The 121,896-nt window shown below is 42.2% G+C and overlaps 1 protein-coding gene across 1 annotated transcript; it reads right to left on the bottom strand.

Annotated features, from left to right (window-relative positions):
• Positions 1–1,217: 1,217 nt before the first annotated feature.
• Positions 1,218–63,379, bottom strand: RSPO3 (R-spondin 3). The gene is made up of 5 exons (XM_074864763.1): positions 62,783–63,379; positions 28,241–28,432; positions 26,596–26,742; positions 24,010–24,207; positions 1,218–2,273 (listed from the first exon to the last, which is right to left on the bottom strand). Exons 1-5 carry the CDS (start codon positions 62,877–62,879, stop codon positions 2,080–2,082), a joined length of 828 nt encoding a protein of 275 aa, XP_074720864.1. The 5' UTR covers positions 62,880–63,379; the 3' UTR covers positions 1,218–2,079.
• Positions 63,380–121,896: the final 58,517 nt, after the last annotated feature.

Here is a 121,896-nt window from a genome sequence, read left to right as displayed (position 1 = left end):
CTGCCTCCCTTTAGCATCACACCGAGCCTCAGTCCTGAGCACAGGTCCTGTGCCCTTCACTTCTCTGAGACCAGTTTCTCCTCAGTTGCTGCTGCCAAGAAGGTGGGAAGATGTTGGTGGAGGAAGATGACTGCTGCTGCCAGAATTGGTAGTGGGAGACTGAGACCAGCTCACTCTGGAGGAGGGTGTAGACAAGTTATGTGTTGGAGCTGGGAGCCCACAGATAGCCAGATAGTTTCCCACTGTTAGCTGCCTCTCACAGGCATTCAGCGCACCCTGCTTTTCTTTCTCACCCATTCAGACTTCATTGTATGTGATGAGAGTTATGTGCATATGATACTCATCTCTGTAAAATTCAGCCTTTAGCATTTAGGTCTTCCCACCATCAAAAATATAATATATGCATATAATTGGGGACTGGTTACAGAAAGTTTGACTAATTCTCATGAAAGTTGGAGGCAAGCTATGGGATGTTTAAACACCCATGTTATTAGACTACTGCATCTATACACATCCTCATAAAGAGACAAAGATCTTGCAAAGCAAAATGTAGGAAACTATCCTTGCATTGCTGTCTGGATGATTAGGATATTCCTCCAAAAGTCACTGAAGCCTGTCACTCAGGCTTCCTCAGCTTAAGAGACAGGCTACAATGTTGGGCAGAGACTTTTTTAAGGTCAAACTCACTGTGAGAAACAAAAATAGTTAAATAGGGACGTGAACTGGCTGGGAAGGCTTGCCTGCCACCTTTTGTAGTCCACTCGCCGCACTGGGCAGGCTGTTACCCCTATGACAGCTGCCCTTGGGGAAAGCATGGCAATGAAACACATGCTATGAAGCATGTTGGTCCCTCAACATATTTCTGTAAAGGGTAAATCCATTTCTGAGCAAAGATGCAGGGTATAGCATAGCCTGTGCTTCATTTGTGGGTAACTTTAGCCACTAATATGGTGGTACCAAGGGGTTTGGCTTGTCCCCTGAGCACTGGAAATTTTCACTTCTGCTGTGTCAGAGAGAAGAACTAGAACAAGAATTTAAGTAAAATTGGAGGAAAGTTTGTGAATTCTGTCCATTAATAGATTTATCATTGTGGATACCCTTGCACTAGACACACATTGTGGATATAAGTTGTGTCGTTTTCCGTCTGTGAAGCTATGAAATGATTCCCTCCCCCAGGAGAAAAGGTAACAACATCACTGTGAAAAACACATACTTACATGATCTATTTTTCTGGGTTTTATTAACTCAACATTGTCTCCTACAAATACGATTTGTCATTCACCAGAAGATTTGAAATGTAGACTTAAGTTACACATAGGTATAAAAAGCATAAAACAGCACACACGGTACCACTGTTCAGACCAGAAAACATTGTGTTGTCCCACAGATAAGAGCGCTATTCAAGCTCAGCTCCATCGCCTTCTGCCTCAGGGATTCAGTCTTCAAAGCTGCAGATGCTTCTGCTTCTTTTCCCTCAGCTTGTGAAGCCCTGCTGGCTTTCCCCTGGCGTTTCTCACCCATGTCTGGAGCATGGACTGGGGAACTGCAGGGCAATCCCATCCTGCTCCACCAGAGGTTATAAAACCTTGGGTTCCTACTGGCTCTTCAGAAATGTTTTCCTCCTTCTCTTAATATTTATGTACAATATATGAAGGGATACGTTTTGCGTCTTTGATTTAGACATATCTCTTGCCTCATACTTAAACAATAACTTGAAAAATATTTTACAAAGAAAAAGAACATTGTTCATCTGAATGTCATTCATTATTATATTGCTATATTTTATACCCTATTATTAATATATACAAAGTTTCTTAATTGCCTTTTACAGATGCATGGAAGCATATAATATAACAGTTTTAAAGTATCCCATTTTTAGAAATCTTTTTTCTTGGCTCATGTCAATCTCTTTAATAAACTATGGTTGCTTGGAGAATATAGGAAGTATTTGGAATGTTGTTTAAAGTTTAATAATAACTGGTAGCATTGTCCATTTGCGGCCTGAACGGTTGGAGCACCTGTCAGGGCGATCTGGTAGAGATAGCAGCATCATAAGACTTAAACAATCATGGAGGGCTGTTAATGTGCAGTGTCGATGGGTGCCAGGTTCTGTTCTTTATTTGGGGCTTTTCTTTTCTTCGGCTGCGTTTTACTGTTGTTTTCTCTCTGTTCTCGGTTTTGTCTTCGGGCTGCTCGCCCTTTGCTTTCCTGTCTTGTCTCCTTGCTTTCATCTTTGTTGGACTTTTTTCTTTTCTCCTCCCTATTTTTTTTCCCTGAAATAAAAATGATGGCACATTAGAAGGTTTGCTCAGGCTGTTGCAATTTCTGACACTTTGCCATAGCCTGTAAAACCGACCCTGGATTAGCACCTCCCGTTAGAATCTGGACACTAGTACCAGTGTTTAAAAATGTCCAACTCTTCATCAGACTACTAAATTCGGCCTCTGGACTAGCACATCCCATCAGTCTGACTCTGAGCAAAGAGCCAACAACTCCCTGGGGAGTCCCGGTGCTTTAGAGCTCACATGCTCATAGCCGGGGGCACAGCTCCATGTACTCCACCAAAACACAACTGGTTTGGGGACATCTATGACTGAAGCCAGGTAGCATTAACTACTGACTGGTCTAAATTTGTCTGGGGCGGGGGCCCAGAGATTATGGTGAGAGGAAATTAGCCATCACGTTACTCCCCTTCACTGCCAATGCTCAGCATCTACATCTTTTAAAAATCCCTCTCCCCTCCCTTGACCCCCACCACACCCACATCCCGGGGGATTCTTGGTATTGCAACATGAATCTCATGACAAAGTGTCAGCTCCAGCACAGGTACTTGACCCTCGTCAGACTAAAAAGTCGTGTTCCAAGTCTCAAGTCAAGTTTAGACCATCGTTACAAAACTAGGTATTCAAGTACTTTATTGCTTTAAATACTTATAAAAGTAAGATGTTGAGGATTTAGTTATTGCTACAGACCTCTCCTTCCTATCCCCTTAGGAACATTAAAACTTTGTGTATTGGCTGTGGAAGTGATATTGTATAGTGCATTTACTCTTGGACATAAGGAAGACATTCTTTGTGCTCAGTGTGGTGAGGCACTGAAACAGGTTGCCCAGAGAAGCTGTGGCTGCCCCCTCCATGGAAGTGTTCAAGGCCAGGTTGGACGGGGCTTTGAGCAGCCTGGTCTAGTGGAAGGTGTCTCTGCCCATGGCAGGGAGGTGTTGAACTAGATGATCTTCTAAGGTCCCTTCCAACCTAAACCATTCTGTGTTTCTATGATTCTATTCCTTCTATTTGCTTTACAAACCAATGCAGGTATGACATTGAATCAAACTTGTATGTACACCTAACCCTAAAACAGATGGTTAGTTTTTTGTGTGTGGAACTGGTTCATCTACTGAATTATGCAGCTGTAATTCATCTGTGGTTAGATGAATCCCAGTGATGTCTTCAAAAGCAACCTCGCTTGAGAGTTTCATGATACAGTGTCATACTGACCTGTATGCCTTCTTACATGGAGAAATTTCTGGACAAGTATTGAAAAGTATCTGGTCAAACTCTTTTATGATATCCTGGTAACAATACTACTGAAAATAATCTATCCCTTTGTTACTGAAAAAATACTTTTTGCTTTAAATATCAACAGAAATAATCCAGGCTTTCCTACACCATTGTTGGGGGAGTTACACAAATCTGGCAATAACCAGAGCTGGGAGTATTTGGTGCCTCGATAGGCTCTCGGGTGTAGGTCACAGTAAGGGAGTAGGTGCAGGGGCAGTGGCTTTGTTCTGAGAACAGATGACCATCCAAGGAAAAGTAGGTCAGATGAAGGGAGAGAGATTCAGAGGTGAAGAGAAGGCAGAAAGCAAGGAGTAAGACTAAGATGTGAGGGTATGCTGTATCCTCTTTTTGTTGTGTAGTTCTATGGGCTTATTTTACAGCTTCTCCATTCCTTACCATCACTGCCTGAGATAGGAGAGCAGGGGAAGGTTCAGACACATATGTTAAGTCAAGTAGGGACAAACATCTGCCTTTCTCATCTGTTGTTTCTGAAACATTCAGTAAAGCTTTAAATGTAAAATGGCACTTCAAATTTTAGGTAACCAGTCAAAGATTACCCCAATATATGCCCACATACCTGCAGAATCCCTCTCTGAGTTTGGCAATGCCATCTAAGATATGCAGAGGTGAGCAGGGGAGACCTGCAGAATGGGTGTGTGAGGCTCAGCGGGAGCTATCACTGTGGGGAGAGCTGGGGGAGCTCCATGCAGAAGCGAGCCTGCCTCTTACCCAGCTGTAATGCTGTCTCTTACTAATGGATAAATGACAGTATGAAATTTCGTTCCACTGGTTTGTAAATACAGTTGGCCCAAGATGAAATGTTATTTGAATGGAAACTGTCCAGACATTCAGTGTTTGACATTGTTCACTTGGTGATTAGCCAAAATCCCTCAGCTGCGACTTCCTAGCCACAATTCTTCAAGTATGTTGGAATGACATGTAATGGCTTCCCTTTCAGTCATGGATCAGGATGTATGTATGTGTGTGAATATACTAAGAATACGCTATCTCTGTCTAGCTAGAACCTTATCTAGGCAAGGCTTCACTGTTTCTGTTTTAATCAGACTGGTGTCACTATAAAGAAGAAGTAAAACTGATCTCTGGAAAATACTTAACAGTCCTAATTCTCTTCTGCTCTGAGGATAGCTAGTTCGGAGTCCTCTGTGCAATTTTATACATGGTTTAATGCCATCACCTCCATGCTGCTGCCATTTGTGAAAAGATCTGCCCTCTGGGCCTGTGCTGTTCTGGTAACGCAATAAAGCATAGAAGGGTCATCTTTGCTGGTTGTTTAGCTCCTTTCACCACTATTTTAAAAAACAGGATTTTTTATACAACAGTATAATGTTACTTCCAGTCAGTCTTTGGTTCAGTACAGACCCAAGGGAAGATTCTATCAGCAGTTATCTGTTAATGTTGGGGTGTAGCTGGAACCACATTCTTGTGTGCATCGCTCTCCCTGTTTGTATCCCTGCACTTTTCTTCCCAGAGTCTTGTTCCTGAGTACTTTTTCTTCTTCCCACTACTTTCTGAAGCCCACTTCATCACAGCACACTGAACTGGATGACAGAAGTTGTGGAAATCCATTGGAAATTTGGGCATTTGGCTATCTGTGAATTGAAAAGTGCAAAAATGCCATGGGCCATTATGTTTGCAAGTTCATCTCTGAACTACTTTGCATTTGAAGAAGAAGAAAAGGCAAGGACAGCATTAAAACCGAAGCTCGTCAAAGAAGTAAATGATGCAATAATGTAACTGAGAAGAAAATACTCTCCCGAAATTTCAATTTCCCTTGTGAAGGATGTTGTTAGAAATCCTTCCGTGTTTGAACACGTAGCATTTTATGCATATATCTATAGTTATGCACATACCTCTACACATATCAGTGCCTTTCCGCGTGTCTATCCTGCATTTAAAGGCAGCTCTCTCCCGGGACGCGGGCGCGGCGGGGGGGGGGGGGGGGGGCCGGGGCCGGGGCCTCCCGCCAGGGGGCGGTGCGGTGCCGCGCCAGGCCGGGGCGGGCGCGGGCGGCGGCGGCGTGCGGGAGGGGGCACGGCCGGCCTGATCCCGGCGCCATCCCGGCCCCATCCCGCTTCTTTCCCGGCCCCATCCTGCTCCCCTCCCGGCCCGATCCCCTCCCTCTCCCGCCGGGGGCCGGCTCCCGCAAGCCCGGGGTGAAGCGCAGGGCTCCGCATGCGTGGAGGGTCCCTTCTCTCTACCCTCCAGTTATTTTTTCAGGAGTTAGCAACGAGTGTTTCCTGTCCAATTCCCTTCCTCCGCGTTTTGTCTGCTGTTATATCTTCTGTCTGTGCTTTATATTGCGTACACGGTGAACTTTTTTTAGGATGCCAGGAAGAGGATATAAAAAAAGGCGGCGTGTTGTGCCACAACATGGGAATATTATTGTTTCCTGATGGGCTATAGAATTCTCTTATAGTGATGACTAATGCTACTAAAGTTTATGTCTTCTTATGGATTCAATAAAACCTTTCAAAATTTTAAAAAAATTATAAAGAGCATAAGTTTTTAAATAGGAGATAGTCAAACATTTTCCAAGCAAATGTTACGCTCATGAAGATGTTGATTCATGAGATTCTAATAGTCCTGTGAAGTAATTATTTGGCATTAAGATAAGCTTTTGTTCCAGAAACAAAACCTCACACAGCCAACTGTACTGGAAGAATTAGTCTGTAGGCACTGCCCAGTGAATTTTCTTGTAGATAGGGGATATTTTACTACTTCTAATAATAGTAACTTTCTATATTGAAGAAAATCTACAGACATGCTATAATTTTTAGAAGTTCAGTAGTTCAAATTAAATACAGACATGAAATTAATTCAGACAACAATATAATTACATGTCAGATCAGTTTAAAGGTGCTGAGTTCTTGTTAATCTAATTTATAGCCCATGGTCGAAGAAATCCCTGCGTCTGCATTTATGCAATCCATGTCTGAATGCATCTTTAAGTATGCAAGCCAGAGTATTTCAGAGAAGTCTTTGCATTATCACATCAGATGTGGTGTTTCCACTAGACCTATCACCATATTTTGTGGAGTTAAGGGAGGAAGGCTTTGTCACAACTTGGGAGAAGTTGGTACTTAAGAGCATGTGAGAGAGAGTTACTTAAAAAATCACGGCTGACATGGATTAACTACCACAGGTTACAGATTTCATCTACTTTAGGCATTGTCACTTAGTCGCACCCTATTATATTCAGCTGTAATTACTACAGAGAACTCAGAACACCACATTTGTTCCCTTCTCCCTTCCATGTGCACTGAAACCCCAAACCACCATAGGAAGGCATAAAATCTGATTGTGCAAACTGCTTCGCTTTGGTGGGTGGTGGTGTCACTGGGTAGGTCTCATGGAAATCCCAGAAGAATGAAAATCTGGCATCAGGCATTTGGGATGATTGTATTTCTTTTGGAGACATCACTCCCATGAAGAAATTTACCCTGGGACAGCAGAAGGGTCAAGAAGAGTCACTGAACTGCTCCTGTTGGAGTTGCAGGCTCCGACGTAATCAGCCCCTATCTGGAAGGGTCCTGGCGCTTCTACTGTGTGTGTCACCACGGACCACAAAATCCTCCCCACTACACTGTAATGAGCCAAAGACCTATAATAAAAGACCACAAGCCACAGCTGTAACATGCCACAGTGTTCTTTCGCACCGCTCACAGCCTCGGCTGACCTCTCAGCGCTTTCCTGGCTACTGGAGCAATGTCAGCACCGATGCTCCGGTACTAGTGCCCCAATACATCTGTACCCCACAAGGTACAGGGACAAAACCTGGGGGCTAAGTGCCACCACTCTGTGTCACCCTCCTTTCCACCTATCCACACCCTTCTCAGAGACTTTTTTTAGGCCCCTTAAGACTAAAAGTCTGTCACCTCATGACATGACCTGGACAAGAACAGCATAACATGTGCCGAGGGAGGATACCAATAAGAAGAGCATGCCCCAGGCTCTAAAACCACTTACTACAGCTTCATCTATAATACAGTTGTGTCATATTATGCAAATGAGTAGATCACTCTCATTTTCAAGAAAAGTAACATTTTTTTTTCTGGAACACAGGCTGTAGCATGTGCTCACACTACTTGCCAAGTTAACAAGCATTCAAACCCCCAACTGCCCACTGATGCAGAGGACATGCTCCTTTCATTCATAAGTCACTAGCAGCTGATTCATCTGGTATGTCTTTTTGAAGTTTAAAGAGCATAACTTTCTTAGCAGCAATCATTGTCTTCCTAATTATAGTGGCCCTATTTTATAATCGCTAAGTTTTTCAGGTGATCAGAGTACTGAGGGTCAACAACTTCGGAATTACCTAGGTGCTACATGGCTCAATGCATTTCCTGGCCTTGCTTATTCTTGAAGATGCACCGATTGCTGAAGTGAATATGGATAAAAATTGTAAAGGCGCTAAGGTCCAAAGGCATTCAAGGAGCAATTAATTTGGCCAAGCATAGATTCTCCTGCTGTTGAGATGCATGAGGACAGCCTACCTGTCTCCCACCTACCAGTCCAGATAGATACAGGTGTTAAGGCATGTGTCATATCCACAGTCCTATGTGGTGATCTTAGATAACCCAAAATACCTCAGATGATACTGACACGGTTGAGCAACTGCATTAGGGGACTTTGTGGCTAACTTGTACTTATGTGCCCTATCTCTCCTTGAAAATGGGAATACTTCTCTAGATGTAGACTCTAGGTGATGTTGGAGCCTGGGACCTACAGAAGTCTTTCTATGAGATTTAGGATCCCTGAGCTTCATTTGCCTCTGGAAATAGGATCTGGACAACTAGATTGCATTCACTCAAATGTTCTTATTTATGTTCTTATTTATGTTGTATGTGCTAGCCTGTGCTTGCAAGAAGAGGACAATACCGAAGCAGGCACGTTAGGAGGAACGAAAACATTGGGTCTAAATACAGGAATAGATCAGGCCTGTGCAACAGCCCTTTGCATAAAGCAGGCAGAGGAAAGAGGAGGCTGAGCAGATCAGCTATGCCAAAACAGGAGACGTCTGGCTTTGCTGCTGTAGCAGATAAAGAACAAGTTGTATCCCATTAGGTGTATGGGAAGTAGGAAGGGATCATTTATTCTGTGGGCTGCTTGGGAAATGACACTGCTACACTCGTGAGCTCATAAGCAAGGCTTATGGAAAGTCCCTGGCCTAACTGTCTTGTGATGACCTCTTTGCAGTAGAAATGGGTTGAATCTGCCTTTCCTGTGCCATTGCTGGTGCCTGAAAATACAAGAATATCCTACAGTCAGAGAAGCAGCCAGAGGAGGAGGATTTCTACAGTGAGTTCTGTTTGCCGTTTGTGGAGACATTTACTGCTGTCTCTTCAAACCAGAGCCTGTGGGGATTTATTTCCTTTGCACTTGTCTGTTGGGACTAAGGGAATTTGTTAGCAGCCTTGTTTTAATCAGGACTAATGTTGTGCTAACAACAGCAATTTTATAATTACATAACAGTTTTCATCTTATAAGAACCCGCAGCTTATAAACTGGGAACACAGCTTCCACAGACAGTAAAGTAATGGCTATTTAGCAGTGCAGAAAACCACTCCTCATTGCTTAGAATGGGAAGTGACATACACCATGTTGGTATTTAGGAAAGTGGCATTTTCTCGCTGAGCTTGCTTTGAGATTTTTAACGGTGGCTTCTGAATGGGATTTGATTTTTACATCTCTCCTAAAAGTGGCAAAAAAGTAGATGAGTGTCCAAATCCACCTTATAAGCCTCTTTTAAGGCTAACAGAATCAGATGCCATTACAAAGATGGGCGGTAGTAGTGATCGGTACCAAACCCCCTTACCCTGTTGTTAGAGCGTCGGGATATTGGCAGAAATCTATAATAGCTGTTTTCCTTTTAGGCACCAATAACCCAAGCCCTCCCATTAGCCCGGATTGAGATCATAAATATAGTCCTTTTCAGAGACTTAGTTCAGCTGGTGTAGCCTTTTGAGCAAACCAGAAATAAAAATGTGATGCTGCATTATGTCAGAGCCGCATGTTTAGTCTGCCTCTCTAGAAATAATCAAGAAAAGTTATACATGATAAGAGACAGATGCTAGTGCCTCAGCAGACATTTGAACTCTTCTAGCACAATAGTAAAAAGGAGAAAACACCCAAAGAAACTTGTTTCTTTAGTACTCAAATTTGTACTCTGAGTGCTCTGAAGGGAGGGATAAACAAGAAAAGACGTTTTCCTTGGCTTTACTTAAACTGACTGCATTAATGTAACCTGCCAATTCAGAAGATACTTATGCAACGCCGATGTTCGGATGCATCCATAAGAATGTCTTTTTTTCCTAAGCGACCACGACTTGGAGCTGGGCAATACCGATGATTGAGTACGGATCTTGGAGGGGATTTGCGAGTGCTGAATCTAACGCTTGGGCAAGGCCCTGGCCTGGTGCTAGACACCAGAGCCAGGGCACCTGGGAACCTTCCATCATTTCATTTGCTGGTATAGGTTCATCTATCCGCTCCCCCTGGAGTCCCCTCCTTACATGTCTTTAAGTTTCCCGACATGCCAGGAAGGTAAATGAAGATGAGGAGTCAACAGGATACACCTCTGGCCCTGCTCTGCACGGTTCACTTGTCCCCTCCGCCCTAAGCGCAGTTTGTTTGCATTCCCGCCTGGGGTGACACCCGTGCTGACAGGTGGGCGGGAGCCCCAGCATACCCCACAGGTAACCCAGGCCAGCCTGATGGATGAATCGGCTGGTCGGCAGTAGCTAACACGCAGGGAGATGGCAGCCCCTGACGGATCCACTCAGCAAAACCATCAGCCCAGAGCCAGGGCGCTATTACTTAAATTCACCAGAGGCCCAATTCTGCCCTCTGTTGTACTTGCTCAAACAGATGGAGGTCACCAGGGTTGGGCTCTGGTGTAAATGAAGGGAGAATTTGCTTTCAAGGATACTTTTTAAAACAAGGTGTTGAAAAATGACTGTTTCTTTCTGTTTCATGTCTCCAATGTGTGTGTACTATTTGAGCTGGCCAAAGCATTGATCCGCCCCTCTCTAGATAGTGCCAATATTTCCAAATGCATTTACATGCTGATTAAAATGACAGGTCAGGTTTCTAAATTTCACACAGATCAGGGACTCCAATGGTCCCCTTTCAAAAAAAGTGATGTGATATTTCATTTTGGCCATCTCCATGTTTCTGAAGATTTTTTCTCACCTACTGAGAGGATACCTGGCAGTTCACTAGGTAGAGAGCAGCTTGTGGAGAAGTGAATTGGAATCACCAAGACTCTCGGGCTGCCTCTGAAAAAGGCTCAGGAAATTTTTATGCCAAAGTGAGTCAGAACTTAGCCCTAGGAAGCTCAGGGAGCTTGGGTGACCAAGATGCTCTCAAAATGATCTCAGGTTTTCAGGCTCTCGGGTCTTTGTCAGCCTGCCAGGTGGATTGCCAAAGACCAACCCAATGGACAACCTGGCAGGATACTAGGCAGAAACCTAACACAAAGGCAAAGTTGTTTCAAAACCTGCCTACTTTCCACTGGGAGTTCATTGAAATCAGCTAGTTTCTGGGAAATGTGATGACTTTGATAATCTGGTATTTTCCATTCCTTTGGAAAATGCAGCCCTATAAAATATTTAAAAAAGATTTCTAAGCTGGGGTCATGGAGGACATGCATGAAAAACTTGAATGCAAATATTTTAACATTGCCCGTAAGTCTTCAATTTAAAATGAATCACAGATAGAATTTGTCCATGTAACTTTTATCCAGGCTGTCTTGTCTTCTTTTTTTTTTTTTTTTCCCCCCCAAGAATGTGATAAGTTTATTCTTTTTAACCCTCTGGGAATGAACTGTGCATTTAGAGCTGTTTGTAGTAACACAGGCTTTGCACACTGAAGTGAGCAGCCGGCTTTATGAGTAGCTTGAAGTGGAATGTGAAGAATGAGTATGCCATGTGACAGTGCATCACTGGAGTCCACTTCACTTAGTATACTTTATAAACTGACCACTATGCCATTTAGATTGGATACGAATGAGGTCGCATGGCCCAAAGATTAGAGGAGATGCAGCCCCCACTGAGATCAGAAAGCAGCCTCTCATGACGGAGGGCAAGTACCAAGTACTAAGGAAAGTCTGTAACCCCTTAGCCACCCCACCAAGACATCTGCCCTGCGTCCTGTCTAGCACAGTTCCCACCAGCAGTATACAATGGCAGTTCAGCAGAACCTGCTGTAGGTATGTTTTATTTTTCTGCTTGGTGCTTGGCTGGTGTCTTAAGAGTGCTACAGCAGTGCTGGTAAATTGGTGACAACCCCAGGCTTTATACTTCCAGGTGTGCCTGTGGGGTGTGCACAGTCCATGTGGCAGGGCTCATTACAGGAGCTGAATTGTAGGGCTACAAAAAGGTTCTAGGGAACCTGAAGCAAAAGTTCAGCGAGTGATAATTTCTGTACTACAATGTATTGCAAGAAGTCAAAACCTTCTCTAGCCTCTGAAAACTGGGACTGTGGGAACCAGCAGTCTCTCTTTCCAGCTGCCTCGTGCCTCCAGATGAAGAAGCCCACTGTACACAAGTCAGCTAATATGTTCATACTTCTCTTTAAAACTGAGTAACTAATCAGTTTCCTGCCTCCCCAAGAACTTTTACATTAGTCAAAAGGTGAAACTACTCAGTATTTCTACAGATTTGAGTGACACCTGCTTTTGCTAGCAACTCCTTAGGCACTCTTTTACAACATCTGAGACCAACCCTGTAGCCACTAAAACCAGCAATATTTTTCAAGGGTCCGGGATGACATGCTCAGAAACACTTTATAGACTATCATACAGAAATGTAGAAATCTCAGGGGCAAGAAAACAGCAGTTAGTTCACACATACTGTAGTAAGATACTAAATCCAGAAGTAAATCCAGAAGAATCCAGAGTAAATAGACCCTTACTCCAACCTCAACCAGAAACTCAAAGAAGTTACTTAAAATTGTTCATGTACTTTTGAAAATGTTACCCAAGATGTATCTATGTCCAGGAAGTTAATTTATGTGCTCTGAAAGAGTGAGTTGCTTTCAGTTAGAAAACAGAGGTTCCATCAACCTTAAGCCTGTAGTATTCAGAGTGATTCACAGAGACTCTTCCATCTCCATATTACATCTTCCACTATGTCATATTTCAACTTAAGAGATTTATCCATCATAGTTTGATTTAAGACCACTGGCAAAAAAAATCCAGCAACGTACAAAATACTATGGCTGGGAATGTGATCTTTCATCTTAGTGATGAACCTTTTTTTCTTTATAAAACAGTATTCATATGACTTCCTCAGGTTCCACAACTGTAAAATGGAGCTGGGAGTTCCTTAATTTTGCTAGGTGCTTTAGGATCTATGGATAAAACCCACTACTGCTGCAAATCAGAGCCACTGAAGTGGACAGAGAGTCCTCCTTATTTCAGTTAATGTCTTGAACGACCAAACATCATTCTTCAATCAAATAGAGAGCTCAGGATCCTTCTTTACAGAGTATTGTTTCCTTGCTCATGCTTAAAGGTAGCAAGGGCTGGATCACCCACTGGCATTCTCTCCCACCACCCACATCCGTACAAGAAATAAAGTCAGTTCCTCTGGGCTTAAACTAAATCCTTCTGGTTTAGCAATGCACATTTCTACTTAAGCAATAAACATCTGTCGTCTGCCATTCATTAATATTAATTATAAATGGTCACTAGCTCATGGGATCCAAGTCCACCAGCTGAGATTTTTCCAACTTTGACCTTGTTAGGGTTTGTATAAAAAGTGTTCAGAAGGGTCCTTCGAAGCTTGAAGCCAACAATAAGTGCAATTTGCAGAGTGCAGCATTTAGATTATGCACTTAGAACAAGGGCAGTCAGAAGGGGTGATGGGGAGCGGGGGAGGGAGGAAAGGAGGGAATACAGAGCCTGAAACAGCGTTCCTTTAAATGCTTAGGAGTTTTAGACCTTTCTGCAGGCTAATGACAGGGAGAGGCATTGTCCATAATGAAACTGGCCCATCCATTAAACATTACTGTAAATGAAAGGTTGCGTGAATTAAAGGTTGTTCATCTCATGTTTCAGGAATGTAGCTGTGTTTCATGTCTGAAGCCTGTTTTCCTTTGAAATGGAGTTCTTCAGATGACAAATGAGAGAGAGAATTTCAGAAAGCAAATGAGCAGAAGTAAATACATGCTTAAGAACAAAGCAGAGACATAACTGTAGCTGTAAATCTTTATACTGGGGCTACTGTTTGCCATAGATATTGGGGAGGATTAGATTAGAATTGAGAAATTTCATTAGTGGGACATTTTGCTTGTAAACTAAAAAACAATAGAAAAATCCCCACAGTTAAATGTTAAATTCTAGCCTTAATATCACCTGTACATCTTTCACTCATGAAGTGCTAGTTAATTCTTTTGCTACCATTTTGGTTTTCATGGAACTAAAAATAAAAAATTTAGGAAATACTTCTGAATTTTGTGTGGCCACAGCATCTTTAAATGATAAATGTTTAATTTTTTTTCTCCCCTTTAATTTCTTGCTACTGCAAAATTGCTTCCACAAAAATTACTGAAAAATAATACTTGTTTGCATCAGTCCTTAGAATTAGCTCTTTTTTTTTCAGGCCTAATCATACAGCAATTTTACCCTCATGGGCCACACCTTCATCTGCTCTTAAAATATACATAGCTTCATTGACAGAGAGGTGCTAGCTTATATCTCTGGTGAATTAGTGTAACAAGTTCACTGAAATTTCTGTAACAAAATCAGCCCTATACTCTTCCTATAAGAGTGATTCAAAGCTGACGAATGCAAAGAGGAATATGAACAGATATCTCAGCAATGCAAATGACTAAACTGGACAAAATGAAAGGAAAGCTGGTTTCAGTTCTTTGACTGAGGCCCAGATAAAAGTCTGAGCTTGGTAAAGACAGCAGGAGGCCTTATATTGATGTCAGTGGACAGAGACACTTGGATTTGTGCTCTGTAAATGTGCAGTATGCTGTCTCTCTGTGGAAGTGTTACAGAAGGCAACAGGCAAGAAAAAAAAATCTAGAAATTCTGTAGAAATTTTAGAAGTGCTTATCAAAGCCCCGTCTAGTCCCTTACTAGGCTATGAAGCTGAACTGCTATACTTAGACTGTCTCTGATGGATGTTTGTCTAACCTCCTTAAAAATCTTCCATGATGGAGGTTCCCACAACCTCTGTCCTGATCTTTATGATCTCTGATAATAACACTGAATGTTATCATCTCATTGGGAACACTCTGAAGCTCCTTTGGACCTTTATAAAGGAACATTATGGCAGTGAGTGTTTTCTTTTTCAAAGTTATGAGTTTGGAAGAGAGATGGGAGGTGGCAGCCTCAGCAGACCAAAGGCTACATCAGGTGTCAGAGCTGGCAGGGAGAGTGAGCTGAGAAGAGACGATGAGACTGGAGATGCAGAGACCTGGGTGGAGAAAAGCAAACAAAACTGCCTGGGTGGGAAGAACAGGCAAATATCCAGTAAGATGAGGAGAAACAGCAGCCAAAAAGTGCTCCTTTGTTTTCCCTTTGTTACAAAGGAATGCTGAAAATCCCTTCTTTACAGCTAGATCCAAAGTACTCTGAAGTCAATGGGATTTCAGTGGGTCTTGGATCAGGCCCTTTAAAAGAAGGGCAGCTGTAACACAGTAATGAATGAGTGCCATTGCTGTCCACAACTGGCAGAGTTATAGCAGCATTGCTATACATGGAAGTGTTCCACAGCCCAGGATTTAGCTGATTAAACAGTGCTGCATGTGTCACCATTAGACTTGAAACATCCACTGCCTGATTTACTCTGTAGCTCACATACCCTAAATGTTTTGCATTCTTGGACTAAATTTGATAGATGGGCTAGCAAACTTCTCTCTTGCATTTTTTCTTCTTTTCAGGACACAAAGGCTGAAATAGTGAGGGGTTTAGATCTCCAGGTAGCGAGGGCTGGGTGAGCCCTGCTGTCAGCAGCCACTTCCCTTTGTCTTTACTTTGTGGTAATATATCCCAAGGGTGAGAAAACAGGTTGCTGTGGTCTTCTGAAGAGTCAAAAGAAGGAAGTTGTCAAGATGCTTTGCTGTGGCACACAGCCTGGAAGAGGCTTATATCCTCTTCCAGCTGTGACAAATATGTCCCTCCCTCAGAAAGAGCTCCTTAAAGCACTAGAAATTAGGGCAAGGACTTTGGAAGCATTGACTGCGAGAAGTGGTAGAAAGACCAGTGTGGAGAGAAGGATGGGTACGTGAGGATGTGCAGGCAGAGCAAGGAGGTGAAGTGGGGTAAAAGAGAACAATACTCACACCTGATCTCTGCCTGGCGCTGAGAGAGTAGCCATAGTTTCCTATTTGCCTCTCCCTGAAACTCAACGATGTGAAGTCACTGAAGGTGCCATGGATAAGTAAAGTACAGAGACCAGGCAGACCCCTGCATGTCTGCACAGCATAACACGTAGTTTGTTTTAGGAGTCTGTTTGACCGGCAACAGCCATCCCTCTTCCCTGGTCAAATCTGCTATGGAGGGAATAGACCCAGCTAGTTTGGATGCAAGCCAGAAGGTGGCCCGTGGCCTTGTGGCCAAGGAGCGGACCTTTGCCTCCATTTCTTTAGCAGTATAGACACAGCTGCAGATTTCACCTTCTAAAGCTGGAGCTGCTCCTCTCAATCCCAAACATTTTTATTTAAGAGAAAAGATTTTGGGCAGGTGCTGGAAATTAGGTCCTGAATGAATACCTGATGAGCCCTTTGGAAGGGAGAGGAAGAGGGGTTTGTGAGAGGTTTGTATTCCCTCCTGTTTTTCCTAGAGAGCTCAGGCATCTAAAAGATAGTCAGGAGCCAATTCTGGAGCACAAGGAGGCACCAGAAGGGAAGATCAGAAAGGGAAAAAGAGCTGATTTTATCCCATATTTGGTTTAATGATCTGAGGAGAACAGCTCTCACATCCTTCACATTTTAATAGAAGAATGCAATCAGCTTTTTTCTGATTCACTTCCCATAGGGGAGCAAACCACATGCTTCTTTCTCAGCTTTGACACCATTCCTGTTAATATGAAGTTGATGATGTTTACCAGCAGCTTGTCCAGCACATTTTTTATAGCATGCTCCAGAGGACCTTAGGGCAGCTGAGCAACCTCCCCTCTGCTCCCAGGTGCCCAGAACAGGGAAGATGGAAGGTAGCAACAGAGGAGCTGGCAACAGGAGAAGAGAACGTCTCCCAAGGAGCACAGAGACAGCATCAGCCCAGCACCCTGTGAGGCTAAAACCAATTTTGATACCTGAGGGCACGACAGGTTAGCCACAGCCATTTACAGCCTGACTGTTCATTGAGATGCATATTATTCAGAGAATACAGCCTTGGCACGGTACACATATACATAGTGTGTACATATGTGTATGGTACTGTATGTGCAGAGGCACACAGCATATATGTATTACCTGCTTGCATGGTTGTCTGTCAGAACTGGGAGGTATGAGGAGAATTTAATGTTCGCACTAACACAAACAAACATACTTGTAGCAAAGCACACTATTACTATTAATTAGTTCAGATTTTAAGGTCTCATTTTGCAGGTAGTAACCTAATAAGTCTTCCAAAACTGCCTGTGATTAAATTTTGAAAACAGTGTTTTTAAAGTTTAAAAATGCCTTTTCCCAGCCTTTTCAGCCCTTGAATTCTAGAGCCAGTACATCTTCTACTATTAGCTGTTTTGTATTCACAAATTGGTCTGACTCATATTGGTCCTATTTTTAACCCTCTTAACCCTTCTCACCCAGATCTCTTTTCTAGATTGCACCCCTGCCTGCCTGCCTGAGGCAGTGAGCAGCCCTGTGCTGTCCATGCCCTGCCTTGCTTAAGGTATCCCCAGGACGCCATTTCACTTCGTGTTACAACTAGCAGATTCCCAGTCTCAACAGCCTTGCTCTTGGAGACTGGAAATGTGTTAAAGTTAAAGAGTCAAAACCCCTGCAAGGAAAGGAAATGAGAGGTCCTCTTGGCAGCAACAAACAGAAAATAAACAACCAAACTCTTCACAAGACAGATTCCTCAATTATAGTAACTCAGGCTCACAAAGGCCAGAGTTATGACCCATTGGCGTATGCAGTATGTAAACACAGGGTTGCAGTAATTAGCTTTGTGTTCATTTTGAGGCTTCAGAAGTCCTGTGACCTGCCATGGAGTCAGGTCATTAACCATAACCACACTAGTGACCTTCACACAGGACACCCCATGTCTCACAGTTATACGAGCGAACTGTGCACTGTGATGTGTCCCTGGCTCACATGCTCCGGCACTCTTTTGTTTTAAGTTTTTAAATGCCACTGAGCTATACATGAGGGAGAGGATGTGACTTTTGGGATGAACTGTGATTGGAATATTTCACTTTCCCACATAGCAATGCTTAGGACTTAAATGTGATTAAGTAAAAATACTCAGTATCAAAAATATCCAGAATTTCCCCCAGTTCCTTTTTTTTTTTTTTTTTTTCAATCAGAAAAAAATATTTTAAAATAGTACACTGAAGAATTATTGGACTGGTGTGGGCCTCCATTCCCCTGGGAAGAGACTTTTATCTTTGGTGTGTGGAGTGTGTAGGTACAGACTAGCTTGTTCTGTAAAGGTCATTTCACCTTAATAAGCAGGTGTGCAGCTGGTACTAGCTGTTTATCACTAAACACAACACAATGCTGTTCTAACCCTGATTTTGCCAACACTAAACCAAATTAGTATTGGGAATGAGTATTTTTCAACTCTATTTTTTGTCTTACTGTGTCTGACCCATGGATCCTCTGAAACATGCTCATCTTGCTTACAGAGTCATCCTGGGTTAAACTTGGTTTAGATTTTGCAGTGTGGCAAAGTAATTAATGTGCAGATGAAGAAAATGTGCCCTTTAATTTAAAAGTTAGCAGATAGAAGTCCAGATCACTCATATTAGGCTGTCCTTAACGGTCATTGGAAAGAAACAGGCACTTTCAGGAGGCAAGTTATTTTACCCTTCTTAGAATCCATCTTACAGTGTCATGGATCCCCCTCCCCAGGTGCAGTATTAACCTCACCATTAAAATGACCCTTGCTTTGACAAAAACAACTAATTTTTAGCTGTCCAGCTTAAGTGCAGTGAAACCCATCAGCCTATGGAGGCTCAGTAGAGTTCCAGCTTGCCATTCCTTGTCTGAATTCTCAGATGGCAAAATCCTCTCTGGGAAAATTGCATCCATGTCAAATTCAGATTGTCCAGTGTGATAACGGCTCAACAAAATGCACAGAGGTCTGGCAGTCCAGAATTTTTTGGGAAAAAATGAGTATTACCACATGAATAAATTCATTGACATGGCACATACTTGCGCAAGTCTAAAGTGGCTACATTGGAGTTTCTGTGGGTTGTGAAGATCGTTAAACCCTGATTTTATGTGCTGTGATTCAAAATCTGTACAAAGAAGTGGTGAAACTCCCACTGGGAGTTTCAAATGGCTTCCTTCACTACTGTACTTCCACGTACATTTTAAAATGTAATGCAACTTATGCATCTTTTATTTTTGTAGGGGCTCTCTTTTTCTTTCTCTGTTTTGTCTGGGACATCTTAACTGACTGTTAATTAAATTAGTGCACCTCAACAGGAGATCAACTGCAGAAACTTTTCTTTGTGAGAAATACTAAAGGGGCAACTTAGTTTAGACTCCAGAGCCCTCCATGCTCCATTGTTACATGGATCCATATGGCATCAGAACATGTACATTAGGGTGGGTAACTCAATGAGTTTAAGTGAGTGAAGTTAGTTTACTGTCTAATATTATTAAGTTACATTGTTTTTGGCTAAAGTAAATTCTTGATGAATGTCTTGGGATTTTTAGTGAATGGTGGTTTTGGAAATCTGATGGATGCCAGACAGGATTCCTTCCTCACACCATAGCCACCTAAAGAAATTTTCAGTCATGATCTGATAAATATGTTTGAAGCATTATGCAGACATATAGCAATAAGGGGTGGAGGAACTAGTTCAAAGAAACAACAGAGATGACCTGAGTCTCAGTTTTCTAAGCTATTCAAATCAAACCTGGATTTTTATATTCACATGTACACAGTGCAGGATAGAAGCATTTATTTTAGTTTATTTCCCCCAAATATATACACTTCCTCATTAAAACTGCTCAAAACCAAATCCTGTTCCCTTGGTTCCCTTCTGTGCACCAGTCTGTATCTAGAATTCAGCTCCTTATCTCAAAGACACTGCTTTCTCTCTTATTCTTCCTGTACACTAAAAAAAAAATCACAGCATATCTGTATTCTCCTTACAGCACAAGCCATTAACTGACAAGCTACCTTTCCTCCAGGGGGTTGCAGTCTTGTGAATTTTGACTAAAATTGCCCCTCTTCCTTTCATAACAGTATCCTACTTTCATACTCTACAAGGTGACAATTCCTACACTCCACAGTGAAAAAGAAATATGCTATCCTACATTGGTCCCACCATGTCTTCACGTCTAATGCTTGAATTTTTGCCTGTCAGGAACAGGAACTTTCTTTGGTCTCTTTGCACAGAACTGGATGCAGTTAACATTGGTTCTCCCCTTTGAATATCTAAATGCCACCAGCATGCAAATGAATCAATATATGAACAAGCAAGAATTGAAATGTATTATTTATTTGTTTGCAACAATACAACTCTGTAACCAATGTAGCCTATCTATTCGCTTGCATAATGCTCGGCTTTCTGAGATGTCTTCCTTGTACATAACTGTGCACTTAGTCTTTTGGTCAGTGTTTTTAGTCTCTTCGAACTGATCAGGATATGTTCTCTAAAAGCACTTAAAACTGTCTGCTCTCTGGGGGTTTAGTTGGGACTCAATATAAAGTCATATGGTGAATGTTCTTGGCAGAATTACTTGTGCATGAAAACATGCAATTGCTTCCCCACAAATACTTCTGTATGCAATTCTGATATTTGTCTTTTGGCCAGTAGAAGTCAATCTCATACATTTGCAGACAGCAGTCCAAAGGGATTTGTGTTTGGCCAGAGCACATTTATTAAGGCAAAGAAATAATATTGATGGATAATTTGCACTGTTTGAAGAGCTCTGCAAGCTATGGTTTTCCAGTACATCTATTTGTCATTAATGAACATGGCTACAGGAAACACATGACTCTCAACGTATGTCTATCAATTAGTGAAAGGTAGGAGCCAAGTAGGTGTTAAAAGTAACAGTGCACTGCGCTGGGGGAACAAAACAAAAAGTGTGAGGAAAAGATAGGAAGAAGAAGAAACTGGAACTTAAAATCATATAGTCATACAGACTAAAAAGAACTCACCATCATGTGATTAAAAGAGAAGAATTATGAAATAAATTACAGTGAGGTTTGGATGGGACTGCACTATAAAAGGAGCCTGTATGTGAAACACATGGGAATCAGAACACACTGGGATCAACTACTTTAACGTTAAAATAAGTTAAAAGAACCTTTTAGGCTAGTTGGGCTATTTGTATCATCATTATTCCCATTTCTTTGCGTTCATTCTGAAAATACTAGCACCTTTTCCTGGTAAAACTTCATTTATAGCCAGTGAGGTAAAAAAAAAGAGTTGTGATAGATCTCACCAGCTTTCATGACACACCAGCAGATGGAAACAAAAAAAAAAAACCTCTTCATCTGTTTTATCTTGTTTTGCGTAGCTGTTCCAGAAACATGTCCTTGCTTCTGTGCGATAGCAGCGACTTAGCTGACTAACATCCTGTCTCTGACCTCAACTTCTTGAGCAAAGATGTTGAGGCATCTGTGACGAGCATACCCCATCATCATGTGGTCTTTGCCCTAACTCCCTTGGCCACAGACATCTATTCAACATGGAAATGGCAGAGGCTGGCCGAGCTAACTCTCTGTTCATGGTTGCGGAGAAAAGATTAACAGCACTGTTGGTAACTGCTGGGTCTGCTGCTAGACTTCAAAAGCCGATGCTGTGAAAGCTAAACTCCAAAGCAATGCCTGAGTGGCAATGGGGAGTCATACAATACAAAAGAGCATTTTCAATATTTCTTAACAGTAAATGCAAACATATTTACTTTCCCTTCCCTTTCCCAAACTGTTTTTGTTGTTACCTCCTTCTGCAGTCACTGACTGGACACAGCTAGCCATAAGAACAGAGCCTGGCTTGGTTTCTTGTGCAATTATTCTGTTGTTCAAAGGAGAACAGAAGTTTCTCTCTGTGTAATAAGGGACAGCGGCAGTAGGGAAGGTAAGTTGCCTGGAAGTTAAGTTGGAGAGCTTCATTTCCCCATTCCAGTAGGAATAGAAGGGAAACTTTTAGTTTAATTCTCAGTTTCCTGGCTTGTCACCATAATCCAACCCTTAAAGCTATTTTAACCTAATGTTTTATGTGTGAATTTCCTCAATTTTATTAAGAATTATCTATTCTCAAAAAAATTTACATTCTTCTCCCTGTGAAGGTGTATGAAAGTGAATGGGACAGACTTTTGTGGATACTGAGAAGTATATAGTGGTGGATTTCAGAATATGAAAAAAAAAATGGCTCTCAGACATATACATACAAATCCCAAGGGCATGGGTAGAGTTGGAACATAAGTTCCATCTGCTTGCATTGGTTTTGAAGAAATTGTCTACTGAGTATAAAACAGGCTAGAATATACTCTGTGAATTGCTCAAAAGGAAGAAAAAACACCCCACCTTTATGCACGTTGCAGAAAAAAAAGGAATGAAAAAGATTCATGATTGTGAACAAATTCTTGTGGTGCACAGTATTTTTCAAGTATGGTTTGGCTCAGATCCCATAAAATAAGAATTGACAGTAAAATACGTGAGTAGTTTCTTCTAAAGTACTGACTACTCAGGAACAGCAGGCATTTCTCAAAGAGAAATGTCCTGTCCAATCTGAAGAGACTGCCAAATTGCTATAAGCAAATACACAACATCATTATCACCTCAAAAAAAAGTTTCACGGTTCCAAAATTACAATTCAATCCTATATTTTCAGCTCTTGCAAAATTAGCTTTGGCAGAGAAAAAAGGATTCTTCCCCCAATTACGGCAGGCTAATGAGAGGCTGTGTTTCAAGTTGTGCCACTGTGCAGAAGCAGAGGCAAGCATGAACATTTTGGACATAGTTTCTAAGCATAAGGCAATCCGTAAATAGCTTGCCTTGGCTGCTCCCCTGAGGCAGATACAATTCTCTACCTCTTCAAGGCACTGCCTGATGCAAGAAGGAGGATGTGACATCTACCCCATAGGTTCCTATAAGTCAGTAGATCCAGCCAGTTTTGGGTGAGGGGGAGGCACCTGCAGCTATCTGGTTCATAAGATCCTCCTTCTAACATTATTTCACTTTTCATGAAGTATATCCCAAGGGAACAAGCCAACCTTCAAAAGGATTACAAGCTCCAAGCCCCTTTAATGTTTCTATAAGTAATCTGTAGCATTTAACAATAAGATGGTAAGTTAGTGCTTGGTACCAGCAGCTCATCCTGGCTAACAGATGTTCACACAGGGGCAGCTGCCCCACCTGTTCCACTCATCCTCAAAAGGGGTGAAACCTTGAAAGTGGGAAATAAGAAGGGATGGGGAAAAGGAAACATTCCATCGACACTCCTGTGCCAACCAGGGTAACTGCACTGGGGACAGAGCAAGTGACTTCCCTTCTGCAAGAAGGAGAGAAAAAGGAACAATGGAATAACAATCTCAACTGTGTGGAATTTGTATAAATTATTATTTGATAGACTTCTTAAGCATCTCCCATTCTTAATATGTGGGATGCCATTCACTAGGTGCCATGATGGGGAATAAGTCCAACAAGCTAGCTCACAAGGAGGAGTGGTTCTGCTGGCAATCTTACTTATTGAGTGAAACCAAGTGGAGTTTCACTTGGCTGGCATGCAGTGTTGTGGTCTTTCTCCCATGCTGGGACTCCATGAGCCAAATGCAATGGCAGGATCAGGCCACGTTGTTCAGCCACAGCTAGTAGCAGGAGCTCAGGGTGGGAGAGAGGCCACAGAGCTGCTATTGCAAGAGTTATGGTCTTACCTGTAGGGAAACATGAATTAGGAGTCGGTTTGGAGGAATCCCATGGTTGAAGCGTGAAACTTGTCTGCCTGATACCCAACAACTCCCACCATGAGATGTTTTACAATGGATCTTTTTGTTCTGAGCTCCACATGCAACCCCTCATCTTGGCAGCTCTTTTAGCAGAACCGAGAGAGAATGTCCCTTCCCATCCAGCCCACCCTGTCCTCTCTAGATCACACAAAGCGCATTTCTTGAGCAGCGTTAGGACTTTATTTACTCCAGGCAAGGGCACAGTTCTCTCCAGCCCAAAGAATACCACATCAATGGGAGCTTTGGTGAAGCCTGCAATCGAGGCCTGGGAATTCAGATGTGAGTTATTAAACAAGCACAATACCAATCTCATATTATGATGATGATAACATGGTACCTTTTCCTTCCTTCTGACATCTCTTTCTTTGTACAATACATTTTCTGCTCTCGCTTGTAGCTGGGCAAGGATTGCCCCTTGCTGACGGATGCTGTACGATCTCTCTGACCCTTACTTCATTTCCTCTTTTGAAACCACATGTTTTTCCTTTCTTTGTGCAAGGGCTCCATGGACTCCACTCACTAGCTTCACAGTGCACTGCAATAAACATAGGACAAGCTGAGCCTGGCCAATATCTTTTTGTATACACAATGCATATGGTACATTAATTTTATTCTGCATCAGCCAAAAAGTGGCAAAAATTAATGGAATTAATCAGGATTTGCAGCAGTGAATTGCCAGAAATTGGACTGCTGAGGATATACTGCACAAAATAATGTCAAATAATTATGCCAGTTACTATTTTGTACTGTTTTGTAATTCCATTCCTGAAGTGGGGCAACAACAACATAATTGGTCTCAGTGAAATCAGTTACTGGGGCTTGTTCTGGGGTTGCTTTGGTTTTGTGAAGGTATAAATCCTTGTAACTTCAGTGGAATTAAACTTTGGCCATGCCTGTGTGAAAGGAGAGTGAAGTCATTGGGTCAAGCTGCTGCAGCTGGTCTCAAAGGTACAGAATTTGGAAATCAATAGAGTTATAAAGGACCAACTGATATCAAAAGGCATTACATTAAAACTCAAGCATCTTTGGTGATATTGGTATTGCTTGGTATTCATCTTAAATAGTGAAAGATCCTTCATCTGTAGCGTATACAAGCTGTAAGTAGGCAACGCAGAGAATTTGGGTCGGGGGGGTGCAAAATTTTCAAAAAAGTGCGGGTTACAGTTTATAAACCACAGTGATCTGAATGCTCATCTCGTACTATTGGGAACTCAAAAGGTGTGCCGCTGGACACTTGTCCAAATAGTGTAGACAAAAATGGGAGTAACCTTGGAAGCTCAACAGCATGCTCTTAATAACTACCCTTTTGTGCCATCTCCTCAGTATCCTTCTCGTGATAAAAGATAGTAAACATTTATATTTACTTAATGTTCACATGTGTGCTTAAGACTATTAAACTACTGCTGAAGAAGGAAAGAATTCCAGCCCCTCTATAAGGAGGAATTTATAATTTAACATTTTTCCAGCTCCAGAATTTACTTCCAAATTTTTCAAAACCTAAAAATATAACTGACCTCAGGCAATCTCTGAGCCTTTCTCCAGTGAATTGTCATGTGGGTCATTTTGGTTTTCATATTACAGTGGAGCTCTCCTGTTAAAATAATTGGCCTTCACGTGCACAAAAAGGCTCTGTTTTCCCTCCGTAGCTTTAAATGGCTTTTCCTAGTTGAGACTGACTCATTGTTAAAGCAGCTAAGTCTACTGCACTTGGAAATAGCCATCAAGGAACAAAAACCATCCCCTGAATTTCTTTCAAAGATTAAAGTCTTTGCTTGAAAATAAAACCATAAAAACCATCACTGCCACCTGAACTAATATGTATTTGAGAAGAAAAATGACAAACTACTGTACATTATTTTTATTCCTGAATTACTTCCCCTTCAAAACGTGCAATGCCAGTGAGAGCTATGTGCCTGATACTGTGGGGGAGGAGAATTCCATCATGGCCAGACTGCGCCTAAGTGCTCCCTGGTTGCTGGTGGCTGAAGAGGTTACCGCTTCCACCGCAGTTCGCAGCCCTCAGCCACCACAATTCACAGCCAGCGTACTAAAATAAGCTGAACCTTGCCGCAGCTTCGGCGTGCACATGGAAGGGGGTGTCAACTGCAGCAGCCCAGAGGCAAATATATCACTTGTTCTGCTTTCAACTGGAGAGGTGGCAGAGGGATGGAGCAGAGTTAGGTGTGGTGACCTCCAAAATTGCCCCGGCATGAATAATCGGAGCTTGTGAGTCAGAGGCTGGAGAGATACAAAAGCAGGTCTCTTCTCTGCAGCCAGTGAGTCACAGGACCAGTGTCGCCAATCTCATTCCTTCAGTGACAGTGCCTCACTATTTGGTGTTTTATTTTAATCCTCAATTTCTGGAGACAGGTGATTATGCACCATTTCGGGGTTTTGTTGGGTTTTTTTTGTTTTTTCCTTAATGTTTTAGTTTCCAGCCTTCACCTTTTTGAAGGTAAGCTTCAAAATCTTGATGCACACATCCTTTGAAGGCTCAGGTAGCACAAGGGAGCTAAAGCAAAGCAGTTAGTATTTTAATCTTTCAGGTACATGTGGGGTCTGGCTCAGGTTTTTTGAACCCTTGATGTTAGCAGTGCTGCATAACACTGTAACAGAGCAAGTAAGAGATGGATGTCATTCTACCTCAGGGCAGACCAAACAGGCCATATTTCCTGAGGCAGAATTGCCCTTAGCATCAAGATTGTGTTTGTGGGGCACAACCAAGCTTGTGCTTCTTGTGAAATGGCAGGCTTGGGGAAATACCTTGAGTTTGTTGTGCTGGCGAATACATCTTGTGATGCAGAACATTTTTATTTTAAGTTGCATTTCCCTGGGGGTGTAACTGATCTTGCAATTCATGCCCTCCTTAGATCCCCCATCCCCTGTGAGAAAACCAGGCAGGACATGGGGGGACCAAACTTACCAATGCTAGTGCACTCCATCGTATGATTGTTGGCTTCCAGCCCATCAGGGCACTTTTCAAGGCACTTTCCACTGTATAAGTAAAACCCACTTTTACACTTTGTGCAGAAGTTTCTGGTGAAGCAGGTATCACAGTCAGCTTTACATTCTGAAATGCAAACAGTAAACAATGTTGTTGCTCTTTGCCATGAAACGCCACGGGATCTCTCACATATACCAGAATCACACAATTCTAGCAATATTAATCAATCTTCAAAGGAAGCAAATTATATTTAGATCTTCTTCGTGGCCTGTGCACACAGTGAGGCCAGCCACAAGTGACCTTGGCATGAGTGAGGATTTAATAAGGATGGCCTGATGCTGAATGACCTCACAGTGCTTGTCTTCTTGCAGACCTATGCAAAAGGAAGGCAGAGCACAGCACATCAGAATAACAATATACTCTTCTGCCTTACACTGACACAACATAGATACTAATTAACCCCACAGAGCACAGGTACTGGGCCAGTTCCACACTATCTATCTCCATTCATCCAGGAGAAATAAAAATATACCAGAATTTAGAATCTGCTTAAGACTGTTCTGCATTAACATCTTTTTCTTTTTTTCAAATGACTCTCTGATATTCAATCAGATGTCCTGCAGTATTTCATGTATTCTCTGTATGACTACCCAAATTGACATTAGTGGCATATTTCCCAGTTCTCAGATGTTTTGAAAAGAAATAATACATAAAAACTTGTGTATGGCACAGCTTATGTCTGATATGCAAGGCCACACACTGCTAAAAAGTGAGCAAATACTTTACAGCGTCAAGTTACTGTGTAAGACTTTACTCTGGGGTCCGTTCATTAAATAACTCTTATTACCAGGTAAAAACTGAGAGAGTTGCTTGGCCGCTGCTCTTATGTTTTTATATCACCTGCGGGATTAAAAACAGTGAATTCAACAACAAAAAGAGGAGTGGGGAGGACATTGCGAACTTTTCCAGTTCATTTATGGTTCAAAATACATAGTGGGGTCAAAATGTTGCCCACACAGTAAAGAATAGAGTTGGGTTCTCTGTCTCCCAGCCCAGAGGCCACATGAATTGGTAACTTCCCCCAAATCAGGCTGAAACCTGGACAGCTGCTACAGGCATTTAGAGGACTACACTGAGTGTGAGACCAGCTCTAATGAGACCAGGGCAAACCGCATCTCCAAAGAATGCCATCTGCCATCTTCTCTCCTTGATGCAGAGGTCAGGCAGGTAAGGGCAGTGGGTTAAATGGCTCCAGCCACTGAGATTCAGCATCCCTCCGCCGGCGCTCTTCAGAGTTGCTGTCACTCCTTCCTGTGGCTGGAGGCCAGTGCCTGGCATGCACGGGCACTGCCCTTTCTTTTGCATGGAGGTGTAGAGGAGACCATCACCTGGGTCCTAGGCAGGTCATTCACGCAGAGCCGGGACCCCTGAGCTTTAGGCCATTTTGTGATCCTTCACCTTAACTTATTGCTCAGGTTAATATTTACTGCAGTACTATAAAAGAACTGAACAAATAAAGACTCGGCCTGTCTGTCTGCTTCTCTGTTGACTTGACTCCTAATGGGATACAGCATTCAAGAGAGAGCAAACAAATCTATGCACTTCCCCTTTCCCCAGCACTTACTTGCACACTTATTAATGTCAGGATACCGTGTCCCATAGTATCCACTTGGACATGAGGAAAGACATACTCCGATCTGTTTCATGCCAATCCTCTCCAGAACGAAAAAGAGCCTGGGCTTACATGACAGGCATCCGTTGTAGTCAGAACATGTAGCACACCCTCCTTGGCAACCCTGGCTCACGTTAGGATGCACTGAGAAGACAAGCATTAAAAAAAAAAAAAATGGTGAGAGAACAAGATATTAGACAAGACCATGAAATAATAGCTCCTCTGTTCTTGGAAGGGTGGACCATCGACCTCTCTGACAGCTCTTAAAGATTGCTTCATTTTTTCTTGTGTCTCTTATGACCTGACATTTCATTTCAGAGATTATTTCATCTGCATAAAAATGAGAAGCTCGGCTGATGTGCTCACATCTTGCAGAAATAGCTAACAGCAAATTATATTTGAAATAGATTCTATGGAACAGCAGCATCCTAGAGAACAGTTATTTTTCTTTTAGTTATTTTCAGTGGCTTTTCTGCCTTGTATGCACTTGGCTCAGCAGATAAATACATGTTCACTTATCTTTGCTTTTCCTAGCTGGATGATTAAAAATCAATCTAGTGTATAATTTTCTTCATTCACTAAATGCCATTTGATTAAGTTCTGCTGTGCAGGAATATACCCTTGTAAGATCTGATGCTAATTTGCTTTAATAAAAAGACACAGGAGACCCATCCTTCTCACCCTCCTTCTTTTCCTGGAATGTTCTCTCTGGCATGTTTTTAATCTCTAACAATTACAACCTGATGTTCAGACTTAACTGTGGCATTTACCCTGCTCCAGTCCCAGCATGGAGCATAGGTAGGATTATATTTGCCTTTCAATTGAATTGTTCTGATTCTTCAGACAAGGAAAGGAAAACTTAATGCACTCACTGCTTAAGACTATCCAGTTCTTCTTTAGGGGCTTGGGGGTAGCAGGAAAGAGGATGCTATTGCAGACCATCTTTTCAGTAGCAGACATTAATCAGTCTATTACTCCTCAGTGGTAGAGAATAATGTTTTGCATCTTCCTGTACTTTAGAAGTTATTACCTACTTTTAATTCCTTCTTGACTGCATTCTTAAATAGGAATTGGATCTCAAAAATAATTAAACATCAAATAGCTCCAGACCCTGTGTCCCCTCTTTTTTGGACTTGTCTTGTATGAAAAAACTAGGCATTTTTCTAAGTGTTAGCTTTCATCTCTCAACCTGAGACATCTGGTTATATTTCATATGTAAGAGAAATCCAGTCCTCATTTACATTTGTAAATCCTATTTGTAAATACTATTGGCTTCCTTTTCCACCTTCTCCTCAGGCCAGTGATAATTTTATAAATATGCATGTGCCATAATTTGATTGCCTATTTTAGTGTCTTGATTTTATTTTTATCTGAAGACACTGCTAAATAGCTTGCATACACAATGAACTTGCTTTTGTCAGCTCCCTTCTGTGGACCCCTTGGAGACAGACCAGAAGCCCATATGAATCCATGGCTTACAGATTGAAAGCCACCACACTCTGCTAGCTCAGGGGAGTTTGCCTGGTGGTAGGGAAGTTCAGGAATACCTCTATACTTTGTTCACTTACAGTTTTGGCAGAAAAGACATGGCCCATGAATGGGAAAAGCAGTCCTCTATGCTCTGAGGTTTCGGTGACCAGTCCTGCAATCTGAGAAACCTCAAAGGGAGTTCAAGTTCACTTTTCCTCTTTCATTAATAGAATGAGGAATTAAGGTTATTTCTCTCAGTAGGACTGGACATGTAGGAGAAGAGCAAACTTTGGCCCAGCTGTGGGCAAACAATTTCAATGGGAATATAAGAACCCAATTCTCTGTGCCCTCTGAGGCATGCACTTTGTAGAACAACCTGGAGGGAAGTGTTTTTACCACCAGGACACACCACTACTATGAGAATAAATGGCATCCCCCATAGTGAGAAGCTTCAATCCCAATTCAGTTATCAGCCTTGCTTTCACTAGACTCTCACAATACTGAGTGCTCAATAAGTATAGCATATTTTTTTCTGAGAAGATTCCAAAGATACAGAGTATATTGATTTTGAAATTAAGAGCCTCAAAAATTGTCTTTCTTTTTAAAGTTAAGTAAATTAAAATGTCCTCGTCTCTCTCTGCCGTCTTGTGGCTCTTGTATGAAGCTACTTTCAAAGGCAGACACAGTAATGTGATCTAAGAAGCTGACATTATTTAAAAACTATCCGTGACTTTCCTTCATTAAGTCTGACAGAGGAAAGAAAAAGCAGCTGAAGTACAAAATATTTGTCATCAAAGCTGCTATATAAAATATGGATGACCACTTTTGATGGGAAACATATTATGTGTGAGCACCTGTGACACGTCATTATGAATAGATTCTCTTGACAGAGAAAACATTATGTGCAACTGCTCTGAGGTCAAGCTGTGTGTGTGAGCCTTTGAGACAGGCAGTACTTTATTACCGAAAGAAGATAATTCTCTATAGCTAAGATCCATTACATGGCCAATTTCCATCTCCCCTTTAACTCCAGAAGTATTAAGTATAAACCAAAATGTACTCCTATCCCTTTTCACCATTTCTGCCTCCTTTCATGCATCCCAGATACATCTCATACAACTAACACAGCAAAAAAATAAAGCCTGTAGTTCCAAATGAAGAATCATATTGTTAATATTCTGGAGTAAAGAATAAGTTAAAATATGTAAGTCAAGCTCCATTTAAAGGTTGATTTCATGCCATTGTAACTCAACGTGTGAAGCAAAACATGCTCCTGTTCTTGGAAATGCATAGAGCAAAAGTCTCACTGAAAAGTCAGAATTGACATTTTAAATTAAGAAAGACTTTTTTTTTCTCTTATAAGCTATTAAGGGGATCCTTTTTTGATTGTCTCCTGTTGTGCCTGACATTTCTTTGAGCCCTGTATCTGTGTAATGAGACTGGCTCTCATTGTGCTTGCTCTGAATGCTAGGAAAACCCTTATTCTGGCTCAGGTGAAAAAGCAAAGCAGGGACAGCCGAGTACTCCAGAAATTGGTACTGTTTGAAAGCACAGCACTGGGCTTTGTCATTGAACCCATGAGAAAATAAATGGTGGAAGAGAAATATTTGTGTCTAGAAAATGAGTTAGCATGTTTGAAATAAGACATCTCCAAGCTCCAGCTTCAGATCACATTCCTGTTTCCTCTCAGCCTCCTCCCTCTCCAGTTCAGATCCAGGCACTTGCCTGATCCCTGCAATGTAGAGGCCAGTCCCTCACCTCCTGCAGAGGCCAGGTGGGAAAAAAAGGGGTCCAGAAGGAAACGGGGCAAACTCAGGCTCTGAAACATCTTTCTGCCACAGGGAGGGAACTTATAAGTGCTGGGTACAGAACTGGCCTGTACTATTCCTCTCTCATTACAGCAGGGTGTTAGTGCCTGCAGATCTCGAGCACTTCAGCGACTGTACACCATAACTATGAGGAAGCAACCAGAAGATTTACTCCTTTTTTTTTCCCCACAGCAGACAATGTGAGCTCAGAGTTTAAGTGATGTGCCGCAACAAGCTGGGAACATCAATCCCATCTGGTGAAACCTGGCCATGGTACACCTGGTGTAAGCATTGCTTCAAATTTCTATACTTAGGTAAACAGAAGAAATGGGTAAGTAATATATATCCTCTTTAAGAAATGCTTTGAAGTCTACAGGTGAAAAAGCACTAGGAGAGTGCAGACCACTCCTGTTAGCCACAAGTTTTAGATGTGGTAAGCGGGGCAGAGAGGTCCAGTCTCTTGGCAGAGGGGCAGGTGCTGTGGCCTCGTGGGTCAAACTCTGGCTGCAGAACCAGGAGGTCTGGGCTTTAACATTGCAAATAGGTCCAAGAAATGCTCTCGCCTGTAACCATTTGATCTTTGGTGCAACCAGGTCCATTATGAAGACAAATAAAACTCTCCACAACCCTCAGAACTGACTTAGATGAGGATGAACTATTCTATGCATGAGCTGTTAGGAGCAGTGTTTGCTGTTAGAGATGGCCCTACTAGCCATCGAGCAGTTTGTCCTCTTGTATTCAAATACTCTTTAAACACAGTGAAATCCTAGACTGTTAAGGATGGAAAATACAGCACAGTGATGGGCAAAGCAAGTGGTGGGAACACAGAGACCCACAGACAAGTTCTTCACCATCTCTTACACAAGTGTCAGCCAGGCCTCCTGACTCAGCAGATACAAAGTATGTATGTCCAGGCTTGTGACTGGCTTTAGGACCAGAATCTATCCCTGTGTTTTTCTTTTTATACAACCTAAATAGTGGACATCAGAGAAGACACTAAGTTTATCTTGAACTATTCTCTTCCTCTGCCTGGCTTTAAGCCCTTTTTGGCTTGGAGGCCTTTTTTGGGGAAAGCTGTTTGTCCAGATATTAGTTTTAAGCCTCATCAGCAAATGAAATCACTGGGGATTTTCCTTTCTCAGAATATTTTCCAAAGCCCTGCTCTGGAAACAATGAGTTGTGGTCTCTCTGTTAAAAATAGAAAGTTAGGGACAAGGACCTAAATTTGAATCTGAACTTTCAATGATGAGACAATAGGAGATTTTGATGGCATGCAGCAAATAAATTCTAAAATCTTTGCAATGAAATTTTTCTATCAGTTTTACTTTATACATCAATTAAAATTTATGAGATCAAAAAAAGAAAATAAGAAAGGGCAGGAGGAATTCAGGTGGGTGTATGTTCTGACAGACAAGGGGAAAGCTCAGGGTAGAAGAATATTCTTCACCCATTTGCTGCAGCTGAGGTGCACTGTCTCATCACCAATCTTCAGCAAAAAGTTATCCGTTTAGAGGCTCGCTCTTGAAATGGATGTGCTAGACAAATGGAATCCATCCCTGCTAAGAGAGCTGCTGCTGCTCCTGGTTTTTTGGGCTTGCGCATTCTCACAGGAAATATTTTCACAGCAGAGCTGCTCTGGAATTCAGCCTCCCCAGTTGGGCTGCCCCTCGCCGTGAGACCCAGGCCCTGCCTCAGCTTTACCCTCCACGCGGCACTCGGCACTCGTGCAGGCACCGGCCCTTCTGGTGGGGCGAATTTGGGTTCTCATGTTGCTTGATCACTCTGTGCATTCACTGGTGTTCATTTCTCTCTCTCTCGCCTAGTGCAAAGTAGCTGCCTGTGGCAGTGGCCTGACAATACTTCATGTAAAGCAGAGCTACTCTTAATCATGCAGACCATCCTTTCGGCAAACACAAACAGCATTTGGCAGTGAGCTCTTCTAATGAGAAAGTCATTAAGGAATTCAGTTTGCAAACCACAGCGTATTTCCTCAGACTCTTTCTTGGACAGTGTTTCTCTGTGTGGAAATGTGTTAGAAGTGGAACGGACAATGGTGGGGCAAAAATACTGAACCAACGTGTAGGTAACATGCAGTGTGGATCAAGGAGAAAGTCCAGGAGTGGTGGAACAGCACTGGTGAGAAAGTACACGTGGGTTTGATAAGTTTGTTTTATCACTGCTAAATAGATTGCCAGCCTGGGTGAAGATGAAACCTGAGCTCAGTCTTGCAGGCTAAGCTCTGCTTGATTGCTTGGCCTTAAATCACCCACAGGGATGCAAAGGACTTGCTGTGTCATGATGGGACAGCAGCTGGGCTTTGTGGGGAAGAAAGACCCATACGTGGCAATTGCTACGTTGGATTTGCAATAAGTTTTCTGGGATGAAACTGAACCAGTGGTGATAGCTGAGGATTGTGGACTCTCCATCCAGCCTCCCCTGGATCTACAGGAGTCTGAGGTGGCCTTGAAAGGAGAGGCAACCACAAAAGGAGCAAAGAGGAAAAATCAATCTAGAAGTCAACTGTTAAAGGCTTAACATCTTCTATTTCTCTTTGTGATTTGTGCTTCACAAATACTTCAAGATTTCTTTCTAAGATGATGGCAACTCCTCCAGAGAAATCTGACTTCAATTTTACTTCAGACCATTGCTGCCTTCTATGGTATGAAACACATAACAAAGAAGATCCTCAAGTGTTCTCCTGTGTTTTGAAGGAAGAAGATCCCGTAAGGACTGAAAAAAAGTTTTCCTCAAACATCTGCCTGGCTTGGTAGAACATTTTCCTCCTCAAGAGACACTTCCCATCCAAGGGAAAAAAAGCCAACCTATTTTGTTCACCAAGTGTCAACAGTTCAAAAGAGCAGCAGAGACATGAGTGTGGGACTGTCCCACAGTCTCAGGGAGTATCCGTAACTGTTTTGTAGTGGTGTCTACAAGCAAGGAGGCCCTCAGCCCAAATGGCCAAGATCTCACTGGGGAATGCCTCATCATTATTAAACACATGTCTGGCAAAGTGATCCTGAAAATTAAGTATACTGGCTGCCAGAACACATTTCCCCTGAATTTGGTTAGAAAGAGCATCAACAGGCTGAAAAATCTCACCAGGGGTGCAGAGTTTTATGCAGCCTCTTAGCATCTTCAGCACAACAGAAATCAGCCACAGCAACCACAAATGGCTCCTTCTCATTCCAGAGAGTTTTGTAAATAAACTGAAAAATTCTTTTCACCGAGAGAGAAGGGAAATTGACTTTTTTTTCCCACGTACTACAGAACACAACCAAAATTCAGTGATCCAGGAAGTTTAACTGGTATAGGAACCAAAGAGCATCCCTGAGACAAACTGGTTGTGATGGTAAAGGCAGGACCAGGTCACGCAATGCCTTCTCACACCAAGTTCTAAATTCTGTAAGCAACTACAGATCTTACTTTTAGAGTCAGCTGTAGTTGATTCCAAATACCCAGCATTCAAGACTATACATTATGAATCTTCTCTGAAAATGGAAAACTGAATTACAGTATCTCCTCCTTATTGTCTAGATAAGATGGCCTGTTATAGAAGGGGAAGTATGTGATCTATAAAAAGTAGTAACCTAACAGTTGTATAACCAACGTGTCATGACACTTGTCAGTCTCAGCTACTTGCAAATAAAGCACCTGTACTGAGTTGAAAAAAGGAGGTGTGACTTTTGGAAAGAGGTTATATTTGATGTACATATATTTAGACAGTATTTTAATACTCTAATCATGCAAGATGCTGTCATGAAGATCCGTGGTTGATTTCACACTTTTTGTATGCACACAGAACTCTAAAACAAAGTTGTCAACATCATCGTGTTTCCCATGACTCCCCAGTCTCTTCCCTGTAAAAGCCATGTACTTCTATCAACTAAAAAAGCACAGCTGTATATTGCACATGCTCAATCTTTGAAATATTCAGTCTTTCTGCTTGATTTTCCTCTTGATACTAGTGTTTCAGCTATCGTTCGTGTGTTTCTAGCAAAGATGCTTGGTGCTCATGTTGTCCTGGTGGCAGCAGAACCTGTCCCCCCCGGTTTGCTTCTGCCTTTTTGTTACTTTAGCATACTAGAGACTTTTATTGTTGCATATTACACAGATGCTCGTGTACTTCCAGGCTGTATAAGGATCACTCAGCTCATACTGTCAACATTACACAACTACAGTAGCATTTGCAAGTTTCTCATTTCCCACAGGGTCTTTTGAGACCAGAGCTTTTCTCTCAAAGTTTTGTTTCAGAAACCACAGAAAGAACAGCAGGATGTAACAGATTTTACTTTCCATGCTGGGGACTAGGGAGAAGGGTTTAGACAGCAAAAGCCTGTAATCCCATGTTGAAGCTATGATTTTCTACTACCATGTTTATAGCGTTAGAAAATTAATAAGCCAGACAGCAAGCCAGCCCACTGCCTTGGCGTTGCTCAGATGTGCCTTTGATCAATTACTTAATATACTCTCAATTTTGTATATTTTCCTAAGTGGAACTGATCAAAAGTTTGTACTGAATGAAATAATTTTTTCTGTGTAACGATTAAATTCATACCATACTGAAGCTAACTAAGAGCCCCAAAGTATGTTGTTTGCAGCGGAGCTGTTCTGGACTGATGCCTGCAAACATTGAAGCAGAACCTGTCTCTTTAAATACAAGTCTCACATGAAGATTTGAACCCAGAGTAATAGATACTAAGGAGTATCACAGTGCTGGAATGGCTCTAAAAATTGTTTTCTACAATTTGTAACAAGGGGAAACTCTGTTCTCAAATTTTCATATAGGAAAAAGGGTAAATTCTCCAGGCTGACCAGACCATGCATCTGTCTTGTGACACAAAATACTGTCCAAAATTCCAAGTTTAAATGAATGATTAAAATATTAGCTCTAGTGACTGCTTCTCTGCTGTAGTGCTGTGTAGTGATGCATTTGCTATCAACACTCAGCAAATGATGATCTAACTATTTTCACCTTTCCCTCATGCCACTGGGACCCATGCCACTCTAAAGAAGAGAAGTCAAAGGTTTTTGAGTGCGAAGTATGAACAGTATGATATGAAATTGAATTCAACTCTGATGGAAAAAAGACAAGAGACTTCATCACCATCAGCTCGGACTCACTGATGGACGTCCTGGCTCACCAAAGTCAACGGCAAAACTCCTGCAAAAAGAAGGGGGTGAGGATTTCACTGATTTGTTAATAGATGCTAGGGTAGTCCATGGGAGTACAGTTATCTGATTTTTAGAGGGCAGTGTGATTGGATGGCCTGTTTTGATTGGGATTAAGTAATAGAATGGGTGAGATTTAAGTAGGTGTCTGATTCCTGAGAAACTGACTCAGTTTAACAGCTCCTTGTGCCTGGCTCTTCTTGTGAAGTAACTATGAATGGCACGTAGTTAGGGCTTGTTCCATCACCCCTTCTGCATGCTGCCCTCCCTTTGAAGTTTGAGCCTTCCCCTCCCAACCCGCTTCGCTGCCTCACACGCTGCCCCACATGAAAGAAATTTAGCACTCACACCAAGCATCATTCACTTCCCCAAAACTGTAATACATCTAACATCACTGCAGTGATACACAGCAGGCAGTTTACAGTCGAGCTAAAGCCATGCTAGGAAGTATCTGAGCTGAATTATTGGGGTGCTGGTGATGAAATCAAGGCTATTGTCCATTTTGTGCTTAAGCAGGGATACAGTTCACTTTTCATGTGGTGGTGTACCTCCACTTCTCTGAGGATTTGCATGCCAATCAGCTCAGCTGATTGCAAGAGAAAATGAATTAAAACCATTTGGTTTTGTTTGATCTTTTAATGTAACAGTATAATGCTGACCTATCAGACTTTCTAGATAAATTATTTGAAAGCTTATGCACAGGCTGTATTTGAAAATGGAAGCTGCAGACTGCACATTGTTGTTAGTGACTGTTGTAGCCAGTGGCTGCACAGACTGGGCGAGCTCCGTGCCACCGTGCAGGTAGATGGCAGGCAGAGCCATCATGACCTCAGCAGTCAGTGAGCCAAGTGATCACAGCTTTCCCTCTAAAGCTAGTTTGACTGCAGCAATCCTACTGTGTTAGTGGCACAAAGAGGTCTGGGCAGAGGTCAAAATGCCCTCTTGTCCCCTTGCTGCCACTGCCAGCATAGAAGACACTCACCATGGCTGCTGAGTCAACACAGGATGAAGCCAGGTCCCCTGTATCCACCTTCACTTGTGCTCTTCCTGCTAAGACAAGCCCTGTGGCCATCACCTCCATTGCAACCTAAGGCTTAAAGCTGCCAGGGTGCTCCAGACTCCTGAGGATGCCCTGGAGAGGATGTGCAGCAACTGGGAAATCAGATTAAATGATTAAAGATCTCTATGATTGTTATGCTCTGCTCTGATGTCTGCTGTAAGGATCACACCTATAGGGGATGACGGGAATGCTCTTTGACAATGATTTTTAAAAGTGAGATTCATACAAAATTGCCATAAAATGCAAAAATTTATTAAATAGTCCACAGAAGAATAAAAGATAATCTGTTTCACTTTGGTGGGAATACTTGGTATCAGTTATTTGAAAAAATATTTGACAAAATTATTTCAAAGTTTTTTAAAAAATATTTCTCTTTTTAAAAAGTGATGTGTTCTAACAGAATTTTGTTCTGTCAATGATTCCTCAAGTTGCTTTAATTTGAAATAACAATAGTAACATTGTAAAGGTGATAAGGAATAGTAAGGTATAAAATTTCCATTTTAAAAAAAAGGAAATTCTAAAGTAAAAAAATAAATAAACTGAGGCCACCTATTGACAATACTAGCTAAAGGAAAACAAAGTTATATAATTATATATAAAACCAAGAATTAAATATCTAGGAAATTTAGATTTAGTGTCATGAGTGTTATTAAACATTTTATAGTAAGAACTGTAAAGCCAAAGGTTTTGAAGCCACTTTAATGTTTTTCTACAACTGCAAAAAAATATGAAAAAAAGCACCTTATGTGTCTTTAAAACCATTTTAACCTAACATTTGGAAAGATTAAAGGTTAATCTATGAATTATAACTTTTAAGGATGACTGGTTTTTATTTGTCTGATATATTATTTAATATTGGTGATGCACATCCAAAGTGATATCTGACACTTTTTATGCACAATTGAACAACTGGTCTTAATATATTTTTGCTAAGTACTTCACCAACAACAATGGTAAGAGCCACATAATTTAGGCTGGATCACAGCATCATCCTGAGGGCGCATATTTAACCTTACGCTGCACGTGCAAATACAAATTTGTGAGACACCTCTTCCTACCCAACCTGCTGCACAACAAAATGATCCATTTGCTGTTTCATGGCCTGAGAGAGCTGCTTTTCCAGGTGTCGGATGCCTTAGCCAGCTTGCAAAATATCCTTGGCACTTTGCAACAGTGCTCTGTTGAAGAACATTTTTCTAATAACTACATTAATGAGGAAGAGAGGACTGTTCAGTTCTGTTTTGTCATGCTGTAAAATAATTAAGTTGATGCAGAACAAATGATAGAAATAGAACCCGTTACTGCAAATAGAACTGTCTAATGTAAGTTATACCAACAATTAGTTAGGCTTCGGTGAAAACCAAACATCCCCTAGATATTAGAAAAACATGAAATCACAGCAGTTATTTTTAAAGCATCCAATGTGATGAATATTTGGCAGCTTGACTGGTGGCTAGTGGCTTGAGGCACCACGTTGGGCTGCCATGAGACAGTGCTCGGATATGAGATGACCGCAACAACACCACTCCAAATGCTGGGCTGCTGCAGGAAAAATTGTGATAAAAAATTGCACAAGCAGTTGCCAAAATGGAATAAGTGAAAGGAAAGGTTGAACTGTGCCCTAGTGTGAAAACATCCTTCTTAACTGACTCCTTGACCTCATGTAGTTGCATGAAGCAAGTCAAGCAATTTGCTCTCACAGAGAGGTAGCAGTTCCCCACAAGTACATGCACGCAGTGACAGCAAGTAAAATTGTATATGTAGGGGATTCTGTCCTGGGGTAGAAGTGATGGATCCAGTTATCAACGTGTAATCTGTAGACCACCAGATGTCTGCATAATGTTAGAAATGAGGAAAAATGGTTGTGATGGTATCAGTTCCCCACCCCCAAAGCAAACATACACAACCCAGTACAGATAGAAAAGAAACAAGCAGTGTGGAAGAGAATAAAAGCAATAGGTGAACTTCCAACATCTAGTTACTTTGCCTTTCCCTATATTTGAAACCCCCCTGCACCACTGAATTATGAGTTTTTAGAGACAGATAGGGGTTCTTGGATTTGAAGGTTGGTGAAGTTGCCTGCTTATGGTCCCTTTCTAGCATTGGAAAGTTAAAAGTATTAGCATCTGCATTTTCAAACCCAGGGCCTCCAGTGAGACAACTAACCTCCTGCTTCATTCCTACATACATAACAGAATGCCTGTGGAAGATGCAGATGGTCAGAAGTCTGAAAATGCAGCTATTTATTTAGGAGTCCAATCAAAGGATTACTGCTTCACTTCTAGAGCCAAACTTAAAAGTTTTGGCCTTGTCATCTTTGGGCTTCACTTTCTTCATCTGCAAAGGAGAAATGATACCTATCTCTTAGGAGTGTTGAGGTGTTTAATTCATGGATGTTTACAATATGTCCTTAGCTTTGGCTGAAATCCCTGGCTTCTTTGCACATGCAAGCCTTCATGTGCGATTCTGTTCCTGGCACTGCATGAAACCTTGCTTTATATGGGATTCTCTCATATACATCAGATTGTTATGAACACAACTACTAAGTCATGGGTGCAAGTGTGGTAACAATTTATTGTAGTCACTCTCACAACCTTTCCGTGCACAGATTTCAAAGGTGGACTGAGACAAGTTGAGAAGCCAGTTCTTTTAACTTTCTGATTTCTGCTCTGTGACTGAAGAGATTAGATTATTGGAAAACATGCTATTAGCACTGGCTTGCAGCCAAAGGTTCTGCTATGCATTCTGCAAGGGGTGCTGTACTCGCTGTAAATTAAGGAAAAGAGCTGGGTAAGTTACTCCAGCGAGGAATGTTCCCTTTGGGAATTGTCCACAGCAAATGAGAGCTGTGGTTGGTGAGCAAAGAGCAACAGGGAGAAGAAAAATAACAAAAAAGGTCAGAAATTTCAGGGAAATAAAAGGCCCTTTTTCTCCTCTATACTGAGCACCGTTAACAAGCTTTAATGTTTGTTGATCTCTTTTATGCTACTTTCTGCATACCCAGACCCAATTGAAAAAAACCCCCAACTAGCACGTAAGCCCATGCTTAAATTCCTCCCCATTCGAAAAAGCACATCAGCTTATGGTTACCTTCACACATGTGCTACAGACCCCTTGACTTCAATTAGACTTAAATACCTGATTAAACTTAAGGACACATTCTTGAATAGACGCTCTTGTGCTTGGAGCAGACACATATCTTCCTGAAGTAGACAAAAGCCTAACTCTTAACATACTAACTTTGAAACTAATGCCTTGAACTTCTCAGCCGTTAACTAATTCAAAGTTTAAAGTATTACTCATTTTTTACCTTTTCACTACTTTTAGGTAATTTTGTAATAGAGAAAATAAAATATCAAGTATTTTCAACATAATCACTGTGTTTTCATGGTGTTCCAGAGTGCAAAACCATTATTCTTTTCTCCGTTTTCAAAAGATTAAAAAAATAAATTCTCTTCCCTAATTCTGCCCAGAAAAGCATAGCTATGTGAATTCAAATGACTTATGAAAGGCTTCTGGTACTACTTTAATTTATTAACTTTTTTAAATTAATGGTCATGCATTTTAAATTACTGCAATTACATCTGTGAGTAAGATCCCTACAGTGCTTGGAGTTAGCAGCCCTGTTTCTTTGTGTCTCAGCAGGAGACCCAACACAGATGATAATTTCATTGCTTTTTTAATATAGAGATTTTGAACTTTGAGATTATTAAATAATTTTATAAGGGGCTACTAAACTATATCCTGATAGGAAGGAAAACAGATTGCTTTGATTTCAGTAAGAAACAAACTGGTGTCCTATAAAAGGAGAGACTCAAAGCCTGTTCATTAATCTCTAAAGTATCTTTTTCAGCTTAAATCTGCTGTTTACTATGTAATACTTTCCATACCAACATCATATGTAACACTCCATATGGAAAAAAAAAAACAGTACAACAAAGGTGTTCTCGCAGAAAATTAGAAAGAGGTGTTCGAAGGGAAGCCAAGTGAAAAGGAGGCCAAATGATCGGGGAAAATGATTACAAAGTTTTTTATGGACATGTGAAAAAGAGAATAAATATAATTATTGCAAACCGTATTGTGATTTCAACCATTCTTGAAAAACCCTGAGAACATGATATAATCAAATAGCAACAGCAGCAGCAACAGCAAGACTCCAAATATATGTGCAGTTCTGTAGGACCTTTCACCCTGTGGTCCTCAAGGCACTTTATAGCAATCAAGATGCAGCTCCATGATGTAAGTAAATGCTTTAGGGGTCATATTACCTTTCTCTTAGCTGACTGCAGCAACTCTTTTACAACACATGCTTGGAGAAGAAGGGGAATGCACTGCCTGTTTGATAGCTCCTATAACCAGTCTGAACTGAGACATTTGGGGAACGTTTAGGGCTGAAATTGTGGCTCTTACTAGCAAACGCAGCATGACTGCTATAGACCTTATTCTGCTTTATATTGCAAGCAGGAGGCGTAGCCATCCCAATGCCCATACTGAAACAATAGTTCAGTACTAGGGATTCAGAAGGGTCAGTGCATCACCTCACTGCTGTTTTCTTCCTCTGAAGATCTCTAAGCTTTGAAATGTCTTGATGCTACATAATGCCTGAGAGCTGCTGGTGGCAAGTGGGGCACAGCCATGAGGGAAAGTGGCACTGGGATGTCTTCATGGTCTTCAATTCCATCAGGAACACAGTTGCTTGGTCACAACATAGGAATATCACTGTGGTAGGCCCTGCTCCAATTCTTCTGGTATGACTTTATAAGCAGAGAACAGCTCCATGAAAGTTTAATACCAGAAGAGTTACACTGACATATAACAGTCGTGCCTGTTCTTAGAGATGAAAAAACATAGTATAAAGTACATCTAGCTTTGTGGAGTGTTTTCTCCAAAACCTGCCTTGCCTGGGGCACACTCTACAATAGTACCACTTTCTCCAGGTGGGAAAAAAGTCAGTGTTCCCTCTAAAATATCAGATGTTATAAATCTATCTGCTACTGGAAGTAAAGATACAATGGATCAGTAGTTGGAAATGGGCATCAGTGAATCTCAACTGCATTATCCAAGACAAATTGCAGAAAGCCTTGATAATCAAATCATTGCAACAGTCTCAGGGAGGCAGTATAATCTCAGTTGCATGTATGCTTCAAATAAGAGGTCAGACATCTTTCTAAAGTCATGCTGTAGTTTAACCATAAATTATCGTTCCTGAAAAAGCAACGATTGAGTAGGTCCTACAGTTTCTGCTAGGCACCTTCAGACATCCCTTGCCACTGCACCCCTGGCTAGGGGCTGCATATGCCAGCGAGCCAGCTGTTTGTTAGTGTTTTGCCTTAAGATAGCATCAGCAATATCATCATTTTCTTACTTGCAGTGAGTTGTATTATGCTCATCAATCTGATTCTGATGACATAAAAAAAGAGAAGGAAATAATTGTGGATAGAAGCAAATAAAAATGCCATTTTTTAATATAGGGTGATGATCCAATATTTTCTTTGTGATTTGAGAACTACTTGCTTCACAGGAGTTTTCAGAAATAAAATAAACTTCAGTTTCCTTAAAACAAACTCCACATTGTTGCCTTATGAACAAAATTGGATTTTTATGTCTCATAAGGTTTCAATGTAGCATATCTGCTGGATGAGGCATCAGTGTAAGCAAACAGATGGTAGGAGACTTGCTGATTTTACCACAATATATTTGTGCAGGATAGAAAAAGGGAGAATCTCAAGAAAGTATCCTTTTGGTTTCACATAATTTTCTCTTGCTGTGTCTTAGCCACTTGTCTAATGCAGTTTAACATTCACATGAAGTTACTGGCAAAACAAAAAACTAACAGTACCTTTTTATTTTTAAAAACCTAAACATCCATCTAAAATTCAGCAATGTGGTCTCTTCCTCAGTTTGCTTATTCTTTATATCAGATGAAATTAAGAAAGCACTAATAAATTAGTATTTTAAAGAGGATGCAAAGATGGAATGTTGTTTCATGTAAAAATGTAGTGAAATGATGGAATACTTCTCTTTCAAAAATCATTAGGAATAACAAGCCAAGTTATTCACTGTTCAGCGTACATTCCACTTTGCTTCTTCAGACTAGCATCTGGAAGGAGTGTTTAAGGTGCTCTCTGTACAGAACTTGGAGACACCATTACCTTAGACAGCAGATTCCCTCAGCCAGCATGGGTGTGAGCAAAGGAAGAAAAAATACCTTTATTACGATAGCCTCTCTTTTTACACCTTTCTTTCATCCCCATTGTGCTGTGGCTCCTGCTCTGGAAGTGTAGGGCTGGATCCCCCCTCCTGCTGACCCCAGAGTATACATAAGGTATACCCAGGGCTAAGTGGCTGTAAAATGCTTTCATTCTCAGTCAACAATTTCACAGTCAAGTTGCATGTGCTTATGCTGTAACCTATCATATGGCAGTGGAACAGTGAATACTGAGAAACAATTCTTTTCATCCTGATCATTACATTGTAAGATAAGTGGGTATGGCTCACAGCATCACAAACTTGAGGGGAAATGATATCCCAGCAATCCTCCTGAAATGATGTATAATTAAAATATCTGCTGCCCTTGAACATTCAAGCATGGCTTTAGAGTAGGAATTAAGAGCTCTGGAGATTCTGTTCCCTTTCAACTACATTTTAGCACCTCTGAAAGATTTTTTTATCTAATTTTAAAAATTAAGGTGCCTGCTCTTAGGGAACCATGCTGGAATTCATCTCCCCTGCTTGTAGGCACTGAAGGTTTGGACATCCATGATTGAGCCAGCTGTCCAGGCTCCTCAAGCATCAACACGGGTCTTGTTGGGTTTAACTTTTCTATGGACAGAATGGGGGAGATCCTTTGGGCTTGGGGACACCAGACTTTGTAGTTATTGGAGGCAAACAGACATTTCTAGGGCTCATTCCATCTGAACTATCTTAAAACTCTACCTAAGCATGAGGTGGCCTGGGGATTGCCATGTAATGTCCAATGACTAGCTCATTTGTTTATGCTTTCAATGCCTGCAGTCAAGGGAGATGGTCAAATTATTTATTTGGGTCAAATGTCACTGTCCTGTAAAACTCAACATACCCCTGCCAAATTATCTAGTGGAAGATTTGTTCCTTGATGTACATAAGAGGTCTGACCACCTGGAATTCAGCAAGATTTGCAAATAGGTGATCTGTGTGTTTTAAAATGAGATCACTGCTGTTGGCTGGTCTTAAAAGATATCTGCCTCCTTTTCACTTTTTTAAAAATTATGACAATGCCCTCTTCCAAACCTGTCAAGAGGATTAATATGAAAAATGAACTGATATTTGTACAGGTTTTGAAAGGTGCATTCTTGTTGCTGTTTCTTATTGTTATTATTTTAAGGTGAATACAGTCACTTAGGGGAGTTTGTGCAGAACAAATCCAGTTGCTCTCAGCTATCCAAGAGCACTAGCTTAGAAACATTCCTTACTAATGTTCCTCTTCATTGAAGAGACCATCTAGTCTCTCCGTCTGTAGCCTTTCTAGAGCATGAGCATCTCTTCTGCCTGACTTCCTGAAGCTCCCACATATGCACACATGGAGATACAGAAGAATATAAATCGCCTTACATCCTACCTGACATTCATCATCCTTACTACTGTCAAGAAGCTCCTCCTGCTAGCTACTGGCTCTAAAGGTAGAAGAATGTTGGCACCTGGAAGCCTATAAACAAGTTCAGAAAGACCAAGGCCTAAAGAAGACTTCGTGGCTTTCTGTCTCCTGTTTTTGGGCATGAACAATGTGTGGTGCAAGGCAGCCTGTAGCAATCATTCTCTGGCAGATGGCTACTGACTTCAGACAAATATCAGAGATGGCCCTGCCTCAGCAGCACCTCGAAAATGTCCTGCACACAATGGAGTCAGGCACATCCCTGCCTATGCTTCGAGTCCATCTCATGCTTGGGAACCAATGATAACAACATATTTACTTCATTCGTGCTGGGTGCTAGTTGACCATGCAGAGTGGAAGCTGGAGCAGATGTTACCCTCCTCTTCACTCTTGACACAAGCATCTGAACTAGTGAGGAGGCTGTTAATAACTTCTTTTGCCACCTTCTTTTCTGTTTAACTTGCTGAGGCCTGCTTCAGGTGATCACAAGCATTGTATCTTCCCCTTTTCTTTCTCTGGGAAACCTGCAGCACCAAACTTTACCTTGACAAGTTTCATCCTTCTTCCCTTCTGTGACACTGATGCCAGCAATTCCATAAGCCACCATGATCAGTGATGGGAGTACCCAGCAAACATTTTCTTTAAGGTAGGGGGACAGGAAAGGAGAAGGAGGCTGCCAGCTTCAAAAATTAGATATGATGCTAAGAGGTCTGTCTTACATGCATTATTTCTGAGTACCAGACATTACCACCCTAGGAAAGCATCACAAGTGGCCTGGATAAGCCCCAGGCCTTTTTGCTTGCAGGACCTAACCAGTGCAAGGTGGACACCGGAGCCAAGTCTGGTGATTCAATTTTATCCCTTCTGTATTGGAACCAGCACACTACTCACTGCAAACTGACAATAAATAATGTAAATAAAATGAAAAAAAATCAGTACCACCAACCTTTGTTGGGATATAAAATTCTGCTATAGTATGTACATGCATAGATGTATATCTGCTGTTTACTGTGTTCCTAGAATATGACATATTTTTTCATCAAAGATATTGGTTAGTGTGTAGATGCATTTATACATCTACATTTATCTCTGTTGTAAATGTGGCCTTTTTTATCCTCAAAATTAAGTCCACTGGAAAGTGACTTCTGTCAGCATTACTTCTTAAGTATCTCATCATCAGCCCCAGAACACTGTTAGTGTTCCTCCCTTCTCTGCTACTAATGTAGCATCACAGTGAACATTTAAGACACTGTATAGTCAGGATAATTTTAGAATACAGTAAAAGTTACAAATTCCACCAGAGCAGTCCTTGTCTTTTCCCCCATAACACATGACGATTCTTGATACATTTTGGGGTGGGAGAGGACTTGGGGGTTTTGGTTGGGGTTTTTTTTAATATTTTTGCAGCAGACCAGAGAAAGTCAAAGGCATCCAAACTGGGGCCCTGAGTACTTTTTCAGCCTCGTGCAGATCATTTAAAATACATTGGTCAGCATAGCACAGTCTACCTGTTGTTGTCTAGATTTGCAAGCATGGTGCACGCATTACAGAATGCTGTCTGTGCACTGATTATTTATGATAACACACTAATGCTCAAATTACACTGTGTTCTGGCTGCTGCCTTCTATCTTGCCCTTTTCTACAAGCAGTCTAGAGGTAGGTCTTTCATACACATTTGTAAAACGCCTATTGCTTCAAACATTAATAAGAGCTATCACTTAGGAGCAGTTACTTACACTTTGTTTAATCTCTAATGGATTCTTCTAAATATTTAAAATAGAACAGTTGTCAGACCAAATGCTGGAAATTACTGGCAACTGGAGAGGAGAGGAGAGGAGAGGAGAGGAGAGGAGAGGAGAGGAGAGGAGAGGAGAGGAGAGGAGAGGAGAGGAGAGGAGAGGAGAGGAGAGGAGAGGAGAGGAGAGGAGAGGAGAGGAGAGGAGAGGAGAGGAGAGGAGAGGAGAGGAGAGGAGAGGAGAGGAGAGGAGAGGAGAGGAGAGGAGAGGAGAGGAGAGGAGAGGAGAGGAGAGGAGAGGAGAGGAGAGGAGAGGAGAGGAGAGGAGAGGAGAGGAGAGGAGAGGAGAGGAGAGGAGAGGAGAGGAGAGGAGAGGAGAGGAGAGGAGAGAGAGATCCCACTTGTTGCATTCTTCTGTGGGGTCAGGGTCTGAATTCTGTAACTTAGTGGCACTGAGCAAGGACAGTCCAGAGAATTGTGCAAGCACCAGCGCCCTGTACTTGGGCAGTCTCTTGGCTGTTAGATCTGGAGCCTGCAGTATTCCCCTGTTGTTGTGGCTCCCTGGCACAGGCTGATTGCAGGCATCCAGACTATTTAAAAAAAAAAAAAAGGTAAGCCTGTGAAGCTGAAAGAAAGCCTTTGGTGGGCTTCATCTCCACAGCCTCTGAAGTTGCCTTGTCTCTGATGTGCAAGATGTGTGTGAAGGAGGTCTGGAGAAGGAACAAGAGGATGAGCATCAGTGGGAGCCTGTAGCTCCTGGAAGGGATTCTATGTGGCAGCAGCAGCTGGCTGGCAGATCACCCACCAGGCTATCCAGCTGTGCCCAACTAGTGGAGCCCTGGGCAGGCAGGAGGAGGTGGCAGAGGCTGCATCACTGCTTCACAGCTGGCAGAAGTGCCAGTGCATGGGAGGGGGACCTGAGATGGGAGGCACTTGTGTGACTCACTGTGTCCCACTGTGACACAGCAGGTCTGTACTTACACAAAAAGGCTTCAAGGATTGTTGTCTTGCTTTGGAAAAATTTCCATTGATTTGAAAATGAGAGCTTTGCCTGAATAAGGATATGTGGATTTATCCAGATATAGAAGTTTTCTGCAGTATTTGCTATTGTAAGGGCCTGTCCTAATTTTGAGACTTGTGTGTGTGTGTGAATGTGTATGTGTATGAATGCATGTGCAAGAGGGAGAGAAATCTCACTGCCTAAAACTGTTCTGCCAAGATAAACTTTGGAGCATTTTATAAATTAACTCTGCTCTATGTGTTTATTTTTCTTTTGGAGATTCTAAAAGGAGACTGTTCAACTCATCTTATTAGAGACAGCATATTTTTTTAAAGAGAAAAATAGGTTCCTACTCTGCACTGGAAAGTATTTGCTATTTTCAGCTAAAAGTATTCTTTCCTTCTGACCTGGCATATTTGATAAGATTTATATTTCTGACCTGACATTAGGTAGTTAAGATTTATTCTTCTATATTAACTTTACTGAGCTTGCAAGCTATTCATTTACAGCATAGGGAATATATTTATGGCAGAAGCAAAGAAAGTTCACTACAAAGTAGTAAAATATGTTATTAGGAGTGTCCTGTAGACTGATGAAAATTGTGAGTACCCTTGCAGCTGGCTCCCTTCTGGCTCTTTTTTCCTTCTTTGTTATTTCAACTTTAAAACTTGAATTTGAAGTCAGTTTCGATGGTGAATAACTTAAAAGAGTCCAGATGATTCTAATATATCCACATATATATACGTATGTATATGCTGTGATTGAGAGGTGCAGAGAAGGGGATAACAAGTGACTCGAATTCTCTCCGCATTCTGCTGGCAATGACCCAGGCATAAGTAACGTTGGACCTCACTCTCCTGCCAGTATAAATCAGGAGGAACTCCACTGAGGTATAAAGCTGTTGTGTGAGTGAGAGCTGAATCAGATGTAGAGCTTTCCTATATCCAAAGGTGTGGGCCCAGGCAATCCGTTAATGTCCAATTGACTTAAAGAGGAGAACCGCAGACTATGATGGAAACCTGGAAGCACTTCAAGCCTCTATAGACAGAAAGTTGGAAAGTTAAAGGCCTCCTATTGAAATCAGTGACAAAACCTCCCATTAACTTCAATAGGAACAGAATCAGGCCCTAGAAATGGCTGGAAGCCAAAGAACTAGATGGCTCAAAAAATAGGTAATAGGAGCTGATGACTTTCACCAATAAATCACCAATGCAAACCTGGCTGTGCTTGGTTTAGACTCAAAATTGCTTTCATCTGATGTTTGTTTGAAATTGTACGCATTGTAAAACTTTCAAGAAGAACTGGCAGTCATGATACTGTCTCAGCAAGAGGCCGACGGCTGGATGGGGTGTGGTATCTCCTCCCACCCCACATCATCAGAGGGAGTCCATCTTAAAGAGAAGCAAGAAGCACTGGCCTGCCTATAGAAAGAGCAGTGCTTGGGCTCTGCTGTTAACCAGAGGTTTTCTATTTCAGAAGCTGTCAGACTAACTCTGTAAATCCACTTAGACTGCATATATTGGGGGAGGGGGTTATTGGCTCCACAGCAAGCCAAGAGGAGAAGGTGATATTTCCATTTGTAGACATTATTCAACTGCTGTCACAAGAGAGAATAGAGATGTGCAGAGCTTTGAGGAATTAAATGTGTCAGAGAAAGGGCTTGGCATAGGGAAAGTTAGGACCAGTAGGCATTACGAAACCTGGGAATTGCTTATAGAGTGCAGCAAGCAGTGCTACGCATTGCAGTTTGGCTGATGAACTCCACTGTCCATTCCTTCTGTGACACGGCATTGCTCTGCAGCTGAGGAGGAGGATTTTGTAAGTTGTACTGAGACCAGTTGCCCTGCATGGCACTCCCCAACAAAGTTGTAGGGAAATGCAAAGCATTATGGAGGGGACTTTCCTCCCTTTCCCAATATTTTTGCAAACAGTGAACTTTTTCTGCTGGTCACTGAAGGGTCCTGCCCTGATGCTTGGAGAGCCATAAACTGGGTGAATATTTTGCTATCTGTGCTTGGTCAAACAGCCGTAGCCATGTTTGATGTCAACTGACACATTCACCACTTTCCAAACTCCACCCTTCATATTCTTGCATTTGATAGACCACAGGGCTACGTACTCTATTACAGTAGGCAGACTTTTCCAGCTCCTTCCTTATTTCTACCAGGCCATGATTGACAAAGGCTCCAAGGATTCACATCTTTTTGTATACACAAAGATTCATAGCTTGTTTTTACAATCTCTCTTTGTAAATCAAAGAAGCTGTTCACTGCTTCTTTTCTCTCATCAAGAAACCCACTGCTATCATCAAGTCATCACACCACAGCTGAAGGGCATCCATTCTCTTTCCACCATTTCTCCTCAAAACCCTGCACTCAGAGCTGTAAATTACAATAACTTGTGGCTTGGCATGAAAAGGGAAAAGTATGCCAAGGAAGAAACTTGCTTATAGGTATGAATAGGGGAGTGAGGGAGAGGGAACAGTAAGGGTGTGTTTCTCTGGGGTGACACTAAGGAAGAACAGGAATTGGTAGGATGATGAGAAAAAAAAAATTAAAAAATTAATTTGACAAAGGGCACATTATCCTATACCCCACATAACATTGTTGCATATGAATTCTGGTGTGTCTGCTCTGGTTCACTACATTCACCTGCCAGTTCTTGTTTGCAGTGGGCTTGTGTTGGATCCAGGCATGTTATGGATAGTGAGGAGTACATGGACCACGCCTGTATTAAATCAGGCAGGCTAATGGAGCTGACCTAGAATTCCTCTGCCACTTGCCACTTCAGAAAAATGCAGCATTTTGTGTCTACTCCTCTGCATTTATTTAGCTAGTCTGGTTTGGTGTATGTTCTCATTCTGCAAACTACTTCAGTCACTACTTTGAGAAATAGTGCCCTAGTTCAATACCTGTAGGAAGGGAGGGAAGAGGGAAGTGGGAAGCTTGACAACAGTGAGCAGATGGCAAAGTAGGAGAAATCTCATGAATGCTGGGCAAGATGAATAAGTACAGCATGGAGAAGCAGTAAAAGTATCCCTCCCACACTTTTAAGTGGCAAATTGCAGTTGTTCTCTGACAAAAGATGGTGGAATACCCCTGTGTCCTTTATCAGCACCTCAGAAAAAGAAGTGCAGATTGCATTGCTGCTCCTTTTGTTGGTGAGTGAGAACAAAAATCTCCCACCAAGTTTTTTTAATAGCCTGTATAAACATTTAGGCTGGATTCTGAGCACATGCAAATTTTATGCTGGCAGAGCTCTGTGAGTTACTTGCTTTCTGACATGCATTGTAACTAGAAGCAGAATCAATCCCTTAACCTTTATGAGATGCTTATTCTGCCTACACCAACTCCCATTAAAAACAATGCAGAGGCTCTAATTGAAAACCTCATGTTACTCTGACACGTACCTTATGATCATGACATTTCTGTTTGCTGACAAAAGAGAGTAATATTAACTCTCCTTGCTGTTCCCTCAGCACATGCACAGATGCAGGTACACACGTATCCATACACATGGTCATACCCCCGGAACGTCAGCAGTAGTTGTCACAGGGGCAAGGAAAGACTCTTCTCTAGCAGCACCAATTTACCCTGCCCAGAGCCCAGCGTAAGGAACATTGTTTTCCTTCTCAATAGCTGAGTAAAATTTCCAGCCTAGTAATACATGTCATATCAAAAGCCACAAAGGTTTCACCTGTACACAGCTGAAAAGGGAAGGGTCCATATAATGTTCTGGTATAGTTTTAAGCATGCCAGGCTCAACAGAAATATTGCTTTCTGTGCATTTTTTTAAATTTAGTGTTTAGTTTAACCTATATAAAACTAATGATTTTGTTTTTCATAACCAAACAGACCATAAGAATGGTGGGAGGAGAGATAGAGACAAACCAGAGGGCTTTGTGTGGTTTGAAAGAAAACTTCTTGTCTAGGGTTATCAGAATCCTTTTCACCTATATTTTAAGACAATTTCAAAGTGAAAATATTTTAAGAAGACATCAAGACCTTTAATTCTTGCTTGTGTCTATGTAAATTTGCATGCGTATATGTGTATGTGTATATACAGATATGAATGTGTAGGAGAGAAGGGAGAGATGACCCAACGTATGAGCATTTATATTATTTTTATTTATTATTTATATTTGTGGGGTGTTTATATTTTTATGTTTTCTAAAATATTATATTTTCCACCAAAATTATTAATCTTAATGCTATTTTGTGAATGGTTTTAAACACCACCCTGCACTTTTTTGTAGGTTTACAGTTTTCTGACACCTTTGTCAAGTGTATATATGCTGATGGTCAAAAAGGTCATTTAGCAGATCATGGGCATAGACTGTGTAAAGGAGTTTTTCCAACTCTAGGACTACAACTGTAGGCTTAGGGGGTTCCAGGGGATGAGGTAGGAGTCAGGGAGTATGAGATGGAAGCTTCTGAGTAAGCTCTCTTATATGCAGTACTGCAATTTCGGTGGCTGATCTCTTTTGGACAAGATGTGTCCAATGTCTCTGCATACTTCCAGATGAAAAACACAGGCCCTTTTTGGTGCACACAGCAGTAACCACAGTCAGTCATGGAACCAGGGTAGAAGGCTCAATCAGCAAGTTCCATAGATGAGTACCTTATTTTTCAACAAATTATGCAAGGCTTCAGAAAGGATTACGGATTGATTTTCATAATGCTTGGTGGTCTTTTAGTGGTAGCTATGGTTAGAATCCTTCTTTTTTGCATATCAATGAAGCATGGAAATGCAAAAGAAGACTACTCTTTTGATTAATCTCTTTTAATCTGGACTCAGGTGTGATTTATACTGAGGAAGAATTTAACTTCTCCACTCATTTGGTACCTGGGAAATTATGTGATTTCAGAGAGAGGTGAATAACAACCTGTCCTCATCTCAAAGGGGTACAGTTTACAGTTTCCTTTATGGCCAGCCAGATCCTGGCAAACAGGAATAAACCCCCCACACACACACTCCAGTCCCTCCCCAACCAGTGCTTCTAACCTCCATAAAACTTGGGAAGGCTCGTGTTCATCAGAGTATCCAGCCACAATACATAGATGAATTATAAAAGAAAGCCTGTTTGAAACCTCCTCCATAATTTTCATGTCCACAGAGTGATCAGGCCCACTTTGACCTCTAAGAGACCACACAACCATAAGATATGTCAACACTTGTTATGTTAGTTCCTGAAATATACTGAACTCAGAGTTAGTAATGTAACAGCTTACTTGTTCTAAGACATACATTTGAAAGAAGCTGGGAGTTTAAAGTGTGATTAGTATCTCAGTAAATTACCCAGATGAAAGAACATGGTACCCAGCCATGTAAGAGAATAAGCATTCTCATATCATGCCAATTTTGTAGTTTGTTAGCAGAAATAAATTATGCCAACAGAGAAAGAGAAATAATTTTGTCCACAATCTGTCCAGAGGAACTTGTTTTTATATTTACCTGTTCCTCAAAATGACTTTGTTCTCTTCTTAGGAAATAATATATGACCTAAGCAGCCATGTGGATGTCCTCTTGCTGACATTCACTCACAACTGAATCCTACTGATACATTCTTACACCACTAAAGCTTTCCCTCAATGGGTATCTTGAATAGCATATTTGAGTTGTTTCATTTCTAAAGCCAGGGCCTTGGGCTTAAAAAATGCTTCTTCAGGACATAGCACAAGTTATAAACTCTACACTCTCATACAGAATTCTACTTTCACTTTTAATACACCCTCAACTCTGAAACTCTTTAATTGCTTGACTCTTCATAAAACATAAACACAAAGGACGGATGTGTGACTTCATTTTGGACCGCAAACCAGAAACTGTTTTTTTGCAAAATACCAAATCATGTAATTTATTTACCTTTCCTGCCTTCCAGATCTTGTCTATTAGATTTTATGACATCTGTGACCTTCGTGCCCAGCACAAGAAGGTCTCATCTTAGTTGACTTTCAGCTCTGTGTCATACTAAAACTTTCTGGAATCTTGATCTGTTTTCATGTATTTACTAAATACATGCACTTCAGATCTTCTGACTCCCATGTGAAATAAATATCCTTTGGTCCCACTTGGTTCTATTTTGGAGGGGTAATTCTTCACTCAGCAGTGTAACATAAAGTAAAATAAAACCAGCAACTCCTTATTCAGTGGCATAGAAAAAAGTGAAATTAATTATGAACATTCTAGGAAAAGGAAACAAGGTTATGAAACACTTGCCGACGCTGGTGTTTGTAATCTTCATGAATAAGCAATGCAATAATGCTGGGCAAGTGTGCGTGGGAGGCGCACTCCGAAGAAACTGGCTGTTTTCCTCTCTCTGACCAGTTGAGCTGTTATGAATAAAAAATGTTGTTGCTAAAGAAATCTGTAATAAATCCTGTTGGGAGTATTACATGTGCTGATAACATACATAAACTTTGTAAACATATTAAAGTGTCAGGTTTTAGTAGCTCTGGTTCATGTGGATGTTTGTAAATGTTAGTCGAGAACTGCAATGGAAATCTTCTTCCACCAGCTGGCTGCTCCTACAACTCTGGTTCACACAAGAGCCTTCTCTTCCTTCCCCTTGAAACAGAACCTCACTTTGTAGGGCCAATGAGGAAAAAGGGCTCAAGCCCTAACTCTACTGTAGCTTCCCACCAAAACACTATCACCAGAGAAGCTGCACACCTGGTGAGTTATTTGGGGAGATGAGCTGGTGCTTGATAAAGGATTTATGCTATTCTGAACATCCCTGCTTTGTGTAGCGATGCCCTCCATCGATGCCTCCATCAAAGTACACTTGGCAGCCCTGAGCGAGGCATCTAAGTTGCCTTTCAGTAGGTGGGAAGAGCTGGGCACCTCCAAAAGGGATTGACAAAAGCCAACACACTGAACAAGGGATTCTCAACCTAGTCGTGGGGAAATGCCGAGGTCAGAAACTGTCTCAAATCCTGGCTGTCCAGGGGATTTAGGTGCCCTGGCACTGCTACCCAGCCCTGCAAGCCAATATATTCTTTAACAAAAGAAAGGAAACCTCACTCTTTTGAAACACACCAAGAAGGGAGCAGCAACCTTGCTGCCCTTAATGTATCCAAAACCTTAGAAGCTAAAATATTCGGCCAGGAGTTGAAAATGTAAGTTAAAATTGCTCTTCTATCTAGCATGACTCTAGCCTGTGTTGATCTGCTCTAATAAACTGACTTTTTATCACCTGGATTTACATGTAATCTCAGGTCATTTGATTGCACCCATTTTAGTTAGCACAGAAGAGAAAAGGGCTCAGGAGGCCTGTGTACGGGAGCAGGCAAGTTTGTGACTATATTCCACTTTCAGTAAGCGATTGCCTGCAAAGTCCTGTGCTCCCTGTGGAAGAACTTTGTATTATTATTTTTATTATTTGTTATGATTGATTTATTGCCTTTTTTTACCCAGGGTTTCTTTAAGAGAAAAATCTCAAAGTCTCTGCAGAAGGGACCCAAAGTCAGAAGCCTCCCATGCCAGGTGGACGCCCAATATCAGTAAGCTGAAGTCTCATGTCAGAAGCAACAGAACATTTGAGAAATGCCTGTGCATCAAGGGTGAGGTGGAAATTAAACAGGGCTTTGAAGGTGAGGGAGTCAGGTGTTTAAATCCTGCCCCAGATACACCTTAGGCACCTAAGTCCTGTTCTTGGATCTGAGCCGTGCTGTGTCTGCCCTCGCACTTTACAGGAAGCCGCAGGAATCACACATCGTTGCTATTCCAACACCCATCAATGAGCTCCTGTTTTATTTTACAGTGCCCCAAAATCCGCTTTACCCTGCAGGAAATATCAGACGTCTGAAATCCCATCTAGGACCTTTCAAGTTTTAACATGAAACATGTCAGGACGTAAAACTGACACACAATAAGAAGCTTGAAAGGATAAAGTTTATAGCAGCGTGCTACCAGAACTCAGTGTAGACCTGTGGTTGGGGGTTTTACTTTCACTTAAAAGTATCACTATATGCAATCCTTCATGATCTTCCCCCTAATTACTCTGTTGTGCAGAGCCAAAGTATGGGTGCAAGGCCAGGGTGCTGCTCGGAGCAGGCGGGAGCTCGGTGCCGTTGCCGTAGCCAAAATTCAAGATTCCCCTTCACGGCTCTCACGGTTCAGCTCCAGTCCCCATAGCTGAGTTCTTGCCTAGCAGCTCTGGAGGGAGATAAGTTTTGTGGCTCCTTTGCTTCAGGGGATGCTATTTTTGATCACACAAGTAAGTAACACTAACATTTTAAAATGCATGGTCTATAGCTCGTAATCTAGAAATTGAAACACAAAAAAATGTTTATTAGTCAACTGTCATATAACCATAATACAATTGTTCCTTCTATTTAAGTTGAGTTGCTCATTGCACTGCTCATTGCTAACAACAAAAATTGTGTTAATCATTAATAAAATCTGTTGGATTTTATTACGACAAAGCGTCTAATAAGTAATTGTTCTGCCATAGCCAGAAGCTCAGTTAATCAATTATTTATAAAAAAGTTGTAGCTCTTCTCTTTTGGTTTTTTTTGAGAGCCATAACATGTTTTGCATGAATAAATATTATCTGAATATTTTTATCTATCTGTGGCATTGTTTGTGGTAATAGCAGACAGACTGACTTTTGTGTAAAAACGTACATGGTTTCAGCTGCCTTTTGTCATCTGATAAGATTGCTTTATTCTGCGTTATTTTGGTAAAAAATTGGCAAAATGATTTTGAGTAGTTCAGACTCCAAAATTAGAAATGAGACAAAAATATTATTTTTTTATTAGCTTTTATATCTCCTCCACCAGCCTTTCGCAACTTTTCATTTAATTTCAAGAGAAAAAGAAACAATTTACTGTTGTGGAAAAAACTTCTTAAGAACTTAGTTTTAACGGATGGGTTTTCCTAGTAGTCACCGTCTATAAATGATTGAATATGAAATGGTAGACAGCTTATAAATGTTAGCAATAAATAGCAGTGGTCAAGCCAGCACGCTATTATTTTATTTATTAACCAGAAAGCAAAATGGGCACGCTAAGCAAGAGATAATGAGTAAGTCTGATTTTTAAGTCCTAGTTCAGATTTTATGACGCATAACTTCCATTATCTTCAGTGAAAAGTTTACAGCACAAAGAAACAGCAGACCGGGGATCTGCAAAGGCTTGATACGCTAATAACAAAGCTTAAAAGAGGAAATTAATCTCAGAGTTAACTTTATTGACTTCAGTTGGCTGAATAGGTGAAAGTAGTAAAATAGCTGTTCTTTTCATATGCTTAAGGAAGACATTGCCTCCCAAGCAAGCTATATATCATAGTTTTGAAAGGTAAAGAGCATTGTTTTTTCCTACACAGGGGTTGTACATATTTGGATCATGCAATTTTCCAAGTACTCTAGCATAGGAATTCTTCCAAACTCAAAATGTTTGCTGAGGTCCTGCAGAAAAAGACCTCTCTCCAGCTCCAGAAAAATCCATGGGACTTTCTCCACTGAAAGCAAAGGAGGCAGGTTCAAGCTCTAAAACCATCTCATTAATCATAGCAATATTTTATTCTGCCTGCAAAGAGAAATAGGACTTTTTATTTGCTGATGTACCATCCTACATCAATGTCTTCGAGAAGTTGTGGTAATGTATGTATTTGCAGCTTAACATGAATTGTATACAGTGTAAGAAATGTCTTCAGCAGCTGAAAGAAACAGAATTTGAAATTATCACCCTTTCTTATGTCAGGTATGAAATGGGAACTGGTCTGTAACATCCTTTAGTCTCTTGGGATAATAACACGCATTGTTCCACATGCAGCTGGTATACTTCAAGCAGATCTACATGCACACAGAGTTGCAAAAAAACCAATGCCGAGTAGGCTATCCTATAATACTTCTAATGCTTTCAGCAATGGGTAGTGATTTTCCAATATTTAATTATTTAAGATATCGCTACAATGAAGTACGTTCGCAGTTTAGGCAATACAATGACACAGTTCTCCGTCTGCTTTTGTTTCTAATGACCGCAATAGGAATTTTACAGTCTATTTCAAAACAAACAGGATCTCATCCAAAAATGAGAAGTATAGTTTCACTGCAGAAAAGATGCACTTGTCACCAGCAAATTATTTACCCTGACAATACTTATATGAAAACATCACAGAAAAAATAATTAACAACGGCATACAAGTACTTTGAAAGAGAACTAAGACTGAACAATTTAATCCCGCCCAAGGATAGATTCAGCTTACTTGATGGCTGCTTGCTTGGCTAACTTCTGCTTTAAATTACTGCACTCAAATATTAAACTATTTCTTTTTTTAAAAATTGGTAACAACACCTATATTATATATAGAATATATAGCATTACCATCTGTGTCATGCCAACCCTAAACATACATGTAGATATCAGTAATATATACATTGATGGTGAGCTATTAAAAAAAATGCTTCCAAAATGCAGTGTTATTTTAACTAATAACGTAATTCCTCTTTTCTTGTTGACATTTTACCTGCATGTGAATGACACCCTCCACAAGGGTATAAAAAAACCTGAAGACATAATTTTACCAGTTTGTGTTTTGTCAGTTCTCTCCTGTTTTGTTTTATTTTATGTAGCTGTGTTTTCAAACGGGCTGTTATGCATCTGCTTGATTTTGAATTTGTAAGTAGTTACGTGAAAACCAAGCCAGAGAGGCAGCGTGTTTGCAGAGCAGAGCCCTCCACTCATGACTGTGACCAGAAGCAGATGCTGGAAGACCTGCAGTCCCGCATCAACAGAGGAGCGACCGAAGGGGCGACTGAGGGAACAAACGAACGCCAGCTATCGCAAACATGCCATTACAGCAAAAGGCAGGAGGCAACTGCCAACATCAGATACTGATAGGCTACCAATAATATACATCATGGTAGCGCTGCATCCAAATTGCTGTTCCAGTAAGTCATACCGATAGTTTTACTCCCAAATGTGGGAGTTGTGGTACAAATGCAGAATTTTCTATCACTTTGCTTATTTTAGCGATGTCCAAATTTAGTCCATGGCTCACTGGTAGTCCACAGGGTCATGACAAATGGTCTGCCGGTCATTCACAGACCCATAGCAAATAATAATTCATTTCTGTCGGTTAAAAGGTCAATGAGAAAGGTGCACAACTGTCAGTACTAAGTTTTGAGGGTTGGTGGTGGCCTGCAGAGCCAAAATATTTCAGCACTATTGACTTAATCCTACTTTTTTCCCAAGCAAACTGTAATCACTGGCAGATACATAGAACTTCTTATTTATAGGTATGCTAGTCTACACTCTGCTGCTTATTAATCTTTCTTGTAGGACCCAAACAAGCAACTTAATTTGTTAATCTTCATTGCTCTTATCAGAATAAAACCAAATCTCTTTGCTGATATGTTTGCTTTTGAACTTTTATTGATCTTGTCTGCTATGTCTAATTGTGGACCCAATCCTCTGCATTCCGTAGTGGACTTCAGAGGAGTTCTGCCTTTGCACAGCCAACTATGCATTTACTACTGATCATGAGACAGAAACTTAGCATGCTCAAACTAGAAACTTCAGTAGGAGTTTGGGGAGTGGAAGGACTGCAGACCAAACTTTTCTGCTAGTAAATATTACTTTGGCAATAGGTACAAAATAAGTAATGCTTCAGGACCAGGTCCTTCTGATGGGGTAAATTAACAAAGAAGCTTCAACTTATACTGGTTGAGAGTCTGGCCTAACATACTCTGAATTAGTCTTTTCAGGCTTTGTTGTTCCTTTATCTCAAAATGTGGGAGTCTACAATATAATACATAGAATGAGGGACTCAGATATTAAACAAAACAAGGTAACATGGGCTCACTGACTGCTTGATGGCAAGTGGTTTGTACTGTATTTAAAAATACATAGGTTAAATGGAAATTTGAAAACGCCTCCCTAGAGATGGGTTTAGGACTTACACTTAAACGAGACTATCTGGTCAAAAGAAACAAATCCAGAGAAAGTCGCTCCATGTAGTAGATGAATTTGACAGGTGTCTCCTTTATCTGCACACTATCATTTTTTTCAAGTTCCAGTATTCACTAACGGTGATTCATAGATTTTTAAAGCCCAGATGATCGGTACAATTGGTGACCATACCGTACCCTCTTTTATAATAACTTTCATAAACACGCTCTAAGTTTTGCTTCACACCAAAGAACCACTAGTTATACCAAGCCTGTTTTACAACCAGCCCGATTTGAAGACCACGGCCATCGGACGATCTACATGGTGTCCAGGTGAGGTGTCCTGACGATTATTTGTCTTCACTGCCAAAATAACAAGGCAGGTTTCCATTCTGACTCTTCCTAGCTGTGATTTTTCAGCCCCTTGTTCTGCTGTGAATTTAACTTAACTCTTGCATTTTAACCAGGAAACTGAAAACTCAACACCTTCTCTGCGTTGTACCAACCAGCTAATTATTTGCAGCCAACGCTTCCACCTCTATTTCCCGAAAATCACGCTGCTAAGCCGGGCGCCTAAGCAGGACGGCGGCGGGACGGCGCTCGCAGGGGGAGCGCCCCACACGCACCCGCGGCCGCCCCGCGCCCTGCGCCCCGCACCCACACCGGCCGGGGGCAGGGGAGCGACCTGCCTTCCCCGCCAGAAATGGGTGGGCCCAGGAGGGGAGCAGCGGCCGTGCCGTGCCGAGCCATACCGTGCTGAGCCGAGCGGAGCGGAGCGGAGCGCAGCACCTGCCGCCGGGCTGCCCGCCGCGGCAGAGGACAGCAGAGGTCGCCGCCGGCCCGGCTCTGGCCCGGCGCGGCGCGCACCAGGTGCCGGAGCAAGGACGGGTGCAAGGGGGGGCGCCGCTCCCCGACCCTCGCCCCACGGGGGGTGTGTGTGTGTGCATGTGTGTGTGTGTGTGTGTGCGTGTGTGCCTTCCTACCCCTGCTGCGCCCCCGACTCGGGGCTGAACCCCTCCACCGCGCCCGTCGGGGTGCCCCCATCGAAGGGGGGGGAAGAAGCGGCAGCTTGTGAGCCCGCGGCTGCCAGGGGTTAAAGGAGTGGGTGGGAAGTGATGGAGGCTGCGGAGCCCTCCCTTGCCAAGGATAATAAATCGGATGCCCTGACATGTTTTACTTAGCCCTTAGTGCTCCCTCGCCGCGCGCGGCCGTGGGGATGGGAGGGCTGGAGCCCCGCTCTCTCTCGTCCTCGGCTCCGCTTTAGGGGCACTTTAGGTGAATCAAACCTTGTGTGCAGGAGGTAAAGCATACAAAGGCGGCTTTCAAGGGCTAGCCGCGCCAAGCAGGGGAAGGGAGCGAGGGCTGAGTAAAAAAAAAATAAAATAAAATAGTAGTAAGCCCCCCCCGTCCCCTCCCTGAGGAAGTAAGTCAGTTACTTCTCGCCGATTAAATGCAGGCTGCCGCGTTTTGTGACATTTCCCGGGTATCTGCAGCTGTCAGGAAAAGAGGAGAGGCACGAGCAGCCCCTCCGCGGTAGGTGCGCAGAAAATGCCTCCCCTCCCCAGAAACAGCGACGGGTCCGATGCAGGCGGGGGGCGAGGCGGGATCTGGGGCGCGTCCCGCCGCCGTGGGCAGCTCCTTGCGGCGCCCCGGCGGGGCTCTGCTCGGCGGCCCCGCCGTGGTCAGGGGGCACTGCGGACCCCGCGTCCTCGGAGCTGCTCGGTGCTGCCGGCCACGCCGGAGCCCCACGGCGGAGCCAGAGCCCGCCCGCCCGCGGCAGCGCCCCGCGACCTGGACAGCGCCTTCCCGGGGGGGCGACTCGCTGCAGCCCCGCTTTTCCTCCTTCCCCGGTGCAGGGGGTTCTCCTCACCTCTGGTCTCCCACACATCGCCTCCTCCGGCCGGCAGCGCCCAAGGAGGTGCTGCCAGCACACCTGGGGGCTGCCCCTAGCCCCCCGGCCCTCCCGGCTCCCTCCCGCCGCCACTCCGCACCCAGGCGGCATCGGGCAGGGGCTGGCTAAGCCAGAAGGGACGAACTCCCCTCGTCCCATGGGATTTAAAAAAAAAAAAAAAAAAAACAAGCTAACAACAAACTCCAACATCAAAAATCGGGGGCCACAGCCCCAGGACAGTGCCGATGGAAGAGCCAGGGGCTTCCCGAACGGTGCCACCGAAGTGGCTAGTGGCGAGTGGAGGCTGGAAGCCAGCGGGCCGGGCAGCGCCGCGACACCCCAGTCCCCCACTCCGCATCCCTGGGCACCACGCTTAATCCTACAGCGATAATCTGTACTGCTGGTTCTCGGGGTGGGGGTTTCTCTCTCCGTCCTCCCCCGGGTTGCTAAATGGTGACCGGGGTGGAGAAAGGCGCTTAGGGCATCACGGCAACAAGTTACCTGTCGTGTCATTGCGTTTTTCCTTTAGGAAGGAGCTAGGAAAGGACGTTCCCCTTTACCAGACATTAAAATATAAAGCGGCAGGCGCAGGTCTTCCCGGAGCCGGCTCTGCTCATCCCGGCGAGGTGAGAGAGAAAAGCAGAAAGAGATCAAAAATCGCCTTCATCCCTCCACCTCAATGAAACTGCCCACAAATCCTCCCGGCCGCGCCGCGGGCGCGGGACTGGCTTCCCGGGGCGCTCGCCCAAGCACCGGGGGCACAAGCCCCCCCCGGGCAGGTGAACAGGACAACGAGAGGAAGCAGAAGTTACCAAAGTATAAAGCTCTTCGCACTTACTTCTTCCCTGTCGCCGTACCCTGGAGGCGTGCTGGCTGCCAATGTATTCCATAAAGTTCAAAGTGATAAAAAACCAAGAAATCAGTCGCAATTGCATAGTAACCCTTTGAGAGTTCGACTTCTCCTTTTCGTTCTTTTTTGCTTTCCTTTAAAAAAAAAAAATAAACCGGGGGTGGCAGGCGGCAAGGGATGAACACAGCAGCAGAAATACCTGCACTGAGATCCAAAGCTGGGCTTGGCCGGCTTGGTGGCTTTTGCCTCTTTTTTTTTTTTTTTTCCCTTTTTTTTTTTTCCTTGCTTTTTTTTTTTTTTCCTTTCCTCCTTCCCCTCCGCTTTTCCTATTGCACTTTCCAACCGTCCGCCCCGCTACCTGCCGCAAACCTCAGAGGGGAGTCAGCAGCGGAGAGGAGCCGCGCAGCCGCCGCCGGGGTCCATGCCGGGCCGGTGGCCGGCAGCATGTTGTGGGGGTGCCGGGGTGCGTGCGGCTGTGCGCGCCCCTGCGTGCGCCGGGCGGGCGAGGTGCCGACAGGACGGACGGACGGACGGGTGGCGGTGGGAGAGGAGTGTGCGAGGGCGGGAGCGGCGGGGGGGCAGGAGGAGGACCCAGCCCCGCCGCCGCCGCTCCGGAGCAGCCGCGCTCTGCGCCGCGGGCACCGCCAGCCGCCGGGCGCAGGTGGGCCGGCCCCCCCCCACCCCCCACCCCCCCGCCCCGGCTCTCCCGCCGCCGACCAGGAGCCCCCGGGCTTCATGCGGGAGCTGCTCCGGAGCGGGGCCCCGGGAGAGAGGCCCCGGGGCGGGGCGGGGCGGGAGGAGGCGAGCCCCAGCGCCCCGGCACGGCGGGGGGAGGCTCCCCGCGCCCGGCCGAGACCCCTCGGGGCACCGGCGCCCGAGCATCCTCCGACGGCGGGGCCGGGCGGGGGGCGCCGCTCCGCGCCGGCCCCGCGGCTGCGGTGCCCCCCGCGGTGGGGCGGGGCGGGTCGGGGCCGGGGCCGGGGCCGGGCCGGGCCGGGCGGCGGGGCTCTGCAGCCTCGCTAGCAGCCCCCGCCCGGAGGTCTCCGCTCGCCCCCCCTCCGCCGCCGGCCTTGCCGGGGCCCCCGCGGAGCTGCCGCTACCCGCCGCTCCCCAGCCCCTCCGTGGGGAGGAGCTCCCCCCCCTTACCGGGGGGACGGTGCGGTGTGCTCGGCCCCTTCCCCGCGGAGGGGGACACAGGGGGGCACCCCTCTCTTGCCCGAATCTGCCCCCCACCCCCCCCACCCCATCCCTGCTCTGAATAGAGATGGAGAGACGGGAGCGGGGTTGAGGGGTCTCCAGCCTCTCCCTCTCCTCGGCATTTTCTCCGTTGTTGACGTTCTCCCCCGGGACAGGGGTTTTTCGGGGTGGCCTCTCCGGCGGGACGGGGCAGAGCAAAGCCGTGTGTCCCGTCGGGGCCGGGGGCCGTCCCCAGGGCCGGCTGGCAGCAGGGGAAGCGCGGGGCTGGGCCGCGGGCCGAGGCCGAGCCGAGCCCAGCCGAGCCTAGCCGCAACGCCCCGGGGTGCCCGCAGCCGCCTCCACGCCGCCGCCGGGACCCTTACCAGAGCCCCGGCAGCTCAGGCGCAGCTCAGCTGCACCTAGGCGAGGCACGGCCGCCTGTTTGACAGAAGGGTATCGCGTTTCCTTTCTCCAGCAAGGGTTTCTTTTTGGGGGGGAAGGGGAGGGCTAGAAAGGGGGAGGTGAGGCTGATTCAGGGGGAAAACGGCGACTTCACTGAACCCTTTCTTGCTTTGCTTCTTATCTCAGTCGCTATCACTGGGATGAGAGAGAAAGGCGGATAAAACGGGGCTGATCACATCAGGAACCTCAGTGGTGTGAGGAGCAGCCACTCTATTTGTAACTGGTTTCCTCAGCCTCTCCCCCCACTGCCCCTCTCAGAGCTGTTAAATATCTGTACCATAAAATGTGGGGGATTTAAAGGTCTGTGGGAGGCTCCCTTTGAAAAGGACTCTGGGGAAAGTCTTTCTAATCCAGGATACTTGAGCCGGATGGGGTGGGATTGCCAGAGAGGCATAAAATAAAAGTCATTCGGCAGACAAACCGAGGGGCTACGCTGACATGAAGAAAGTGCTTTCGCCATGGTGTTTTGTTGTGTTGGAGATTGAGACTTCTCGTGTGCTAGTGCGTGTGTGGAAATTTCTGAAAAAGCCAGGCGAGTGACATAAACAAGGCTGTGGAGAAAGGATGGGACACACGTGTGAGCCAACCTGCAGCCAGTCAGCCAGCTTGCTCGAGCAGCATTAGCACCAGTGGGCAGAGAAAGCATGTCAAAAAATAAACGCTCCGCGAGAAACATAAGGAAAACATTAAACAAACGGGGAGTGCACTCCCTCTCCTTGCCCTGACACAGCACGGCTGAGAAACTCCGCTCGCTGCCTCTCCAGCCTCTTGCCTTCCATGTGTCCCGGCTACAGCGGGGATGCGTGGGGTAGATGTGCTGGGCAGCAGTCCTGGGGACCATGTGGGTCGCCCAAGAGCCTTGGCCAAACCAACTTGTGGGGTGTGTTCCGGCGAAGGGCCAAGCAGAAGGGCAGGGCATGCATGAGTGACCAGCGGCGGGGGGGAGAGTCGCTTATTTGCTGTGGAAGAGGGGCAGAGGCATAGACTGGGGAGAAAACAAAAGCTGCGTCTTGACTCGAGATGGGATCTGAAAAGAGGCAGGGCGAGAGGACGCCGGAGAGCCAGGTTACCCCCCCCAAACCAGCTCCATTAGGAGGGAAAGAAAACACCGAACAACAATAACAAACCAAACCCATAAACAGTTACTGCCGTTCTGCGATAAAAGGAGAAGATTTATATTGCTGAAATGTGTGGAAGGAGCTTGTTCCAGAGCAAAGCTCTGGCGTGCAATTCTCTGTTTATGTCGCTCATCCCGATGAGATATCGGTGGCAAAGTTCAGGCTGACATCAGCCCCGGGGAGGCCGAGCCAGCGGGCCGGGTTGGGCTGCTGGGGCCGCACAGCTGCGTGGCGGCCCGTGGCCGGTGGGCTGCCGGCGTCAGGGGGATCGGGCTTCCAAAACAGCCTCCTCTCGCCAGGCCCGGGACATGAGGAGCCAGCAGCAGCGCACACACGGCAGAGGTAGTATTTCCTTGCCACTGAAAGGGATGAATCAGAAACAGCTCCTGGGGTGGTTTTATGCGCCTCTCTATTTTGGGGTTTATTAAAGAGTGTGGGGAGGGGGCGAATGGCTGATGGTCTGTGTTGTTGCCAGAAAGCCAAAGATGTCTGAGCCCTCTCTTTTACTGAACTGCATTAAGCCCAGCAGCAGGAGACTGTAAAATCAGCTAGGTATTGGAGTTATTTTTTTGAAAAAAATAATCCTTTAGTCAAAGAGGAATAGTGTGTGGTGGTTTCGCTATTGAAATTCCTGCCCAGCAGTTTCTCTGTGCAACTTTCCATAGCTAGAAAATGTTAATTTCAGTTTTCCAAATAGTTAATAATTTGGAGGGGAAAAGAAGGTGGCCTTAAGGTGCTCAGATTATATCCAAAATAAGAGAATAATATTCAGTTAATAGCTGATATTGTGCTTGCTTAAAATGCCACTCTAGTCATAAAAACTAACCATGTGAACAGGACAGCTGAATGCTAACCCTTTGTCATTCTTCTCTAGACTGGAAATAGTTTGTGTAAGTGAACAAAAGGGTCACTAATTTGCCTTTTCAACTTGGGAAACACAGTAAAGAAATAAAGGCCTTGGATTCCTTCTGATACATAACTTGAAAATGGAGCATACTGTGTCCAATACCATATCCTTATTTTTTAGGTGCAGCTCAGGGTGTAGATGGCATAGGTTAGACTTCACCACCACAGAGGTATCCACAGTAGCATCCCCACAGACCTGGGTTGGTAATGTCCGCTCAAGGGAGAAGGGTTAGAGGACTGGAGGCAGGCATCCTGAGTAAAGGTTGCACAATCCAACACATCTACTATTTGTTAAACACCAACAATATTCTTGGCACTGCACAGGACACCAAATTATGACAGTTTTTGCCCCAGATATTTCTTTTCCTGTACAAGCTAAGAAGCATGCACAGCGTGGGCAAGACATGCAGAGGGGCACAAATATACAAGAAATTACCCAAAACACACACACACATATATACATGTAAGTATGTATGTGTGTCAGTATTACTATTCTTTTCCATATTTCTCAATCTGACAGTTGTTACATTTCTCTGTGTTTCCTAACACAACCCATTTGTTCTTTAGTCATATTCAGTTTAAGAGGTTAATCTTCTGTAACATCATGAGCATTCTCAAAAGCTGTTAACATCACAAACAGAAGATTATAATTGCATAGTCTAAATAAACAAAAAGGAGTGAGTGATGAGAAATGCTTTACTCACAAGAAGTTGAACCTATGAGAATATGTGTGCTTTTAAAAAAATAAACTGGTTCCTAAAGATCCAGTCCCACATCTTTAATAATGCCTTCATGCTTCAGATATTTAAGCCATGGCAGAACATTAACAGAAGGTGCAGTAGGGAACAATCCTACACTGGCAACAAATAGACTAGATGACCTAATTGATTTTTCCCATTTCCGACTTGTGCAATTTTGTCATTGTAATAAAATCCCAGTGTAATCAAAGTCTACGGGATCAGGCCCTAAATTAGCATGTGGGTCTGGACTATCCCTCAGCCTGAGCCAGGTCCAAAGCCTGCTGCTGTCAGCTTGACCCTTCATCAGTCCAAGAGAGGTTTGAATCTGGTCTTCTGGATCACACTGGAAAAGACCTGAATTATTGTTTTACTGTAGATAGGGGAAAAAAAGCATATTCGCGGGAAAAACACATGGGCAAATTCTGCAGCACAAACGTTCCAGATGCATTTCAGTTAAGAAAGTCCCAATAGGAGGGTCTCAGAATAAGAAATTTTGGCACAGAGGAAGTTTTAGAGGTTAATACGAGGATGATCAAACCATGATAAGTCATTGTTTCTCTGTATTCATCTATCAGTTGGACTGGCTCTTGGACTTGCTATCAACTTGTAAAACCTTTGGGATGCAGATCAACTTTTTGTTCTGTGTTTGCAGAATCTGTGTCTAGAGCAACTGTATCTACAAGAAAAAAATCTCAGCATTGCCATGGAAGTATCTGTGTATTTTGGGTGTAAATACTCAACCTAGAACAGAAGTGATTAACATAAATGTTTTTGTAATGTATGCTAAATAGAAAAAGGAAAAGCTTTTGGTCTAGATTAACTTTAACCACCCAGAAGGCAGTACCAGAATAACTTCACGAGTTTAAATTCATGCATCAGTTTGCTCAAGTATACTTCTCCTGTGGTGACAGCCCATGAGGTGGAACTGTAACAGGGTAAAGCTGGATGATGTGAGTAACCAACAACAAAGGTTTCACAGGACTCTGACACATCCATTTGTCTAGGCATTGACTTCTCTATGATTTGAGTATTTGGGAGGGTGATTCACAACACCTAAGTTAGGAGCTGTTTTCTCACTTTGGCAGTGTTTCCTGTGAACTTCTTTGGTGGTAATGTTAGACTAAGTAGATTCCACACTTGCCCAAGTGACTTGCTCATTCCCACTTCCTGGATTGTGCTGGTCCAAACATTAGCAGTCATACACTGGATTACTGAAATATCAGGCTGAAAAAATGAAATCCCAGGGAAAAAATAAAAAAACTTTATTTCCAGTAAATTTGGTTCCCTGATCACCATGAGGAAACAGGAATTAAAAGCCTGATGTGTAAAACAGTAAGGGCATGGAGTGTCCCAAAGAGGTCAGTGAAGCAATCTCACTACTGAAGGTGAAATTACAGATTTAGGGTCCTTTGGAAAGGCAGGGAGGAGAGAAACCTGTTTCTTAATGTGTCTGCTCACACCCCAGCATGGGTGATGGGCATGTTGTCTAGTGTGCATACAGAGGAACAGGCAGCCACGCAGAAGGATGATGGTGCACAGTGTGGATGGAGTTCATGTGCTGCAGTTCCAGCTGTCCTCAACAATCCCATCCCATTGCCAGGAAATCCTGAAGCAGTTCAGCTCCAGTGACATGAAGGTGTAAGAGGTAGTACAGGGCTGATAATAGCTGTAGATGAGGGACTGTCACAACATGAAGCACAGAGTGTGCAAGCATGGGGTACCATGCCCTGTGCTAGTAGGGAAGTGCAACAGGAACCAGGCTGAGCCACACAAAGTGGGTCTTGGATCCCATGTTAATAAATACAATGAACCAGCATCACTACCCCTCCTAAACAAGCACGTCAGGGTTGGCACAGGAGGAAAAGTTGTTTCTCTGGCCATACTTTGTGGCATTCAGAATTTTATCAGGTGAAGACAACTATTATGCTATTCAAGGGATGGTCCTTCACTAAACATTGGTAAATGTGTCACTGATACTTATTCTATGAGACATTTCAGTAACAGATGATTGTATTAGACAGATAATGCTGAGCAATCAGGAAAAACTTTTGTACTCAAATGCTCCTGTTGCTTATTCAAGTTGTAAATGGAAGGTCCTGAAAAACTGCAAAATGGTCGTCTTAAAGAAGGATGTTTTCTGCTTGACTGTGGCACACCAGAAACATGGTACTCTTGAGAACTTTTAAGCACAAGCTGATGTCAGTCCCTATGCCTGGAGAGCTTGAAGCAGATGCGTATGTTGCACTGACATCATCAGAACTGAAATAAACCCTTGCACTTGTCCGAAGAGACACATTTTCCTCAGTCAGAGCCTTACCATTTTTGTGTATTTTCCAGCATATTTCTGACCACCTTTCATGACTGGAAAGAACCATACTGCATTTTAATTCTGGACTTAGTTCTTTTTCGTATGGGGCTGATGGCTGGTAGTAGAATGACAATGATTTAGTGATGTGGAGCTTCTAATAAGCTAATATCAACTTCTACTACATTGAGCAAGTTACAAACCAGGCATCAGACAGCTACAACTTGAAAGCCAAGATTTAATGAAGTATGACAGCATCTCCAGCTTAGGAGTAACAATTCTTACCTTGTAGGTGTATGACTTTGCAAGTGACATCCAACACTCAACAGATGTCTGACCTCCCTGAATAAACCGTGGGACTAAGTGCACCTCTCCAGACTGCTACCAGAACCAACATTCATCCTGAACTGAGAGCCAGCAGGAGCTGGCAATAAGGAAACACCCAGGCTAGTTGGGGTTTCTGCCCAGTTGAATATCCGTCCGTGCCTGATCCAGCCAGCCTCCTCCATCAGGCAAGAACTTCAGATCTTTATTTCACCAAAAAAAGTCATCTTTCTCTTTTTTTTCAGAGTTCCCATTAGTATAACAGCCCAATGCCAATAACACTTGGCCAGCATGTGGACCTGTGCTCCATGTGTATCTTCCATGTGAATGTGATTCAGGGTGCAACCACACCCCACGCCCTAAGCTCACAGTTACAGGATTCTTCAGCTGGGGTCATTCCAGAGGCTGCTTGATGCATCTGTGCCACCACATAGCAAAGGAGACCAGATTCTTGGTGTCAGACCATAAGAAGGAACCAATTTTAAGGCACATGAAGGGAAGTCTTAATTTGTCTCTTTTTTTTAAAGATTGCTTGCACATTAAATGGAAATTTATGAGCAGAAACTGGTATCTTCTGGCTGCATATATCCTAACCACTAAGCAAAGGCATTATCATTACCACTTCTTTTTTCTGTCTCTGTTTCATAACGAAGCTATTGAACACTGCTTGCTGAGAGGGGTCTGGTCCCACTGGTGGCTGGGTCTAGCTCCTCAGTGAATTTAGCTCTGCTGTGCTCAGCTTTGGCCCACAAACTGCTCGCGCATTAGTCCTGCCTGGGCTGGCTCTGGGTCTCTTCAGGGGCTGAACTCAGAGGAGCGTTCACCCTAAACAAGGAAGGGCATTGTGAATTTAATTAGGTGCTTCCAGGCTAAGCTGCTGCTGAAGATGGTTCTTAGATCGCTGCTTTCTGCACAGCCATCAAAGTCCCTGCTTGGATCAAACCTCTGGTACCAACCTGCTTTAAGGTGCCTGCAGAGTTATGTACAGTAATAACATTCAGGACATTACAGGGAAGAGTTTCACGGTTCCTTACATGATACTGTCCCACCAACCTGCCATCTAAAAAATAAAATCTCCAACTGCTTCATCTGTTAGTTACTTATCTTTAGTGGTTAACTGTTTGAGATGGTTTTAGTACACACAGACTCATAGAAAGACAGCTAGGGCAGCATTTTGTAGCAGGACTTAATGATCATTGTTAAGAAATTGTATCTTCCTGGATAAAACATGGATTTATAACGTGTGGAGTTAAGAGTGGGTTTTATCTGCAACGGTAGCTTCTACAATTGTTACTGGCAGGCTATTTAACAGAAGCAGGGCTGTTTAACCATGGGGTATGGATATAAAGAACACATTTATATGTATTTCAGGAACTAGAAAGCTAATTTTGTAATACGGAGTCAAGCAGGGCATATGGTAGATAACAGTCCCCTTTCACATTCTAACACAGGATTGTGATTTCTTAACAAAGGCAATAGAGTTGCAAAACAGCATGACTTTGTTGCAGTTAGTAATTAATGAGGTGCTAAAAGTGCCTAAACAGAGGATCCCAGACAGAGAATGCATGACTCAAGAGGATAAGAAGCCCCCATCATTTCAAACAACAGTGTCATTTAAATAAACAAGCAGCAAGTCACTGGGCTTGTGGGGTGGGAGGGGTGCATTAGCAGCCATCGCTGCAGCAGCATGCACGTCAGGCAGCGCTTTTCTGCCTGTGAGAAACCAGTTGTGCTTTTCCAAATGCAGCCAGAGCCTTAAGGCGTGAAACATTTGTTTAATGCACTGGGGCGGGCGGGGGAAATCCCACACTCCTCATTGCTGCTGCTTTTCTGGTGGTATGTTAGTCAATTCGATTTATAATCAAACAGCAGTGATTGCCCTGAAGGCTGTTACCACCTCATACTCTGCAGGATGGAGTCTACCTGGCAGGCCTTTTTTTTTCCTCATAAAATACATGACTTCTGTGTTCTTAGATTAATCTTTTGGTTTATGTTTTTTGATTTTTTCCTTTTTGCATTTTAACAAGCATGGGAGATTTTGTGTCATTCTGCACAACACTCCAGGATTATTATTTTTTTAAGCAAAACCAATTCCAGTTCAAGTATTATATGAAAATAGCAAAGGTTTATAAAGTGTTTGTCCTGTAATGTTTACTTTCTTTCCAACCAAACATTTATAAATAGATTGAGAGAAATGTGGCAAAGCACCAAAGTCATCCACTAAGCTATTTCATAAGAAACTATAATGTGAAAGGGGAATAAAGAAGCACTTTTGGAAGTGGTGTTTGTTAGTGAATTCTTTTTTGTGTAGAGGGATGTGATGCAATATGTCATGTTGACCCTTTGGAGTCTATGGCATAGTGATCCAAATTTATTCCTGGAGGGACTGCAGTGCACTACATGTGTTGTAGTCACATTTAATTTATCTACACATTTCTGCAGCTAAGAAGATGCTAGATTTTGGAGTTTTTTCCCTTTCTTTTGTGGCTTTAGAAAACTAGTGACTGGGAATCCATGACATGCTGGAAAGTGATGGAGCTAGTTAGTAGGTAATCCAGTTTCACTATTTTCAGATCCAGGCAGCTACAGTATATTTACACAATTTTTTTTCTCCAGGTATCTTTCCATCTTACTGTCTGGCAAAGGGTGAAGAAAAATTGTGCATGTCATACATATGAAACTTATGGAATGTATTTGATGTTCTGTTTGTTTTTCATTAGAAACATAGATATAAATGCTTTGGAAGACTCTGTGTCTTGTATCCACTGGGCTCTTTCTTGAAAATTCAGTTGTTTTTTCAGTGCTACCTTTTCTTCTGTTCAGTATCTCACTACTACTTGTAATCCCCTGCGGCTCCCCCACAGTGAGCGGTAGTGGGAACATTAGTGGATACAGAGCATGGCTGAACATTGCTGTTTCTTGTCGTGCACAACGGGAGTGAGGGAGTTTAACTGAAAGAGTTGTGAAGACCTCGGTAACTACATTGGCATTGCTTGTTCTGAAATAGGTAACTGATCCTCCTTCTAGAAAAAATAGACATTTGGGATCTGCAGATGTTACAACACTGTGTTGAGTTTGTTTGAATCCCCAAGAGTCAAAGGGAATGAATGTCCTGTACTACAACAGGTCCCTACAGATATGGGTCCACTCTGTTCTGTCTCATCACTATAGACCAAATCAAAGCCCTTCTACTGCCTTTAGTTGACAAAACAGGCAGAATTTGGCCTCTTTTCTGGAAAATGTAGGCATGCACTATTATGGCTCTTTCACCTCTTATTAAAAAAGATCTTCCTTTGTTTTCTGGTCTCAGTGAGGCACTGAGGAACTCTAGTCTGAGCCCTGCAGGGGCCTGGTTGTGACCGGCACCAGGCAGAGAGCTCTGCTGAAGAGAGGCTGACGGGCACAGAGGGATTTTTGCATGTGGAGAGAAGTACATTTCAGTGGGACTGCTGTGTGAGAGTTTCTGCAACAAAAAATGAATCTCCTGTACCAAGCTTTTCCTTAAAAATACTCTAGAGGGAGTCAAATCTAAAAGTTTATTTATCTTCAAAGTATTTCAATTGCAGTTCCTTCTTTTAAAAAGTTCTGTTTGTTTCATGTTTATTTATTTTAGGCCTGTCTATTAATATAGCATTTTTGTTTAAATGTGTTTGTACATTTTCAGATCAGATATGTGCTAACAGTACTTAAGGGGTATTACTTGGAGTGATGTGTCACTGTCACAGCAATAAATAGACCTTGAAACCAGCAAATACCAGTTTTAGCTTTGAAGGAAACAGATCCCTAGGAAACAAGAGTAGAAAAGAAAGTGAAAGAGTTTCACATCCCAAGGAAATGGAGGTATTGCTTGTATTGAAGATCATTTTCTACAGTGCTTAGTATGAATTCAGTATCTGGTGACACGCTAGTACATGATAACTTCATATTAGAAATGTAAGTCTGAATCAGATATAACATCTCATCAATTGCACACTAGTGTCTTGGATGAAGGCTGTGGACATTTAAAAAAGTGAGCCCACTTTTAACATTGATTTGTGGTTTGAATATGCAACTATCTTTACTTTGAAGTGGTCACTGGACTGTGTTTTTAAGAATTAAACCTATATCAAGGTTGGAGGGGAGGGAAGGCTGTGCCACTTAAAAAATTATTCTGGGTGACAGTCTCTCCTGGAGCAGAGCTACCTCTCTTTAACCTCACTTTGCGTACGTATCCAGTGTAGCGGCAGACTGGAAATTTTCTGCTTTTATTCGTCTTCCACTGTTACAGCTGCTAAATGTCTCCTGGCTTTCTGACAACAGCAGAAAACAAGTATTTGTCAGAAAACCATGAATTCAATTTCTTCCCTTAGAGGAATGCTCATGAGGCTTATGCTTAGAGCAATGCTCATGAGGCTCCCTTCTAGAGATTCCTCCACAATCATTGAAGGAATTACGCCCAGTGCCTCACGGAAAAGACTATCTGGTATCTGGAAACCCAGAAACTCCACAAATTCCCTGAGATCTAAACACCCAGCAGAGATAATGAGTGGGAGGCCAGAGCTAGCAGTTGAATTTCAACCTGGTTTCACTCATCAATGAACACAACCTGGTGTGACTCTGCAGGCAGAGCCCTGCTTGTGCTGAGCCTTGCGCTGTGAGGAGATATGTATTTCTTCATATAGGAAAAATGTGGGGGAAATAGTCATGGGGTTAGAATTGGTCTGACCAGATACCTGAATATGAACTTGTCATCTAGACTGCTTTTGTAGTCAGTGGAAAGACACAGGTATTTTATAAATTATTTATTTGACTTGTGATAGATGTCTAAAAGAGCTGAGTTGAATTGTGTCCTAAAATATGTAAATGTCTGAAGTTAGATAAAATAACTTCCCTTCTGCACTGTTGTGTATAGACAAAGGAATGCATAAGAGGGAGCTCAGGCAACTGGTAGAGTATGAGAGACTAAACCCTAGCTCATTGATATTTCTGATTTCCAGAATTATTCTTGTTAGCTTTGTTTCAGGCCTAAGGCATTTTGAAGAAACCCCTGAAAAGCACTGCTCCCTTCCCCTTGTATGCCTGTGTCTCCTCGGGTGATGAGGGCACTTGTCTGTTCTGTGGGAAAACTGCTCGTGTCCGTCTTTGCCATCACATTTGCTATGGACTCTGCAGCAAGAAATTGAATGGGACATCTTACCTAACAGTGTTCATCACGTGAACACAGGTTTTTCCAGCCCATCATCTGCAGCTTACTGTCGATGCTTTTCCCAGCTTTTGAGCTCTGGAATTGCACATTCTCAGGTTGCTCTCACTGCCTATCTGACTGGCACAAAGGGATGGGTGACCAGGTCTCTGCACAGCAGCTGAACATCCCTGTCACTGCAGGCTCGCGGATCTCCCTTCCTCTATGACAGTCCTCATGCTGGAAAAGTTCTAGCTGATTTGGGAAAAAAGAACTAATTGATCAGAAATCACTGGTTATGGCAGGGGAGAGCCACCTTGGTTTTCCTGTTTGGAGCCAGGAGGGACAGGGGTTTGATTTCCAGCTCTCCATTTACTCAGAAGGTGCACTGCCCTACCCTGTCTAACCCAGTCCAACCAAACCCAACCCAATGCAATCCAATGGTTTCTGTCTGGTTGAAAATTCTCCAAACTTTCCTGATAGTATCAATAAAACCTCCCCATGATTTCCATAAGAAACTTTTTCAGTGCATCCCCTTTTCTTACAAAGCTGCTAGATTGGAAAATCTAGTTAAATTCCTCAGCAATATTTTTCCTTTAGCTCTTTCTAACCATAACACTGAGCCTCCCTGAGGAACAACACAGGCTATAGGACCAGTGGATGAACTATGGCTGTGTTTTTCAAAGATATCAGCTGGATGAAAAGGAAGCCAGGGTTAATATGAAACATTGCCCTACACCTCACATTGGCTCAAAGAATATATTTTCCTTCTCTGTCTTTCTCTTTCTTTCTCTCCTTTCCTTTTTTTTTTTTTTTTTTTGTTATTAAATGAGATGGATCAGGTTTTCCAAAGTTCATGAAGAGGAAGTGCATGTCCTGATGCCATTGTTTATGTACAGAGATTGACTGCCCTCAGTCATATTCAAAAACCATCATTACTAGAATGTTATAAAAGCAGAATTTATTTAAATTAGATGGTTGGCTGGTGCCTTTGCCTCATCCATGTTTTTATAACTAGGTAGAATATTTCACACTTTTCATCTTCAAAGCACTTTATAAGCATTTACACATTAGTCTTCATAGTAACCTTGAGAAATATCATTACTGTTATCGTGTACCTGAAGAAAGGGGTGACAGAAAGGACCTGATGAAAATCACATTTTCCTTACAAGTTGCCCGCTAGCAGAACTTCTGTTGTGGTACTGATGATGCGAGATCTGGTGTGGCAGCAGCCACCAGCATGGATTGCAAACACTGCAGTCTGCCCTGGGCTATGATTAGATGATATGGTTGTTGAATTAACAGTGATCAGTCACAACAGTGTTACAATTATTCCTACCTATTGGTGGAACTGCAGCAGTGGGAACGTTCTTTGGACCAAAATCAGTACAGAGACAGCAAAACAGTCTTGCCCACAACCAAGCCTATTAGCTATTGCAACATAATTCTTGTGTAAATACTCCCATTAAATTCAGCTGGAATTATGAACTCTTAACTCAGGATGCTCTGTAAGCCATGGCTAGGTTGTGGAGAGGTGAAAATAGCAGTGCCAGTAATTCAATTTAAATGGCTTTTCCTGTTTTGTTTTGTTTTTTTGGTTTTTTTTTTTGTTTTTTTTTCTCCCAAGGCAATTGTTGATCTTGAAAGCAGATGCCTTCAAGCCTGTCTTCTCCCTGCTGGAGGAGTGTGTTGCAAACACTTGCATGGCAATGGGGCTTGCCTCCCTCAGGGCTTGGAGGGGAAAAAAGGCAGAGGACATGTGGCAAAAATCGGGGATGTTGGACAGTTCTTGAAGGACCGTGAGCAGCATTAGTCCCCATGAGTTGCTAGTTAATGATAGAAATGCAATGCTGTCATCAGAAGTACTGTGGCCCAGATTGTACTCTCAGGTGATCCAGCCTGCAGAGTCTTTCCAGTTGTCTGCCTCAGGGCAAGAATGTCCACATATACATAAACCCATTTAGGGATAGCTAATTAACTTTAAATTTATCACCAGTCTTCATCCAGATTATTTTGCAATAATCATCAGTCCCCAACATTTTGGCTTCACCTAATTTAGTTAAAGAGGTGAAGTAAAACCCATCCAAGCCCTTATATAAATATGTTTATTTAATTTCTTAAAACTAGCTCATTTTAATTCACTTACCAGTTCTTCTTGACAATTAAAAAGGTGTATTAAAGAGGTGGAACTGCCTCACCATTCGGGATTTATGCTGGCTATTAAAACCATGGAGAATCCTGCACTGGGACAGATTATGTTGCATCTGCCCTCCAGGGGATTCTTGTTCCTGCCTCTGCAGTGCCTTTTCCAAATTATTGTCAAAGATAAACACTGCAATATTTGCAGATTCAGGGTGGTTATGCCTCTGCTATACCAGAAGTCCCTGGTTCAGCTAAACCACTTACACACAGTGCCCTAAAAAGAGCTTGTTTCATGCTCAGGCTTAAAGAGGAAAATTCTCATTTTTTGTCCCTGCTTTTCTGACTCATCGCTGAAAACACTGAGGAGGTCTCCTTCTGTCCTTTGCTAAATCTCACATAAGCAACATGTCCCTGGCAGCCAGTGCCTGTGTGAAAGGGAGAAGCACAAGGACACAGAACTATACTAAACTCAACTTTCTTAAAGTTGAAGGAAGAAGGAAAAAACCCTGAAGAAACAGAAGGGAAAAAAAAGCATATGCAATCTGAGCTCTTTTGCAAATGCCATTCTTACTTGTGGCATTGAATTTTTATGGTGGACTTTGGTGGAACTGGGTCCTGAATGAGTATAAGATAGGTATTAGACATGATCCTGCAATCTCACCTGATGTTGGTCAGCATTAACATCTGCAGAGCTATTTGTTAGTGGTGTGCAGTTTATGTGGGTAGCAGGGTAACTGTGACATGGTTAAAGAGAGACATGAGCAAACACTATGCTAAAGGTTTGTAACTCAGGGATAATTTCATGAGACTGGGGCATTACCACTTCCAGCACTTGCTGGGATCCAGAAGCAAAGTAGCTGCTTTGGCTAAGGATGAAGCCCAAGCTAGGAAGCCCTGCTGGGCCTGGGCCGGTGCTGTGGGGAGCCTGCTTGGAGAGCCTCATGGTGACCCAGGACATTGGGGGATGCGGTGCTGCAGGCATAAGGTCACATGAAGGCAGATGTTCAGCTGAAGCCTGGCCCGGTGCAAAAGCTCTCATCTCCTCTCAGGTGCCCATGTACTCACGGGGTAGGTGTGTGCAGGGGCGGCTCCAGTTCGGGATGGCTGGCACTGCCTCACAGGACCTGAGCTGACTCCATGCTCCGCATCCCCCCACTCATCTCTGCTTTCCTGTATTATCTGAGCTTCCTCTGGTGTCCCTGCCCTCCTCAGCCCCCACTCCCCACTCAAGACAACACAGGGTTAACTGGATCTGTTGGAATGACTGAGCCTAAATCTTAGTTTTCTCCTGCAAAAAATGACTGCAGAAAAGGATTTGGTAGAGATTGGTCTGACTATGAAAAGAGGTGTCCATCTGAAGACTAAGAATAAAAGTGCCACCCTAAAAAGAAAACCCCAGAAAAGACCGAGGAAAGAGCAGAAATACATCCACTTAACGATGCTCCAGACTGTCTAGGTGGCAGCCTGCTGGGGCAAGCGCCCTGGGTTAATGGAGTAACCTCTCACCCCTGGAAACTAGTTTAAATCTTGCCTTAGGGTAATAAAGGAAAATTGCATCTGATGGTGTCAAATTAGTCCCTAGTGGTCTTTCCTCCATATCACAAATTCACCACAAATTTCACACAGTTTGTCATGATTGGCAGAATCTGCTAGGGAGAAGTTTAGGATGGGAATAGCTCGGGGTTTGTAGGCTGGAAGTCAGGGGCTGTTTGCAAAGGACTTTAGCACTATCACGCCTTCCCTGTCAGAACAAAGCCCCAGATTCATCCCCCCCCTCTTCAAAGCAAGGGAAACAAATAGATGAACCATCATCTCATGACAGAATTAAACCATTATTCACCTCTAGAGCCTAGGAGGTTTGTTAGAGACAGATCTGGCCTATCCCAGATTGACATCAATGTCTCATTTGGTGAAGTTATTTGGGGTTTACATCAGTCCAAATGAGATCAAAAAATATAATCACATGTTAGACCTTAAAATAATCAAGTATTTTAAAAGAGTGTGGCCTTGGCATAAATAAAACTGCAGATTCTGATGAAATTTGGTCATTTCACATGGACCACAGTGAGTGAAATACCAGTTTGGAGACTCCCCCTGACCAAGTCTGCAGGCAGGCGTACATCTGCTTTTTGCACAGGCACATATCTGAGTCTCACACTTGCTCTGTACACACAGAATTTGAAGATAAATTGTTTAAAAAGCATATCCTGTGCATTAGAATTTTGAACAAATTATTTTTAAATAAACAAAAAGACCCTTTTAGAAGGCTTCAAAGAAGAATTATGAGGATAGGGAAACAAACAGGAAAAAATGAATGTAAAAAGCAGCAGGAAGGTGGGGTCTGGATTCGTTCTCAGAATTGATGGGATGTCAGGTCCCTCTCCTCTTGGTTCTGGTACCTGAGCAAATTCACCTGTGATGAGGCTGGGAGCCTGATAAGAAATGGGCTGGAGAATTTAGCCCAAAGTCACTTCATTCAACAGTGTAATTTGAGAAATAAAGTCCCTATCTCTGGATTCTGTAAGAAAGAGACAGCGTGCTGGCCCACATGAGTGTTGGAGTAATAACACTACCTACTGACGCAGTCTGGTGTTACCATATGCTGCCTTTGAAAGTATCACAGCCCCTTTTTGTGTTATTACTGGATGTCCTCACTGCAAGTTGTAGGACTTGTCAAATGGCTGCTTTCCAGATTTATTGACTTTGCCTGTATCCTGTTGAAAATTCTTAATAACAGCGCTGAATTGGATAAAAACATGTGCTTAATGTCTTTGAATACGAAACTTAAGCACTTTCCAAAGATTAGGTGAAATACGTGGAAGTAATGTGTGTTTTCTTTTAAAAAACAGGCAGAAATACTATGCCTTTTTTTTTATGAACAGGCTCTCTTGACAAAACATACTTTAGAAACCTTCAGCTACCTTGTCCTGCTGGTCATTTTGGCTGGTCCACACTGATCTTCCTCCATGCTTGCCAAGGATGGAAGCGACCGTGCCCTGCTGCAAGCCTGGTGCTTCCCTATGCCTGCAGTGGGGCAGTGCATGGGCAGTGAGCCTACAAGTGGAAAAGGGCTAGAAGCCCTTGGTCTAGAAGTTAGGGCCGTATCTGGGGATCTGGAAGCACAAGGACAGCACCAAATCCAACCCTTGACCCACATGAGGTGCGGTTTCACGCACGCCTTTCATGGCAGGGCCAGCTCAGGGAGCTCTCTCTTGCTGCCTCTCCTGCCTGTTCCTCTTCCCACCCTGTCACACGTGGTGTTTTGTGGAGAGCCCTCAGCATAGTGCCTGTTACCTGCTATAGGGGGTGGTCACTGCATAACACAAATGAGTGGTATGGTGGACAACCTAAATGAAAGCTTTTTTTTCAATATATGCATATATAGATATAAATTTTCTACATAACTAAAATACAGAAAAATGTAAATCAGATAAACCTTAGAAGTTCTGGCAGAAAAGTAAAATTCTTGTGTCCATTCCCGTTTGCATGCTCAGCAGCTCCCTTTAAATGATTAATGCATCAAGTTTTTCTTGACATAGACTGTTGTATTACAGATCCCTATCTAGCACTCTAATATGAGCAAGTGCTAACATTTAAACAAAATAAATCTATTTTCTGGTGGAAGTGATTAGGTGGATTAAGCTTTGAATGAAGTGAGCTTTTGTAGCTCTAAAGACCAACTACAGAGCTCAGTTAAGAAGTGCATTAAGGTGAACTATATGTGCTCAAGTCCTCCCTCGGTACTGGGAAGGTAAGGAAGGGAGAGAGGACTCAGAGCTGAAATATATTTAAATTTTTTATGAAAAATAAACCTTTTTCCAAAGTACTCTGTCATTTCCTGTTTTCTAAAAAAAATTTATAAAAATTCCCCAGAGTGCACTGACTCAGAAATCCTCCTGCACCATTTGCCACTATTTAGGAGTACATTTGACCTGAAATTCGACTTCAGCTCAGTTTCATCTTCCATATAAGCAAAAGAAGAAATGATTCTCAGCACATGCACAGATGAATACAGACATGTCCATCCCATCACACATAACCCATCCCAACCTGTTCAAATAATACTTTCATCAAAAACTACTGATAGAGGGGAAGGTCACAAGATATGATGTACAATGGGTAGCTGAGGAGAACCAGAGATGGTGTCATGGGCAAGATCTGACAGCAGAGGAAGGATACAGATCTACACTTACATTAGTCATGCTTTCTGTACAAATCCATGTAGAATTTTTTTTTTCCTTCAGAAAAATACATCCCTTAACTATTTTAATCTAAACCAGCACTCTGTTAGCTAGTAAAAACAGCAAGGTCTCATCTTTTTGCTGGCTACTTGCTAACAGCATAAATTAGACTTAGAAAATTCTTTCTGCTGTGGATGTCTGAGGCATAAATAACACCATATGTTCAGCAGTAGTTTAAATAAAATACCATTCTTACCTTGACAATGATTACCTTGACTCTAATTTAGGAGCCATGGCTGTAATCAAAGTGCAAACACTGAAGTTTTCTGCTTAATCTTTGTAAAATACTATATTACTTTTGCACTGCCCTTAAACTATAAAATACTGCATTATATTTGCAAGGGGAAATTTGCATCATCTTCTAGCTCTGTGCTGCCAATATATACCAATCAGAAAATCTAAATGTCATTAGGAATGACCCATAGAGTGAAAAACTTGTTCTTAAGAACATATGGACCCCACTGGCCTCAGGAAATATTTGAAGAGTGCACACACATTTTGTCAAGATTTTTGAAATCCCAGGGGGAAAGGAAGGAATGAAAACATGACAGAATAATTTAAAATGGCAGGTATTGCACTTTTCTTGTTCAACACTGGAAATCAGATACCTAATATTAATAGAAGTCATTATTTTTATTACTCCTATTAAAGAGGTTAACACCTGCCATCTCCCAGATTTCTGAGAGCGGTTTAATTTTTCCTTCCCTTCTGCAGTGGTGGTTATATTGCTTCGGGCAGGGGCAAATGCCATTACTTTAAAGATTGACATCTATTTTATCTTCCCAGGAAGACTGTACCTAGAACAGTCTGTTCTGAGCAGAGGGAGAAATAAACATTCGCTGCTGGAGCAGAAGCAGAGGCAGCAAACTCTGAACCCAACAGGGCCAGACCTTTCCTTTGGGGAGGGTCATCTATGCTAAGGATGACCTGCCTCACTGCAGTCTGGCTGCTGGAGGTGGTGGAAACACGTCCTGTGCCAGGATGCTCAATGCTGAGCCATGGGGATCTGCTTTCCCCTTAGCTCTTTGCTATCCCTCAGCTTGACTTCGGGACAGTCATTCGCCTCCCGTGTTTCCCTCTGCCCTTTGTGGGGGTTATTTAGATGACACGGGATGAATTTCTTTTCTTTTCCTGAACAGTTTTTTAAATCCATTTCCATAATAAAGTGGAAACAATTTACAATTGATGACAGGCAGTTGAATTCCTCCTCTTCCTGACTCTATTTCACTGCCTGCTCATCAGTCCCACATTCTCAGGACCCTGCTGGAGAAGAATTCATTTTACTTCCAAAGTCCTGGAAAAACAGTTTTAAACAATTCAGTCCTGCAATTAAAGTGTCCTTTTCAAGGCTAGATATAATCAAATTTCTTCTTTCCTTTTTTTTTTTTTTTTCCCCCTGGTAAGACAGACTTTATAAACATAAACTTTTTAACCTTCTGGGCTATATGCAAAAGTGATTTGAGGAGTCTGATATAAGGCCTGATACCAGGCAATTTTTGCAGTTGCTGCTGTTATCATAATCTCTCAGCACAGGCAGGTAGCCACATAGGATGGTGGTGAGAAATTTTCTACCAACCCTCAACTGCAGGATTTTCAAAGGCATTGCACATATTTTTCAGGCTACTGCATGAAACATTCCCTTGAGAGCACAGAGGGCTTGGATTTACTGCTGCTGGCACAGGGTATGTGTTGCACTCATCTAGTTAGAGTTTTCCATATAAATCATATACAAGTTACCTACTTTTGCCTTTGCAGCAATGGAATGAGAGGCCTGCCCCTGGTGATGTATGGCTTAATATTAAAGGATTTCTAGTAGTGTGTAGGTGAAATATTGCAAAGTTGGAACATTTTACAGAGATGAGTTTGCTGTGCTGGCATTCAATGCCACAAAACACTGCCACTGCTTCCAAATTTCTCAGAGGTTTTCACAGCTTGTTTTCCCCCAGGTTCAAGGACACATTATCAATGGGGGAAAGAAAGCTTTGGTGACAGAGTCCACCTCAAGACTGATGCTTCATCTGGGCTTGTTGTGCAGTCGCTGGGTTCCTCAGAGAGACAGTAAACCAGTGTGCCTCACACAGGCGATGTTTTAAGTACATTCCTTCAATTTTGAGGCCTTTACTGCTGCCAAAACCCCCTAGGAACTTGTTTTGTGGCATAACAGTGCTGAGCATCCCACAGGGCACAGACACATTTTCAGTGGGTGTTGCAGAGAGAAGAATCTGCCTTGATAAAATGAATGTGTGCTATTAAAACCCCAGAGATAAGAAATAGGAGCTGCTGAGATAAGCCACGCTGGTACAGGTTTTCAGTGGCCATGTTGGTTGCTGGTGCTGCTGTGTCTAAAAGCAGGCCAAATGGTCAGCCTTGCAAACTCCATACACAAATGGCATTGATGCCTCTTGCAGATGTCTTTGTGCCTATATGAGAAGATCTAGTCAGCACAGGCTGGGAGAAGGAAGAAGCAGTGAAGAAGAAATATGAGAGACATTAATAGACAAGAACCTTCACTGTGTGCATCAAACTCCAGGTTCAGAGACATTAATCCAACTTCAACCCTTCCATGGGCGCCTATGGTTAACCCTCCTTAGTTTTTAGTGGACACATAAGTAGTAAAGGGAATTAGATATGTGGACTGGTAATTACCATTCATAAATTTCACAGTTAACACAAGTCTGTGTGATAAGATTCAGTGCCAGATGTCTGGGCTGGCACTGGATGAGGTTTCTTCAGGAACAGAGACAACGTCACCACATCGGTATGGCACGGGACCCAAGCAAATGAGCTGTGCTGGGAGAACCTGCTCTGTGAAGTGCTGCACTGCGCTGGTTATCTTGTTTCTGGTGTGGTTGCTTATCTCTTTGCATGGTGCTGTATGGTGCCATGTAGCAAGGAGAATGTGCTCTGAGGTAATGTAAGGACATAAGGTCTGGCTGGAAGTCACCATTTCCAGGGCAGAACTGTAGAGGAAACAGCCCGTGTTGCTGCCAGTGCAAAATCAATGGGGGACCTTAAACAATCTTTTCCACAGGATGCAGAGGGATTTGCTTTATTTCTCTTCTTGTATTCCCTTTCATTAGACAAAACCCAAATCTTAATTTAGTAAACTTTTCTTTTCAGCACTGCTCTAACTGTAGAGCAGGGATGTTCAGCTAGAGGCCTGCAGGCAGAATCTGGCCTGTAGGTTTGATCTTGCCCCCCAGAATAGTGTAGACGGAGCCAACACAGCATGTACCAAAGTAATCCTTTCCTTTTTCTCAGGGAAGACGTGCAGCTGGAGAGGAAGCATGTGCTGCCTGGCTGTCTTTTCCCACTCAACCTCTTTCTCCAGTATGCCAAAGACATTGCACTACGTGCTGCACATACCTGCACTAGAAATGCAGGAGACTGGGAAGCAGAGAGGAAATATTAAGAAACTGATGAATGGAAAGGTATATTTGAACTGGGTACTTCTGACCTTGTCAGTCTTTATATATGGAGGGTTTATAGAGGCTATTAACTAGCCATGCCATGGGTACAGAAGCCCCAGACCAGACCCATGCATCACTTTTTCCAATTTAGCAGGATTTATTAAGTCAAACTTCACAATATCTAAGTCAGCTATGCTACTTTCAAGGTCACTCATCCCTGACGAGTTTATGATGATTCCATGCAGAAGCAAAATGAAGGTCTCTGCTCTGCACTCCTGGTATACTGGGGCACTGCGGTACTTTGCTTGAGGCTGGGGTTCACCAATACAGCAACTCCATCTTAAGGGCTCTTCCTACTAAATCGAGAGGTACCACAAAAACATGATGCAAATACTGATCAACCTGACTAGTGAATAAACTCATTTTGCTAGAACCAATTTGTTGCACTGGCTTATCATTCCATTGGTTAGGTTTATGTGTCTCAGGCATTGTCATCCTGTGGTTGCTACCTTGGAAGCATAAAATGAACAAATTTTAAATAATGTGCTCCAGTATATGGGTTGGAAGAAGGGTTGCATGTCTGCACTGTATCCAGATCAAACATTTGTATCTGGATCAGCTGAAAGGGCTCAGATCTGGTGTTATCATTGTGGACCCACGGCCAGGCACAGCAGGAGCTTGGAAGGGAGTGGAGGAGCAGGAGCTGGCACCAGTTCCAAGCAGACACCGTGGTCAGTGCTGCTCACTCTGCTGACCCTCTGCCTCACTCAGTCAGGGGACTGGGGATATAGCTGGGGAAATTCCAACCTCACAATCAGCCTGTAACACCCCTTGTGAAAAAAAAAAAAACTGACACAAAAACGTAATAAAAATAGCTACTTCTGTATTACATAGTAGGTCTCCCATAATTAAAATCTACTACCTAGATGTTGGATTCCCCATAGAACAGTAACTCCCTAACAGCAGAGAAGTGATTATGAAGGTGGGAAGAAGACTCCAGAGATATAAATCTGTTTACATCAAAGAACACTTCCCTCATGAGCAAAGGCTTTTTGCTGGCTCAGAAATCCAGTCCAAAAACTTCCAAAACCTTTGATTGTTTTCTCTGCACATTCTCTGAAAACACGTTGGACAAGGATGGTTTGCACTCTTGCCACAGTTGCTGTAGCATGCTTAAATTCTGTTTTACAATAGCACGATAGGACTGGTCAGCATGCACATGGTTTTAGGAGGTGGGTGGCAAGAACACCCAGCACACGTGCACTGTTTCTGTACAGGTGATAGAGTACTGGGGTGATGACAGCACTGGATTTTCTTTCTGCTGGCTTAAAATTCATTTCACATATGTTTTGGTTTCTGCTTTAACCAGATGATGATTTCATTGATTTGATTGCTATCTTATGAACCTCATATCAGTTTATATCACCATGACTGACTACAATGAAACAGCTCTCCCACATGAGAAACAAAATGCCAGGTCAACTTATATGTGTACTGGTGATAGTGATATGTGCCTTATTGACAAATAGCAGAAGATAATAAAACAGTGTGATTGGGATAACAAGTGTTAGAGTGACAAGGAGTGTTTCCAAGGGTCAGGCAACCGTGTTTCAAAAGTGCTGGAGCTTATCTTGATCAGTAGCCTTTACTGCTATGACTCAAAACACAATTTTTGTCAAAGTTTCACAGTGGCAGATCCCTGGTCTACATGTGTTGCTTAAGAAAAGGTAAAATCAATTGAGATTAGACCTTCATATTACACTTGTGTATGCAAGCTAACAACTTTTCTATATTTAAGAATTTTGGATTTAATTAATTGTGCAGCTTTTTGCAACTTTTAATTCTTGTGTGATTTTAAACCAGATTTTTTTGTCTCCAAAAAAGCAAGTGTATGTCTTCCAGCTCTCAGTCTAGTAAAATACCACTGACAGCGATACCATTACATACTTTCACCCACGAGGTGAGATTTCCTTCTGTTTTTCAGGGGGAGAGGTTTTCCTTTGTCAATCTATAGATCTGGGACAGTGGATTTGAGGCAGCCCATGGTGATTTGCTCATCTCCCTAAGCTACATTTCAGAATAGGTATGTCTTTCAGTTTCACAGCCAATTAGTGTTAGTCTGCAGGAAAACTTGGATGACTGGAGCTAGCCCCCAGGGCACCATATCCCCCTTTCAGCTGTTTAAAGTAATGCAGTGGGCTCTTTCCTTATTAACCTACTCCTCCTGAAACAGGGGCACACCAGGGAGCAATCACAAGGTGAAAGGGGTTGATATTTTGGCAGGTACCCCATTTACATTGGAATAGCCCTGGAAATAGTACCTGCCCAAATTAGCATAGGTAGGACTACATTCTGCCTCTTATTTAGCACAGGCTTTGTTACTGAAGTTGGTGGGAACTGAATGCATTCCCAGAAAAAGGGTTTTTTGCAGAAGCTCCATTATTTCCTTTGTCTGGCTGAAGTGAGCAAGGCTGACATGATCAAGGGCCTTCACAGAACGCAGCTTTTGCTGCAGCTTTCACAGTTGTGAAGCAGGCATCTGGCTTCCAGACAGCCCCAGCCAAGTCATTGCTGTGGGGTAGGTGTGTGCTGCAAGGCAGTGCCACCCTGACTGAAGCAGGGATGCGAGGCTGTTTCCTCTGCTGCCTGCAGCATGGGAGTTGTTGCACAGTGCTGTGGATCCACAAAACCTGTCACTGGGAGGGATGAGCAGTCAAGATAGCCAGCACAGAGACCTGCTGTCAAGGAGAAATCCTTGCCAGCACTTGCCCATCAACAAGGTGGCTCTGGTCCCATCAGCCCTAAATCCTGCCTCCTCTTCTTGATGTGCAGTAGTCGGTGATGCTCAGGGGAGAGCAGAGAGCTTCAGTTCCTCTATTCTCTTGCGAGCTGGAGTTTCTGATCCACATTTTGCTCTTTCCTATTGCTGGCAGGCAGCACAGCTTTATGTTTCTGAAGCTGTAAGAAAGGAGTTGATTCAGCAATAAACGTAGCCTGTGCTGATTTGGTTTTTCAGTGACTGTGAGCAATGGGTATTACACATGCCGTACCTTCAGGATTATTTGAATCTGGTATAAATCTAATCTGCTGCTGAAAGTGGTGGTCTCATCCTGTGCTGTGGGCTCAGTCTTTCACTCCCACAGCCCTCGCTAGTGCTGTTACTAGCACTTATGTGGGCCTGTGGTGAGCTGGATCAAAGAGGGAATTCCACTGCAAACTAAACTCTCTCACCCACTCCTCTGACCATGAAAAACTCCATACTGATATAAGCAAGTGCTACTTTGGAAGTGCCGGATCTGTCTCTGCTAGGAGTTTGCCTCCCACAAATGGTTCAGGATAACAAAGGAGGAAATTAAAGTGGCGGGAAACAACTTCTTGTTGTTTTCCAGCAGTTGTGGCATCTGTGTTACACTTGTTTTTAGACTCTCTCCAAATGCCAAAATGGGATAAACTAGATCAAAACTAACTTGGAATAACTCAAACCACTTGTGAATTCACAGCACTTCTGGGCACAGGCCATGAAAGTTGCACCTGCTTAGTCCACACTGCATTATTTTGTTTCATGTAGCGCTTCAGTGCTCCCTGCTATTTGAGAAAACTATACTTAAAGTGCCAGGAAACCTGACTGAAAATATGTTCAATAAACTCCCCAGGGCAGTTTGTGAAAAAGACAGTGTACTTCAAGTAGCATCACACATGTTTAAAATTGCAACAGACACTTTGAAACCATGTGTTGTGTAATGATCAGGGTGCTAAATCATGTGTCAAAGCTGAGGGATCTGGTTTCTCTGGAAAGTGCTAATGTTTTTTGATGCTGAGTAGAAGCTGTGTTTAAAAGAAATGATCAGAAAGCACAAGCCAGTTTATGAAAGCATTAGTGCTTCAGATGTGGTTTATCTACTTAGCAGCAAACTCAGCCTGCAGCAAACATATTTTGGACATACGAAACAAATCATCCTATCTGCACACAAACCTCACATAACAGTTTGCATTGGTAGTAAAAGTAACCAGTGATTAAACTGCTGCAACAGCGAAGTTGGTAAAAAGTGATGTGTCGGAGAGAACACGTTGCTTAATGTAGGTGCCCTTCTGTGGAAAATGAAGTCTTAATGCCACTTCTTGGCCAAATCTGAAACACATTAGTCATTCCAGTGATTTGAACTTCATCCAAGACTTTCTCAGAACTGTTCCTAATAATCTGTCTGCACTGTCTTACACTTGGATCTGCCCCAGTATGTGCCTGCAAATCTGTTGCACCTGATATTCTTGGTGTCCACAAGCCTGACCAGTATTTTCATCTGTCAGTTCACTAAGAACCTGTTTATACTATGATGAGCTGAACAAATTGCTTACCATTTCCCCAAGAAGAAAGTCCATTTTCATTCTGAAAAATGGGAGCTACTAAAACTCAGCTAGGAGCAGAAACACAAGAAGAGCTGGAGCAGTCATTAGCAGCTTTGGGACCAGAGCAAATTAAGCAGCTTTCAGTGAAGACAACCCCAAACTGGGACCTCTGTAAGGGTAAAAAGGAAGACCAGACTGGAGAGGACAACAGAGATAAACCAGCCACACAGCAACTCAGAGACTGCTGACTTTACTCTTAATGTGGGGCCGTTAACTGCTCCAGCTTTTGCCTAGTACTGACAAATCACTTATATAAGTGTAAAATATTCCCTGAGCTAAAGTGAGATTTTTCACATAAAGCTTTAGTTGAGGGCAGGACCTCCATTTCTTTATTTCACTTTTGGTCCCTAGCAGATGTGACCCAGGACAGCCTCTAAGTAGAGAAAACACATTTTCAAATATGTAAAAAGTGGTTTACAGTATCAAATGGAGCATGATGCAAGCATTAGTAATAGAAACCCAGGAATTCTTGCAAGTGAAATTGCAGGATGCACAAGCACAGGTATATTGATTCATATGGGTTTTTTTACCTCACTTGAGTCTTCAGAGGAAATTTGGGTTGGAAGCCTAGTGTGTAACTTCAATCTACTGGCTGACCTGAGATCATTTTAAGCCCCAAGCACTTAAAAAGTGCACAGATCCCACAGCAGCTTGCAATGAACAGGGCTCCTGCAACCTCACTTAGCATCCTGTTCCTATTAGTCCACTTTTCAATCCCTGCCTTCACAGTGGTGCAGGGCAATTTCCTTTGTAGCAGAAATTTCAAGGCAGTGTGTTGGAGAATGAACTTCTAGTGTTTTCTTGTAACCCACAAATTTCCTTAGTCTTCAATGTATTATGTCACCAAAGCTTAAAAGAGGTCCAGAATCACAGGCAGATACACTCCTACAAAAGTCCTACTGCTTAGCTAAGTTCAGCTCTTCCAGTGCCTCCTCAACCTCAAAATATGTTAGCACTATAGGCTAATAAGATATTATTAGCCTACAGTGTCCCTTTTCTCTTCCCTCACAATGTCCAGCTCAACAAACTAGTTGGAAGCCCTGATATTTGATTTGCTTGAGAATTTCAGGAATTTCAGAAGTCTTCAACAGTACCAATACTGCAGCAATAGCTCACCTCTCATTAAAATCACTGCAACTGACAACATTAAACTGTTGTAAACCACAAATCTCGGGCTATTTAAAGGACAGTTTATAGGGACATATTTGATAACAACCCATTTCTGGCTTGATAGGGTCTTTCTAATTTGTGTGTCCTTATCTGGGTTGGAGGCAGTCCCCCCCTTAAAGACTACCCCAGAAAGCACGGTGATACAGTCCTGGGACTGTGTTCCAATATTGACAATCATCACAAGGAAACGCTGTAGTTATTAAAACCTGCTGTATCCACTTGTAATCTGTGTGATCTTCTTAACAAAGCCAATCTGCCTTCCTCAGATGCCAGGTTGCTCTACTGTACACCTCACGTCATGAAATCTGCTCTGGGGCTACAAAATGAAAGCTAGATTAATGTCAACAGCTAGAACAGGTCTGTAGAGTCTGTGTCTTGCCATCTGTTAGAATAAAAATCCTAGACAGAAATATGGAGCATAACAAATAGGAAGGAAATGTTACTGAGTTGGTGGGCTGTGAGCACTTCAGCATAGGCATCTGGAAAGAAACAGGGTCTCTCCTAACACATAATGAAAGCAATTCAGAGTAGTGCCACTTCATACAGTGCTGTGAGTCACAGGATATGTCCTTATGAGTCCTAGCACCTCATACGAGAGGTGTGACATCTGGATGCAGTAATGAGAGGATGACTTTCTGCTGTAGCTGTTCTCATCCACACTCAGCTAACCCAGATGCCAGGGAGCACCTGAATTAAATTCACCAGGGGTGGCATATTCTGAAACACTCTGTGAAGACATGAGACTCTTAAGATTTACTCTCCACACTTGAAAAGCCTGTCACATGACTTTTGTTTAAGCAATAGGACACACATGGTCCAAGTCAGTGTTTAGGATGAAGATCTGGATTCAGGGACCAAAACAAAGTCAGTAGCCAAAAGCCAAGCTGAAGGTCAGGGGAAGGGCTAGCAACAACAGGCGTCAGTTGTCAGCCAGCCCAGGAGCAACTGCAAGTTCTGGCTGCTCTCTCCAGCCAGTAACCCAGGGTTACTTTAGTATGACCCAAAGCGGTTGCTTATTCAGTCATTCCTGCCAGGCCTCACTGGCAGGGAGGTCTGGTCCAAACCTAGGACCCAGAAACATTCACTTGGTTTTTATTTGAGAAAATAAACAGAGCTAGTGTTTCAATCTGTGGGTGTTAAACGCCCATGAAGAACTTGCACGGTACAGGTCATTCTCCTTCCTCGGCTTGAAATATTCCACATGAAAATCTGGCAGACTATATCTAAGCAACAAACACATTTGTCCCACTGTGGGATCTATTTTGAGACAATACTTAACCAAAGAAGGGCTCAGCCTGAGGAAAACATTTTTCCCAGTCACTAGTAACTTGCAGAAGCAGTTTTCAAACATGCTTAACAAAGTCTGCTATTAAAGTGAATGTCTAAATTCATGGACATCAACAGAAGCCAATTAAGAGCAGACAGAAAACACTTTTGACAGTCTCCCGCACATAATTCCCTGTGTTGGAAACACTGTAGGAAGATTAATATCCAATGAAGTTAATATGAAGAAAAGAAGAAAGCGATCATCCTTTCAGCTTCTTGCGTTTGTGTAATTCTTTTCTTGCAAATGGTAATCCTGTCAAATGTCATGATGGTTTTGTAATTTTGTTTTTTTTTTTTTCAAATGACAGGCTACTTTAATGGCCATTACTAATATCTCTTGGAATGCAAAGCATGACCATGATACAATGCAGGAAAACTTCACAATTCAGAGAACAAAAAGATTAAACGCAAGCCTCAAAAATCTTTTCCACTTGTGTATAGATTTGCATGAATAGATTTTTTAGAAAAGACTTGCAGATTTTAGACAGCGTTCTTATGTCGTGAGTGAAAACTGAGAGATGATATCAGTCGTATCACAGTGCAACTTCTTTGGGAAGCTAAGAAATTTGATTAACTTTAACTGGAATCATTCCAGATTTGTGTTAATATACTTGAGAACTGAACTCAGTATTTAGCTTTCCTTTAATCAGTGAAGTAGCTTCCATTCTTATAGGAAGTCTCACTGAAGATGGAATATCTATTTGTTGTGTATGGCACAACTGATTTATTAGGCTTACACAAATTACAGATGCCACTGAGGTTTGTCATATGTTGCCTAAACCCAAATTTAATAAAGATTTCAAAAATTCTTGCACTTCTGATATGATATTTTGCCATGCTGATGAAATAAGTATCACACCATTTTTTAAAACTTGCATTTTATAGGAAATTGTAAAATAAATTTGTTGCAATTATAAATTAAAGTTAATAACAGAGCTTCTACATTTCTTATAAAGCAGAAATACCTTTTTTTTTCCTCAGCTTTATTCATTAGAGCAAGAATGGGAGTAATTTAGAATAGGTGATTCCAAGTTTTCCAGAAGGTTGTGTGTAGATTTACTTGTAGCTCTGGAAATCCCCGAGAGAATAGAACTGAAAATAACAACACAAACAACAGCTTCTTCAGAAAATTTTTAAGGATCTCTGAAATGTATGGCTAGAATACCATACTTTGTCAGAACAGTTACATGAACAACAACTTTGATGGCAAAGCCAGTGTACACATACTCTCTACTTCCTTTCCCCACACTCATTACCTCACTGCATCTGCACTGCAGCTCATGGCTCTTTCAGGTAGGCCAGAGAAAGCTGTTTGTGGGTCCATACTATAAGCCAAGCTACTGTGAAGTCATCCCGACTAAAAAAAAAATAAAAATTGCTTAACAAGGAAAGAAAAACACAAAATTCTCACAGACACATAGTTGCTTTCTTCCACAAGATGCTTGTTAAAGAAGACACTGGGAATTCTAGCTAAAGTTCCAATTTTTCCCTTTCTCTTTTATTTCAATTTCATTTCATTCCATATTTCATTCCAATATTTCATTGTTTTATTTTTCTTTTTTCCTTTCCTCCTCTTTTTGCTAAACCAGATCAAGAGATTAAGCACATTCTCATACATATGCTGTGATTGAAACAGAATAATATGTTAAGAACACAGTTTTTATCCATTGGGGTTCCTAGCTCCTTTGCTGCAGAATATGACCAGTTTGTAGTGAACAAGGCAGGGGATCACAAGAAAGGGAAAATCTCACAGGAAAGGAAGCCAAGTTCTCTCTCAGACAACCTTGATTTCATCACAGCACACTTTCCTGTACAGAGATTTGCAAAACCTACCCATATCGCAATTCATTGTATATGAAGATGGCATATTAGCTTGAAGATATATACATTCTTCAGGGCTTTCCATGGGTATGGAACACTAATATATAGAAGACGGAAATCTAAACCTTTTATAAATATCTTTCCATATTTTGTCTGGGTTTTTTGGGAAGTATAGTGAGATCTTATTTCCTGGAAGATTTTTTCCATGTCTATAGTTTGGAAATATTCAGAAAGCCACAGTCTAGCTGACATTTCCAACGTATTCTCTGCTGTTTGGCTACTAAACCCACCATAGCAGCTTTAATTCTGTTTAGTAGTGTGATTCCAGTAAGTACAGGCAGGCTTTGCTGTCTTGTCTGGATTTTCTAGTCAATCTGCTAAGGTACTGTAGTACTGATAGCAATGGAAAAACTCTTACTTTTTCATTTAAGTGTCAGTACCTTTTTCAGCATCCAAATATAAACAAGGGATTTATTTATAATTTGTGTTAATGCAATTAAATTTATTAGTCTCTATTTTCTTGACTTATTTACATAAACTACCTTTCTTCAGCTCTTCCTTCTTGCTGGAAATGAGTCTGTTATATGGCAAAAATCTTCCCTGGCACTTCTGCTTTCTGTTCATTTTGGTTGTTTTCTTAATGATTTTTCTGGTCGAAAATATTTCTTCTGTCTCATGCTATTTTACTGTTAACATCTCAAAGATCCTCTCTCAGAATATTCAGTCTGTAAGCATTTGTGGGGAAGAGCTTCATTCCATGAGAGATTCATTCCATGAATTTTTTCTTTGCTGTTTTAAACACGATCAACTAATTGCTTGTTCTTGGAATATGGTTAGAGCTGATGCCAATGAATTTCCCCAGAGCAGGGAATTTTTGCTTGTTTGTCCAGACTTGCAACACATCCAAACTGATATAAATTCATTCGAGACAATAACATATTAGTAATCTATATGGTGATAATCCAGTGCATTTTAGTTTAATCATTTTATAACATGTGGAAGGTTGGTGTGCATGTATCATTTTGATTAAATCATATGTCTCATGTTAAATACCTAAGGAAGAGGGATCCAGGAATAAATTTCGAGGTGTCAAAAACTGTAGTCTTACAGTTATTTATCTTGGGAAATATAGATGGAAGTCTGGTTACCATACAAGATTCTTTTCTGCACAATAGTGTTTCTTCTACCTCAGCATCAACAGGTACCTGCTTTTCTTTATGGTTGCTAAATTCAATCCTTATCTAAAGGTTTTTTAGGAGGCCTTGATGTCTGAAAAAAATAAGCAATATGGTAATTTATATAAAATGGAAAACTAAAGAAAAAAGCTCCCAACCCTTTGATAGAAAGATTATTAATGATATTCATATAACCTGTTATTCATATTGCTGTGCACATGGTTCTGATCAAATCCCTTTTTTGTTGCCATTTCACACATCAGATGAACAAAATGGCACATTACATTGGCATTTGCAGGATGGAACAATTGACACAGGATTTTCTGAAGTTAGCTTTGCTTTTTTGATATATCCTTTCCAGTTTTGTCAATAAAGAAAGAAACCTCAACAAACTCAAACGCAACTTTGCAATCTGTCTGTTGTGGGCTGCACCAGTGTACTGACTTGTATGCTTCTTTTAAGGAGCATGGATTCACTAAAAGCGATTATAACCACATGGGAACATTCAAGTCAGGCAAGGAAGAGAATGAATTAAAAATGAAAGAACCTGGAAAAGTGTCTTGCAAAGAATCAATGTCAAGAGACACTAGTGTTTTGTAGGAATGAAACTATGCAGATAATATTCAAACCACCACAGGGAGAAAGGACAGTCACATTGCCATACAGATGATGTGGAAAGGAGTCCAGCCAAACGATGATTCCTGGATAAAGCCAACAGCAAACACAACCATGTGGTGCTGGGCTGTACTGTGGCAACTTGTCATCCTTGTTACATATATATTTTTTGTTCTCTTTAATTACAAACAAGGGTTATTCAGAACACCTATCTTTTTTGATTTGCCTTAGGCATTTGCTGCTTTTTGGGAGCTGAGATTGATCCAAGGCTCTCCAGGTGACACGGGAAAAAGCAGAAACCTGGGGACAGAAGAGGAAACACGGGCCTGCCTTCCCTTTTGAGACTAATGCTGGTCCATGCAACAGCTGGGTCCTTCCAGAACTCGAAGCTTGAGCATTTCCAGCATCAGAGGATGTACTGGAAATACTCCAGTGCCTGCTGCCATTGTGAAAAAGGAAACACTATGAGAAGGATACGTGTCCTAAGAAAATCAGAAAGCCCAGAAAGCCTAAGTGATTGGTGCTCTGAGATCCTGGGATCCACAGGCTGGACATTGCTGTCTTCCTCACCCAAAGGTGAGAAAATGCCTATGCAAACCAGGTGTGTGCAAGGCAGCGTCATTAGCCATTCCCCCTCACAACAACTGGAAGAGGTCCTTCTCACCCTTTTCAGAGAACATGCTGTGGGTGACAGCATTCAAGAAGTGAGAGCATTACTGAATACCCTCCTGCCCCTGAGAATGTTCTCACTCTCCATCATCAAGGGAGAGGCACTAAACCACAGAGATGCACTCACACTGGTTCCTTCTTACTATGTTCATGAATATTTCATTCTTAAAACGAAAAGTTAAACCGCTGCAGCTAAAGGGAAATGATATGTTGCGTTCCCCTCATTAGTTCCCAAAAAAGAAAGAATGGCAAGAACATGGGAGACATGGTGTGACCTTTTTTCAGCCAGGGAGAGAAATCAAACCCAGAAGGACACCTGTGCCACAGTGGTGCTGAGGAGACAGTCTAGCATGGAGACAGAAGGAGCATTTAAAGTATTCTGCTTTCCACATTTCATTGTAGTTGCAATGGGCACATTTGTGTCAAACAAACTGGCTTCTCCAAATTCCCTGCAGATCTCCCTTATTCCCTTTGTAGCTATAGACAAGTGGAGCCTGGGAGCTTCACTTCAGGATGTCAGCTGTGAGTAGCAGGGACTGTCAGCATAAAAAAAGCTGACAGGCAGCATACAGACCAAATAGACTTAGGGATATGGTGTAGTTGGGAACTGTCAGTGTTAGGTTAACTGTTGGACTAAATGATCTTCAAGGTCCTTTCCAACCTAGACGATTCTGTGATTCTGTGATTCTGTGACTTGGAGAACCAATGTCTGATCTCATTAAGGTTTAGTTACCCATCTGTAATAGAACTAGTTTTTAACTCTCAGACTGATCAGTAGAAATATCTCTTGTTAAAGACAGTGAGAACAGAAAGGGAGCCTTATACTTACACAAATACTCATATTTGTACAGATCTCTTTTCAAATGGAATTGTACTTGCAGTACTAGGAAAGCAACAATAGCTTTTATGGCAACTAGAAATTCCTCAAATAGCACTTAGGAATTTTAGAATTAGCAAAAGTTCTTCTTAGACACTGCAGATAAAATGACTCCTGGAATTCAGTGGGAGTTTCATCATCAGTTTCAGTGGAGTCTGGATTTCAACACACAAGTATGAAGTCATAGAAATTAGAGATGGGAAAAGCTGCTTAATCATTCAGACCAGACCCAAAACCTTTTTTTTAATTTCTATTTTTTTTCCTCAAGGACTTCTTTGGCATCTGACAACATTTTACAGACTCTTTTGTTCTGAGATGTTCTGTTACTTCCTTTGTAAACATCTCAGACCCCTTATTTAGCTGGGGAGCTGAGGAGCAGAGCCAGCAGCTTGGAGTCCCTGATGTTCCTGATCGATGGGTCCATCCCCCTCCTCTTTTCCATACCTCATCAGCCCCAATACCCCTCATGCTCCCAGAAAGATGGGAAAGAGATTCTGTCCCCTCACTTCACCTGTAGGATGTTTTCATGCCGTAATGTACAGATGAAAGTCCCTGCCAATTGAATAACCCACAGCAGCCCTCAGGAGCCCAGCTTTGGTCACTATGACTTTAATCTGTCCTGTGCCAGTTCAGCATCATACCATACAATGGAGTTTCTCCATCCTTTGAAGGCTTTACAGACCTGATTTTTTCCATGTTCTAAAAAAATGTCTGTTAAGGCATACCCTAACCTTAGCAATCAGGTGCAAAAGCAAGAGGAAAAACAAGACAGTGTTCTTCAAGTGGGAGGAAGATGCCTACTTATAAAATATTGTTTGAAAGCTTAGCAGACTTGGTCTACATAATTTAAACAGATATCTTCAGTCAGGCAACTTTCCTAAAAAGGGAACATAAATCAGAGAGAGACTGAGCATGAGAGTCAAGACATCTTTATTCGTACCTTGGTAACTTTGTGGGAAGCGGTAATCTAATGGAGCTTCACAGCAGATCTTATGAACAGGTGCACTAGTACGGTCAAAGAAGGTAGAGCAAAGTGCCAGATATCTAAAATTATTAATGTAGTTAAAGCAGCAGATTACCTACAGGGATATTTTCAGAAGTGTCAGGGGAGCTCACTCCTTTTGATCACAACCAAGTCTGGGAATCTGAGTGTGGTCTGTCTGTCTGCTGCATTATGCCTTTGATGGTCAGGCTTGAATACACTGAAGAACATATCTGTAAGTAATGAGATGCTTCTCTTTTATGCTCGCTGAGAGTTCACTGTTAGGAAGCTTTCAGAATTTTTTTTTTCCTTATACTTGTTCTGTTTGTTCTTATTTCTACTTCATTATTTCTAGCTATATGTCTTAGCACACTCTTCTTGACTACTGGTGATGTATCAAAAAATCTTTATAAGGTGTTGAAACACAAGATAGAGGCAGGAGGGATGGTGAAAGGGGGCTTCCAGGAATGGGTGCAAGCACAGGAGGTGGCAGTGGCTCCTACAGGGCCCTGTGGCTGCATTAGAGTGCAGGTGGGATGCTGGTTCCCTCTTGTCTCTTTCCTCCCACATTCAGAGATTGGGTCATTCCAGCAGTCTGCAGGCAGGCCCAGTCTTATTGCCAGTCAGCTGATGTAGATAAAGCCGGGCAACCCCAGCATATCAGGAAAACTCATTTTTCTTGGTATTTGTGATGCTGAAGAACATGAAGGAGGGTTTGTGTAACAGCTTAACCAGGCTGTATTAATGTGTTAGCAGTTCTATTCTTTCCTCATAGGTTGTTCCTCTTGCTTCCAGTTTTTAAACTTGGTTGTGTTTCATTAACTGTGTGGGTTAGTAGAGAAGGTATGTGCAATATCTACAATGCAGATGTCTACATGGGGGCTAGTTCCGTAGCTTCTCTTTGTTGTCAGTGTCAAAAAAAAAGAGGCATTTTTAGAGTGTGGTTAACAGATCTACTTTAGAAATCTACTTCAGGAAGAGATGAGCAGTGCCTTACAGGAGCCTCTTCCTCTAACTGTCTGAAAGAAGAGCTTAGATGACGAGCTCAGATGTACACATCTACACTGCAGACACACACATGAAGTAAGAGGAAGCCCAACTAGGTACATATTAAGACATCTATATGTCTGGATGACATTTTCATTTGGAGGTGCTGAAATCAAGTCTTATAAACCTGAAATAAGCTAAAAGCTAGAAAGGGTTTTATGGGTTTTAGACATTCAAATGTGAAAATTGGGCCTTTCAGGTTTGCAGTGAAGAAATGTATTAATCTTTTCACCATATTCCAGTTCCTCTAAGACAAAAATCTTATAGTTTTATCCCTATAGGGATATGTCCTATATCTACAGGTCAAGACCTAAGTGGACATCTGTAAAATCTTAGATAAGGACTAGAAAATGCAAACCACATGTTTGTCATGCTCATCAAATCTTGGAAATAGACTCATCTGTAGATCTGTGTTGTATCCACTGCCATATGGGAGTGGTATGTTGTAAAAGTATAGATGAAGATACAGGTTTAAGGTAGAGATGAAGAGTACCTGGTAAGAGCACTTTGCATTGGAGAAAGAATGCATTAGTGAATATATTGCTTGTTCTTTATGGTGGATATGTGCATTACATTTTGCATGCACTTATCTAAGGGCCCAAACTGCAGCCCAGTGTAAAGAATTTCCGTTTTTCTCTCTTCTTATCAACAGTTGTATTCTATGGAGCTTTACAGTTTAATGTGTGATTGTTGGAGAAGCAGATCATTCTCCAAAGTTTCCTGCATGACATTTCATTTTAAAAACTACTTGTCAAAAACTGCATAGCAAATAACACATGATCTCTCCCTTTTCCAATTAAAAAGTCTACCTTTAAGAAATGTGGCAATAAGCAGAGACACATGGGCTGTTTGGCAGCCAGCCTGAAAATCGCTGCAACCAATGAATAATGATTACACTACAGAGCATCTGCCATCCAGAAATAGACAGTACTGTCTCTTGAACCTGCTATTGTGCCTTTCTACATAACATGGTGAAGGTGAACGTATTTTTTCTTCTGGATGCAGTGAGGAGCTAGATCTTCATTTAAATTAGAAATGTGATTAAACAAGGCCAAATAATTTTAGTAAAATATTAAAATATCTATTCTGCTTCAGATTTTTCCATATGAACTTCAAGTATTTTGTTGCTTGTTATGTAAAGGTAGAACAGTTTTAACAGAAAGTTGTTTTCCAGTAGTCTTTCATTAAAAATTTCAACACTGATTGAGATAAATGGCTGACACCCGAAAACAAATGTTTCAGACAAGTTACTAAACACAGAGAGCTGTTAGGGCAGGTCAAGCCATTGCAAGCACTCCTACTCCACCCACAACAGGAAAAGTATTTTTATTCTCATCAGGGATTTAGCTGATAAATCAAAAGCCAATCCTACCTTTCTTTTCAGGCAGAGGTATCCAGAGAAAGTGCTGAAGGGTCATGAGGAACAAAAATGCCTCTAGAAGGTTGGGTGGAAAGAGCAAGCCATAAATAGCTAGAACAGTTATGAATTGGAGATAATGAAGGAAAGATCTGCTTTCCTGCTTTTTTTTGAAGCCCTGGTGCATCTCTGTTAGAATTAATAGGCACTCAGCACCTAGATATTGATACCACTCTTTCATGAAACCAGATCCACTTGTATCCCCTAACATTAAAGGTACATGAATATTGAACAGTGGCGCTTCTTTTTCTCTTCTATGTGTCAGTGACTTGAGTAGAAGCCACAGGGATTTTCTATGACTGATGAACAAGGAAAATAATAATTATTCTCAATTCTTAGGACTTCCAAAAGAATATGATGTTATCAACTGAATGGGAATTTAGGAAGTTTACGTATGGACAGTCTATTCCAATCTATGCTTGGGTTTGACAACCAAGCAGAATTTAAAAAGCAAAGATTGCATGTTAGGAACTTGTCAGTACTGGAATAGCATTAATAGGAATGACAGCTCAACTCCCCCATATGTTTCTAAGTGGCTCAATTTAAAAACTTGTGTGTTTAGGATATAAAACTGAACATAATGCATATACAAATAAATAGCTGAACTAGGAAAAGGTTTCAGAAATTTTTGACTTGGATTCAGCTTTCCTGCAGAAATCCTGAACACAAAAAATTAATCCATATTCTGATCAAGGCTTCATTTTAGTTTGCTTTCTGATGCCTTAGAAGGTATGTTAATTTTACTCAGGTTATCACAATTTTAAAAAATATATGAAGGTGAAAGTGTTGATTTCTGCTGCGCTGTGATGATGATTAGGATGTGAATCTGCAGGTGGTTATGCATTAGCTACATCTTCTTTGTCATTGGCTGCATGAAGGTCAGAATATATAAAATCATGCATAGCTCTAGACATTGGATAAATCAAAGTCACAGATGAAGTAACCACACAGCTCTGGAATCATGGATCCAAAATTTTACTTGGATAGGTTAATAGAATATTATCTTCTTTTTCTTCCCTTTTATTAAAAAGAGGGTTCACCTGATCTTTCAGGGCTGGATGTCTAGCCCTCAAGACATTATTGGGTTTTTGTAAGTATATAGAGAGCTACATATTTCTTTATTCTTATAAATATCAAAAAAGGTGAAATGATAGTTGTAATTTTAATACACAAAGAGAAATTTATCCTCTAACATAGAAGCTATTTCCAGAGTGAAAGAGTGTTTAAAATGTTAAGACTGTGTATAGTTTTCTGATTCTTTTCCTTATGAGGAAAGTTACTTATTGCAATTGTTTCCTCTTAACATCATTGTCTTATTATATATCAACCTTGGTTCAAGCATCTTGATACTATTGTCACACATCAAACCAAACATTACTTGGCAACAGGCAAGGGCAAACAGATAGGCTTACAGTTTGCTTTTATAATTAGCTACTGTGTCAGTGTGAAAGCTAGGAAAAAGTCTTAGGATATGTGTCCAAGGTACATGATCATGAAGTGCCATGCAAGACTACTTGCTAGGCTCATTTGCAGCATTGAAGATCAAGAACAAATAGGTATGTAGCAGTGTGTAACCTCAGGCAGGGCAAGGACAGGTTCAACTATTAAAGTGTCTCATTACTGAAGCTGCATCTAGAATTTAAGTGGAGAGGGACCATGGTAGTTCATCACAGAAACCTGGAATCAACCCACCTAATTTCAGGTCCTCGGCAATGATGCTTAAGTCATGGGCCGAGACTTGCTAAATTTCTTTTTCTGTCAGTGGAGAGAGGAACAATGTCAGAGGCAGATGTCTAAAGTTAGGGGGGATGAGTGAAAGTGCAACTGTTTGCAAGCATAGAGAAGGTGGCACATATTACCTTCACATCTTTTTATATATATTCCTATAGAAGGGTACTCTACATAAGGTGTAACTGAGCTGCAAATGCTGTAAGTTAGACTCCCCCCAACCCCACCACAATGAGTAGCTGCTACCCATGGTAGGAAAACTTCAGAGTTTATGAAGGACCATCTCCTTAAAGTACTTGCCTTTGTAGGCTGAAAAATCACACTAGAATGTTCTTCATCCATTATAACACAGTAAATGTCTGGACATAGAAAAGAGACATGACAATGCTGGGAGCAAATAAACTGATCATTGGTGTGGCTGCTACCCTAGGAAACACCACTCAGGGTGATGGTGCAAGAGGAACTGTAGGACCTGCTTAGGGCTACACCATATCTCTCAGGATATTCACCACTAAATAATGCATGTGCTTGAGCTGTGTGAAGCTACACTGCAGTTTTTACTTATGTCACATTCTATTTGATAGGCGGATGTCCTACGGTAGGCTGCTTGGCTGTGTTGTTTTCTTATGCCTTGCAACAGCTTAGGAAGTAATGCAAACACATTCAGACTGTATATTTGTAGATAAGGTGGTATATATATGCATTCAAAAACTGTTTGCTGGGCTTGATATATTTCTCTGGATTGAAACTGTATATTAAATGCAGCTGTTCTCGTCTAACAGAGGTTTTGTACTCTCTGGGGCTATGTGGTTGATACAACAGGACATGCAAGAAAACCGGGACCACATCATCCAGCTTCACTTCTAGAAAAATAAGTACATTAGTTTTATATTTTGGATAGACTTCAAGAAAGTGATTATGGAGATGATTAACTCTGAACACATACTTCAAAGTGTTAAATACTTTTCTTTGTCAGGGTCTTGTTTATCTTTATGCCTTTGTTCTTTACTATGAATACATCCGTAAACATTTTTCTGATGGCAAAACCTGTCTGTGTAATGTATGTATTTGTTTTCTTGAAAATGTAATGAATTTGAGACACTTTCAGCAAAACAAAGAAGTGTTCTGCAAATTCTCTTCATTCTTGACAGCTCTGTCCGAAGGACAGGACCATTGGGTCCCCAGCCTTGGGCAATCAGTTTTGTCTGAGAACAGTAACCTCCTGTTAGCACTCAGAAAAAGTGTTAATTTCTCTAAATAGCTGCAGGATGGAGGAAGAGATGATTTGGGCTTAACTATTATTTGGCCCAGAATGGACTAAACATTAAAGGAAATCTGTCCCATTCTCCCCATCATATTTTCCTAAAAAGTGGTAAATCTGTTTCCTTGTTGGCTCTCTCTGCAAATATTTCTTGGAATAACTCCAGATTAATGGCTTAAAGTTTCAGAACATTCACTCAGTCATTTTGATCCACAACATGATGGAGATAAGGGGTTAGGTGTTTAAATACTTCAGTGATAACAAGAGGGGTGCAGAGCACCCAGATCAATTTCACTGAGCACAACAGAAAGCAGAACATTTTTCTGGAGGCCAGAAAAGACCTATAAATAAATACTGTGCTATTATGTGTCAAAATAAATACCTCTGTGTTGAAAGTTGATTCGGGTTAATTGGTTATTTCTCTAACCAGACACTTACTGCTCCCTATCTTTTTTTTCTCTGTCTAAAGCAGCCGTAACTTGCAAGCATGGGTTTATCACAGAGGTGAGAGGAGAGAGCTTTAGCTCCCTGAGCCATCAGCCAGGGCAATATGTGCTCCTGTATTACACGAGGCAGTTGTGGTCACATGGCTGTGCAGCCCCTCCATTCAGCCACCTCTGTCTTAAAAGCATTGACCCTCCAAGAGCCTCACCCCAGCTCTCTCATGGGTAAGATTTGAATAATAAAATAAAGACAATTGCCAGCTAGTTTCTGTACACTCTCTTATCTGTCCCGGCAGAAGGGATTTGGGCAGTTTTAAAGTATGTCATAAAAAAATCCATTGTAAACATATTCTTTTTCTCCAAATGAATGTAAAGGGAAGCAAGAACGGGCAGCTCATGGACTGATATCTACTGTGTAGATATTTATAGACAAAAGACTAGAGTTTCATGACCTTAAGAAATTTCTAATATTTATGACAGCATAAACTGACCCAAAAATGAGGTACTATAATGTGATATTATTTGACTGAATTTAGAATCTGAAAATTCAGCCTCAAAAATGTGGGGGCCAGTTGCTGTGAAGAAATGTTCCTCTTTAGAAGTGAGTATGGCCCCTATTCCTCTAGTATAGGACCACCACGGGCATCAGTGTTTATACCCTTAATGTGTGTTAGAGAGGAAAATGACATAATTCCTATTTATGCTTGAAGAACCAAGCATATCGGCAGATGTACTTTTACTTAACTAGCCAGAGTAGTCTATCAAGTTGCTCCCCTGTCAATTTGTTACCACAAGCCCACCAGAACTTATTGCCACATCCCTTGCTGGGATGACATGACCGTCCATATGAGTGCTCTTAGTTTCTCTCAGAGCCTGCTCAGCGATGCTTAGACATTATTTGCAGTTTTCAAACCACACTCACGACTGCTGCAAAGGCACATCTGTCTATCCTCTGAGGCTGTGGCAGCGGCTGCATCTTTAAAATAGAGATGCCAGATGGGTTCCTCTCATGTAATGCCGGGAGGAGGACAGTGTGGTGCAAGAGAGAAGGGAAACAGTCTCCATCCCCCCATCGTCCCCGCCCCTCTGCTTATGTCCATAAAGACAGAGAGATTTTCCTCAGGCCATACAAATGGGCTATTTAAGAGTCTGGGATTTAGGTCCAGGTCTTTTGAGCTTTAGGTTGGTAGCTTCAAATCCAAACTCCTCAGGCAAAAATAAAGGAAAAGAAAGAAGAAGATTTATGGAGAAATTAATAAGTAAAAATGCTTTGTTGGATGTGAAAACAAGTAATGTTCCCTACTAAAACCTCAGCAAGGAAGAAGTATTAAACAGAAGAAGATTTAGGCCAGAATATAGATTGAATGAAGACTCTGCGATACCTGGGATAAATTTATCCTCTAATGTTCTTTTTCACTTCACTAACTTCACCATATTCACAACATATGGGATAAGACAACAGAAATGTGGCAAAATACATGGGGCTTTTACAAGGTAAGATGCTGCCTTGTACCTCTTCTTGAACAGAACTGGTCCATAATGCCTCCTTCATTGCATGGCAGTCATGGGCTATTCCAAATTGATCAGACATACTTATTTATGATATTCAATTTCCTGGCTTTTGCCAAGGTTAATAAAAGCATCAGAACTCAGTGTTGCATAAAGTGGCAAATAGATGCAGTAGAAGGGTAAAACTAAAAAAAACCCCAACAATTTACATCAATGCTGAGCAAAGTAATTGAAATTCTTAAGAACAGATGTTAGTTAAAATTCACAAGCACAGATCAACATTTCAGAGAGTAAGGAAGTTTATCATTTAAAGACTGTGCTGGAATTCAGGAGCCAAGCAACAGCAAACAGAAGAGATGCTATATTAGGATTTGGTGAGGCTATATGCTTGGATTCATGGATGGCAATTCCTATGTACTCATTAAATGTTCTTTAAAAAGTTACAGGCTGTATAGGACATCCAAAGCCATTTTCTGTGGTCATAGGCAAACAGCACCACTAGTTTGCTGGCATTTCAGATTTTCTGCATCTTGTTTTAAATTCTTTAGATTCACTGTACTATATAAAAATGTGATAGTGTGCATATAGGGAGTTGTGGTTTTGTTCAGATCTGTGGTTTTTGCATCCTGGAAGTCTTGTTTTGAGAGAAAATCTGGTCATTCCGAATTGATTACACAAAAGCTATAGAGTAGGTTATAATTTCCATGGTGTGTGTAATATGTGGTGTAGCTGATTGGGTGCTCAGAAATTGTGGTAGACCCTCCAGCTTGCTAACTTCCTAGCTCAGCAGATCACAAGCCTTTAGACATATGTATGTCCCATAACAAGGATGGTGATGTTATTACTGTAGGTCTAATTAGATATCCTTTAATGTTGCTTTCACTCAAAAATCTTGGAGATGCGTTTCATCTGGATTTGGTTCTCTTCCAGATTTGTTAAAAAAGAAAAAAACAAAAAGGAAGAAAAAAAAATATTTATTTTGTAGCTCTGCCACAATTTAAAAAAGTATCACTAAATACTTGTAGGAGATTGCAGACTGAAGGGAATTAAAATAAAACCTCCCCAGGAAAAGGAAACTTACACCAATTTACAAAAAAAACCCTCTGCATGAGTAATTGGATCCCAAAATGTAATGAAATGTTGGCTGAACATTGTGCTGCATACCGAATACTCCCTTTAACAAGCTGAAATCTGAAAACAGTGGAAACATAGGTCAGTTTCTGCTCAGAAATGATAGTGTAAGAGCAAGGAGCTGTATTAGAAATAGATTTCCCATTCATAAATATTTTTATGTTAAGCATTGTTTTGAAGAGACCTTTTTTTCATGAACAGCTAGAATCAGAAAGGAACAAAAGCATCAAATAAAAACCTACCAGGGCTTAAGGGAGCTGACATATCTTATTAGGAGAATGACATTTTTCCTCCTGAGACAGTATTGTCACTTGGCAGAAATTAAGAGGAGAGAGAGGAAATAGAAAATGTAATTTATACTCCAGCAATAAATTTGAGTTGGAGAATTTTAAACGGAAATATCAGCTCTCACAAAAATAAAATAAAATAATGGGTGAGTTTGTTTTCAGTCACTGGATCTATTAATAACACAGACTCAGGTTGTCACCACTCTGGAAAAAAAAAAAATCAAAGATGGGATACTGCATGAATCCACTTGCAAGAGATCTCCCTCTCCTTTCCCTCTCTCCAGCTCTGGAGTTTCCTGTGCAGTCTGGGAAGCATGAATCAGGCAGAAAGTGAAGCTGGACAAGACTGCTGTGGCCCAGACCTTCCAAAGTATCAGAAGAAAAACCACTGAAAGCTTAACACAGCACAAATATTACTTGACTAACCCTGACACAACAGTGGGATGCTGAAAGAAAGACAAGGTTTTTAAGTCTCAGTTCTGTAAGTGATGAGCTGAAGCATGACGAGCAGTTGCAGGAGTGAAGAAGAAGGAGGACTGTCCTGTACATTCTGCTCAGTAGTCACTTCCACACCTATGTCTCAGCGTGCAGGTACCACACCACAGTACCATGGGACTTACTGTCCTCTCTATAAAGAGGAACTTCAGTATCTTCTGCTGGTGCCTGGAGATAGGAACAGATACAAACATAAGGAAATACAACTCCTTTAGGTCCAGGTTTGCTTTATAGGGTCATAAACTTCACTGAGGTCTTAAACTTCAGTGTATTAATAGGATGTTATTTAAAACTTGAACTGTATTTTCAAAATCAAGACAAACACTGGGTCAAATGAATTTGAGTTTCTCTTCATTGTCTCCTCATTGGTGACAGGTCAAGTGATATTCCATTCTATGATTCTATATAATTGCAAAAATTCCAGGAAGAGGAATCTTGCCAGACCCTTTCCCTAAGTGTGGCTCATTAACATCTCCCCACTAAAGGGAGTGGATCTCCTCTGAATTTTACTGGCTGTCTATGTGACACCCATGCTTCTTCTCCACGAGAAATACAAGTAAGTGAACCTCTCCCTGCACAATGAAAGACTCATTTCTTTATCAGAAATTACCTTTGGGTTGATAATTTCTAATTTAAAGTTGCTACGATCAGGAGAGGTCAGATCTATAAGCACTGTCAGATACCCAGGGCTCACTTCTCCTAAACATAGGAGAGTATTCTGCACCACCGCCCCACCACCCCCCACCATCATAAAGATATTCAAGCTGTTGGTCCAGAAATGTGTCATTCTCTTGGAGGTGCTATTTATATCTGCCAGTCCTGTGTGCCAGATACCCTCTGTCAGATATTGTAAGGTCTCTGGAGTGATACTGAGTATCTGTATATGAGCAACTGAATCAAACCTATTAAGACATTTGTCACAGGATTTTCAAAAACATTTTGTCCCTTGTCTCCAACTGAAAGACACTGAAGGTGCAATTTGAATCATTATCATCATTAGCAACCTAAATAATTGGCCTGAAGCAATCTAACCTGTTACCATGCAGCTACTGAATATCTTGCATAATAGCTGGTGCATGTCTACTAGGTAATTTGCAAAGAAAGTTGTGGAAGTGTATCTATAGGCAGGATAAAACACAGGACTTTAAAATCAGCACACAGTTGGCTATGTTTGGAAGACTTTTTTGTTACTATATAAAAGCATTATAAATATTCGTTAGTAATATCAACCTGTAATCACAGAAATATAGAATTATATATAAAATTGACTGTATTTCAAGTAAAAAATATTATGTACTTGAAAGTTTTAAACATATTTTTAACAATGTATTTGAAACACAAGCCATATATAGATGTTTTCCATCAGTCTGCATTGCCATTTAGCATCTTTTTCACATAATTGATACACAATTACCTTAATTTTGGCCAGTTCTAGAATAGTAATCTGGGTTTATTGTCCAAGTTCTAGTCCAATATCATGTATCTTCCATCACAGTCTCACAGTTCATAATCCTGTCTTTCAAAAGGTGATAGTGACACAAAGGAAAAAAAAAAAAATACAGTGCCAAGCAGCAGATCAAAAAGCATAGGAATTTTTCATATCCCAATCATAGAATCACAGAATCACAGAATGGCTTAGGTTGGAAGGGACATTAAAGACTGTCTAGTTCCAACCACCCTGCCATGGACAGGGACACCTTCCACTAAATCAGGTTGCTCAAAGCCCCATCCAACCTGGCATAAACATTCCTGCTAATCTAACTGTGAATTGCAGTTTTACTCCTTGCCTGCCTGTGTTTGTTAAATGAAAGACAGAGAAAAAATAAATTCCCAGGATACCATCATTTAGTGTCATTAGCAAGGTCATTATCTCTGCAGTCCCCTTCCTATCCCTTTTCCCCTTGAATTTGTCTCCATTCAGTAGTAGGAAGAGATCATCCCTTGTTGATGCAGTAGGAAATCCTTCAGTAGGAACAAAATGATGACCTGTTAAGACTGCTTGAGGAGCTGTAGCACTCACAATAGAGAGCCAAGGGGTCCCTCCAGCTGACATGTCTTCTTCCCTTGCATGTGCTCCACAGATCTGTGAGCTTTCCTGGTATCATGCACTGCTTCTGTGCTCCACTGAGGAGCTGCAGCCTTTCTCACTGGGTACTGAGGCTATGGCTCTGCAGAGTTTCTTCCCCACTGTTTCTCACTGATGCAAGTTTCCCTTGCATAGGATGGGATAATGCCTTGAAGGTATAGGCATCTTTTGAAGAGGCTGAATGAAGAAAGTGTGTTCCTTCGTATAGCCTGTGCTTTCTGCCACCCTGCTCTGACCGGCTCGGTTCCAGGGGTGCCAAGCAGCTGGGAGCATAGGCCAGGCTTCAACCCCCCCTGGAAATGTGTAAAAATAGTTGTAGATGCAAGGGAACAAATGACACTTCACAAAAACATGGTAGCATCCCTTCACTTTTGCCTTTGCAAGGCATTTTTCCCCTGGAATAATGGAGCCATTTACACCACAAGGTTAATGTGAAGTGAGCAAAGTCTACCACTAACAGATCACTGCATGAATGAGAAACATGTCTTGTTTCTTCAATTTGACTGTTTAACTCAGATTTCACCTCATGTTGTAGCTGACAGGTGGTGCAGTGTGTTGGAAAGCAAGGGCCAGCCTATGTAATGATATCTCCTACCATCAGCCACTGCTAAATCCGTTTCCCTCAGATGAGGATGCCTGGACAGAAGAAAGAAAATCTGGGAGTTTTCTTCTCTGTAATAGGCAGAGCACTTTCTCACTCTACTGAGAACCAGGTTCTTGGCTGGCATAAAGTCACTGACTTAGCTGGAGCTCCACCAATGTATCACAGCTGAAGAGCTGGGCCAAAACAGAGTCACACATCCAGATGAATAAATATCTTAAAATGTTTATACCTGGGAGGGAGAAAGTGCGGAGAGAGAGGACATGCTGCGCTCCAGACCTCGAATGTGTGGATAAATAAGAGTTGCTATTAAGCATCCATACCTTTGGGGCTATGAATAGGGTCTCCCTCACCTCTGGGTTTTATTCTTCTCTCTGTTGTCCTCCCCCACCCCAACATGTTTGGCATTTGGAAATTCTGAAGCAATTTCCTCCCTTGGCCTCACCTGGGATCTCTGCTGTCCCAGAACCTCCTCCTGACCTCAGTGTTGTGTTTTCATTTAAAGTCGGGGATGTCTATAAATGTCAGCAGTACAGGGCAATTAGAAGTTTGAAAAGGGCTGTAACATAAACCAGCATTATAGTGAAATGGATACCGCCTTAAGCTGCCTGAAATTCACTTGCTGTTGGAAAGACAATATCCTGCCATTCTCCCATGGTGGCCTTCAATTGAACACATTTAGCTGAGGGTTGACCCATTATTAGGGTAAGTCTCTGCATGGCTTGAAACAATGAAGAAACACAGGGAGAGAGAAGCAAGCAAATTGGGCTGGTAGTTAGCCAGCACTGGGCAGAAATATGAGACTGGATTAGGCCTTAATAGCTGTCTGTGGTGCTATCTGTGAAATCCAATGCTGTCCTTGTTTCCCTGCATTGCAGGGCAGAAGCATGTGGTTAGATGTTGAACGAAATCCCCCCCTTCTTTTTTTATTTGACTAATAGCTTCTAAAACATACCTCCTGTAACTAAAAATAAACATTCGTTGCAATAACAATTTGGTTCGTTAACAAGGTCCCTTTTTTTCATATGTCATCACACAATGTTAATTTACGATGCTTCTGGGTAGCTCTGTCCCTGTCCCTCCAGTGCACACATGCTGCTTTCCCTCTCTGCTCTAAGTTGCTATATATAAACTCTACTTCTGCCTTCACATCGGCTCCATTAAAACCATTCAAACACCCTCAAAATTCAACATGCTCCCTCACTGTGAAGGGGAAGGAGAGGAATTTTCTGTGCAAAATGTGTTCTGGATTCATCAACACTACCTTTCCTTTTTTTCATGATGAAACCTAGTACAAAAACACTATGGTAACACTCTCTCAGTGCCTGGGAATATGTGCAAAAGAGAAGCAGGACAAAGAGAAAAAAAGAAAAGCTCTGAAGTCATCTATTCCATGGATTTCTAAGTAAATACATATATTTCTGCAGAGAGGTTTCAAGGAACCCGTCTCTCTGTTCCTAAGACAACATTTCATCATATTGCACATTGTTATAAACTCCATACAGGCAGAATTTTGCTAATTTTCTGACAGGGAATTTTGAAAAAAGATGTCTCCAATTTATAAATGTTTGGATTCATATGTGATATTTTTTCCTCTTTGAACCTAGCATGGAAACACAAAGCCAGCTTCTTAACTTGAAGCATGCATGTGAAAATAATCATGCTTTACTGTAGCTCCTTAAAGTTCAGTTAGTTCACTGATCCTGGCTACTCCCTAATAGATACGGGTGTTCTTTTGTGGTACCTTGACTTTTCTCAAAGGTCCCATACTGCGCATTCACCTAAACGCATTTAGTTCACAATCAGACCAGGATGTCCTGATGGAAAACCCTGAAAAGATTCCCAGAAGGATTTGGGTCAGGTTGTGAAGGTTTTTGAAAGGATGCTCTAGCAAAGTGGTAATATTTCAGCACAGCCACCGTACCTCACCAGGGACTGTCTTGGACCCGTTGCTGCGTGTTGTGCTGTGCTGTCCCAGGATTGTCCCTGGTATGTACAGCCATATGCTGCTACAACATGGATGCTGGAAAAAGAAGGTATGGCTGATTTCAGACCATGTGTCAAAACTTCCTAGTCAGTATGATGCCATTTTAAAATCTGTAATAAAACGAGTCGTCTACATGAGATATACAAACAGGTCATGGACTGTGAAAATATCAGAGGTGTCAAGGGAAAACCAAAGTATGAGGTCGATGTTGGAAAAAAAATGTGTAATTTATTACACAATGGTCAGTGCAAGTTCTTGTTCCAAGCAGTACTAACTTCCTAGAAGCAGAACTTTGTGGCTCTGTAGGGTATAATATGGTTGTTCCAGGACATTTCTAGTCACCCTGAGATGTTTTGTAAATGGCATGGTGTACTAGCTTCATCTCTGACCTTAGCAGTCCTGTCATGAAACTTAAAGCATTCATGGTCGCAAGTAAATATGTTGTTAACACAGCAAGTATATCTGCACAGCAGTATAGTGCTGTGCTCCTCATTTATACAAGGGTCAAATCCACCTTTGTGAAAGAGCAGGGATGCAAAAAGACTGTTAAATTTGCCTAAAAATCTCTGTATGTCATCAGCTGAAGAGAGAGAGGTATATGAGGTCTTGAGCAGGAAAAACTTAACACAGAGGAATGGAGACTTTTATTATATTTTATTTTTCAGACATAAAGTATAGGTAACCCTTTACTTATTTTTAAGAAAATTTACTTACATTTTACTTATTTATAAGAATTTGTTAAGAAACTACAGAGCATACAGAGACTTCCTAAGGGGGCAGAATAATGCCATGCTGAACGTACCATGAACCCAACCAAATAACTCACAGTTACAGATGTGAGGCAGAACTGGTCCATGCCACTGCCCTGCCCACAGCCTCCAGGGTCTTCCACTGATCCTGCCATGCTTGCACAATTGGCTGGCTCCCACCACCACGCGGTCCCTTTGGTCCCTGCTGCTCTGTCCAAGAGGTTGCTTTTCAGGAGTGGAGGGCAGGCAGTGACCCAACACATTTACCTAATTTATGTTGCTTTGCAGCACAGGTAGAAGCTCATCAAAAGTCTTCACTACCAGCATTACAATCTCAGGGGCATCAGCTTGAAATTCAGCATGTGTTTTACCTGCTTTACTGCCTTCAGTTGGTGTAGGATAAGGACATGCCCAAATGCTTTCCAGAACAATAGCCTAATATGAAGGACAGTTTTAACTGATATCAATTCATGCGCCTCTGAGGGGTACTCATTTGCTGATTTGATTTGACTATGTTTAGTCTCTTCATTGGGACAAAGACATTCAACCTTTGGGCTAAATTCTGCACTCAGTTATGATAGTGTAAAACTGGGTTACTCCTTCAGCAAAAAGTTGTCATTTCAGACTTACATGGGCATTGATGAGAAGAGGATTCAGCCACAACTTACAGTATTTCTCATAATACCAGCTGTGCATTAGCCACAAAAACATCTCAGAGATGCTTGAGTTTGTTTCAGTGCTAAATGAAAACAGGTAATCTCTTCTTTAGAGATGATTGTGTGGAAGGGTTTTTTCTCCTTCCGTGAGAAAACCTCCACAGGGCTCTAAACCATCTTCCTACTTGAGATTCTGCTTCTAATCCTTCCTACATGACTTTAGACCACAGTGAGTACAAGCCAAGCCCAAATCCGTATATAGCAAGCCACAAGATTGTACAGCAGAACACCACCAGTGTGCAGGCCAAACACAGAACAAAATGTGGGATGACCATAGACCACCTGATTACTTTCTGGAATGACCAACATGACAGGCAACAGAAGGGGCTGCAGCACATGTGACTGTGTTCAAGGAAAATGCTGAGACTACTTTTGCCTTCTCAGAGGAATATTTACAAATGTTCCTAATGAAAAGAGGGCTGAATTTCCTGGGTGTCAGGTTAATTTGAGCTCTACTGAAGTCAATAAGGCTCTGCCAGGATATATCAGCACAAATGTGGGTCACTGTACCTGAAAATCTAGACAAGCCTACTGTTGTCTTGTGGTTAAAAATTACATGAATAGGAAAATCACATCCATTTCAGTTATGATCTTTTTTCTGTAAAAGCTGAATGGCCACTCCCCAAGTCCTCTATTCACAGCAGCTGACCGAATACACAAGAAACGGAAGAATTAACACTGAGTTTACAATCATATTTGTCATGCACATAAAGTATCTGTGAGATCTACATCTGTATTACTGAACTAGAGTGCCAAAGACGTGGGGCAATGTGCTTGTGGAAAAGTGCGCAAACAGTGACATAAACCACTGATACTTTTATTCAAAGAAACTGAGATGTTGTATTTGAATATGTTATGCAGAAACCAAATAAACAAATAATTACCTTTACACGAATAGTTCTTGGCTTCTGCATTCTTAAACTGAAGAGTTTCCAACTTGTACATGTTGTCTCTGGCACACTTTTAAAAGACAAATAATGAAGAGAGGTAATATACATATTTTAATCTATTCTCTCGGAAGTCTGACTGCTAGTGCTCAAGAATGCAAGACAAAATGAATGAAAACCTACCTTGGGAACCTTGAGAAAATTCCTTGCACACCACACTGGCACTTTATTGCATAATTAAATTTATTGCAAAGGTACTTTATCTTCATTACTCATGACAACTTTGCTTTTTTGCCCTGCAGTCTTCTTTTTAAGCCTTTAAATTCAGAAATTCTTGCTTCTCCAGACTTATGTGCACATGCAGCTTAACAAATTACAGAAATAATTTATCTGTAAAGAGTCAGAGTATATTTTAGACTTATGCCTCAATCAGAGTTGTCAGACAAGCAGAGTAAATGCAATGTATTGCAGTCTGGCCCGCTACTTACCTGCATGAATGCTAAATTCACTGTGTGCCATACTGTTTCTCTCTGTGTGGCCACATGACCACACTGATTGCATCATCCTAAAACAAAATAAAAGTCAATTGTAATGGGTTAGTACCAGAGAGTATTTACTGATCACATACCAAAACAAACAGCACTGAATTTTAGAGCACTTTATTTTTAGGAAATTAAAGAAGGAAATGACCCTCTAGGATCCTGTTTGGGTCTTTAATGGGATGGCTGGAGAGGATGGAAGAGAATCAGAAGCCAGAATGTGGGAGGGAAGTGGGTACCTGGAAGAAAGGCATGTGGAAGGAAGCTGGAGCCAGGGAGGAACCCAAGGCAGTGCTGTGCCGAGGATAAAGCATAGGGACACATCCCATGTAGGAGATAACATGCCCACTATAGCTGTCCCGATGAGAAGTGGGGAAAGGGTTACAGACAGGCAGAGGAGGGGATACAGGTATCCTAGGGATATGATCTAGGGAGAGGGAAGCATAAACCAATCCTGGTTCTCTGAAATCTTTTTGGAGAGGACATAGGAATTGCAGACAGCAGCTGAAGGGAGGAATCCAAATTCAGAGCTGAGCAGGAGAAGGAAAGCAACAGAAGGGCAGGTGTGAGGGGCAGGCAGGGCAGAAGAGAAAGGAATTGGAAGCTGTGTTTCGAGGAGGTGACAAAGGAGCCCCTGAAATGAGGTCTGCAATTGTGCTGGGGAGAGGGAAGAAGATCTGGTGGGCAGCAGCCTGATGATAACATGGTGATGGGCTATGGGGAAGGGTGATGGCAATGGTGGACTGAGGGCTGAGGATCTTACAAGTAGTAAATAAGAAAAGTTTCTGGAAAAAGCTAAATCTGAAAACTTAATGAGTTTTTGCAGAAGGACCTCATTGTCATGTGCCACCACATGAGGAAGGTTTCTTAGGTCTGACACAGGAAAAACATGGAAGAACATTATCTCTCCTCTCTTGTGACAGCTGTCCCATCTTAAGCTACTGAAGTTTCCTCATTTCACTGTTTTTCAGCATGTACGATATGTAATACTACACACTAACCTGGCTTTCTCCTACAGAGGTTCCAATTTCAAGCTTCAATAAATAGTTATGGTAGACCCCACAGCTGACTATTTTTTCCCATGATTTTTAATAAATTTGCCAGGAGTCTTGCAGTCAAATAAAAGACATGGTCCATGGTCTGGAGACCTTATCATCTAGGTGGGATTTGAGCAGGATTTGTGGTTTCAGGAGAGTCCTACCAGCAGTTGCACAGACATTCCTCCCAACCATCACACCACATTTTTCACAGTCCACAGTTCTGGACCAGATTTGAAGTATGACCCTTAGTTATGAGTTTCTGGGTTTGGACCAGACCTGGGACATTTTTGGATCTGCTTGACAGATTGTTCTGTTCCTCTCTTTTGTCAAAACCAGCAGAGGGGACCACAGTGATCAAATCTTCTGCATCTGCACTGAAACACAGCCCTGCAACTGCATACTTTCCAGCTTGCTGAAATACTAACAGCAGTTGCAGAGGTCTCAAGGAGAAAGGGCCCCCTCAACAGCTTGCGCCCTGCTTAGTGACCCCATTGCCAGTGCCTGTGCTCTGAGAGGAGCAGAAGGGTCACATACTGTGAAAATAAAAACCCCCAAAGAATGAAAGCTGCTTAGACTGGATTCCTCTGCCCCATTTATGTTCCTTTCTGTCACATGGTGTTCATGGGGGCTGTGGTAGCAACAGGGATTGTGGCAGAGAGAAGGAGCATCCCATTCCTTCTTTCACTGCCTCCAAAAATTAGTGAAATACATTAATGATTTATGCAATAGACTCTGGGGTAAGATTGTAAATTACTGTATATTTAGAATTGTTATACATGAGATGCTAATGGTTTCTATTTCAAAACATATTAAAACCTACAGCAGTGATGTCCCTGGCAGCCTGGACCTCAGTAAGCTCATATTACGTTTATAACTACAGCCTTTCTTTTGTTTCCTTTTTTGTATAGCATATGTTTGACATTTTATTTTTATATTATGGTTCAGGGAGTCTTTTAGTGAAGCCTCATGGCTAATTCTGGAGGACTGAAGACATCCAAACATTACGCACCCAACTGCGCCAGCCACCTGCTATATCTACATGACAGAAGCAGGGAGGTGGATTCAGTCTGGATTTGCTACTTGCCTTTTGTAACCAGCATGTCAGAATCAGAAGAAACACCCATACGGCTCATGTGTTCATGAAATATCATCAGCCTCTCCTGGGGACAAATGTCAGCTCTGTTTACGAATGTAGGTTCAAATGTTGGTTATAATAGCATGGTTAATATTGCTACCTCAGTGATGAACTCTGATCAAATCTTTTGTGGTTTCCAGTTGCAGCTGGTTTGTGTTCCCTTCTCTTTCTCAAAGTCTTGGGAAAGGACAGGTGTGGGACTTTCTACTTTCCTCAACCTCAGCAGTTATAATAACATTTGTATGAGAGGGGAGACATTTATTAAAGTGCTCCCAGTGCAGCAGCACCTATGTAAACAGAAATCCCAGCACGCCAGGAGCTGCATGAGTAGGTGTCTGGCAGCAGTGCCTGTCCCCAGGGAGCTCTCAGCCCAGCCAGGCAAGCAGAAAATTGAGGAGAGACACAGGAAAAGTCCCTGTGCAGGTCACTGGGAGAGCCAGGATCTGGGGAAGGCAAGTCCAGTTCCCCAGATCTTGAGTCATAGCAAGAGTTTACTGTCACTGGCCAAAGCCAACCAGCCCCTAAAGAACTCAAAGAAATTATTTTGTGGGAACCAAAAATAAAACACTTTGCTTTCAGACAATTGAACTCTTATCTCTTTTACTTAAAATTGTAGCCCAACATCAAAATAAAATTGGTATTCTGAAACGACAAATTAAACTCTCTTGTCTTAAGGACTCTGAAACAAAATATTTAGACTTTAGAAATGCCTACATCTTCCCCTCACCTTTTTGACTGAAACAAGTCTTTCAGTTCATAGCTGCATTACAAAATAGATATATTTTATATTTTTATTTTATATTTGCCAAAAACGCATTCACTCAGGTCTACACACAGCCTTCCAGTTTCTGGAGTTAAATAAATGAAATGAGACATTATATTTAACTTTTTTAACTGTGTGGTGTATGCAAGCTGAAATATCCAGTACAACTCAGTCACTATGCAGGAACCCCAAAGAACCCTCCCTAGCAACCTTATAGCCCATCTTCCTTGCTTCTGTCAGTGAGGATCTGATAGCCAGCCTGGTAAGTTCTCTTTTAGTAACCCTTAGCTGCATATCAGAGCATGAACAAGTGACATCCACGGCTACAGTAAAGGTAGGCAAGGAGGGGAGTGTCTCTGTCTGGTCAAAGGCACTGATCAGCAATGATGGATGGCTGCATGTAGCTCTCGCACGGGGGCTTCAGCTGCTTGCCTTGCCTGTCCCCTGCTCAGTGGATGCCACTGCACGGTGGCAGATCACTAGCAGTACCAGAGGATTGCTTAGCCCCCTGCAGTAGCCTGACCCTCACCTGTTTTCCCTGGGTCACAACAATTTGACATGGGAAGGATGCTGACAAACCGGTTTCAGATGGAGTCCTCTGAAGGGACCATTTGCAATTCATAAACTGAACTGTAGCAGGATGTAAGTGGCAATCCAGTGTGCTCTGATAGGACACAGAGTCCCACCCCTCCTCTTCCTGCTTTCTTCTCCTCCCCACTACAGCCTGTCTCACTTCTAAAAATAGTTCTAATAAGGCACCGGAGGGTGAAATTACTGGGTCTCGATCTTTTAATTTTCATTGAAGCTGATTTTCTAATGGCTTATAAAAACCACCGTTTAAAATATGCATCAGGAGTAATCCAAGCAGACTCTTTACTCTGGTGCTTAAAGGTGAGAGAAGGCACCCATACTCAGCAAAGTGGCAAAAGCGGAGTCTGACTAAGACTGAGTGAATTGCTCTGCAATGCAGAGAAGGGCTGTAGCCATGGACCCTGCTCTCCCCTGAAGCAGCTCCTCCTCAGACTCTCTGTACTGATGCTCAATATCTGGCATTCTCCATATGACTAAACCCCTCGGGACATACAGCAGGCTCCCTGGCACCAAGAGGGAGCTCCACCTCTGCTAGATTACTCTCGCTGGATAGGGAAGAAATTTCTGGTTTTGTCTCCATGATAGGTCAGAAGATAATGAAGCCTTTAATCAAAACCCTGAGTTTGTGGCAAGGAGTGAACAAGACTAATTTGGGAAAAAGAGAGTTCACTGGAAAATGACTGCAGAAACAGCCTTATATTGATTAGTGTTTAATGAGGGCATCTTTTCAAATGCTGGTAATTTTTCTAGGGGTGAACTAATCCACATTAAGGTACTGGAAATCAGTAGCAACAAGGATGTCAAAGCCCAGGAGTATAGAGCACAGTCAGTTAAGTCCATTCTGTGAGAAATAGCAGGTCTTTAGATGGATGGTGATTTTGTTTGTATAAGAGCAGAACAATGCAATAGGTAGCATCTTCCCTGGGGAAGGAGCACAGCTCTCATATGTGTTTGTATGGAAATGAGAACCCTGGTGTTAGCAGAGGTTTTGGAAGCTGCAGTGAGGCAGATAAACAGCCCCAAACCCTTCCAATCGGACATATGACATACTGCTGTGTAAATAGGGACCAACTTATTTCAGGTAAAAAGCGAAAAGGTAGAGAAGCAGCTGATGAATAACAGCAGCCAGATTGTTGGTAGTTAAGGCATTGACTGAGCTGGGTCTGAAGAGACCCAGTGATTTAGGTGAGAACAGGCCAGACTGTGAGCTACAGCAGGCTCACAGGCAGTTCAAGGGGAACTCCCAAATGTCAAATGAGACTTTCAGTGTGACTGTGTTACCCTGAGTCTGCTGGGTATCCTGAGTCCTCCAGCAAGGATGGAAAATACCTTGTCACAGGGGCTGAAACTGTCAGTTCTGTTTGGGATCCAGCTCTCCATCTAGCCCAACCTAGTCATAGAGTGAAGCAGTGTTATCTCTTTGTATGTTCATAATATCATGTGTTATGTCTTTCCTATAAGCTGCTCTTGAAGCTTTCCCTTCTCATGGGTTCCGGAAAGAGATGGTAGATCTTACGGATCCTGGTTAGATGGAGATTTGGGAATATAAATGGTGAGGACCTGTTTTCGACAGTCCCCTCTGCCATATGCCCATGTACAGTGCTGCAGCTGTCACACCCGTGTGCTGCAGGTCGGTGGGAGAACTGGACGATAGCACCTGGGGAAAGCAGGGAGGAGCACCAGGGCACTGCTCGCACCAGGCACCATGCCAGCCCCCTGCTATGGAGTGGGCTCCTGTTGGGCTCGGTGCACAAGGAGGGTTTCAAAAGGCTGTTGTGTGACCTGGCTGTATGAGGCAGGGTGAGTTTGGGTGTGAAGCAGAACACAGGTTTCAAACCCAAAAGCTTCATTTAATCTGCTAAGTGCATGTCATCCTTTATCATACCAGATGCTCTTGGCTGGCAAGTGCAACCCCAAATGTCTCTGCTCTCCCTCTCCCACTGCAGCCCCTGAATAACGCTGATAACCCAGTTGGCCTTTTCCAGAAACAAGTGTTTTATCAGCCAGATGAAGCTTTCACCGGGGCTGTCCGGCAGAGTGACAGCCGGCTTTGGGAGCAGCACTGCTCTTCCAGCGCAGGGACTCAGGGTTTTGCTGTGGGAGCCGTTCATCTGGATCCTGTTCATCTTCCCTGCAAATAAGGGAATACAAGGAGTTTGTCTCTGATTTCTCTAGTGACACCAAGTTATGTAAACATGCTTGCTGCCGTTAACAGCTCACCATTTTTACTGTTTGAAACATAATCAGTTTGTATAACAGTATGGACCGATTTGGGTATGCAGTCCAACGCACTCTGCCCTCTGGCTAAACATTTTATTGTTGTTAATTTATGGAGACTGTGCTGGCCTCTTTGAAAGACCTTTCAGAATTGCAGCAGTTCATAATGATACCACAATGCATTTCAGCATTTCCAAGAATTACTTTTGTTTCCTTTAGAATAGAAAGGCCTTTTTTTAAGCTTTTTTTTTTTTTCTGTTTCTGACCAAACAGAAATATTTCTATTTATGTACTTTAAAAAAGCATTCCCAGTTTCTTTTTTTTTTTTTTTTTTCTAATTGTTGGCCTGACCCTCTGACTTCAGTGGGATCCAGGGAGGGGTGTGTTGGTACCTTGTTGAAAAGTCTGTAAGCATCCTGCCCAGAGCTGCATGTGTCCCCAGCTGGGCCCTGCCACTGAGCCCCGTGCACGCTTTGGAAACCAACAACAGTCACTCGGGAGTGTGTGCTATCGCAAACCTGAGCACAGAGGAAACTATCAAACATTCAGAGCAATTGTTGACAATTTCCAGTCACCACTAATTGCTTGGGGCTTTCTTGGACCTCAGCCACATCTATACCTTTGTGTCCTTAATCACTAGGCACCCTTTGGATAATATGTCACACCTGGGACATAAGATAATTTATCGCTTGCAGATGGATTAGCATCGCAGCTCGCTTAGATAAATTTTACTTTAGCCTCAGTCCCAGAGGCCCTTCTTTTATAGCACAGTTTTATCCATTAAAATTATGACTTCCAAAATTCTGTTGTATTTTATGGCTTCCATGAGATATTTATGACCCTTACTGTTTAAGTGGACATTTCTAGAGATTTACTGCAGAAATAATTCAGGCAAATAGCTCAGAAGAGGTACTGCCAATAGCTTACAGTTTAGGTTTGGTGTTGTTAAAAGACACAGAAAACAGTGCACACATTGAAGTATGGATTCTTAATGCATAAAACTGAAATGCCATTGAATATGTATGCAAAAAAACTTATCTTTATAGACTCATTCTAGACAAAATCCAAACATTGAGTTTTAATCTTCCAAGCTCCCTCTTTTCCCAAAGCTCTTCATATCCTTTGCTTTTCTGCAAAGTGTGAAAGATGAAAGCGAAGGCCAATTAAAAAGAATGTGTAGAGTCATATAGATTAGAGTCAGAAGAGCTGAAATAACATATGCTGGCCAACCCCTTGTTAAGGCAACGTTATCCCATAGCACATTTTCAGTGTTTTTACTGCTCTTGTTCTAAGATGTCCCATGAAATTAAATATATGTCTTTTACCTTGGGATGCTGTCACACAGTTTATTAGAAAATCCCTTTTTCACTCTTTCTTTATGCTTCTTTGTACCATGATTACCTTCAGATATTTTGAAAAGCCAAATGTACAACTTATAGCAGCTGCATA

Source organism: Strix uralensis, chromosome 3 (assembly GCF_047716275.1).
Source record: "Strix uralensis isolate ZFMK-TIS-50842 chromosome 3, bStrUra1, whole genome shotgun sequence".
Classification (NCBI taxonomy): domain Eukaryota; kingdom Metazoa; phylum Chordata; class Aves; order Strigiformes; family Strigidae; genus Strix; species Strix uralensis.
The sequence above is the reverse complement of the archived record's forward strand: the minus strand, read 5'-3'. Positions and strand labels throughout refer to the sequence as shown.

Bases quoted from the DNA above. Each gene is read 5' to 3' on its own strand.
- RSPO3 (XM_074864763.1), bottom strand. From the start codon at position 62,879: ATGCAATTGCGACTGATTTCTTGGTTTTTTATCACTTTGAACTTTATG. The intron at 24,208-26,595 runs GTAAGTTTGGTC...TGTTTATTGCAG, and splicing joins GATGGAGTGCACTAGCATTG to TGCACTGTGAAGCTAGTGAG. The intron at 2,274-24,009 runs GTACCATGTTAT...TTTTTATTTCAG, and splicing joins ATGTCAGAAGGAAGGAAAAG to GGAAAAAAAATAGGGAGGAG.